Below are 144,179 nucleotides of genomic sequence, written 5' to 3'. Positions count from 1 at the left end.
TAAAACCCAAGATTCAGAGAAATGTGATGAAATTTAAAATACCAACATATTAATACGATAATGTAAAACAAATGAAAACAATTACTGAAAATGTGTTACATTTGTTCATCTGTTAATTCTACTTCTTCTCTTGGGCCTTTTATTGCTTGATGACCTCAGTCTGACAGTTGCTCTGAAAGTCTCTCCAGCTGTTCGATCTCTCTTGAGACATCTAAAGACAGATGTTACATATTAGGGAGTGATTGAGATTAATTAGTCAACACTTCACATTGCAAAAGTTTATTTGTCTCTGAGGTAAAATAGGATGGCGTTCTCTCTTACCCATCAATTTGATTTTGCTGGTTTGTGACAGTGAGAGTTTCATTGATCTCTTTAGTTCTGATTCAAGAGCATCTTTTATGTCCAGCTTTACAAAGAAACAAGAGAAGATTCTGCTTGACTTTATGTATTTAGTACAACTAAATACATGATTGTCTCAATAAATATGATATCAGTACCCTTTAAATCATTGAACTTTTCAAGCACTTCAGTTTTTGCCTTGTTGAACATGTCATGTTTTATCTCATCACTTGTGGTTATTAGTAGTTCTTGCCTTTTCTTCATGGATCCAGTTCCAGTCACTGCTGCAGCTTCTAAAACAAGAAACACTCGGTTTTCTTTCTTATGAAGACACAGAAAAAGAAAATGTGTTTACAATAAAACTGCTAACACTGCTAATTTATAGTTTGCAGCATTTTGCATCGGTGGCTTGTGAATAAGTGATGATCAAATGACTTAGTAAATCAGAGCCACAACAATGAGGATGGCCGGCCAGCCATGGGTCAGTGCTGGATTGTCTCCATTCTTGAATTTATTGATCAAGTATTCATTTTTATTCCTTGCAAACTTACATGTTTGGTTCATCATTGTGTTGACACTATGGGAACTCTCCTGCATGAGCCTGTGTCTAAACATGGCAATCTGATTGGGGCGAACATATGAACATGGCGACACTGAGACTATTAGACATCAGAAATGTGCGTCGTCAGCTTCTTTTGTCTTCAGAAGCCACATGTTCATTCAGCGCGTATCTGTTCCTGTGTGTGTTTAAGTCTTTAGTCAGGATTTAGAAAAAAACATGTCAGGACTAAAGTGCAGGAGATGTGACACCACTTTATTATAGCAGCTGTCTCACACAACATGTACGTGATGTGAACGGGTGAGGAGCACGCAAGGTCAGTCCTCGTAGGGGCTGAATGTGTTTATTGTGGCACGTTCATCTAGCTTAAGCTCCAATCCTGCTTGGCACTCTTCAGAGAGGGATGAGAGTAAAGACAGCCATCAGGAGGCAAATGTAAGTCTCTGCAAGTCAGCTGTTTAAGAGCCCTGAGCAGACAGATTCTATCGAAAAAATGATTCCTCTGTCAGACTTTCTGGCAGCGTGGCAACTACTGCAGAGTGTCTCTCAGTGGGGTCTGAATACCGTAAAGAAAAGTTACAGTATTCATTTGTTTCACATTTCATTTTGTATCACTCTACTTGTCTGTATTTGCATGTTCCAAACAGACTGTCAGATTTTTCAGTGACAAACTAGTCACGTAGCTTGTTTCTGTTTCTCTTTTTCATCACGCTTTGTATTTGATTGTTTCAAATTGCTCCCTTTTACTTTATTTACAGTGAGCTAGTGATTAGAATAATTGTTTTGCGAGCCCATATTGGCGACAATTAATATAAACAGGTAGTTATTTATTTGTAACTTTTAATGCTAGCTTACCTTCATAGCAAGAAGACATTTCATTCTAAATAGTTGTTTGGATTGATGAGTAGATGTGCTTCTTTGTACCAACAACGTCTCTTTTGAGCGATGCCTTCAGGTTAGTAGAGGAAGTGAAGACAGAGACACTCAGGGTCGCATTAGGACCCCTGAGTGCCCACAAGAGGACAAATGAACCAAACTTACCTCTGTTTTGATGAAGTTCTGAATGTGATGTAATATGGGAGATCCAGGGTAAGCAGAGTCACTCTGGATGATACTGAACTTGTCAATCTGTTCTTGCACTGACTTCCCTGTTGTTCCAGTCACACTGAAGCCAAGAGAAAACAAAATACAGTTTAATTTCACAAGTTCATACTTACAGTCAGACAGAATGAATGGTATGCGTATTTGGCGTGCTGTCCGAGGAGACAAGCTCGGTATTTGGCCCAAACCCAGAGTACGCCCCCTGTATTTCAGGTTAGGAAAGTAACCAGGTGAGAGTGAGGGAACAGTGTGGTGGAGGGATGCTGAAAAACTGTCGAGGTATGGGAGAGTCGACTGTGTTTATATATAGGCTTCCACTCATGCTGATTGGGTAGGTATGTTGATTACTGATTGTTGATTAGATCATAGATTATTTGAATGTGCTCCTCCTGAACTTTGTTAACAAAACGTAATTTAAAAACAGTTTACAATATATTGTTGTAATGATATAATTTAATATAAAAATCACCAGATAACCAGTATAAAAACATTCATTCAAATTGTGGATTCATTCACTAAAGAAACAGTGCTGTGTTGCTCTAAAAAGAACAATATTCACAATGTTGTGTTTAAAACTCACTCAATATTAACTTCATGTTTATTTAACTGTTGTATAAATCAATATCACATTTGCAATTGTGATGATATTCAGGAAAAAAAATACTCTTCACTTCTCCAATAATCTATTGAGAAAGCAACCTTAGATATTCCAAAGTATTCATGACTAACAAACTGTTATAGGCGTATGCTGAAAGATGAGGCGAGCACGGAGATCCACAATAACAAGGGGGTTTATTCACAATAACAGGAACACAGGAACAACATACACCTCTAAGTAAAGAGAACAGACAAGGAGTGCAGGGAAAGTGTCCAACATAAGGGAGTGCTGACGAGGTACAACATGATGGCGGGAAGACTGATGAGGGAAGTGAAGACAGGTGTGCAGAACAGGAGGATTCTGGGAAATGGAGTTCGGGACAGGCGTGGATGTAACATTACCTCCCAACGGGGAGGGGGGGTGGGCGCCCTGGAGACCTACAGGCAGGTGCGGGGGGTGCAGGCGAGTATGGAGGTTTCCAGGGCGGTACTAGGTCCTCGGCCGTCATGGTGGGTCTGGAGCCGTGGGTGGCCGTGGTGGGTCAGGGGCTGTGGGCGGCCGTGGCGGGTCTGGATGCGAGGATGGCCATGGCTGGTCAGGGGATGTGGGCGGCAATGGCGGGTCAGAGGCCTTGGGCGGCCATGGTGGGTCTCTGAGCCCATCCCCATCTTTCCCACCCACTGGTACCCTTCCCCCCCAAAAAAAATTCTTTGGGAGACTCAGGGATTCGAAGGGCTCGTTGTCTACTGGAGTGTGTTCAGCAGCGGTTGGAGCGGGCTCGGCCGTGGCGGTAGGAGCTGGTTCGGTGGCGGCGGCTGGTCGAAGGGACTGGGAGCTGGTTCAACCCAAAAGTCTATTAACCCGTCCTTTTCTTCTAAAACTGGAGTTTTGGGCTGATTTGCGGCAGAAAACTCAGGAAACTGGGGCTGTATGGCCTTCTTTTTCCTCTTTGGTCGTTTGGGCCCAGAGGAGGATCTTTCTCTGGCCATGCAGGGTTTTGGGTCCGGCAGGACACCGGGGAAAAGCTCACTGGAGGGGCATGCGGAGGAAAATGGAGATTGACGAACCAGCCAGGCCGCCCATGTTTCTGGGGGAACTGGACGAGGATCGCACAATTTATCAAGAACCTCTGCGATAACAAACTTAGAACAATTTAAAGACAAAATCAGATTAATTGTATCGCCTAAAGAAAAATAACCGGCAGGTTCTTTAAAACGGATCGTGCTCTCGTCCAGCCCCTCCAGAAAAAGGGCGTTTAAACAGGCATCTGGCCAATTTGTCAGATAAGCCAAATCGACAAACTCCTCCACATACTCTCCAGCGAACGACCGTCCTGCAGGAGCCCAACTAGGCGATCCGAGACCGAAGCTGGCATGGGAGGCATGGGAGAAGCAGGAACTTCAGAAATGTAAAATAGTCCCATCTAGCGATGTTACGGTCTGTGCCGAGGCTTCGGAGCATGTGTCGAGAAATCCCGGAAGCTTTCAGTGAAGCGCGTATCGAGGCTTGTATCGCTTTAGATCAGTGACGTCATTGATGACGTTCGAAGCCTCGCTTCTGCCTGACTGGTTCAAATGGTTCGACTGGATGCAGTTCGAATCTTGGCGCGACATTTTGACAGATATATAAACCATGGGATCCCCTCAGAATGTGTGGTTTTAGAATAATGATATCGCCCCTCCTGCCTATTATGACCAAAGAATTTATTACACAAATTTAATAGCTCCATTCATTTGAAGCCAATACGTTTATTACACAGTTTTGTTATACAATCATTATATAGCCTACAACTAGTAAATACACATTACATTCATAAAAATATATTAGTCTTTGTGGAAATTGATTTTTCCTTCACCGTTATTTCTATGCCTTAACTGCCGCAAAATAAAGTGTATCACAGATCACATCAGGTCATCTGTAATGTATCTCCTTGTTTTACACTCTTTGACCACCAAGTGGTATTGTGAGCAAATGAAGCCTCGAGAAATGAACCCTGTTGTGAACCACTTGGCTGAAAAGCTTCAATGCTTCATGAGGCTTCATCTCGCCATCACTAGTGGCCGGAAGCAGGAAGCGGGCGGCTCGAGATGGTGCTCGAGGCGGCAGTCGACGAGGGTGCCGGCGCTTCTTCGTCGGCGAGCTCAGCAGTCCGCCTCTTCGACAGCAGCGAAAGCGTCTTTCCAGGCGAGCTTCTTCCAGGCGGCGAAGGCTTTAGTGATGTCCAGTTCGCGAACGAATCATTCTTTTTAACCGGTTCTTTTCAGTGAACCGGTTGAACCAGTTCACCAAATCGGTCTGAATCGTTCCAAACAGTTCGCATCTCCAGTTCAAGAAGTTAGCAAACACGTATCCACAAATTACTAAAGTTACTCACTTTTTGACGTGCCTGACACTACCTCTCGAAATAAATCAACATCCCGGAGTTATTCAGTTACTCCAACAGTACACTGACTTAATCTGCTGTGAGAGAACTGATGATGATGAGCACGAGCAGCAGAGCAGCTGATATGAGTGCGCATGCGCGGCGCACTTGAACGAACATACACGGTCTGCACCGCTCTCGTTCTCGAGTAAAGAATCGGTTGCAATGGTTTTCGGATCATCAGTACACAACCGAGAACCGCTTCTTTCTGACATGTCCGATTTGAGAACCGGTGAGCTGATGATACTGCATATGCGTATCATTTTTCAAGAGAACAAAAAGCACATTAGTCAAGTTTAGTCATCGGACAGTGTGATATAATACATGCTGAAAATAATACATGCTTTTCCAAATACACCATAGCAGATTAATAGCATAAAATACTGTAAATAATACTGTACATAATACATGCCAACATGAACATAATATTTTGTACACAGATCCAAACTAATGTTCAGAAATAGTTCTACAATTTATTTTTCTATATTAATGTTATTTAAAAAGCAATATAGTAAAAGTTGTGCAGTTGTGCTTTCAAGTTATTTTTTTTTAAAGATTGGAAACAATTAGATTTATCAAACTAAACATTTATTTGTTTCATAAATAATCCATGGACAGCTTATTTAATTTCTAAACAAGGTGATATAAAGATAAAAAATTACGTAATCAAACTACAGCGAGAGCAAACAAGCGACTCCTTGAATCGCTCTCGCGGTTCTCGAATCTCAATCTCGTTCTCGAGTAGAATCGGTTGCAACGGTTTTCGGATCATCAGTACACAACCGCCCAGGTAGCAAAGACTTTTGGCCCTAATTTGGCATTAGGCCGGCACATCTGGTATTCAGTCGGCACTGGCATAAGGCATGTGAACCGAACATGGCCCGGTTATGGTGGAGATGGAACCGTCTTTAAGACGGCAAACAAGATATGGGCCAACTGTTAAGTGTATTATTTGGCCCACATGTAAAATATAGAACTGTGGACCACATATGTGTGGCCAGTCTTTTCCCACAGATATTTTTATAATTGATAATATTTTTTATACACAAAGCTGTTTCCCCTATTCCTGTTTGCAATGTGGGTTTATTGCTCTCTATCAACAAGGTTTCATCAATAATTAAGAAACACCATAAACTTTAAATTCATTAAAACTTTAAATACATTAGCCTACATTATTCAGGAAAAAATTTTATCCAAAGAGATTTATAATAGAGGACAACAGAAGTAAGCAAACCAACAAAAGCACAATACTAAGACAGTCTAACACAGTACACAAAGCAAATTATATATATATATATATATATATATATATATATATATATATATATATATATATATATATATATAAAATGTCTTCTCTCTGAAAATGTTTAATGAAAATTTTTAATGGGGAAAAAAAAATCTACCAATCAGGTCGCATCTAGAAAAGCGCAATGCTTCATGGGTTTGCAGTTTTAACCTCATTGTAGTCATTAAACACTCAATCTTGTACCTTGTCCACGTTCGATTTTGGAATTTTTTTTTTTTTTTCTTCAGTTGAAAGTGTGTAATCTTGCGATTTAGCTGGTTTGGTAACGGTTTAGAACGCTTTAACCAAGATTTAAAAAAAAAAAAAAAAAAAAAAAAAAAAAAAAAAAAAAATCTCCCGGAATCGGCGATATTGAAGAATTGGGCGGGCACGCACTGAATGCACTTGAGGCACTTCTCTAACGGTCGTGGACTTCTCAACTCGAGCAAAGCGAGCGAAGTTTGGTAAGTGAATATTGGAAAATATTATATATATTTGGTTTGACGTTGCTTTTTTATTGTAGAGTTAGTATGAGTTAACACTGTTGGAAAGTTAAAGATGTGGCTAACAATTCATAATCGTAGGCTATATTAAAATGTAATCATGTTAGTTCACTAATGTTCAATGTTCGTTGATTACATTCAGATGACATTAGACATTTTTATATTATTTCACAGCCGTTTATTTATTTAAAGTTAAGTGACATACGTTGATGGATTTAAAAAAAACTGTATTGCGACTGTATTTTTAGCGAGTAAATGCTGCCATGTTGTAATATTCAAGTTGTATAGATTTAATAATACAATGGTGTTGTTTGACAAATTAACGAGAGCAAATGGGTTTGTGTTTTGATAGTTTTTCTTTCAATTTGAAATGAAATCAGCAGAAATGAAAAAACAACAACACCTTTATTCATTTTTCCGTTTGTTAAAAAAAAAAAAAAGATTTCTGCTAGATTTTTTTGGTTTATGTCAATTTTTTTTATTTTATTTTTTTTTTTATTTAATTTTTTTTATTAAAGGCACCATTTTCTTGTTTCTGCTTATTTCTCTTTTCTGCTTATTTATTTATTTATTGTTTGTTTCTGGTTATTTTCTCATGCTCTCCTGACCTCTACCTAAAAGGCCACAGCACTCCTGACCTCTACCCAAGGCGCCATAGCAGTCCTGAGCTCAACCCAAGAGACAATAGCAGGCACATTATTACTGAGGCACATCAGCTCTGAGATTCATCCATTAAGGCATGCCAGCAGTGAGATCCACACATCAAGCAACACCAGCACTGAGATGAAGTCATGCCAGCTCTGAGATCCATAGACCAAGCCATGCTGCACCTTCTCTAGTCCCATCAAAGCATACTGAGCCACACCAGGGAGCAGACATCTAGTTTGCAAACATGTGAGTATATTAATGTTTATTATAGTTATGTTTGTTTTTAGTAATTTTTTTTTCTCTGGCAACCTACTATTTGGACTTCATATTGTTTTTTTTGCACTCTTTCTTATACAAAAAATGACTAAAAGTTAAAACTTACACTACCGTTCAAAAGTTTGTGGTCAGTAAGATTTTAATGTTTTAAAAGAAGTATCTTATGCTCAACAAACCTGCATTTATTTGATTAAAAATATAAACAAAAACAGTAATATTGTGAAATATTATTCCAATGTAAATCAGCTGTTTTCTATGTCAATATACAGTAAAGTGTAATTTATTCCTGTGATCAAAGCTGAATTTTCAGCATCATTACTTCAGTCTTCAGTGTCACATGATCCTTCAGAAATCAATCTAATATGATGAATTGATGCTCAAGAATATTATCAATGTTGAAAACAGTTATTTACATTTTTATTTCATGATGCTATGATGAATAGAAAGTTCAAAAGAACAGCATTTGTCTGAAATCTAAATCTTTTGTAACAATAAACACTACCGTTCAAAAGTTTGGGGTCAGTAAGAATTTTAATTTTATTGTTGGGGGATAGAAATAAAATTTATCAATACTTTTATTCATCAAGGATGAGTTAAACTGATCAAAAGTTACAGTAAAGACAATTATAATGTTAGAAAATATTCTATTTTAAATAAATGCTGTTCTTTTGAACTTTCTATTCATCAAAGAATTTTGAAAAAAAAAAATTGTACACAACTGTTTTCAACATTGATATAATAATGAATGTTTCTTGAGCATCAAATCATCATATTAGAATGATTTCTGAAGGATCATGTGACACTGAAGACTGGAGTAATGATGCTGAAAATTCAGCTTTGATCACAGGAATAAATATTTCACAATATTACTGTTTTTGTTTGTATTTTTAATCAAATAAATGCAGGCTTGGTGAGCAGAAGAGACTTCTTTTAAAACATTAAAAAATCTTACTGACCCCAAACTTTTGAACGGTAGTGTATATGTACGTATGTTCGTGCCAACAACTTCCAAAAATTCATATCTCAAGAATGGTTTGTTAAGATGTAATTTGTGATGAATAGTCTTGATGGTGATTGTTCAATTCAATAACCACATTAACTTTTGATACAGAAGCTAATTTCAAACCATGTTTACATGTATGTTTCAGCGGCTGTGAGGCGTAACCGTCTGATGTCTGCGGCCACAGAAAAGGACATTGATTCCAAAAGATTGCTATATCTGGCCCCAGATAGTGATGGTGGCAGGAGAGAGAGGATGAAGAGAAAAGAGCGTCAGGAGAGTACAACAGGTTAACGGACTTGCGACTTGTTTTAATGTTCAAGAGTTGTGTGCACAGTGCCACTTTTTCATGAACTGAAACATAGATGTTCAAGAGCTGTGTGAAACATGGCACTGACATTCAAGCATTGTTTTTTGTTGTTTTGTTTAAATGTGAAACAATAAATATTTTTTCAGAATACTATTGTTGTTCAGGCATTTTTCATTTGGGCCAAGGGTGTGTATAAAGTGGCTAGATCAAATGTTTGGTCCTGAATAGTACCAGAATAGGGCCAGCTATAGTCACACATTAGGCTGAAATATGGCTATGCCATGGGCCATATGTGGCCCGAGTTCTGGCAACCAGACCTGGTCCAGTCATGTACCGTAATTCACTGCTGTATTTGGGCCAAGAGAAAGTGGGTTGTGTGGCCCATCACTGGGCCAAACCAGTTTTGCTATGTGGGCGAGAACGTGTCCGTTTTGAGAACCGATAAGCTGATGATACTGCACATGCGTGATTCAGCTTGTGATCTGAAGCTACCGAACAGTAACATCACAGCACCGGTTAACTAGGACAACTGATGCTCTGAGAGGACTCGAATGAGGGGCCAATCTGGCGAAACATAAGTTTATTTAATTACAAATAAATCATAATGTAAGAGGATCATGGTTTCTGCGCTGATGAAGACTAATTTATTCACTTAACTGTAAAAAACGTTGTTTGCACATCACTGCCTGTGTTTGGATGCTTTAGATGCAAAACTAAACTGTAAGAAACGCTTCAGATTATAATGTTTTAGTTGACTAATTATGTTATGATTACTAACTTTATATATTTGAATCACTTGTTTTTCATCCCGGCCCGCAATAGACGACGTCATCGCGGATGACGTCATTACGTCGGAGCGTAAAAGAACCGGTGAACCGGTTTTTTCAACCGGTTTATTGAATCGAACTGTCCGAAAGAACCGGTTCGCGGAAAAGAACTAAACTTCCCATCACTAGAAGGCTTCAGCCGGAGATCAGCGAGGAGTGATGTGAAGTCTTCGCTTAAGGAGAGACACTCACTCAGCAGCGGCAGGCCTCGAGACTCTCGTTCGGTCCGGTTGAAGGGTTTTTGTTATGATAAAACAGCTGATATGACAACTTTAGCACATTTGTCAGCTAAACATTCATTCATTGTTTCCCATTAACGACCCTATGCCGCCATTGTTTCATAATGAACCGAAAATATAAAACATACTAAAAGTATAGCCTAAATGGTCTCAACGTTGTATTTTGCCAACGAACTAAAATCGAAACCGTGATATGGCTTTGTGCCTTTATAAAACAACAAAAGACAGCCTGTTTGTGCTGCGCGTTTTAAAGAGAAGTGCGCACATTTGCTCACGCGATCAGATGATCAAAAAAAAAAAAAAACGGTTTATCTCTTGCAAGTGAAGAAATAGAGTGCCCCAGGGATGACGCGTTTTTGTAGGCAAAACCCGGAAGCGAGTTAGCATTTTAGGACTTCCGGTTCCAACGCCGTAAGTCTATGGGTTTTTTGAATGGGTTTTTGCTAAATCGCCTGAAATAAGGTCTGTGGTTAACATATCCTTTCACGTTTTGATCTATGACATAAAACACACCAGTTATAACCCACTTGTGATGTTTTAAACTTTTACTGTGTCTTAAAATCGGCGGTTGCTAACAAATTGCTAAAAGGGACTACTTCCTTTGGCGGGGACTTTAGACGTCATCATGACAAACAGGACATTTGGACAGCATTTCTCATGAAAATGTGGATAAGTATTCATACACAGCGCAGATCATAATCAGCGAGCATGTTTTTAAATAGAGTTGTTTTCTAAATAAAGTTTGAGGACGCTTGGTGGTGACGACGTTGATCCGCGACCATGGTGTGCTGTAGTCCGTTTATAGCCTACTGTTAGCCTTTTATATCTGACCACTTTATTTAGGCTTCAAAATCTATAAATGTTGTGTTAACTTGTAAAGATTATCTTGATAGACAAAACGTGTAAGTGTCATAACCCTTTGTTAAACACAGAGCTTGTTTTCTGCGATTTTCTAAAAGCCTATGGGAAAAATGAATAGGCTTTCAGTCGAGGGAACCCATGTGCCGCTAACTTCCGGGTTGGCCTACAAAAACGCGTCATCCCTGGGGCACTCTATTAGTAGGCCTACAAAAGTATTGTAATTTCCCTATACTGTATTGTAAAGTAACTACTTTAAAATGTTAATTTATTTTACAGTGCATTTGTTGCAATACATGGATATTACTGTCATATGAATAATTAAGGCCTAAATCATATTGTAATATTATTGTTGTAGGCCTAATAATTGTTTGGCATCCTAAAACACCAGTGTCAGTGTAATGTTGACTGAGACTCTATCACAACTAAAAAGATGTCTGAGCCCTCTTTAATGTCCGTACAAGTCAATGCTGTTTCTTTGTTCAATTTGCACACTGTACATGGGCTTAAGCTCCCCCCCCCCCCCCCCCAGAGAAGGTACACACAAACAAAATTTTGCAAATTCCTGTGGGAAACAATGTACATTTTATGAACTTTACTCCAGCATACTACTATAAAGTTCCTTTCATAACAGTAAAGCTATTAACGGAAAGTTAAATTGTGATTGGACAAATATAGATTTGGGCTAAGCCCCAAATGTTTACAATGTCTGGCTCCACCCCTGATTTACACTATGTGAATTTTCTCTTCTGTCTACAAACTGGACAGATAGAATATCTGATAGTTCATGTATGAAGTGTTAGTTTAGTTGGTTTATGATCTCGTGTTACTGTACCAGTGTAGCTATATTTCTTTTAGTATTCAGATATCCTTACTGTTAGGAAAAGTGTTAAACATCTTTTGGTCATTTAAACGACATATTTTAACTAAATGCCAAAATTTGCCCTAGTGAAACGACGAGTGATTGACATTTCAGCACTCCTTGAACAGACAGCGACTTCAGCGTGTACATGTTGATGTTTATTCACTCTAGAAAATGCTGGGTTAAAAACAAATATGACAGTAAAGACAATAAATAATGTTACAAAAGATTTTTACTTTGCTTTTGAAATCTCTAACTTTCTATTATAATAATGTACATCAGGTTTGGGTGTAAAATCTTAGTGTAAAGCAAATAAAGTGAATAAAGCAATTATTCTAACATTGTTTCCCTTTTTTCCCCTCAACAGGCTATTTTTTTACATTGAGGTAAGCATACATTTTTTTGTATAATTGTACTACACTCAGCACTCTCTGTTCCCCGATGGTCAACTACACTCAGCACTCTCTGTTCCCTGATGGTCAACTACACTCAGCACTCTCTGTTCCCTGATGGTCAACTACACTCCCGTCTGCCATGTACAGAACCTATTTTTGTTCATTAAACGTTTTGATCATTTTGATTAAATGTTTTTTTATTTTATATTATTTTATATTATTTATTTATTATTTAAAATGTACACAAATATATTGGGGGGGAGGGTGGGAAGTATGAAATATATATAAAATATATTTTCTTTGGATATTTACTCGTTATCTTCCATGTTTTTTTAATAAAAGTATGTTGAATAAATATATACAAGCATATACAATTACTTTTTAGTATTATTTTTATTTATATATTATATTATTAATGTATGCAAAACAAATGTATGCCTTTTGGAATTAACATGTGATTAACTGATTATATGCTGTGTTTTAATAAAGTTAAATTATATTGCTGGCCTTGTATGTCATTTTTACTCTTCAAAGTTTACACTTGCATGTGTTGATTGTACTTAATTTACTGTTTGCCTATAAATAATGATATACGATATTTTAAAAGTGATATACGATATTTTAAAAGCATTTAAATACCTAACGTATGACCATTTAAAAATGAACCCCAAAATATAACACGCAGAATGGGGAAATATTTATAATCTATCATTAAAAAACAAGTTGTCCGAACGTCAACAACGTTGCTACAACTCTTACAATTCTACGTTGTCACAATGTTGAGCGCAACGCTGCACCACGCCACAGACGTTGCCACAACGTAAATGTGTTTGCTGGGAAAACTACGTAAGTGATGAAGTACCTCCGATTGGTATTTGTCGTAGTACTGAAAGAACCAATCAGCGATTGATAGAGTTTCATGACTGAACTTTATATATACTGTGCACTTTCAGATTTTAAACTTTGCTGGATGTTTTTATTCACTTAGAGCTATGTTACTGATAGATTTTATGTTGGTCTCAGCATTGAAAGTATGTGGACTGAGGCTCCTTTTTTTTTCCTCTGTCAAAGTTGTATACTATGTTTTAAACATATGGTTTTCTATGTACCAGAACCATTTCCATATAAGGCTCTACTAGGAGTGAATGTGAAACAGGGAATGGTCCCTGCTTAGGAGAAGGTCCTTGGGATGCTAAGGGACCTCATGGGTACCTGACCAATAGATGACCATATTTAGACTTGTTTTTCTATATGTATCACATTCCTATAACATGATCTATATGATGTATTCTCTTTCTCATTGGCTGAAACTATACTACACCCCTTGTACTCTTTCTATATATTCTCTCTTTTCTTATCAATAAAATGAGACTATATTCTCCCTCAGCGCTGAGTGATTGCTCATTCAATTGCCAAATAAGAGGTCTGGGATGAGGCACGAATTAGGAGCAAAAACCTAACAATTTGGGGGCTCGTCCGGGATTTCTCCAGACAGGTAAGAAATAAAATGCTTAAGTGCATCTTACTGTCTGTTGAGAAATTGATCCTTGTATTTTTGTGCCGCACTATTTTCATATTTGTTAAAAGTGGATATCCTCGTATTTTGATAAATGCGGGAAGAGTGAAAGAGGATTGATCACCCTTTCATTTTTTGGTGTTATCCTCACGGATTATATACGTGGGAAGGGAATAGATGAGTTTGAGTTGAAAATTTTTCTCTCTCTCTTAGTCCATTTCATGGTGATATCCTCAGGTCCTTGTTGGCGGTTGAATGAATAATACTGAATTTAAAAAAAATTTCTTTTTGCCAAAAATACTAAAAGGTTAATATAAAGCTGCAGACTTTAATTTGTATTTTGTTTGGCCATTTTCTGAAATTGTAAGGCTTTTTTTTAAGCAAAGGAGAGATCTTTGTTGGCTGTTTTAAATGGGTGAAACGATTAGTCGACCGTTGATGGGGGAAACCCCGAGGGATTTCATGAATCGCAATAATAAAGCGTTTTTTACAGAACCCTATCTCTCTAATCTCGCGGGATGGTCAGAAGGGAAAATACAATTAGATCTGTTTCCCCGCGATGGTTCTTTTAAAGATGAAGATATGCGTGCTGCAAAAGATATGATCTTTGGTTCTTGGGGTGACCCAGGATGGCCAATTGATTATATGAAAGATGCGTATAAAGTTTGGATGAAGATGAAAACTTATTGGGATAAGGGTCCAGAGTTGAAAAAACAAGACAGCTCTCTCTCTCAGTCTCAGCTGAAACCTGATGCGTCTCTTCCCCCATATGAATGCGTTGTTTCTGCTGAAATTCCAAAGCCCTTGACCAATCGATTGTATCCGCAGTTGCCGTCCACAACTGAAGTTTTTCCGTTTGTACAGCTTCCAGATGGTTACAAAATTACTCCTCTGAGTGTTACGGAGGCAGTGGCTATTTGCAAAGATCTGCCTGATCCGGCTAAGTCACAACATCAATTTGTGGCAGTGCTGCAACGGTTAACTGCCTACAGTCAATTGACGGGACGAGATTATCGTTTTATTTTGACTAAAACACTGCCTGCGGAAATCACAGAGGAGGAAATGATTGAAGAAGTTTATTATTTAAACCCCATCTACGATACACCGCCTGTTCGTCGTGTTGTATCTCAGAAAGCTGGAGATTCGAAGCCCCTTGATTTGTCTAAACCTTCACGAGTGCTTCTAATTACTGATTCGGAGGAAGATGAGGACGAAGCAGGTGATTGGATTTGGGCCAGCTCAGGTAAACTTAAAGATTTTTTCAAGCAATTGACTGCCTTTTTGTTAAAAGTGTCTTCTGCTAAACAAGACATCTCGCATGCAGCCAATACCAAACAGAGAACTGGTGAAAGCCCTGTTGCATTCTTTAATAGATTTAAACATGCATGGGTTGAGGAATCTGCGATTCCTATTGAACAAAATTGTCCATTGTTCTTAAATATGTTCCTAAATAATATGAACAAAGACACTGCGCAGTTAATTCGTATAACAACTCCGAATATTACTACCATTTCTGTTGATGAATTGGGACGACGCTTGCGTGAGCTTTCCTCTGCTGGAGCTTTTGATGTCTCCAGGGGCAAAACTCCTGCAATGCTTCAAGTGAATGCTGTTGTGAATCCTCGTCCACAACAATTTGGAAATGTGAGACGCTGTTTTTATTGTGGCAAGCCAGGACATCTGGAACGTGACTGTAGGAAAAAGGCTTGGGATTTGAGGCAGAGGTCAGAAAAGCAGAAGAAGAAGGGCTCTGGTGGTGGCTTGAAGCAAAAGCCCCCACTTGCGCTCCCTTCTGCAAAGACTGACAGACAAAATCCAGTGTATCCCATTTCCTGGCAACAATGACTGAGTTCGACTGAGCCCTCTTCTGATAATTTTTCATTGATTTCTTTGAGTTATCCGAATGTGTCAACTGTTTTGCCATTTATTGAATTAAATGTTGACCATAAACCCTATGTTTTTCTCATAGATACGGGGGCGTCGATGTCATCGTTATCCTCTCTTGTCTATGAGGGCTCGATTACAGGAAAACATGTAAACTCTGTGGGAATCAATGGTGTACCTGTGAGATGTGAAATGACACCAACATTTCCAGTTACTTCTAATGATATCCCATCATTGTTTAAAATGCATGCTTTTGCGATAATACCGAGTTCACCATTTTCTCTTCTGGGACGCGATCTCTTACATAAATTAGGTATTCAACTTAATTTTAATGCTGACTCTCTACAACTTATTTTTCCTGCAGCCTTTTCTCTCACTGTTGATACAGGAAATGCTCTCCTTGAAGATGATTCTGCAACTGAGCTCAAACAGGAAATTGAGGGCGTCAACCCCAAGTTGTGGGCGGCCCATAAGGATGACGCAGGATTCATTGATGTCCAGCCCTATGTTGCTAAGCTAATCACAGACAAGCCTGTGTATCAGAAACAGTACCCCCTCTCAAAAGAAAAGGTGGAGGGTATTCTTCCTGTTATTGATAAATTACTGGCTCAAGGCATCCTGGTGCACACTCATTCACCTTATAATACACCAATTAATCCAATTAAGAAAGCAAATGGTTCTTGGCGTTTAACTCAAGATTTGAGAAAAGTTAATGAGTTAGTAACACCATTGTCTCCTATTGTACCTGATGTGCAAACTATAATTAATTCTATTCCTTCTGAACATTCATTTTTTACAGTTCTGGATATTTCCAGTGCCTTCTTCAGCATTCCTGTTGATCGCCAAACACAGCCATTGTTTGCTTTTACCTTGGAAAATTCACAATTAACATGGACAAGACTCCCACAAGGGTTCAGGGATTCTCCGGCTGTTTTCTCTGCTGTAGTGCACGCTACGCTGAAAAATGCCAAACTTCCTCCAAACACCTGTCTGCTTCAATATGCAGATGACATCCTCATCACTGGTGCAACTGAGGACATGTGTGCTGCTGCCTCTAAAATTGTCTGCAATATTTTGGCAGAGGCTGGTTTCAAGGCATCAAGAGAGAAACTACAGTGGGTACAGAGGAGGGTCGAGTACCTTGGACATGAACTGTCACAGGGCAAAATGCAATTGTCTGCTGACAGAGTGAAAGCTATTGCTACTTTCAAGCACCCATCGACACGGAAGCAGATGCAAAGCTTCCTGGGACTGGTTAATTATTGCCGAATATGGGTGCCCAACTGTTCCATGTATGATAAAATCCTACGAACTGCTACTCTGGGAGTAGGATCAGATGGATCAAGCATTCAGACATTTGAAATCCTCCCTCATGAAACCTCCTGCACTCGGCCTCCCAAATTACTCTCAAGACTTTCACTTATACGTGCATGAAAGTGGGGGTACAGCCGCCGCAATCCTGGCCCAGGAACATGGGGGTACTTTTCGTCCCATAGCTTATTTGTCTAAAACTCTTGATTCAGTAGCCAGGGGACTTCCTGCTTGTTTGCGTGCAGTGGCTGCCACGGCGATCATGGTTCAAGATGCTGAAAAAATTGTGTTATCACATAAATTGATAGTGCATACCTCTCATCAGGTAGGAGTCATTATGAGTAATATTTCTACTCAACATATGACTGCTCAACGCCGCTCTGGCTATGAGGCTATATTATTAGCTACTGCTAATTTGATTTTGAAGCCAACTTCTGTTATTCATGGCCCTACTGTACATTTGCACAGGTTGCTGACACAAGGTGAATTTGAGAGTGATGAGCACGAGTGCCTGGACAGAATCCAGATTTCGACTGCCTGCAGGCCAGATGTTTCTGCATCTGTCCTGGAGGAGGGGAAGAATTGGTATATTGATGGATCCTGTTTCAAGCCAAATGATAATGTATACTTGTGTGGGTATGCTATTGTTGAATTACCTGATCGTGTAATTGAGGCATACTCTTTGCCATATAAGTCAGCGCAAGTTGCAGAATTAATTGCTTTAACGAGAGCTTGTCAATTGGCAAAAGATCAGTGTGTTAATATATACACTGACTCTAAATATGCGTATAGCATAGTACATGATTTTGCTAAACTGTGGGAAGAAAGAAATTTTAAAACCTCAGATGGAAAGCCAATTGCTCACCATAGTATTGTAGCGGAGCTCATTAATGCAGCACAACAACCATCAAAACTCGCTGTTATTAAAGTAGCAGGACATACGTCAGGAGAAACAGATGAAGCCAAAGGAAATAGATTTGTAGATGAAGTAGCGAAATGGGCTGCTAAAGAAGTAATATTAAGTCCACATGTAAGTGAAAGGGGCACAGATGTGCCTATGATGAATTCATTATTGACTAATGATTTGGACATTAAAATATTACAAGCTAACCCTACGCAAGCTGATTTGACTTACTGGTCAGACAATGAAGTAAAACCAGATCAAGTTGGAATCTTGAGAGACAAACAGGGTAGACTTGCATTACCTGCATCTGCGATTGTTATGCTATGTAGACATTATCATGGTGTATCACATGTGTCAAAAAAGAAAGTGATACAAATGTTGAATCGATCTTATTGCATAGCAAATATTCAAAGAAATACTCTGTTGATATTGGATGCTTGTCTGGTGTGTGCTCAAACTAACAAGCACAAGGCAACTAAACATGACGCTTTACCACATCCTGAGCTACCATTCCAACACTTGCAAATTGATTTTACGCATATGCCTCCTTGCGGAAATAATAAATATTTGCTTGTGATTGTTGACAGATTTTCTAAATGGCCTGAAGCTTTTCCGTGTGGAAAAGAAAATGCACAGACGGTAGTTAAAGTTCTGGCTAAGGACATTATACCGCATTTTGGTATACCAATGGTTATCGATAGTGATAATGGAACACCGTTCACTTCCAAAGTCACGCAGTTGTTAGCCAAGGAGCTTAATATTACCTGGAGATTACATATCCCATTTCATGCTCCATCTAGTGGACAAGTTGAGAACATGAATAGGGTTATCAAAGATCGTCTTAATAAAGCGTGTCTTGATACAGGCAGAAATTGGGTTGATCTGCTGCCTGCCGTATTGACAGAAATTAGAATGTCACCATCAGCAACAACAAAGATGTCTCCGTTTGAAATCCTTATGGGTAGATCTTTCCCGACCCCATGGGTCAGAGGTCGCGCTGGCAATTTTTCCACAGGTGACACGGAGGTGATCATCACGGATTATGTGGATTCCCTAATTAAAACTTTGAATAGCATCAATGGTGATGTGTCTCTCTCTCTCCCTCTTCCTGCAGAAAAACCCACTCATCCTTTCGTTCCAGGACAACAGGTGCTGATAAAGTGTCTGAAGCCCACAAAACTGGGTGAGCCGAAATATCTGGGGCCCGCCACAGTGATTGCTGTGACGAGAACAGGAGTGCTGACTGACTTCCAGCCGCAGTGGATCCATGCCAGTCGACTGAAAGCAGCTCCATCCCAGGGGAACGTTCTGGTCAATGAGGAGAAGGAAGCCAGTGAGCCAAGGAAAGATCCGAAGGAAGGTGAACCAAGACGTTCAACGAGGAGAAGAAGAAAGAGATTGCTAGAGATCTAAAACCAGCAATAATTATCATTGAAGCTCTCTAGCCATGATTGCTAAATTGACATTTTACCTGGTTGTGCTGACAAATGTGTTTATTCACATACAAGCTGCTGTTAGCACTGGTAATGAAACTTGGGTACATTATGAAGAAGAACCACATGCCTTCGCAGCTAATATGTGGTGGAGATTAGCCAACTACACTGCCAAATCTGAAGGAAAAACAGGTGACTGTTATGTTTGCACCAAAATGCCACATAGTGCTTCTGGACCACATGTAGAGGTTAAATCACCAAGGACAGAAGAAGAATTAGAATGCCCTATTTTTGTTAGCATTACTGGAATGATGGCTCCAAATAGAAGTGCAATATGGAGTTGTGGAAAAAGTAGAATAATGATGCTTGCAACGCAAGTACATGCTAAAGTGACAACCATTGGCTCTATTCCAGACTCACTGTTATGTATGGAAAGAGAAACTGGAACAGTGAGACTGGGGGTAATTCCTAAAAGTAAATGTAATCGAACATACCATCATTGTGAGATAGAAAATATGTCTTGTTGTATGAGGTGTATTTTGCGTTATCCAAAAGCTAATATGACTGAGTGTTCTAAAGGAACACCACATCCTATATCTACTATGATTGCTTATGGATGGGCTAATCCTTTTATTCAAGATGTGTGTTCTAAATATTGTGCACTTGTGCCAGGTCAAAATTGCTACAGATATGCTCCTGCTTCACGGGGAACTAGAGCTGTAAAAGATTGGTTTTGGCTGTGTGGACATAGAGTCTACACTACTCTTCCAGAAGATTGGAGTGGAAGATGTGCTCTAGTAACTTTGGAAGAATATTCCATGGTTATTAGACCACACAAACCTCACGTTATGACAAAACAAAAACAGAAAAAGAAACGCTCCCTCTCTGGTCGCAGTTCAACTAGTAGTTTGAGTAGAGATAATCCAGTACCAATGCAACATCGACTCTGGACTGGTACTGAAAGATTCTTTGAAGCAGTGTTTCCAGGAATAGGTGTCTCTAGTCTTCAAATTGAAGTTGAGGTTACAAGATATGAGCTAATTTCATTTATCAATACTACAAGAGACACATTGGCTGGTGTTCAACAGGAACTCCGAGGGCTCCGTTTAACTGCCCTGCAAAACAGGCTAGTTTTAGATCAATTAACCGCGGCAGGAGGAGGAGTTTGTGTTATTGTTGGTACCTCTTGTTGTACTTAAATCCCTGAGAATGATGCAGATGGTCATTTAATTTCAGAGGGTTTAAAAAATATGACTAGAATTGCTCAAGAATTACAAGAACGAGAAGTTACTGATAATCAAAGTGGGTTCTTAGCATGGCTCACAGGATGGCAACAAATGCTTGTATCTGCTTTGATTCCTATAGGTGTGATCCTATTAATTATGGCATTTATTATCTGTTGTATTATTCCATTTATTAGAGCTTTGATTAATCGTGCCATGAACAACTTTGTATCCTCTCAATATGCTTTGATGAATAGACCTGTTAAATGTTAATAATTTTGAAGGAAAATGAAGGAAATGTTTGCTGAAGAATGTTATGATTTTGAAAGTAATGCTGAGACTTGGGTGTGGCAATTTTATTGCCAAAAGGGGCAATTGATAGATTTTATGTTGGTCTCAGCATTGAAAGTATGTGGACTGAGGCTCCTTTTTTTTTCCTCTGTCAAAGTTGTATACTATGTTTTAAACATATGGTTTTCTATGTACCAGAACCATTTCCATATAAGGCTCTACTAGGAGTGAATGTGAAACAGGGAATGGTCCCTGCTTAGGAGAAGGTCCTTGGGATGCTAAGGGACCTCATGGGTACCTGACCAATAGATGACCATATTTAGACTTGTTTTTCTATATGTATCACATTCCTATAACATGATCTATATGATGTATTCTCTTTCTCATTGGCTGAAACTATACTACACCCCTTGTACTCTTTCTATATATTCTCTCTTTTCTTATCAATAAAATGAGACTATATTCTCCCTCAGCGCTGAGTGATTGCTCATTCAATTGCCAAATAAGAGGTCTGGGATGAGGCACGAATTAGGAGCAAAAACCTAACAGTTACGCACTACATGAAATGTACTTTTCAAAAATCCATAATAAGGGCTCTTTAACACATTTGTATGCCATGTGAGTCAACAAAATGACTCCTGTTAATGATGTTCATAATGTTTGTCAAACAGAGATCCTCCAAAATCTGAACATGTTTAACAAGCAATCAAGTTTTATTTAAACATTTATAGGCACACCAACATAAAATGAAAAACGAAAGGGTGCACATATACACAACAAAATGTAGGCCTATACAACTTTGTTATTTTGGCCTTGGCCCAACCCTGAAGCCAATTTGCAGTTTCTTTGTTTTATGGTGAAGGTGGTGTTGAACATAAAAATAAAGAGGAGAGAATTCGAGCAGCTTTGAGTGTAAATAATACTTTGTTATTTTCCCTGACCCTAAACTGGGTATGTAACACTTTATAATAATAATTTGTTACATTTATATAGCGCTTTTCTGGGTACTCAAAGTGCTTTACATATAGAAGGGGGAATCTCCTCAACCACCACCAATGTAGTGTGTATCTTTACAATAATGAAGATCCAATGAAGACATGCTGTACAGACATCCAACTCTGTGTGGAAAATTTTCAGTTTGCCTCCAGGAGACAGTTGATGTTATACAAATATATTTAGAATAAAATATATTAAATATATTAAAATATAATATACAAATATATTAAGAATGTTGGTAAACAATGACAGATACTATCCCTTTTAAACACAGAATGTTCAATTGACACTGTCCACGCCCAAGTCCACTCCCAGGAGTGAAAAGCATCTAACATCAGAAGACTTATTCTTTGTTCAACCTGACAGCTGAACTGACAGCAGAGCTTTATCCTGAGAGATACAAGGTAACTCGTTCCTCCGATTATTCTGGTGCTAAAAGTTAGCTAAATCCTACAACTTAACTAAACCTTAAGAGTTAATTAAGTTGTGTAAACCATGTTCTGTCTGTAGTAAAAAAGTCTTGATTTTCTTTCTCTCTTTCTTTCTTACAAAATTCAAGCACTCAATTGGGGTATGATATAAAAGAACTTTTATTTTTTGCTATAATGTGTTACTTTTTGTTATATAAGCACATTTTTATGTTTGGTGTAAAAACTGGTCATGATCTAGAATCTAGATAGAACAGCATTTCTCAATAGAGACATAGAGAGAACACTGGGTGGTGCTGGAAACAATATTTTTGGCATTAAGGCAAGTTTATACCAAAGATGTTTGATGAAGCGAGCTGAAACTTGAAACTACTTGCAAAAGAATATGGCCTGCAACATCTACACTGGGTGCATCCGAGGACATTTCAAAGGGAATATTTCAAATCCATTTGTCCTTTTGTCAGAGGTGGCACAAGCGCATGGAGTAGAAAATGAACAGGGCATCTGCATCAAGGGCAGACAGTATCACTGATTATAATGGACTGCTTTGCCTTTTTAATAAGGATTATAATATTAATAATAATAATTATATTTATTAATAATAGAGGCCCATTTTTTGGTGGGGGGCGCTGGCCCTAAAAAGATTGAGAACCACTGATCTAGAGGAATGCAACACATGGTTTAGAAGCACACAGCAGTTGTGGGAGAAACAGCTATAACCTGTTGAAAAAGTGTCAGACAACATTAGTGTCATTAGGCATTAGGCCTTGAAATTTACACTCAAATTTGTATTCTTGGGTGTGTCATAAAACAAAGTTCCTATACCTTCAATCACTCTTTGTTTTGACAGGGAACTAAGTGGAAGATTTCTCACTGGACTGTGAGAGCAGATCTGTCAATGGATACTCAGTCCATAAATTTCATTACATGGAATGTTAATGGACTTAAAGAAAAAAAAGATCACAAATTTCAAGAACTACAAAATGCTGATGTTGTTTTTTTACAAGAGACTCATATTGGAGAAGGAGACGGACATATTATAGAAGACCTAAAAAAGGAGTGGGATGTTTTCTACACAAAGTATACCTCCTCTAGCAAGGGAACAGCCATACTAGTGAAGAAAAGACTAGATTTTGAATGCATAAGTGATGAAAAAGATAACAGTGGAGCTTATGTTGTGTTGAAATGTAAACTTGATGGTCAGCTGTACACACTGGTTAGTGTTTATAACCATCATACTGATGTAAAAACCCTTGAACAACTTTCAAGGTACCTTCAGTCCATGACCACAGGGCTGCTGGTGATTGGTGGAGATTTCAACACAGTTTTCAATCCATTTATCGACAAAGACAATTCAAAAAAGGTGACAGACAGGCCAATCCACAGAAAGCTGCGCTGTTGTCTGAAGAAGTTCATAAAATCTCTTCAGTTAGTTGATGTCTGGAGAAGAAAGAACCCGGTAAATCAGGATTATACATTCCACAGTCAAGTTGCGTCCAGGCTGGATTACTTTTTTATTCCAGAAGAATGTATGTGGCGTGTCAGAAGTTGTGAAATCAAAGACTCAAAGATGCGCGACCATCGGCCTGTGTACTTGGAGATCAACAATGTTTCCACAACACTTTTTCAGAAAGTTCCCCAGATACATGAATGGCTGAATCAAAAAAAGGATCTTTTGACAGATGAGACAGGTAAAAAAAGCTCACATGAGGTCAGTGAGGTTGACATTGTGTCAGCTGTACATTCTCTTCAAGTGTCAGACACACCGAGACCAGATGGCATCCCAGTTTCCTTCTATAAAGACAACATCCAGGATCTAATTCCATACATAAAGACACTCTATGACAGAATCCACAGCAGTGCATTTAACTGCTCTGAGACACACTTTAATGAAACTGTGAAAAGTCCACATGACGAAAATCAACACTTTTTTAATGTTGACTACCTTATTATTGCAACTATTCTGGCAAGACGTCTAGATGATTTCTTGGAGTCTCGGTCAAAGCAGAAAATACCAAAAGTTTCAGCTTCTGTCATGATCACTTCTAAAACACTCTGCACTCAGATACATTTGTCTTGTATTAAGAAAGAGATAGAAGAGCAAAAACGCACAAACCCAAATCTGTATCAGGATTTCCTCATTGTGAAAAACCTTCTCAGGGATGCAGCAGATGTAGATAATGAATCTGTAGATGTTTCAGATGAGAGAGACAAACTGCTGGATCAGGGCTGCCCTTTGACCTCAGTTCTCATAACCCTGGCTCTCAAATGTTTTGCCTCTGCACTAGCTGGACATTTAAAAATAAAAAATTATATTCAGGTTTTCAGAGAAAGCGTTATAGTTTGCATCCAACCTGAGGATGTTGAGGATGTAATGACAGCTGTGAAGAGCAGAGATGATGTATATGACACTGTGGTATTATTCAGAGGAAATTTTAATGATGAACAATTAAAGTGCTTGGAAAATGAGTCTGAGGCAGAAACAGAAACAAATGTGAATAACACAGAGGAAGAAGCAGAAGACAAATGCTTAAAAATGGGTAGAGGCAATAGGGAGTGTGAAGAGCGTGATTTATTGTCTATAATGAATGAGGAAGAAGATATTTCAATGGAGAGTAATGGAAGGTGAGGCTCATGAAGATGACCAAGATCTCATTTGCTGATTTGTTATACTGCATTCAATACAGAAATTTTGCTTGTGCCAAAATGTGTGCCAATGAGGGAATTAACCTAGACATCTACTGATTAAACAACAAAATAATACCTGTGAATTTTTTTTTAGGGGAAAAAAAATCCTTTTAAGATGATTTGATCGGTGAACTTTTTTTTTTTTTTACTAGGCAGATCATGTATGCAGTCGTTACCTTGCAAGACTCAGATGAGGTGATGGTGGCACCATCTAGTTGGGTGAGCGCTGACAAGAAACAATGTTTCTGGCCCCCATTCAAATCAACAGAGAAGTTCATGGAAGCGGTTCAGAAAAAATATAAACCTGAAACAGGAGGGAAACCATGGGAGAAATTAAATATTAGCTTTCACAGAGAACATGGTAACACTAACAATTTTCAAAATAACTTTAAATTGAGGTACCTTTACAATTATTTTGTACCATTAGGTTTTTAAATAATAAAATAAAATATGTATCTTATTGCAGGCACTTTCGAAAAGGCAATAGAAGGGCAAAAAGAAATTAAAGAACAGAAAGAAAGGTAGCAAAAACATAAACATTTTGTTTCCAATAAAAGATTTGATCCATGAAAATGTGAAATAAAAATGCATTGTTTACTTTCAAATAAAGGTCATTTCTATTATCCACTGGAACACTAAAAAGGCAAAAACTTGAAAATTCACAACCACTTCCTCCTGTACCACCCGCATCTATGTCAGCTGATGGTGAGTCAACTTCTTTTGTCAAAATCAGTTGGAAAAGTGTGTGTTTTTTCTCTTCTGTACTTACAGAAAAAAAAAAAAAAACATTTTATACAACAGACAAGGAGGAGCTCCTCTGTATGCTAAGAGACATCAAGAGTACGGTTCAGGAAAACTCTTCTATGTTAAAGAAACTACTGAATGACAATACAGTTTCTGAAGTCCCCAGCAGTACCAGCGTGCTTACTAAAAAATTCAAACCAAACCTCAATCTGCCTCTTAGAACCTTTGATGATGTGGACAGGACTGAAAGAGAGCTCAAAAATGCAACAACACGCAAAAAATATGTGAGTCAACACAGTGTTTATAACAATTTAAATAATTTAAAGGGATACTGTACACTCATCTGGACAATATCACAGAATAAACATTACTGGAAATGTTCCAAAGATGTTTATTTTGCAATAATGACAGACTGACTGAACAATGTCCTACTTGTTCCATGACTATTTATCAAATAAAGAGAAAGAAAATATTGACTGTAGTCAAAATGTTTATTATCTTACTTTCTTAAATCTTTTAAGAGCAATAGACCGGGCAGACAGTGGTCAGTATACAAAATATTTGACAATTCAATGCCATGACTGACCAATTAGAATCAATTTTTCTTCACAGGTAAATCGTCTGTCAAAGACTGAAGGTGATGGGCCCAAGGAAGTGATTAAGAATATTATGCAGCATGTCCTAACAGACGATCTGGCTAAGGAGTTCAATTGGCAGGGGAGAGGAGAGAAAAGACCCTTCTCTCAGCTTACTTTAACAGATGTAATACGAGGTAAACTCACTACTGCTTGAACACCCTACATTCTTAAAATGTTTGTTTTCATTTATATTATGTCTGCATTTGTCTTCACTTTCAAATTAAAATTTCAATAGACTTAAAACACATTTAAAGACCTCCAGACTGTTTGTCCCTAACAGGCCTGTTCAATACAAAATAATTGCATTACGTTTTTTTAATGGAGATTGTGATTGCATTATTAGCAATTTTGGCAATTGTTTTTCCTTACATGCTGTTCATAAGTGTATTTTAGTGTACACATTTTATAATAAAAAAATAATAGTATTAACAGCTTGATAATAAACTGCATCTAAAATAGGCTACTAGATAAAATCAAGATTACCAAAATAAATGCTTGTGTAATGCTGAGTCAACTGAGTTAGGATCCATGTGCAGCATTATTAACAGAGATACTCGTAGAACAAACAGGCAAGGGTCAATAACCGACGACAGGTATAAACAGGGCAAAGCAGAGATGTAATCGAAAACCAGGCAGTAGATCAGTGTAGGCAGCAAACAGTATAAATGTAATCCAGGCAGACAGGTCACAGTAATAAAGGGAAACAGGGATAAAAGCTCAGAGTTGTTTGCCACGGCAAGACAAAACTTCGCAATGAGTGAGAGCGAGGCTGCGTTTACACTTGGCATTAATATGCAACAATCGTGATCCAATCAAGCAGATCAGATCATTAGCTAATCAGGGGCCTGTACCATGATGGTAGATGAACAAACTCAGGGTTATAGGATTAATTTCGAGTTAACAAAACCAAACCACTCCAATCCGGCTTTGTTGGTACCATGATGCTGATCATCAACTTTCTCTGTCAACTCAGGCTTTGATCCTGAGTTTGTGGAGCACGTGCAAATGAATCCGTGACATCAGTGGCAAACAGCCAATCACATGCCTTGCAACAGAGAGAAACTATGATTCACTTCTTGCGAGAGAGCAGCGTGATTCAAAAGTCTTTCGCTGAAAATGAAGAATTTAAATGCATTTACACTAATGGAAAATACTTGTCTGTGAAAGAGGACAAATAAAAGAAATGATCTTTCTCTATCAGTGCAAGTGAAAGTTGTGAAGTTAGTAATATAGTTGATAATATACAGCGATAGAGACTTAAACATACAAGGTCACATGTAGTAATTTTTAAAGAGTATATTTTCTCCATATTTAGGCCTATATTACATATGATCTATATATATTAACTTTCATTGAAACAAAGTGCTTAATAACTACTGTTACACTAAACTTACGTGTGTGTAATGGATTAATAAAAATACAGATCATATAATTATACAAATCATAATTTATATTATCATTAAAACCAGACAATTTCATCGTTAAATATTTGTTTTTACTATATAATGACCTTTAATTTAGAGGAAGAGAAACTGATTGATGGACTTTATTGTGTTGAGTGTGTCAGTGTCACTTAGCTTACATCTGATTGGTCCAATTTCAGTTTGAGATCTCTAACCCAGAACATAACCTGCCCCGGAGCAGGTTAGCCGTGGAGCGTAAGTTACCATGCCGATGAACACCGCTAAAAGTCAAGTTACTTTCATGGTACCTAAAACCCAGGATTGGCGCAAACTAATCTGAAACTTACCTGGCTAGCCAGCTAATCCAGCTTCATGGTACAGGCCCCAGGACACAGCGCGTTTATATTTGATCACATAAAGTGGCCTCTGTATCTGGATAACTGATCGGATTTCTGTTTCTTGCACAATATTTAAATTAGGCGTGTTTGAAAGGCAGACGCTTCAAATGGCTTCATAGTGTAAAACAACTTTCACTTTAGGCTCTATCAGTGTAGTGCACACAGCACGGATTTTTGTGATTTATTCCACAAAAGTACAATCGATCACAAATAAAGAACTTAAAGCTGCAGTAGGTAACTTTTGTAAAAATGTACATATTTGTTAAACCTGTCATTATGTCCTGACAGTAGAATATGAGACAGATAATCTGTGAAAAAAATCAAGCTCCTCTGGCTCCTCCCAGTGGTCCTATTGCCATTTGCAGAAATACACCACTCCCGGTAAGAAACAACCATTCAGAGCCAGGAGGAGTGTCTTAGCAGTGTCAATCAAACTTGTGTGCGCGCTGATCACACTCCTCTCATGCACAGCGCGTACAGGCATTCAAAATCAAGATTACCGGTGTGCCGCAGCTTTGCTTATGGTGAAATAAAACGATGTTATATGCAAAGGACCACCCTGAAATCTACAAGAAACCATGCCATACATAATTTGTCAGGCCTGTTTTCAAATTATCTTAGTTGTGTAGTTCTTAAAAAAATGAAACAAATCAAGCAGGGATACTTACTTGTCAAACAGAAATGTGGCTAACTCTGCATCGGTTTTTAATCCTTTCAGGACACGTAGCTCCCTCCACCTCGGAAAAGCCGCTCCGATATTTATTTATTTTGTTTTATTTCGGGCTCTATCTAATTCTTTCTTTTTGGCTTTTTTATCATCGTCATCTGTCTTTTTCCGTTTACCCGTCTTTATTTTATGAGCAGGTGCCACTCGAGGAATTGGCAATTTGGATTGTTTGTTCGCCATAAGCAAAGCTGCGGCACACCGGTAATCTTGAATTTGAACGCCTGTACGCGCTCTGCATGAGAGGGGTGTGATCAGTGCGCACAGGAGCTTGATTGACACTGCTAAGACACTCCTCCTGGCTCTGATTGGTTGTTTCTTACAGGGAGCGATGTATTTCTGCAAATGGCAATAGGACCACTGGGAGGAGCCAGAGGAGCTTGATTTTTTCACAGATTATCTGTCTCATATTCTACTGTCAGGACATAATGACAGGTTTAACAAATATGTAAAAAATAAATTTTTACAAAAGTTACCTACTGCAGCTTTAAGTTCTCTATTTGTGATCGATTGTACTTATGTGGAATAAATCACAAAAATCCGTGCTGTGTGCACTACGATCGGCTCGTTTAGATAATGTTGCACAATTAAAAGGAAAAATGACACAAGGTATCATTTTAGTCTAAATAAACTGTTTTAAAGATAGACATTTATTGTAAAGTTCAAAGAAGTTTAAATTCGTGTCAAAACTGGGTCTGTCCATTATTTTCTGACAGCCACGCGGAGAGACTGGGCGGGGATTTAAATGATGTCGCCCTCTGAATGTAGATAGGATGGCTGGATCGCGTTTACATTACACTGAGATCCGATCACAATGCGTCCACGACTACCTCCAAACCAGGACACGTTGATCGGATAACATTCCGATCACAAATGCGTTTACACTTGTCTTTTCAATGCGTATGTGGACAACATCCAGATACAGGTCGCATGTTAATGCTAAGTGTAAACGCAGCCTGAAAGTGCTGGCTAAATAGTTCACGGAATTGGATCCAGGTGTGATTGTAAGTGGCAGGTACGGGATGATGGGAAATGAAGTCCGTGTGAGGAATCAGTACTCCGGTAGGGTGATGGCGCCATCTGGTGGTAATCGGAGGGAGCCACAGATGTTTGATTTGTGACAGGTTGATAATTTCCAATTCATTTATAAAGTTTCCTTTTTCAGAGGCTGCAGAGAAAAAACCAGGTGTAACCAGGGTCGACTGTGAAACAGAAATTAAAAAATATCTGAGTTACCTAGCTGATCGACTCGCTCGGAAAAGACAAAGAGAACAAGCAGGTGGGTGAAGAAGATAGTAGTATGTCAATGCACTCATGAGACTATTTTTTTAAATACAGATAGACTCCTGACATATGTCCAGGAATTTCCTTTGATATTTGATTTTAAGTTAACTTTCATTTAAAAATAAATCATTCAATATCGGAAGCTTATATGAAATACAATCTGCTCAGTGTTTAGCCGTATCAGTGTTTTAACCATATCTAATGCAGATAACACTTTTTTTTCCCCAAAAGAAGTTTTAGAACACCAATCAAATGGCTGGGAAAATGTAATGTATTTACTTGAGAAATGCATGCTATAGTGTGATCTTCTTATCATCTTCTTTGCCTAACTTTATAGAAACCACCTGTTTAATTATCATTTGTATATCTTATAAATACTTCTCACTGCAGGTATTGGGTCTGAGAACATTAATGTGGCTTTCTCCCGCACTGATGGACAACCAGCCAAAGTAGGGAGTACATTGGAACCTTTTGGATGATTTTTATTTTTTTATCATGATTCCTCAACATTCATCTAACTGGGGAAATATATTGAAAATGTGTAAGACTGCCATATTACTGCAAAAACTTCACTTCCTCAATACTAAAACATTACTAATACTAAAAATACTAAAAACCTAAATGCATATATCATTTGTCTATTTTTTTATCTTACAATGTTTGTTAAATTGCATGTGATGATTCCATTTAAAATAAACCTATACTACAGATTATTTCTCCTCTGCCCATGCTTTTGACTACTTCTTCTTCTCTCTCTCTCTCTCTCTCTCTCTCTCTCCTTTTTTTTTTTTTTTTTTGCTGGCAAACTCACTGTGATTTCAGACAATTTAGACATTACACAAAATTACACATTAATTAGCTCAAAATTCGGTCCCATTTTATATTAGGTGGCCTTAAAGGATTAGTTCACTTTCAAAATAAAATTTCCTGATAATTTACTCACCCCCATGTCATCCAAGATGTTCATGTCTTTCTTTCTTCAGTCAAAAAGAAATTAAGGTTTTTGATGAAAACATTCCAGGATTTTTCTCCATAAAGTGGACTTCAATGGACTCCAAACAGTTGAAGATCAAAATTACAGATTCAGTGCAGCTTCAAAGGGCTTTAAACGATACCAGTCGAGGAATAAGGGTCTTATCTAGCGAAATGATTGTTCATTTTCTAAATAATAATAATAATAATAATATACTTTTAACCATACACATTTTTCTTGAACTAGCTTCTTCTTCTCTATTAGAATTCTGGCAGTGTAGATGCTGCTAAATGTATTACCGCCCTCCACAGGCCAAAGTTTGGAATAAATTGTCATATATAATATGCTAGCACAGGTATATAACAAACAGTTCAAACAATGTTTTCCTGGTAGTCATGCTCATGGAGAGCACACAAATGTTTGGAGCAGACACAGCTGCAGCCAGATTGTTCCACACATCTTCTCCCACTCTTGCTTAAAGGTTGTGGGGTTCAGGGGTTCATCATCATGGTCTTCCTCAACCTCTGGATCAACAATGTCCCCATTAAGAAGAGCAGCAATAAGAGACATGATGGATGGCAAAGACAGGTGAAGGTGTTTATGGTGGTCAGCACAGCACAGCTGTGTTGAGATGGCAGTGGGGATCACTGCCTGTAAATACATGATTTTTAGAACAATAAGTTTAAATAACGCTTTTTTTCATGTGTTATTGACTTGTATATGTATTTACTTATTGTCATTGTTACTTTTATTGTCTTTTACTTTTTTATTAATTATGCTATTATTATCAGTAAATATATATATTTTATTAATTCATGCATTAATTCATTGCTTGACTGTAAATTGAGATGTATTCACATCAGCTGCATTTGTCTAGTGTGTATTCATGCATAGCTATGTCATATGATAAAACATTACATTTTGCTTGTTTTACTGAAGAAGTAAAACGAAAAGTAATATAATTAAATTCTGGTCAGCATTTATCATTATTATTGTGTGTAAGTGTTGGGGTGTGCTAGCGATGCAATTCATTCTGGGGTAATCTTAATTTTTTAAGTAGTTATACTTACATTTTTTGAGTATAAAATCAGTCTTCTCCAAAGGCGAGATCTTCGAGTAGCTGTCCGGCGTCTTTGTACAGACATTGCTAACACTGAGGAAAACCGTACTAGGTAAGGTTGTCGAGTTACTAGTGCTATGAGGTGTTAGTGCACCTGTTGCTCATATCTTCATTTTTTATTGCAGGACCTATAATTACATACAATCTCAGGGAAACTACCATGGTTGTATCTTTAACAATGAACAATAATAATGGCAAAAAACAAACAAACAAACAAAAACAAATATGGGATTGTATACACATCATAGTTTGAGAATATATACACAGAAAAAAGCATGATGACTAGATTAAATATCTTTGAATACATCATCATAATGCATAACAAAGTATTTATTTTATTTTATTTATTTATTTATTATTATTATTATTTTGTTATTTATAAGCCTGAGGGATGAAACGAGAGTTGAATTCAACAAGAAAAAGAGGAAAACAAAGGAGATTTTATGCCACTTTTGCTTGTGGATGAACATCTTTTGCATATAAAATAAAAAAAAATTAACAACACATTCATGAGATCACATTTTGGGTTTTCTTAACAAAAAATAAACTGTGGGTCACATTACTAGGGTTAAAAATATAAAAACTTAAATTAACCCTAAATATATTGGTTGTACTACAATCACAAAATTAATGGGCAGCTGTTACTTCAACAAGACCACAAAATAAGCAAGTTTAATCAATATTTTTTACACATAGATGAATTAAACCTGTCACTCATATATTGTAAGTTGTTCCACGTCATAGGTCACATGATAACGTCAACATGATGTCCGGTGTTACAATAGGCTTGTTCGAGATGCATCAGCGCTGCACAGACCGATCGGTGTATGACGGTGTATGTGTATCGGTGACATTCTGAGTGAATTACTGAGACTTTCAAGGTAGACATTTTATCCTAATTGATTTCAATGCTTTGCATTCAAGGTTTACATTTCATTAGCATTCCCTTGGGCCTCATGACCTTGGCTACAAGTATTACGCACAGCTTTTTCTTTGTCTCTCTTTACAGTTCTACCAGAAAGACTCAGAAAGCAAAGAAACACCAGTCCTATGGCCAAACCAGCGCCCTTCTCTGGCTTGGCGGAGGACTGCAATGGATTCCTTCTGCAGTGTTCGCTGGCCCTGGAGATGCAGCCGTATCTATACCCTGACGATCGCTCCAAGGTAGCGTGTATCATCTCTCAGTTAAACGGACGAGCGCTCCAATGGACAGAAACCATCTGGTCACAAGCTGGAATCGTTAATCAGTCTCTGGATAACTTCACCCATTTCAAGGAGGTTTTCGGCAGACCAGCATGTGATTCATCTGCAGGTGAGCAACTCTATCACCTACGACAAAGTTCAATGTCAGTTAATGATTATGCCCTCAAATTTAGAACTCTCACTGCTGCTAGCGGATGGAATGAGCGTTCACTTTTCACCACCTATCGTCAGGGTTTGGATCCCAGGCTGTGGCTACATCTCGCTGCATACGAGGATACCATCTGGCTTGAACGATTCATCCAGCTATCCATCAGATTCGCCACACTTATGCAGTCATGCAACACCAGGGTCATGAACACCAGGGTCAGTCACTATTCACACCATCTTTCCGCCAGCCAGAGCCCATCAGCCCTCCAGAACCAGGCCCCGAATCCATGCAATTGGAGAACAATCAGCTGACGTTTGCTGAGCGACAGAGGCGGCTGACCCGGAGCTTATGTTTGTACTGTGGTGCAGCAGGGCATGTCATTACCACATGCCCTATTCGTCCTCCTCATCCCATGGTGAGTGCTATCCTGCCCTCCATTAAAAATATGAAACCACTCACTACAATTTTAATGCTTACTGCTGTTGATGTCTCTATTCTAGTCAATGCCCTCCTCGACTCCGGGTCAGCCGGCAACTTCATCTCTGGTGCCCTCTGCCGCCAGCTCAAGCTCAAGACCACAGCCACGCCATTCATCTACCAGATCCATTCAGTGACTGGGAAACCACTCAGCCATAAACAAGTTCACTTTTGTGCCGTTCCATTAAAGCTCCAAGTTGGTTTACTACATGTGGAACATTTACATCTCCTGGTTCTGGAGGATTCCACCTCTGATGTGATCCTAGGGCGCCCCTGGTTGGAGCAGCACAATCCCATCATCTCCTGGTCAACCGGCGAAATCCTGAAGTGGGGCGATACCTGTTTCCCAGACTGTTTACCTCTCACTCTTCAACCTTCTGCTCTTCGCTCTAAGACGCTTCCTGTTTGCTCCACCTCCATCGAAAGTCCCGTGGAGAAACTCTCTGTGGATATTCCCCCTTGTTAAGCCTACTTCAGCGATGTTTTCTGCCCGAAGAAAGCCTCTAAGCTGCCTCCACACCAGCCATGGGACTGTGCCATTGATCTGCTTCTGGGTGAATCAGTGCCCCATTATTGTGGGGCCTCCTTGTAGTGCCTCCACTATTGATCCTTGAGCAGAAGGCCATGGAGGAGTACATCGAGGAAGCATTAAAACAAGGCTACAGCCGTCCTTCCACTTCCCCTGCTGCTTTGAGCTTCTTCTTTGTGGCCAAAAAGGACGGAGGCTTGCAGCCTTGTATTGATTATCAGGCTCTCAACAGGATTACAGTTAAGTTCCGCTATCCTCTTCCCCTCATCCCAGCGGCATTAGAACATCTACGCGGTGCCACTGTCGTCACCAAGTTGGACCTCCGCAGCACTTACAACCTCATTCGGATACGTGAGGGAGAAGAGTGGAAGAAAGCTTTGTGACCCCTACTGGACACTATGAATATTGTGTTAATGCGTATGGCCTTGCTCCGCAAGTTCGTCTTGGTCTACATCAATGACATGCTCATCTACTCCCGGAGCATGGCCGAACATCGCCACCACGTTGCAGAGGTCCTGAAACGCCTGAGAGAGTTCATCTGTTCCTCAAAGCTGAAAAGTGCTCCTTTCATCAACCCTCAGTACAGTTTTTTAGATACAACATCAGCAGCAGTGGCATCCAAATGGACGAGGGGAAGGTAGGAGCCATAAAGAAATGGCCCATTCCTTCCATCATCAAAGAACTACAGAGTTCTGTAGTTTTCACCATCTGCCACTGAAGCCTTCAACACCTTAAAAGAAGCATTCACCAGCGCACCGCTCCTTGTTCACCCTGACCCAGACAAACCCTTAATCGTTGAGGTCGATGCCTCCACCACTGGAGTAGGAATGGTGAACTCGCAGCAGCAGGGGAACCCAGCCAGACTCCATGTGCCTTCTTTTCTCACAAACTCAGCCCGGCGGAGAGGAACTACGGCAACAGGGAACTTCTAGCCATCAAGCTAGCCCTTGAAGAGTGGAGGCATTGGCTGGAGGGTGCCAAACATCCGTTTGCGGTACTTACCGACCACAAGAACCTGGAGTACTTAAGGCATGCCCTTAAGTGGAGAACAAGGCAGAGACCAGTGTTAGCTTATAGGTACACGTTAGCTAACGATATGTAACACTGTGCTCAGATCACAATATTATTATCATGTATCAGGCAATAGCAAAGGTAGTATTGGCCATCTAGGAGTATTGATTACTAATAACAGAAACTTAAACTTTGATCAGGCATAGCCTATGTCTCACTCGTTAATATCCGTCCACACTATAACGTTATGTGATATAGCGGTTTCTCATCACGACTGATTTGGTAGTTAGCAAATATTATATATTTATATATGTATATATATAAAGACTTACAGTGCACAGTTCGTTTTCGTCGAGCTGCATCTCTGATTGATCCGTGACAATCAGCCTCCCACCAGCGACCGAACCACAGATAGTAGGCTATAGTGTTATTGAATGTGTTTCATGTTATCCTTTATTCATTAATTCTTATGTTTATTCCGTGCTCATTCACTGATAGTGTGAAGATGCATATGATGTTGTGAGTATGTAGTTGAGTGAACTTGAATGTACATACATGGCATGAATGAAATTGGCTGGAAATTATTTACATTACCAGTACATAATTCAAAACTGTTTTTTGAAAAGTGTAAGACTGTAGGCATTTGTGTTGATGTACATAACTTGTATTCATCAATGTTGGAATTGGTTTACATAAATACAACAGTGAAGAAGCTTCACGTGTAAGTTTATTCATTTAATATCATTATTTACAGTAGTATTACAATGTTGAAGTTCATCATATCGCCGGGATGATAATCCTCCAGTCTACAATGAACGCGGTTTTCAAAGCAGATGCAGAAGTGAAGTCCCGTCTCTTCACCTGCACAAAACACACATGGAAGATAGCAGCGTCCTTTTTCTTGTTAGTAAACCTCTGGACTCGATGTCCTGACAGGCTGGAGTTTGTGCAACCTCCACAAACACAATAATTTGCCACGACGATGATAAATTAAAATACAAAAACTACCAAAAACACACGCTGATTCATGACCACTGTTACTGAATACCAACCTACTCTGCACTCAGTCAACACAGAGCTCAGCGTCGGCGAACAACTCCCTCTCGTAACGTAGAATGACGCGACATTGGGAAAAAATGCGGTTTTTACAGAGACCGTCACTTTATCTACTAAATGTGTGCCCTTATGTCCTGCAAAACATTTTAAAATCCTGCAGTACCTTTTTATATGGTATTTTCATACAAGTTATATATTCATCTCTAAAAAAAAAAAAGAATTTACCTGCATTAAATTAATAACAAAAAATATATTTTCTTTTGTAGGGTCTGAGTCAAAATACCCAATATAAAGTTTTTCTTATGTATTGAGAAGCCTGGCAAAATCTTACACTTTAAAAAACAATTATTCCAAAGCTTCTGAGTGTAATGACATGACCAAAATAAGTATATCACTGTTTCATTAGAATTCAGACAAAAAAAAAAAGCAATTTAAATCAATATCAGGGTAAAACCTGTATATGAGTTTAAAGGAAACATTTTTGTGTTTGTGAGAAATAATGTTTGCTGTAAAACCATACATAAACCAGAGGGAATAGCTCCCAGCAATTAACTGTAGCAAATTCTTTTGGGGTTATTGGTATTTGGAGAGAAACTCTGAGTACCTGAACAAGGTACATATTGTTCCCAGTAAAACATCTCTGTGGTTAAAAGTTGTTTATTAACTAAAGCACCATGCTCAGAGAACATGTCGAAGCAAGTTGGAAAGTAGAGAGTTTGCATATATCATAAGTATGCATTAAGAGAAAATGAATGCCAACAAGTCATGAAAAAACAAGTTGAGGAAAGACTTACAAATAGAAGCAGGTTTGGCTACGTGATTCAGCCAATATTGTATTTTACCAGCTAGAACAAAGCAGATAACTGAACAACAGAATGTCTCAACTATCTCAATAAATATTTTGTCAATGATGGAGTTCAAAATATGTTTTAATCTTTTATGCTAGGATTGAAGCTATTATTTTATAATCATTATTTAACACTGTGGTTCTACACCAATTGTCTATCAAAAGGGAACTTTCTTTAATTTTGGGATACGAGTTTTTAATCTTTGGCATTATGTGGCTGAAAGTAATGTTTTCTCCATACTTTCCTTGTAAACCTTTAACAAGAATGGTGCTAAATTATGACTAGTCTATTCCAGGAGATTTGTTGGCTTTTAATGAGTTAATCCCCTGGTTTCACAGACAAATCGTCTCAGGTTACTCATGTAACCATGGTTCCCTGAGAACAGGGAACGAGACTCTGCATTGCCACGCTTTGGGGAACGTCACACGTGACTCGGTGTCTGAAAAACCAACTATCCAACAACGCCAATGCTCATTGGCCGGCGACAGCCTATGACGTCATAGGGGCGCGACCCGGATGTATAAAAGCGCGCCCGCGGGAGCAGTCATTATCCATCGTCTTGAAGGGACTGCCCAGCAGGCCGCCTGAAGCATGGCAAAGGAACGCAGAGTCTCGTTCCCTGTTCTCAGGGAACCATGGTTACACGAGTAACCTGAGACGTTCCCTTTCGAAGGGAACTCAACTCTGCGTTGCCACGCTTTGGGGAACGATATACCAACGCCGCCATGATTAAGGAGAGTGCCTGCCAAAAAAATATGGCTGAGGCAAAGACCTCAAGGCAGTTCTCAAACTGCCCAGCAACTCCCCCTCGGGTCACACCAGGCTGTCAGTGACAGCATTCCCTTTGGCCAACAGCCCAAGCTGAACTTCCAAAAGGCTACTACCTTTCTCTCTCAACAAATAGAGCCTAAAGAAATCGCTAAGGCGTCCAGGACCCACTTTCCCGAAGGAAAAAGTGGTCCCTTTAAGGGAATGTGGCCAAGGAACCAAAGGGAACCTCGGCCAGCCACTCTTGAGGGGAACGGGGTCACCCTCATTGCCACCAGGGAGGCCGACCTGGTCTTCTATGGGAACAGACTTAGTCCAGGCCAACCCTGTCTGAATACAGAGCCTCTAGAATGCATTCTTGAAGAAGAAAATAGGTAAGAGTGACTGCAGAAAGGCAGAAACCAGCTCAGACCCACGCGTAGAGACGGGCATCCTGGAGAGCAGAACTCAGCTGAATGCTATGAACCCTCATATCGAGGGGAGATAATCCGCTCACCTAGGATCTACCCAGTGCTTAATTAACGCACTGAGGAGGCTGTGCGCTGAAAACCCTGAAAAGGGGAGCACAAACCAGCCTAGGGCTGATTCTTAAGATGGGGCCTGATGAAGGCCTAACCATCATAACCAGCTTAGGGAGCTAAGCACTATTACCAAACCCAACCCCAAGGGGGAAGCGCAGAGCTCACCTAACAGGTAGACTATGCCAAGAGCACATAATCATGGAGGCCCGGGAGGGACTTACAACATGACAACAGAAGTACACTCCAGAAACGACCCGTTTTAGTAAAACGCCTTTCTGAACACCTGTCTAACGTACAGAGACAGATAACTTCCATGGCAGCCGTGGGAAAGCTGCACAGTGCTCCTTAATAATCCACCCAACACAATCCGACAAGCAGTGTACTCAGTAAAAAACACTTTTTACTCTTTAAACAAGAGGAGTACAGCGTACGCCAACACGTATTAAGGAAGGCCTGGAAGGCCTATAACCTCAACAAACACGTGGCATCAGCTCGTGGTAGTGTTTACACCCAAAACAAACACCAGGTCCAATAAAGGCGGCCCGCCCAAGCCAGGTCCAGGAGCACAAAGAAACAACCCGCAAAAGAGGGGGTAAACCGGAGGTGAATCTACCACTTGGGCCCCTGGCCAGCGAAAGTGTATAATAAATATTAAATTTATATGACTAGTTCTCAGGGAGAAATACACCCAAAACAAACACCAGTATGTCCAATAAAGGCGGCCCGCAGGCTTAGCATCCTTCAGGACACACGGCGTAAGTCTCGTGGCCAGAATATAAGATGGAAAATATTTAATAGATGATTTGTTTCCAGGATTTTACCTCAAAATCCAACAAGCACAAAGATCCAACCTAAGCGCTAGGTGGCTCTTAGCTCAACTAGAATCATCGACTCAGAGGCAACAATAGGTTAAACCAAACCTCAGTAAGGTTTCACTACTGACATCTCATTGAGAGCCGCACAGAAAAACACAATCTGTGCCAACATGTAACTAAAAAGGAAGCCTGAAGGGGCCTGCCGATTCAATGACATGTGGCTTCAGTTCGTGAATTTCCAGGGAACCAAGCTACAGGGAACCAGCTCTAACCCAATAAACTATGGGAAGCTAACTGCTACCTGTGCTAGGCTACACTTTCCAAACAGGCAAAGTACCCTAAGTTTGTGGCTAAAGGGAACCATACAAAACCAACATGGCTTAAGGGAGGCTAGTTGAGCCTGCTACCTCAAACAACATGCTGCAGGGCCTGAAGCAGTGTAAAAACCAAAAAACAGTATGTGAGCAGACTGAAATCTATTACACAGCAGTATAAAACTATTGCTAACTAGAAGGAGGCTGAACAGTCTAGCCTACAATCACCGTTATATGCAATATAGCTGATAAACAGATAACTGAAAGGGAGCTGACAGATACCAACTTTTCTCAAAAAGTGATCTAGCTACCCTGAGTATGCAATCCAACAGGTGATGCACTCAGTAACACTGGGGAAAGGATTCACCAAACACTTACATAGAGGCTGCTTCTAAGAAGGCCTACTATCATAAGCGGGTGCCAACCTGTGGCAGCATATCAAGCTCACATACCAAATGTAGGGCAAACGTCTAGAACTCAAAGGAAACTTTGAAATACATGCCATTTGACAGAGAGAAAAAATAAAATCATTGCTATAGATTCTCAAATCTGTTCCAAGCCTTAGAGGACAGAGCTAAAATGCTGGCATAGTCAACTCAAACTTGAAAATATCAAGTGGCTCGGAAGAAAATATTTTTTCCTCTCAGCATGAATGTTCTAGAGAGTGGGGCCTAGCAACATTAATAGCATAAACTTATCTACGCAAAGATAAGGGCCTACCACCTGAGAAACAGCATCAGGTCTCTAACAAAGCAGTCTAAAAACCTAGCTGTTACACTCATCGTTGCACCTACATAAGCAATGGGATAATCTGGGCAAAAAATTCAGCCACTCCCTCAGGAGAAGGCCAAAACTAAAATACATATGGGAATTATTTATACATACACCATACATACACTTAGTTCTAGCCTGGCCAAAAACATACAGGCCTATTCAAAATAACAGGCGTTATAATAAGCCTGATCTCTACCTCGAAATTTCAGATAAGAAATACAGCAAAGATCACAGCCATCGCGCTGGGCGGCCAGTTAGGATCGCCACAAACGCATAAACTGAAGTGATGAGCGCCAGCTCAAACTATACTGACAACAGTCGAACGGCAGAACATACAGAGAGAAAACTGAACAGCAGCCATTCTGTGGCTCGCTCAGTCAGTCTCAACACTCCAGTTTTTGCCCAAAAAACCTCTATTACATGTTTACTGTTACACATTCAGGAAACAATACAGGAATAAAAACAAGGTCGAACATTTAAACGCTTAAATCAGACCTTGTCTTACCTTCCCGCGGCTCGAAGACCAGAGATTCCTTCCACGTTCTTTCATAGTAGAAGAATGATATCCCCGGTTCCATAAGCCTACAAACCTTTTCACTATCAAGCCAGAAGGCGGGCCTTCAGAAAAAGTTTCATCATGGGCCGGCCACCGGCCTGACTGTTCAAAGGTGTTATCCTGAACATGCACAGATTAGAATTAAAAACATATCCCGGGAGGACGAAGAAAAGGGGCGAAGGAAAGTACCAAACCCTCCCTCGCCCAGAGAGGAGAGCAATCAGCGGCGTTGATCACGCCGCCGATCGATCACCTCCCTCAGATCACCTCTCCTTTTCTTCGCATCCCGCCGCTTCTGAGACTTACTCCGAGGTGGAGGAGGTGCTCGAGCGGCGACGCTGGATCTCTGACCCTGCCTCTGAGCCTCGGCTCGAGGCGGACCAGAGCCTCCCGGTTGTCTGGGCCCAGAATCGGACCTGAGTGGTATGAAACTCTTAAACGCTGCTGAGCGCGCCCTCGCCTCCCTAAACCTTCCAACGACCGTTTCAACAGAACCGCCGAAAAGTTCAGATGGCGAGACCGGGGCATCGAGGAGAGAGCCCTTCTCTTTCTCCTCGATGTCCGCCATGGTCAACCAAAGGTGCCTCTCCGTAGCCACCATAGCTGCCATCGATCTTCCAATCGAGGCGGCCGTTTGCTTAGTGGCACGGAGAGCCAAATCCGTGGTTTGGCGCAGCTCAGCCACCGCATCAGGGGACAAACCCTGCCCCTGATCCAGGTCCTTCAGCAGGTCAGCCTGGTACGCTTGCAACACCGCCATTGTGTGCAAAGCAGCACCAGCCTGGCCCGCAGCAGCATATGCTCTGCCGTTCAAACGAGATGTCATCTTAAGGGGTTTAGACGGCAGAACCGGAGCCTTCAGTGTCGGCGCGCTACCCGTGACGAGATAGTTAGCAAACGTCTCGTCAATGGGGGGCATCGACACATACCCATGCTGGCCCAATTCCTCCACATCAGCGAAATTCCCCCGCTGATGCAAATGAATCCTGGCCGAGTATGGGTTCTTCCATGCCTTCCCCACCTCAACATGTAGGTCGGGAAGGAATGGAAGGCTCGCAGGAATTATAGGGTTGTGGTCGGATAGAAACCGTTCGTCCAATCTGCCACGAACGGGCTCTTTCCTGACGCGCTGCCACGGCAGCTGCAGCCTGCCTGCAGCGCGTTCCACAACCTCCAATAATTCCACATATGCTGGACAGGGAGGCTTGGAAGGGAAAGAAGCAACCTCAGTCACTTCTCCCTCTTCCAACGCCATCTCCTGCTCTCGGGGGCTCTCAGCCAGAAGAGCACTCGCTCCTGGATCCGATGATGTCAAGGAGATGGCATCATCGTCATCCAGAAGCTCATCCCCGCCAGCCGTCGCTTGAGGTTGAGAGACTGTGACACCTCTCTCAAACTTAGCGGCGAGCTCCACCTGTGACCCCCATGAATGCAGCCGCCGCTCGGCCTCAGCACGAGCAGGACCAGATCCACCGGGCACAGGTGTAGACGTCTCTCCCTCGAGAAGAGCGTCAGGCGGGAACGGAGCGTTCTCATGGGAAAACGCTCACACAGCTCACAGCCAGTGTTCTCAAACGCCGACCGTGCGTGCTCTTCTCCCAGACATAACACACATAGGGTGTGAGGATCCTCCGGGGTCAGAAACCTCGGACAAGGATCCGCACACTTCCTAAAACCTTTGCCCTCAGACATAGTTCTAGATACTCACAGTTTCGAATTAGAGAAATCGGACAGTGGCAAGACACAGGCAGTCCCTGAAAGACGAAAAGATAATGACTGCTCCCGCGGGCGCGCTTTTATACATCCGGGTCGCGCCCCTATGACGTCATAGGCTGTCGCCGGCCAATGAGCATTGGCGTTGTTGGATAGTTGGTTTTTCAGACACCGAGTCACGTGTGACGTTCCCCAAAGCGTGGCAACGCAGAGTTGAGTTCCCTTCGAAAGGGAACTTAAGCTAATCCCAGACTAAAATGCATGTTTGAGTTGTTTTAACTGAAATCAACTTGTACTGATATATCTTCAAATATGTCAAGTGCCAATGTTTTGTCTAAAGATGTACACCAATAATGTTTTTTTCTAGTGAACGTTCATAAGAGCTACTTAAAGGTGCCCTAGATTATGTTTTTAAAAGATGTAATATAAGTCTAAGGTGTCCCCTGAATGTGTCTGTGAAGTTTCAGCTCAAAATACCCCATAGATTTTTTTTTATTAATTTTTTTAACTGCCTATTTTGGGGCATCATTATAAACGCGCCGATTTTATGCTGCGGCCCCTTTAAATCCTATGCTCTCCACCCACAGAGCTCACGCTTGCCTTAAACAGTGCCTTAACAAAGTTTACACAGCTAATATAACCCTCAAAATGGATCTTTACAAAGTGTTCGGCATGCATGCGGCATGCATGCGTCGGATTATGTGAGTATTGTATACTGTTATATTGTTTACTTCTGATTTTGAATGAGTTTGATAGTGCTCCGTGGCTAACGCTAATGCTACACTGTTGGAGAGATTTATAAAGAATGGAGTTGTGTTTATGCATTATACAGACTGCAAGTGTTTAAAAATGAAAATAGCGACGGCTCTCTTGTCTCCGTGAATACAGTAATAACCGATGGTAACTTTAACCACATTTAACAGTACATTAGCAACATGCTAACGAAACATTTAGAAAGACAGTTTACAAATATCACTAAAAATATCATGTTATCATGGATCATGTCAGTTATTATTGCTCCATCTGCCATTTTTCGCTCCTGTTCTTGCTTGCTTACCTAGTCTGATGATTTGGTTGTGCACATCCAGACGTTAATACTGGCTGCCCTTGTCTAATGCCTTTTATAATGTTGGAAACGTGGGCTGGCATATGCAGATATTGGGGGCGTACACCCCGACTGTTACGTAACAGTTGGTGTTATGTTGAGATTCGCCTGTTCTTCGGAGGTCTTTTAAACAAATGAGATTTATATAAGAAGGAGGAAACAATGGAGTTTGAGACTCACTGTATGTCATTTCCATGTACTGAACTCTTGTTATTTAACTATGCCAAGATAAATTCAATTTTTCATTCAAGGGCACCTTTAAATACTATAATTGATCTAAGACCTAATCCTGGTTTAGACTAAGCCCTGTCTGTGAATCAAAGCCAATAGTTAAGTCTAGTCCTGTTGCCGCCTTTTGTTCCTGAGTATCCTTGATATTGTTTATTATTTTCCCTTAGTTTTCTTATCTACACTGAACAAAATTATAAATGCAACACTTTTGTTTTTACCCCCATTTTTCTTGACCTGAACTCAAAGATCTAAGACTTTTTCTATGTACGCAAAAGGCCTATTTCTCTCAAATGTTGTTCACAAATCTGTCTAAATCTGTGTTAATGAGCACTTCTCCTTTGCAGAGATAATCCATCCACCTCACAGGTGTGGCATATCAAGATGCTGATTAGACAGCATGATTATTGCACAGGTGCCTTAGGCTGGCCACAATAAAAGGTCACTCTAAAACGCAGTGCAACACATCTCCTTCGCATAGAGTTGATCAGGTTGTTGATTGTGGCCTGTGGAATGTTGGTCCACTCCTCTTCAATGGCTGTCCGAAGTTGCTGGATATTGGCAGGAACTGGAACACGCTGTTGTATGCGCCGATCCGTAGCATCCCAAACATGCTCAATGGGTGACATGTCCGGTGAGTATGCTGGCCATGCAAGAACTGGGATGTTTTCAGCTTCCAAGAATTGTGTACAGATTAGTGGTGAGCATAGATTCATTTTTTTAATCTAGATTAATCTCACTGTAATCTTGTAATTAATCTAGATTAATCTATATTAAAATGGCTCATTTGAATTCTGCCGAAAACATTCAGAATATGTGTGCTACCCAAATAATGACTAAAAGTAATCCGCCATTTTGTCCGACAAAGCAGTCAGGAGTTAGAAGATTAACCTTGGTGGAGTTAAACTTGAAAAATTGTGTATATTGACATCTTTCCGCGTTTGAAACAACATTGATTCTCATGTTCATTCATGTTTATTTGATGCTATACATGAACTAGTAGGAAGAGATGATTGGTTTACGAGCCTCTTGAGATGAGGCGCTACAGCAATCTGTCACGACCATGGTCACGACACATTAAAGAGCAACAAAACGGTTTTTATTGTTTGAATTTCTTTAAAAAAACTACACAGTTTTAAAGCTGGGACTTTGTTTAATATCATAAGTAACCTGCTCTGTCTTGTCTGTCGATGTGTTGTCAGTATCCTCTTTGCTCCGCAATGTATTTTTCACTCTGTGTGGTGTGTCAGCGCCATGGCTTGTCGGACAAAGCAACAGTAACTAAGGGGGGCGGGTCTTTGCAAAGGGTCAATTCAGCTAGGTATACATCCGCGCTAAAATATCAAGGTGAAAGTCATCATAGCTTGCGTAGTATAGACCCAGCTCCCAACCCAACTTTGAGAATAGATTAACGGCGATATTTTTTTTATCACCCGATAACGGCCCACCACTAGTACAGATCCTTGCAACATAGTGCCGTGCATGAATGTGTGAATGTCATTGTGGATGAATGGCACAACAATGGGCCTCAGGATCTCAACACGGTATCTCTGTGCATGCAAAATGCCATCAATAAAATGCACTTGTGTTCGTTGTCCATTACATACACCTGCTCATACCATAACCCCACCGCCATCATGGGCCACTTGATCCACAACATTGACATCAGCAAACCACTCACCCACACGACGCCATACTTGCAGTCTGCCATCTGCCCTGTACAGTGAAAACTGGGATTCATCCGTGAAGAGAACACCTCTCTAAGTGCCAGACGCCATTGAATCTGAGCATTTGCCCATTCAAGTCAGTTACGACGATGAACTGCAGTCAAGTCGAGACCCCGATGTGGATGATGAACATGCAGATGAGCTTCCCTGAGATGGTTTCTGACAGTTTGTGCAGAAATTCTTTGGTTATGCAAACTGATTGTTGCAGCAGCTGTCCGGGTGGCTGGTCTCAGATGATCTTGGAGGTGAAGATGCTGGATGTGGAGGTCCTGGGCTGGTGTGGTTACATGCCAATTGCACGCTTCCTCAAAACTTGCGACATCTGTGGCATTGTGCTGTGTGATAAAACGGCACATTTTACAGGCCGTCCACACAGAGATGCATTTTTGTGAATACGCACAAATTTTGTATTAGATAAGCGTTTCGTCCACACGGATCCGGCGTTTTCGGAAGGTGAAACCACTATTTTTGAAACCGGGTCCCAGAGTCGATAAATCTGAAAATGCCATCTTTGCGTTTTTGTGTGGACAGCCTATCCATATATTTTGTGAAACGATGATGTCAGCACCCCACGTGTCGACCCTAGTCAGACGACGCTAACAGCACAAAACAGCAACAACAACAATAATAGCAGACTCTAGATGCTTGTGTTCGTGCTGCAGAAGCTACTGAGCCAAAATAAAAGTTATTTCTAAGTTTTACTATAGTTTGTATACAGCGCACAAGGTTTATCCGCATGCTCCAAGACAAGTCTTAAGCCGGGTGCACACTGTGCGATTTATAATAGTCTTTTACGATGGTTGCTTGTCAGACTGTACGAACATGATCCTCATGTCACACTGTGGGATCTCAGCTGTCATTAATGTCAGACTGTACGACAGTCAAGACGCATTAAAAACGGACGCGCGCATGAAACACTTCGATGACAGTGAGCTGCGTTACACACGGGACTGAAATGGTGGCTAACAAAGACATCTCTATCATTAATTTTGATCACGGCTTTTCTTGAAAAAACAAAGACAATTTGACGTTCGTCGTAGGAGAAGTCACACTGGAGGATTGTGTGGCAAATCTTCTGACACTGCCAGAATTTCGTCAGAGGTAAAATTTGATCGCGACGGTCATTAACCGGCTGTCTGTGAACATGTCAAACTAGCGATCAAAGACTACAGATTTTAGGCTAGGATTATAGAAATCTTTTAGGATTTGCAAAATTTGTCTCAGAAGACCAAATCGTGGCCAAAATCGCACAGTGTGAACCAGCCTTTATTCGCTGCTTTAAGTGTATCTCTGTGGCAGAATTACAGCACCACATACTGGTCTGGCATGTATTCTACATCGTTTTGAGTCGTTTCAGTGGTTTCGTGTGGACGCAGATATTTCTTGCGATGAGGAGAAAAAGAAGATAGGGTAAGCTCCGGCTTCATGTGAATGTAGCCTTAGAGTGGCCTTTTATTGTGGCCAGCCTAAGGCACACTGTGCAATAATCATGCTGTCTAATCAGCATCTTGTTATGCCACACCTGTGAGGTGGATGGATTATCTTGGCAAAGGAGAAATGCTCACTAACACAGATTTAGGGCCTGTTTACATCTGGTCTTTTCATTCGAATCAGATATAAATCTGATCGCTCAAACCACTTCAGGGGCCTGTACCATGATGGTAGTTGAACAAATTCAGGGTTATAGGATTAGTTTCGAGTTGACAAAACCAAACCACTCCAATCCGGCTTTGTTGGTACCATGATGCTGATCATCAACTTTCTCTATCAACTCAGGCTTTGATCCTGAGTTTGTGGAGTGCGTGCACATGAATGTGTGACATCAGTGGTGAACAGCCAATCACATGCCTTGCAACAGAGAGAAACTCAGTTTCACTTCTCACTTCTCTTCTCAAAACTCTTTTGCTGAAGATTAGGAGATTGAAGAAAATGAAGAATTTAAACTCATTTACATTGACAAAAATATTTGTCAATGAAAGAGGACAAATAAAAGAAATGATCTTTCTCTATCAGTGCAAGTGAAACTTGTGAATTTAGTTTATTTAGTTGATAATATATAGCGATAGAGACTCAAACATGTAAGGTCACATGTAGTCATATTAAAGTTTATTTACATCTTATATATATTACATATGATCTGTATATATTAATACTCATTGAAACTAAATAATAACTGTTAAACTAAAATCGCTTGTGTAATGGATTAATAATAATATATATCATTGAATTATTTTATAAATCATATATAAATCATAAAATAAAATATTAAGTAATTATCATTAAAGCCAGACAATTTCATTGTTATTATTATTATTATTATTATTATTTTATTTTTTTTATTTTTTTTACTTTATAGTAATCTTTAATTGGGAGGAAGAGAAACTGGGGGAGTGATTTATTCTCATCAGCCTATTTGGTGCCGTTTTCCCAGTATTGTCTTGTCCCAGGCACAGTAAAGTAACCCCGAGTGACCATCCACCTGATCTCTGAGTGAATTTATTACATCCAACACACACACAGTCACATTATTTATATTATATATTTTATTAAATTAACGTGGAAAAAATATAATAATATATAAATAAGGAAATTAAAGTATAAACACTTATTTTATTTTTGTTTAGAGTAAAATTTATAAGGAATACATAATGTTAACACATTTTTTCACTTTAGATCTCTTGAAGAAAACACCTGAAAGTTTCTTTTTTTTTTTTAAATATTTTATTTTCAAAATCAAATATGCACAAAATTTAGCTAAAGACACTACTGAAAGACAAAAGGCATATATATTTAACTAATTCAGCATTTAAAGTTGATTAGGCATTTGTCAGCATTGTGTTTGGCCAGCTATTTAACTTCTGTTGCATGCTAAAAAAATGTACTAGTCGTTTTTTTTTTTTTGTTGTTGTTGTTGTTGTTGTTGTTTGTTTTTTTTAGGATTCACCAGCCACCATGCCTGTTTCCTCCACACACTAAATTTCCTATGATCCTCCCTGGTCATCACCTTCACACCCTTTTTTTATTTTATTTCTTTAGTTAACAGGGACATTGCACATTAATAAAACATTTCTATTCCAGAATTAGCCGAAGGCTATTTTTCATCTGTAGTCCCAGGACAGAATATTACAAGTCACCCTAGAAAGAAATATGTGGTTAAAATACATACTAGTATAACACACTACATAAAACCCATCTATCAATATAAAAAAACTCAATAAAATAAAAACAAAACAAAATAGCAGGACAGCCAGCAGGTGTAAATTCTAATGTTGACAGAGCTGATTATTAATAAACAATTTCTTTACCTAAACTCTAAATAATTTATATGCATCTAGTTCTCTTATGGTTGCTTGAAATTTATTCCATTGTCATGCAGAGAAAGCAGACTTACTAAGATTACTCCGCCTGAGTGGTATAATATAATCTCCTTATTAACACCTCTAGTGGAGCGATAAGAAGTTGTTCTGATAGTAACTAACTGACTAAGAGGGGGAGAAGTTAAACCAATTTTTTAAATATTTAACGATGAAAATGTACTGATTTCTTATCAAGAACTTTAAGTGTACGTTTATATAAAGATTTTAGAGTCACTGAACTCAACTGAGACCAAGTTGTTAAACAATAAATAATGGGAGAAATAACCATAGAGTGCATAAACATCTTAGCTGCCTCTAGTGACATATAATCTCTAGTAAGCCTGAAATTATAAAGATTAAACTTAACCTGCTTACAGATCTTTTTTACCTGTGCTTTGAATGTAATTTTAGACTTAATCAGTACTCCAAGGTATTTATATTGAGAAACTACCTGCAGCCTCACCCCAGACACATAAACATCTGGATCATTACTGATACTGTTTGACTTAGAAAAAAACATACACACTGTTTTATACAATTTTAGTTTGTTAATTGTTTTAAACAATTTTCCTTTAACCATGCTGATACATTAACCATAGAATTTGTAAGTTCATTAAAAACTTGTCAAACTACCATGTAAATAAATGACATTATCATCTTCATACATTTGTATATTTATGCCAGGACATACAGAGTGAAGATCATTTATATATAAAGCAAAAATCAGAGGACCCAGAATATATCCATGAGGAACACCAGTAGATGTACCTAGATCAGTTGATTGATGATTTTGTATTTGAACACACTGAGACTGATCTAACAGGTATAATTCTATCCAATTGAGTGTATGCAAGGAAAAATTTAAACTAGATAACTTTGATATGAGAACTGTATCAAGGCTTTTTTCAGATCAAGAAACACGGCTCCTACTATGCTACCTTTATCTAAAAGAGTTTTAATATTATCTATAAAATAACAATTTGCTGTCTCTGTTGAGTACTTTTTTCTAAAGCCATACTGCATTGGATGCAAAAAATCAAAATACTGCCTTAATGTCACTAGCAGAAAGGCAGCGCAATATAAACACCCACATGGAAAGAACCTATATGTGGATATATGCGCATATATGAAACCTATATGCAGTGTATATGTACATATATGCTGCATATATGCACATATATGATAATATATATGCTGCATATATGCGCATATATACTGCATATATGCTATATATATGCTGCATATATGCGCATATATACTGCATATATGCGTATATATACTGCATATATGTGTATATATGCCTAAGAATTAACGAAAAAAATTATGTAAGAATATAGGCGAATGTAGCAGTTATGTATTGACAATTATTTTGGATTCCACTTGCATGACCATATGGGGTTTCCTGCATGCTACTTGGGGTGTTGACGCACTTTGCTGCTTCCCAGTCTGCATGAAATCACATAGGTCGCACAAAGTTTTTCGGTGATTCGACCCCTGAAAAAACCTATATAAACATATTGTTTCAATATAGGTTTGATATAGGTTTTCATATATTCATATATATTGGCCGTTTTCTATATTATATGTACATATATAGCTAATGTACATATATGCACACATATATATACACATATATGTACATATATGTACACATAATATAGGAAAACGGCCAATTTTATATATGTCACATATATTAAAAACCTATATCAAACCTATATTGAAACATATATGTTTATATAGGTTTTTTCCATGTGGGACCAATTTCACGTGTTCGTGTAGCGGTGTGTTTTCTGCGTTGTGTCGTAATCAAAGACAGACTGCGAAAAATCTTGCCATCAGGTCCTCCCTTTATTCTGTATAACACAAATGGCAATATATGAGGACTTGTGCAGCATACAAACAGCATGCGGCAGCAACGCACAACGCTGAGAAAGAGAGATATTAAAAGTAACTTAAGTAAAGAAAAATAATCAACGAAACATCTGAATGTACATCACAGAGGGGTTTTGGATTACAATCATACAAATATATCATGTGAATTCAGCTGTTACATGAAACATGGCCTTAATTGAATCACCGCAAAAACTTTGTGCGACCTACCGCTGTGATGTCTCATGCAGACTGGGAAGCAGCAAAGTGCGTCAACACCCCAAGTCAGCATGGCGGCAGGAAACCCCAAATATGGTCATGGCAAGTGGAATCACAAAATAATTGTCTAAATACATAACTGCTACATTCGCACATACATAAGTTCTTGCATAATTTTTTTCGTTAATTCTTAGTTTTTGCCTTGATAATAGAAAATATGAGCTAGGCATCATGTATGACAGTCAAAAATGAGATATGAGCTACAAAATGACCAGATCCTGCCATTAGCTATATAGAAGACATATCTTGTATGTATAGGGCTTATATGTGGATATGAAGAAGCAATACAGGAGACCTATATTTCCTGTATATGCACATATATGCACCTCAATTTTGCCTATATGTGGCATATATACGCATATATGCAGTATATATACGCATATATGCAGCATATATGCGCATATATGCATATATATTATCATACATGTGCATATATGCAGCATATACACTGCATATAGGTTTCATATATGCGCATATATCCACATATAGGTTCTTTCCATGTGGGAGTACGGACTTTTCTCCATTTCTTCCATTCTAATTTTCACTGCTTGCCCTCCACTGGAAGTCCGCATGTCACCACAACCACGTGATTGCAAACAACCTATTAGAGTCCAGTGGCCGTAGTCTTTACCGAGAAGCGGTGTGGTGCTGGCTTTTACTCTCCAATAATAGCCAGCACCACACCGCTTCTCGGTAAAGACTAGAAGGGATACAGCTACAGCCACTGGACATGCGCACATCAATATTGCGTAATTTAATATTCATTTATTTATTTATTCATTCAACCAAACTCAGTCATCTTACAGGCCATCTCAATTCTCTAATACAGGGGTGTCCAAACTCTGTCCTGCAGAGTTTAGCTCCATCCCCAATTAAACACACCTGAACCAGCTAATCAAGGTCTAACAAAGCATACTAGAAACTTTCTACAGGTGTTTTAGATTTGGTTGGAGCTAAACTCTGCAGGACAGCAACCCTCCAGGACTGAGTTTGGACACCCCTGCTCTAATAGGTTGTTTGCAATCACTTGGTTCTGGTGACATTTTGATTTTTTGTCGTGATTGTGAAAAATGATATAAGTTACATAAATGATAAAGGCTCCTTGTGGTTTCTCTGTTTGATAGATTTGAGCAACCATAAACAACGCAAAGCATACAAATTGAGTTTTTGATAGGATTCCTATATAGAAAAAATCACTCCCTGCCCTCCAGACGCATTTACGCTGCAGTAATGACGTCATGTGCAAACAACCTATTGCACCACGAGTAACAGGGAAGCTTCCTGAGGAGTCATGAATGCGTATACACAGGTTTATCCTTTGCAGAAGTCTTTCTCATTGAGAAACCTGACGCACATACATTCTCCTCCTTCATATCTGTCACAATAATTTAAATGTATGCTTACTTTTGCAGTTTAAATAAACTTTACATCTCACATTTCAACTGGGCATCTTGCATTATTAAAGTGCCCCTAATATGGATTTTTGAAAATTACCTTTCATGTAGTGTGTAACATAGCTCTAAGTAAATAAAAACATCCTTTTAAATCTGAAAGAGCACCGTTTATAAAGTTACTTAAAGTCTTTGAATCATTAAGCCTTAAAAGTTACTGCAGTTGTTCTCCCTCCACCATGTTTAAAGTTTATGGCCCGCCAATCTCGGGAATTTGGGTGTCAATTATTCCCAAACTTTCAATGGTAAAAACGACATCAGAGCGTATTCATGTGCCGTTTTTACTGTATAAGAAACTTTTACGATGATTCAGATTGCACGTGTCGTGAATGCAGCATTAATATGTTCTAACCTGCTGATTCTAAGGAAAGTTAAAGGGTTAGTTTTCCCAAAAAGGAACATTCTGTCATCATTTACTCAACCCCAGGTTGTTCCAAAGCTGTATAAATTTATTTTGTTTTCTGTTGAAAACAAAGGAAGATCTTTTGAAAAAAAGTTTGTAACCCGGTTGCTTTGGGCCACCATTGACTTCCATAGTATTTTTTTATTTACTATGGAAGTCAATGGTGGCCCAAAGCAACCTGGTTACAAACTTTCTTCAAAATATCTTCCTTTGCATTCAGCAGGACAAAGAAATTTATGTAGGTTTGGAACAACCTGGGGTGAGTAAATAATTACAGAATTTTCATTTTTGGGTGAACTATCCCATTAATTCTCTGTCTGTTTGTACATCATCAATTGAAGATTCCCCCAAGGACTGTAATGTCACCCAATAGTCATATGTTAGACTTCATCTGTCTTTTTTCAAAAAAAAAAAAAAAAAGGCAAAACCTATTGACGGGACAATGAAAAAGAATTAAATAATGTGGATTAAAATCTACTTACAACAAATTGCATACATTTGAGTTATTTGTAATTGATGAACAATCATGCTAAAACCACACCAGAAAACCTGTCCGTGCATGCAGTGATACCACAGTCATACATGTTCTCCAGTATTTCATTATTTCCACCAGCTAAAGGGAAATAGGATTAGGATTTAGGATTAAAAAAAAAAAAAAAAAAAAATAGAAACATTGTAAGCATTTTTACAAGAACCAATATTTACATAATGTCATGCTAGTTTAGTACATAGCATATAGTCCTATACAAAATGAATGTTTAATCTTAGCAGTTAAGCTTACAGGACCTATGAATAAATAGGTCCCTGCAGTGGCACCGTCCAGCAGTGTGGGAGAAATCACTTCTGAAGTCACACCTGTAGGGAAAGTATACGAAGTATACAATAATCTTTAAACTAAAGGTGTGTTTCTTCATGGAGAAGATCAACCTATAGAACTTATGACAACATTAAATAATGTCACTTGCTCATAATATCATCACTCACCTCCACAAACTCATGGTCTCTTCCGACCAATTCGATCAACTGTGTACCACAAATAATTTTTTATTTCAGCTTCACAGGCTACCCTCAACACACTGTGTTTTGATGCAGCATCTGAAAGAGGAAACTCGAAGAATGAATTGGAAATAAGTTGCATGGTAGTCCTTCATACTCACAACTGCTCTTGTACACTTTTAAGATCAAATTGGCAGACATCACAGAGTTCACCAACTGATTTAATTTACAAATACAGACAAAACATAAGTAAATACAAACTTTCTTAGTATGTGGAAAGTGATCATGCAGCAGTGAGTTTACCTCGGATTACATCTGTTAAAATAAGCTTAGAGAAGGCCTTTTTCTCTCCTCTCCCCTGCCAGTTGAACTCCATAGCCAGATCATCTGATATGACGCGCTGCATAATATTTTTAATCACATCCTTGGCCCCAAAACCTCCAAGCCTTGACAGATATTTTACCTGTAAAGAAAATGCTTTTAAATATTTTATTGAGTGTTGTTTATTAATATCACATGTCTTGAAATATTTGATATTATTAGTCAAACAAGGCAATGAGTGGTCAAATATTTTGTGTAATGACGTCTCGGTTACAAAGGGGACAGGGCTTACACAAAAAGTGACCTCCACTGCCGTTCCACGATAACCCGTACAGTGAGAATATTGGATAACACTGGGAAAGCTTGTCCACTGCCTGGGAAGGGAAGGCTGTGGTAGCCACATTCTTCCCCAAAGGAGTTATGTGGAGAAGTACACATGGACTAACCCCATAGGGCCGTACTACATGTGAAAGTACTTTGGTGACTCCAACTTGGTACAAGGTGGGTTCTCCCAAAGGGAAAGACACAGGCTTTGTTTAAGAGCACCAGTGGAATTTACACAAATGGGATCTCCGCAGGGTCACACATATTGTCTTCAGCCTAAATCCGTGTCTTAAGGATGCTGTAAGGCCCGCCTAATGGGTCCAATGACGGTTTCCCACAGGACGGGGAAGGTTAACGCGTGTATGCCTTTTCAGCGCCTCTATTAAGTTCACTTAATTTCACTCGCTTAATCTGACTCCAATTTCAAATGATTCTTATTCTAAGGGTTGTGTCTCCAATTAGAAATTAATCATTTGTTATGTATTAATTTAGATATTCGATTATTCTGATTACCTTATATCTTCAATTATTTCGTTCACTGCAGTCCCGGTATCGCTTTAGAAGAGTCACTTTGGCCAACTTGCTCTTCCCGGACACAAACTCGTCAGTCTGACCTTAAACATTGGATGCAGGGTAAATATCTACCTTTAAGTCGGTCGCGCTCTGCTTACTCGTAACAAAAAGCATAGTTTTGATATATTTACGAAAACTGCAACTTATTTAAGGCAGTGATTGTCAGAAATCGAAATGGACTTAATTGACGTGCCCCATGCTCCATCTATTAAACCTTTCGTATGAACAATCCTGAACACAGATTTGAGGTAATACCTTCGCTTTGATCTACTAGAAATAATGGATTAAGAATAATACAGAATCAACCAAATATAACCTTTTATTTGTCAAGTAAAAATATATCATGCCAATTACATTACAATTAGACAATTAGAAGCCAATTCAGAAATGATAAATGCATAATATCGATTACTCAAAGAAATGCATATATACACAGGGATGGGTGAATGTCTGAAGACATTCACCCATCTCTGGGGGGCCTCTTCTACAGATGATCCCCCCTGACTGCTTTGCTTTTTACCTTATATACAGACCAGAACAAAGAGTTGTAAATGTTTATTACACCAACACCTGTTTTGGGGGAGAGGAGAAGAGAGACACCACCCAAAAAGGGGACAGAATTTTCCTTAGTTTTCAATCTTCTTCATAACACCAGTGACTGCTGTGAAATTGAGACCATTTACCAATTCGCACTGAGACCTTTAAAATGGTACCAAACATGAAAAGGGAAAAACAATAAATACACAAGTTACATTATATGTTTTGAATAACTTTCAGTCAGGGGGAAGGGAAGGTGTGTTTGTTTGTGTGTGTGTGGTGGGGGAGGTATTGTCCTTTTGGGGCAAGGCGTTGCCAGTGCCTTTGCCTTTGATATCTTCTTCCCTAGGCAAGTTTTATTGCTTTATTGCAGGAAGCATGATCTCAGTTTCCGTTTAGCAGGAAAATCACGCCTTACAGATGGCCCCTGGTCCCTTGGGGCAAATTCAATGAGTCCCTGAGGGGCCAATTTTGAACACTTTTGAACATTTCCTGCTTCCAGAGTGTCCATAGGCTGTCACCTGAAATAACAACATTAAGGCAGGTTGAACATTAAGATGAAAGTACTGCAGGATGCATCTCTGTGACACACAGTCCCTTTAGTTGTGTACTGTGTTGATTGGATGCTGTAGCAGCTGTCTGTGATCCTCTTGGTCAGGTTTGCTTCCACCTGCACTTGGCTGTGGTGGTATTCTGACTGTAGAATGACTGGTTGTACCAAGTCTGTTGTGCTGGTCAGCACGAGCAGAACGTGTCAGGAAAGTCTCATTGCACTTTTCGGAAACACCTGTATCCGCCCCAGGTTTAATTGATCCTGTGAGAAATCCTCGGTTACCTTTAAGTAGAAGGTTTGGTTTGCCGGGCAGGTCAAATCTCCATGGGTGAAGGATTAATTCCACTGATGATGCTCCATTGCGTGCAGGACACCTGAACAACTTCTGAGTGACCATTCAATACTTGAACACTGATGAATTTGGTGTTATTGTAAGATGAGGAAAAGGGTTGTTGGAGAAACAGAATAACACAAAATAACACATGATGAACATATCAAAAGTGCGAATGGTAAACAAGGTCTCTCTTTCGTCCTATCTTTAGTGAGCAGGTCTCATTTAATCACCAGATTCTTCACTATCATATATGATAGTGGAATTTAGACTTGGTCTGGATGAGTTAAAGGTAAGTAGCAAAGAGTCTAAATAACAGGTATATTTACCAGTGGTATGCATAATTAAATATATCACATACTTAAACATGGAAATACACAATTTCATAATTACAATTATAAAACTGTCTATAATAGTTGTTTTAACTGTGCATCCTTAATGCAAAACTAAGGTTTCATTCAAGTCAATTAGAGAATGGAATTTACAGAAACAGAGATTTAAAATCTTTTGTTTAGTTTTTTCAACCATCATCTGTGCATTTGATGTACAGGCTAAGTCACACTCAAGAATAGAGGTCTAGGAATTGAGTAACTGATTTGCAGAAATGTCTGCATTTCATTTCTAGCTGTTTAGTTCAATTTGTCATTAGTCATATGTTGGAAACTAGGGGGCCCTCCTAGTTTGCAACAATGCCAAGGACTGAGAAAGACCAGTTACATTACTGAATAGGTCTCATTTAGATTTGTAATTTGTAATTGGAATGATCAGAAATTCTATTAATTGATGTGTGACTAAAGCCATGCACATGTCCTGCATATTACAGTGCTTCCATTATACCTCAAATTTGACACAGTTAAAAAAGAAAAGAAATTATGACAATAATTTCCCTTGTCCTATATGTATGAAGGTGAATGATATGTTAGGTTTGCCTTATGTGAATAATTTTAGCCTAGATAGTCTTATATGATCTATTCCAGGTAGAGATGTTGTGAGTTTGTAGTGTGTGTTCTGTATGTTTGTGTAGAAGATGGGTGGTGTCTATCTACCATAATTGTGTTGCATAATTTAGTTCCAGTTCTACACTGGGAGGCCATGTCTCTATTAGTGTCATGAGATGTGGATGGCCCCATGAAGTTTCTACACCCCCATCTCCTGCGTGTAAAGTTGTGTATTATGGCCCTTAAAATGGCAGCTGTCAATCCTGAAAAGGAAACAAACACACAGGGAAAACAGTTTATCTTGAACCTTCAAACAAATTATGTTAAGGTAGATGGTGCCATCTTAATTTTTCTTGAATGGTTTTATCCAGACACTTGTTGCAAATGGCTTTAATCTGTTAAGATTGTATGCCATTAGAAGAAAATTTGTTTTAGATTACAGAGACATAGATCATTATTATGATTTTGCTTCTGCAAAGAAAAGGCCAGATAAAACTGAATGTTATTGGTCAGATCTGACTGCTGGTGTTAAGCATTGTCAGAGAATCTTACACCTTGAGTTGCTATCACAGCTGTGCTTACACAGTCTGTTGTGTTGTGAGTTTTGTCACACCCGGCTCTCCTGGGGGAATCTCACACTTATCAGATCTGTGATTAGGACACCAGATCACCTTTTGTGGTGTTGTGCTGTTTGTTTAGCAATCGGTATTTATGGGGTCATTCAAATACTTGACCATTTGGACCTCTGTGGTCTGTAAAGACAGAAGAGTTTCTGCTAGATATTAACATTTCACACAACTTTAATTACATTTCCAGTAAAATAACTTCCCTGATCAGATCCCATACATGATCTAGCGCTCCAAGAGAGGAGTTTGCTAACACTTGTCCACTTTGTTTGTGGTTTTGTTGCAAAAGAAAATCAAAACTTATACTTCCTCTTGTCACTGGGTTACAGATCAATAGAATTGAATTTTTTGATTCATGTTTTGATCTTGAATGGATTTAGCCTATTCAAGATATGACAATCGGGTTGATTGTTTTAGTTAATAAATACTGGTCATTGTAATTTTTCTCATTAAAGATTCTTGCACAGATAGAAGATAAAGAAGTTCTTTCCCATTAATTTTATTTATTCCTTCCATTTTTCTTAATTTATTTAATGCAATTGTGAAGCACATTGTAGCCTTTTGGCGATTCTATGCTCCTGTGCATGGTTTAACTGCAGCTATATGGAAGATAGCTGAGTGTTCCATTTAGGAGACAAACAAATTTAACACAGACACACATGTTGTACTATTTCAGTACTAGTTATTCCAACTTACACAAGACACATGGTCTAAAATGCATAGCATCTAACCTCAAACCTAAGTGTGTCAACGCATCACTTACAGTAAGGCAGTCATGTGTTTTAAAGAATAAATTCAACTAGTCTAGGTGCACATGTAGCACAAACAACTAGAATGTGTGTTCTGTGAGAACAATGTGTCTAACACAATTACAAATTTGAATCCTTCCATTGATTCCTCATAATTCTCTCAGCACTAATAGTGCTCCCAACTTCTGTCTCCATTCTGGTTCCATCTTACTACATTCTAATTCCTTCTGCTCCTCTCCAAAATTCTTTCTTCTTCCACAGCCATTGCTTGAATCATCATGAGATTAAAGGCCATCCCTTGGCCATCATAATATATAATATATCATGATGTGATCATAATATAAATTATATTATATTAAAATAAGTATAAATTAAAAATAATTGTATTTGCTGGTATCAAGAGGGTCTTGGCTGAGTAATTTGTCCCAGAGAGCGACTTGTTATCACCTCACTGATCTTTTAAAAGGCATTTGGCCCTGCAGCTACAATTGTGATGGCATTGCATTGTGTTCACAGCAACAGGCTAAACTGGAAACAGTTATAGACTTTCATGCTGTGAATGTTGGGTCAAATCATCTGCTCAACTTTAAGATTTTTGTGACTACAATATAGAATTGGACACAATTTTCTTATTTTTTGGGTCTAAGATGTTATCAATTACTTTCTCCTGAGAATCTATTTGGATATGAAAAGAAAGGTTGGACAAACACAGGTCTGATTGAGAGCACAAAGATTAATTTTTGGTCGGTTTGTTTTTTCAGTCTCTTTTGGAGATACTGAACAACATACAAGAGTGCAGTAATTATTAAGGTCTGATAAGACCAAGGTAAAAGATATGTTTTATAAGACTGAGCCTTAACCAGTGCTGTTTACACTATTTATGGTATCAGTCGTAAACCTTCTTAGCACCTCTTGAACAATTTCAAAGTGATGTAATTAATCTTATTCTTTGGCTAAATTTCTTTTATGAAACAAAGACAAGCTGAGCATGTCCTCTGAATAGGTGAAATCCTCAGGCTTGGTTAAAGGTCTCTCATCATTTTATCATTATATACATTCAGTTTTAACATTTAGTATATTTTCCCAATTGCAGTCTCTCCAGGACTTCTGCATGGCAGCAGTTCTCTAGGACTGAGACAGAAATATACCCAAATCTTTTCTTTTGAAAACTTTTTAGTTTTACAACATTGTTTTGTCCAGCTTTACATTCCACACACAAAGGATTTCAGTGAGATTTTTCTCCCTTGTTATCTTTTGGCTTATCCAATCACAAGATTTTTTCACAACGTGACCATTTGCTTATTTTCAGTATTGCAACGTTCGTTGCAGCAAGGACAAATAAAATGTAGCTCTTTACCTCAGAATTTAGGTTTCAATTTACAGCCCTCTGTTGAATACCAGAATAAAATTTGGATGATGTTATTCCAATTTAAGGATTAATCTCCTTGTTGCTTAGGCAAACGAGGAGATCTTTAAAGTTTAAAGCAAGGGATATCATTTCTCATCTACGCTGCTGCTATCATGTCCCTGATAACATGTAGTTGTCTAATTCTCCAGCCCCACCGGATTTCGGTCTCCGGTCTTAAATCTATGGGTATGCCGACCCATTCTACGAATGTGTAGGATGCAATTATCTTTCCCTTCAATACTTCTAAAAGGCAAATAAGAATGGACTTACCACAGCTGAAGAAAGAGAAGATGATCAAGCCTCTTACTTGTTGCAAATCCCAATTTTCCACTGAAAAGACACTCGCCAACAGGATATGGGAGATCACGGAGGGAACGTCACCACTTTGTAAGGCCCGCCTAATGGGTCCAATGACGGTTTCCCACAGGACGGGGAAGGTTAACGCGTGTATGCCTTTTCAGCGCCTCTATTAAGTTCACTTAATTTCACTCGCTTAATCTGACTCCAATTTCAAATGATTCTTATTCTAAGGGTTGTGTCTCCAATTAGAAATTAATCATTTGTTATGTATTAATTTAGATATTCGATTATTCTGATTACCTTATATCTTCAATTATTTCGTTCACTGCAGTCCCGGTATCGCTTTAGAAGAGTCACTTTGGCCAACTTGCTCTTCCCGGACACAAACTCGTCAGTCTGACCTTAAACATTGGATGCAGGGTAAATATCTACCTTTAAGTCGGTCGCGCTCTGCTTACTCGTAACAAAAAGCATAGTTTTGATATATTTACGAAAACTGCAACTTATTTAAGGCAGTGATTGTCAGAAATCGAAATGGACTTAATTGACGTGCCCCATGCTCCATCTATTAAACCTTTCGTATGAACAATCCTGAACACAGATTTGAGGTAATACCTTCGCTTTGATCTACTAGAAATAATGGATTAAGAATAATACAGAATCAACCAAATATAACCTTTTATTTGTCAAGTAAAAATATATCATGCCAATTACATTACAATTAGACAATTAGAAGCCAATTCAGAAATGATAAATGCATAATATCGATTACTCAAAGAAATGCATATATACACAGGGATGGGTGAATGTCTGAAGACATTCACCCATCTCTGGGGGGCCTCTTCTACAGATGATCCCCCCTGACTGCTTTGCTTTTTACCTTATATACAGACCAGAACAAAGAGTTGTAAATGTTTATTACACCAACACCTGTTTTGGGGGAGAGGAGAAGAGAGACACCACCCAAAAAGGGGACAGAATTTTCCTTAGTTTTCAATCTTCTTCATAACACCAGTGACTGCTGTGAAATTGAGACCATTTACCAATTCGCACTGAGACCTTTAAAATGGTACCAAACATGAAAAGGGAAAAACAATAAATACACAAGTTACATTATATGTTTTGAATAACTTTCAGTCAGGGGGAAGGGAAGGTGTGTTTGTTTGTGTGTGTGTGGTGGGGGAGGTATTGTCCTTTTGGGGCAAGGCGTTGCCAGTGCCTTTGCCTTTGATATCTTCTTCCCTAGGCAAGTTTTATTGCTTTATTGCAGGAAGCATGATCTCAGTTTCCGTTTAGCAGGAAAATCACGCCTTACAATGCAACGGAGTATAGGCCTAGTGAAACGCGCGTCTGGCTGCCGAGGGTGGTAGAAAACTCAACAGGGTCTGCCTTGTAGGGACTCTCTGGAGCAATAAGCGCATATAGTGCAGCAAGCCGACACTAGGCTGGGCCTCTCCATGTCTCTGACCGGTTGAGGTGATAACACAGGAATAGACCAGCTCAACATGAAGGCTATAGAATGTAGTGGACGTGTTAGGTGTCACCCAGCCCGCAGCTCTACAAATATCTGTTAGCAAGGCGCCACAAGCCAGTGCCCAGGAGAATGCAACACCTCTCGTAGAGTGAGCATGCAACCTGAGCGGGCAGGGTACGCCTTGTGCTTGATAAGCCAAGGCGATGGCGTCCACTATCCAGTGGGCCATCCTCTGCTTGGAGACAGCCTTTCCTTTCTGCTGGCCTCCGTAACCCCGTTGGTCTGAGGTCCTGAGGCTTTGAGTTCTGTCTATGTACAGTTGCAGAGCACGGACTGGACAAAGCAAAGCCAGGGCTGGGTCTACCTCCTCTGGGGGCATTGCTTGCAGTTTCACTACCTGGTCCCTGAAGGGAGTGGTAGGAACCTTGGGCACATGGCCAGGCCAGGGTTTCAGCACTATGTGGCCATCAACCAGCCCAAAATCTAGGCATGATCTAGGCACGAAAATGCCTGCAGGTCCCTTACCCTCTTGATAGAGGCCAAAGCAACCAGCAGCAAAGTCTTCATGGACAGAATCTTTAAGTCTGTTCACTGCTTGGGCTCAAAGGGATCATTCTGAAGTGCTCGAAGCACCAGAGCAAGGTCTCAAGAGGGTATGCAGGGAGGTTGAGGAGGATTTAACCTTCTCTCCCTCTTACGACCAGATCGTGCTTCCCAACAGACTTGCCATCTATGTGGTCGTACTATACAGATATTGCTGCAGCATGAACTTTGAGGGAGGAGGGAGACAGCCTTCACTCCAACCCTTGCTGCAAGAAGGAAAGCATGGCTCTAATCGAACATCTAAGGGGGTCTTCTCTGTGAGAACTCCACTCGACGATCAGGTTCCACTTCAAGGTGTAAGCACGTCTCAAAGTCTCTTGTCGAAGTGATGGTGTTAACACTCTGGAGTCTGAGGTATCGCCGGCGATACCACCTCGGTTTTTTTCTTACCAGTGTGAAAGAGACTCAAAATACTCTGTCAATGTTGCACATACAATTAAGAGTTATACACCATTTTAATCTGTTGAATATCTTCTTTTATTTGTGTACACTCAGAGTAAAAACAAAATGTTGTGCTTTTTGCAAAATAAAGAAAACTAACATGATGCGTGATCTCTCGTCTCCCTCTGAACGAAGTCCAATCAGATAGTTCTCAGAAAATGAACTGTAACTTAGTGAATACTAATGACACAAAAATTAGACTTATGTCTAAAAAAAACATTGAAATGTCAGGTTTTAAATCATGTAAGTCAAATCGAAAACAAATTTTCTCTGTTTATGTAATCTGTATGAAAAAAGAGCTATGTCAGAAGTCCGTGATTCAGCTCATTATCCACTAATGCAGCCACGCCCATGGAGCCAGCGCTATTCAGACGCAAATTCTGAGGCAATACATGTATACATCGTCTCAATCGTGTATTTATTGTCTTCAAAATTGTTTACATAGCCATAGTTAGCGATCTCTGGAAGCCTCTGTTAGTTCAGTTTGTTCCTGGATTGTCACATGGCCTATTCTTCTTTAGGAGGCATTTGTGGACTAAAGGTGTACAGAGCGCCCTCCGGCTGCAAGTATGAATTGAAAACACAGTATCCAGTGCTCATAGTAATGACAATAAATATTAAATAAATATTACTCCTCAGAAAATTGACATAAACATATGAGAATCCATCAATATTTCTCCAAATGTGCATGCTTTTAAGCTAAAAGCCTATATGAAATGCCATAGAGGTAACATAATTGTACAGACACTTTGCATCACAGAAATACATTATATTTTAAAGTATATAATAGAATACCATTATTTTAAATTGTAATAGTATTTCACAGAATTGCTGTTTTTTCTGTATGTTTGATATACACCATGATGAGCTTGAGACATGATCACAGAGGGTTTTTTCACAGCCTACCTGTCTGAAAGGCCTCATTATTATGCAAGTCATTACAACTCATTATGCGATTCTTTTGTCTTCTCAGGAGTGAATTACAGGATTATTCATGATGATTCACACCTCCATGCATACTGTGTTTCTTGACAAAAAGTGTCTTACAAAATGTAAATCTCTCTATTGTTTTATATGAACGAGTAGGCAGGATAATTTTTACATAATTTTGAAGCAAAAACTGTAGTCTACAATCTCCAATACCCAGAAGTCTTGTGAACACATATATAATATTATTTTTTTTTGGTCTTATTTCAGTGACTTAAGTTTTTTGTTTTTTCAATAACCACGCATAAACGTTATTCCTTCAAAAATACAAACATGTACATACATGTTTCTCACAAATTATGGTAGCCTAGTTTGTGCTGAATATAGTGTAATGACACTTTTGTCATTAATATGTTTATGAGCAACTGAAAAAAGCACAAATGTCAGGGCATGTCAAAACTTCTCCAGGGCCCCAAATCAGCCTCAGACTCCAGAGGGTTAAGTACCTCAGGGGGTAAGTCACCTAGAACCTCCGCGTCCTGTCCAGTAGAGACCAGACATGAAGTTTCCAGAGGTCTGGACGTGAGTACCAAAGAGTGCCCCGTCTCGGAGAAAGAAGGTCTTTTCTCAGAGAAATGCACCAGGGAGGGGCTTGAGGGTCGCAAGGAGCATGAGTTCCGGGAACCAGGTCCTGTTGGGCCAATAGGGTGCAACTAACAAGACCTGCTCCTCTTCCTCCCTGACTTTGCACAAGGTCTGTGCAAGTAGGCTCACTGGGGGGAACATACTATTGCGTAAGCCCAGGGGCCAGCTGTGTGCCAGTGTATCTGTGCCATGTGTTCCTTCGGACAGGGAGTAAGGTCTACATGAAGCCTCTCCGAACTCTCTTCAAATCAGCTGGACCACCTGGGAGTGGAGTCTCCACTCTCCCACGAGCGCAGCTCAACACAGTTGAGCACAGCCGAAGTGACCTCAGATGCTTCTGACTCCAAAAGAGGGGATGATGGGTGAGTCATGACATGCGATGGGAGTGTAGACCACCTTGATGATTGATTTACACAAAAGTCGCAGTGTTGTCCACACAGTGTTGTACGTGGCACCCCAGCTGGTGGCAGAGGCATCTGTGAACACCACAGCATGTCAGGGCACCTGCTCTAGGGACACTCCTGCCCAAAGAAACAAGGGGTCCGACCATGGGCTGAAGGCAACACGGCTCACCCTCCGATGCAGCAATCAACATCCGGTCAACGGGGGGAGCTCCGAAGGATACGGCTGGTGCACACCTTTGAGATAGCATGCTTCATCAGCCGCTTTACTGGCTGCGGAGTGCTGGAGGAGTGAGGGTTCCTAGGGGGTTGGTCTCGACCGCAACTCTGAGATGGTCATCTCTCCACAATGGGAGCATGACTCATCCACGAACGCTGCCTCAGTGTGCTTGACGCCCAGACATGTGAGACAGCGATGGTGACCATCCCTCATTGCCAGGTAACTACTGTATCCAGAAACACAGAAGTAGAATGTCATCCTTAAAAAGACGCAAGCTCTAATTGTGTAAGCTCTTACAGGGACTTGATCTTTTTAAGTGCTGAAGCATGCATGGGTACGGTCGCAGCAACACAGACAGGGAATCAGACAGGCTATTTTTTGTAACTGGGTCCCAGAGTGGATAAATCTGAAAACGATGCCCTTGCGTTTTCATGTGTATCGCCAATCCATATATTTTGCAAAACGCTTTATTTCTAAGCTTTACTAAGGTTTGAATACAGCACTGAAGGGTAATACCCATGCTCCAAGTCTTAATCTCGATTTCTGTAATCAGAATTACAGTGCCACATACTGATCTGGCATGTATACTACATGGTTTTGTGTCTGTTTCAGTGGTTTTGTGTTAAGGCGGATATTTCTTGAGACAAGGAAAAAAAAAGCCTGGATAGGGAAATCTCTGGCTTTGTGTGGATGTTGCCTTAGTTACACTTGAAGTGGATTGGCCTCTCTAGCGAGATTCCTATTCGTCGGTCTGTCCGACATATGTCGAACGTGACTGACTGAATGGGAATGTAACTGTATATGTAGAATATTGCTCATTTGCACCATTTTGCACCAACTAGTTGAACAAGGAACCTGAGCTGGGTGATTGAGAACTTGAAATAGTTATCTGTGTTATGCTAATCCATAGAAAGTTATTAATAATAATGCAGATTCATAATAATTATGCATTAAAATTATAACACTGTATTTAATGTCCATTTTATTTATTTATTTATTTATTTAATAAGTACCCATGGAATAAGCAGGATAATGTGCGTTATTATTGCAAAATAAACCATTTACAGGCATTTCATGAGTTTGCCTGCCCATTCAGTCATGACAGTTAATAGTAAAACGAACTTGGCTTGCTGTCTGCGGAGGAGGCTCGAGCCCGAAGTTTGGCTCGAGCTCTGAGTTTACCCCCCCCCCCCCCCCACCCCACCAAACCCCCCCAGAAAAGAAAGAATTAGAGGAGGAGATTGGGAGGAGGAGGGTTGCCGGAACATTTGTCAATGGAATGACGCTGTGTTTGCGGCTTATATAGTATGCACGTAATGATGATTGATAGGACTGAATGTTTAGGCTCCTCCCGAACCTACGTTTGGAACTTCATTACAGGTCAAAGTGTATATTACATTAAGTGTACATGATCCCTTTCTTGAAATGCTGTGTTGACTCACATATTTTTGGCGTGTCGTTGCATTACTGAGCTCCATTTCAGTCTTGACCACATCTTCAAAGGTTGCAAGAGGCAGATTTAGGCTTGTTTTAATATCTTTAGTGGGCAAGCTGGTACTGCTGGGGGCTTCAGAAGCCGTATTGTCTTTCAGTAGTTTCTTTAGCATGGCAGAGTTTTCCTGAACTGTGCTCTTGATGTCTCTCAACATTTGGAGGAGATCATCATTGTCTGTTGTGTAAGAAGAGTTGTGTTGTAATTACAAAAAGAGAGAGAGAGAGAGAGAGAGAGAGAGAGAGAGAGAGAGAGAGAGAAAAAAAAAATTAATTCTCAAACTGATTACGACAAAAGAAGCAAACTCACCATCAGCTGACTTTCTGGATGTAGATGGTGTAGTAAGAAGTGGATTTTTTGACATTTCTTGAGTGCTTTCAAATCTTTGTCTTTTTAGCATTCCAGGGAATCCAGTGGCTAATTGAAAAGATCTTTATTTAAAAATAAACAATATTTTAACAAAACGGTACAAATAAATTCTTTGACCTTTTAAAAATCCTTTAACCAAATTTTATTTTTGGAAACAAAGTGCAAGTATCTGATACTTTACCGTTCTTTCTGTTCTGTAATTTCTTTTTGCCCCTCTTTTGCCTTATCAAAAGAAACTGCATTAAGATAAATATTTTTATTAAATTATTTGAAAACTTAATAAAAAAATGTAAACAATTATTTTAAAATAGTGAGCATTACCATATTCTTTGTGAAAGCTAATATTCAATTTCTCCCATGTTTTCCCTCCTGTTTCTGGTTTAACTCTGTTCTGGACAGCTTCTATGCACTTCTCTGGTGATCTAAATGGGGGCCAGTAACTTTGTTTCTTGTCTGTGCTCAACCAGTTTGATGCTACCACCATCACCTCATCTGAGTCTTGCAAGGTAACAACTGCATACATGATCAGCGTCTAGTAAAGGGGGAAAGAATTATGTTTAGCTCTGATTGAAAAAAAAATGCTTGATTTTATAGTATTTTTTACTTAATACAAGACAGCCTCATCTCAGTGCAGAAGGTTTTGGGAGTGATCATGACAGTAGCTAATTTTTTGGGTACTCAACCCTTTTTGCCAGAATAATTGCGATGATGAGATTGTCAATGTTATAAAAAGTGTTGACTATCATCATGTGGACTTATCACAGTTTCATTAAAATGTTTGTCAGAGCAGTTAAATACACCATTGTGGATTCTGTCATAGAGTTTCTTTATATATGGAATTAGATACTCAATGTAGTCTTTATGGAAGGAAACTGGGATGCTGTCTGGTCTCTGTGTGTCTGACACTTGAAGAGAATGCACAGCTGACACAATGTCAACCTCACTGATGCATGTGAGCTTTTTTCACCCAGTCATGAATCCATTTCATCTATCAAAAGGTCCATTTTTAGATTCAACAATTGGAAAACTGATTGTATCTGGGGATTTTTCTGAAAAAGTTGTGGAAACATTGTTGATCATCAATGAGCATCTGTCATTAGCATTACGCGATGACGAGGAGTTCCCAACACGGGTCCTTGGGACAGGAACCAAGGCTTTTTCCACATGACCAGAGCACGAATGTTAGGTAAGAATGATGGAAGACCAGGGCTGGATGCAGTTAACAGTCTTTAATGATTAAAGTAAATAGTCCTCACAGAGTAACAAGAACACAAATCACTGGCATTAAACGGAGCCAGAACAGAAATAGCCAGACGACTGGATCAAAGGAAATCTGCAAACTTCCACGAGGACAGAGGCAGGGACCCCGAGATGCATTCAGCCAGTCAGAAATAGTGAAGACAGCAGTCAGGGTGAACAGCCAAGGGCGAGTGCAGAACAGGTACTCTGCAAACAGGCACAGCTGGATAATACACAGTCCAATGGCAGTATAACTCACAGCAAAATAATGACTTCACTCTTCTCGGATAAGACAGGACAGGACAGGACAGGTGAACAAACGTATCTTCACGAGAGGTCATTGAATAATCCGACAACAAGACAGAGCAAGGAAGAGGGAATAAGAAGCAGAGACAATCAAGAGGAAAAAAGGGACAGGTGAGGAGAAGGGAATAAAAGGGGAACCAGCTGAAAGAGATAATGAGCGGAGAAGTGGAAGTGTGTGCGTGAGAGTGTGTGACCACAAGAGGGAGACAGAGAAAGAGGAGAAAAGGCCAGGATCATGACAACGAAGGCATCGCCGCGTGACTTTGATCATGCGAAAAGGATTTCCCCTCGGAGAAAACCCCTTGGTCTTGAGCCACCACTGTAAGAGTCTCATGTGCAGGAGGCCAAAAGTAATAACGTTGGACGCGACTGCCATCAGACCCAACAGTCTCTGAAACTGTTTTACAGTGAGTGACTGGCCTAACTTCACCCCATTCACGGCCCCGAGAATGGAACTCACACGAGCAGGGGACAACTGCGCCTGCATCGTGGTGGAATCCCAGATTACTCCTAGATAGTTTGCAACCTGACTCGGGACCAGCACACTCTTTTTGGCATTGAGCCTCAACCCAAGCCTTTTCATGTGCAACAGAACAACATCTCGATGTTGAACTGCCAATTGTTCTGTTTGAGCTAGTATCAACCAATCATCGATATAGTTCAGCACGCGGATGCCCTGGAGTCTCAGCGGAGCCAGCACTGCATCCACACAATTCGTGAACGTGCGGGGTGAGAGAGATAGGCCGAAAGGAAGAACCCTGTATTGGTAAGCTTCGCCCCCGAAAGCAAACCTGAGGAACTTCCTGTGAGAAGGATGGATGGATACATGAAAGTATGCGTCTTTCAGATCTATCGCTACAAACCAGTCCTCGGACCTGATCTGAGGGATGATCTGTCTGAGTGTAAGCATTTTGAACTTCAACTTCCTTACAGATCAATTTAGTACACGTAAATCTATGATCGGACGCAACCCTCCATCCTTCTTTGGAACAATGAAGTAGCGGCTGTAAAAGCCCAACATTTTGCTGGGAGGGGGAACCCTTTCTATAGCCCCTTTTTGCAAAAGCGTCGTAACCTCCTGTTCCATCACCAGAGACTGCTCTGGGGGTACCACTGTGGGAAGCACCCCATTGAACTTGGGCGGTGGAGAACCGAACTGAATTCTGTAACCCTGTTCTATCATGAGCAGCACCCACTTCGAAATGTTCGGGAGACTTTTCCATTCTTCCAAATATTCTACTAAGGGAACCAGTCTCTCGAGACTGGTCTCTGGTGTTTTTTGAGCACTTGGCTCGTCTATCTGACGCGGCGCACCGGCAGACAAACGAATCACGTGCTGACCGACCCTCCTCGGAGAATCGGTGGAGACCGCTGTGTCCTGACGCACACTGGGTGGCAGGGTTGACAGGACGGTCCCCTGAATGCTGAGGTAGTGACTGTGCGGGAAGAAACCTCTCATCAAGCTTGCTTTTAGGTTTGTTTTCAGCTTTCTCCGCGGGCCAGTCAATATTTAACTTTTCTACTGCCCTGGTCACTACCTCTAACAGCTCCTCATATGCAGGGGATGAGGATGCGGTTCCTCATCGACGCTCTCCACATCAACCTCCTCGGAGGAAGATATGTTGAGCATCGGTGCCTCCCTTCGGGGGGAAGAAACCGCTACGCGTGCTTCCGCCACCAAAGGAGAGACACTGGGTCTAGCAGGTAAGGGAAGCGATAGGGCAGCGCCTGTCTCTTCCCCCTCTGCTAGATCCATCTGTGAACCCCACGAGTGCAGCCTTCGCTGTGCCTCAGCAACAGCGGGACCAGACCTGCGGGGAACACTCGCCCCGGCGCCCTCCTCAAAGAGCGCCCGGCGCGATCGCAGCACTCTGAGGGTGAGCCGCTCGCAGTGTACACAGACAGCTCCCTTGAGAGCCGCCTGTGCATGCTCAACCCCCAGGCATTTCACGCACATCTCATGTGTATCTCCCGTCACAATGAAACGCGGGCAGGGAGGAGTACACTTCTTGAATTGATGCTTTTCCACCATTTTATATATATATATATGTGTGTCTTATTGTATGTGTAGACAATACAACAGTAAATAAGACAGACAAGATACAGATAGCACTTGCTGAAGACAACAGAATCTAGCGTGCTTTGTTCTGGGTATGCTTTATAGCTTCCTGATCCGGGACGTCACCCGCCTCTGACGTCACGTCTCTCTCATTGGTTGGATACAGAGGTGCTTCACGAACACAAAATACAGAGGGTTCCCATCACGTCATTCGACGTAGCGTCGATAGTTCCCACGAAAGGGAACTACTTAATGAAGAGTCAATAAAAGTACAGTCAACAGACTGATTCAATCCAAAGCACTCCAGCAAAGACAAGAAGTCCTTTGTTAAAGCAGAATCTTTTTTGTCCATCTGGATGTTAAAATCCCCCCAAAAAAGAGTTCTCTCAAATTTGAGGCAAATATACGACAGCAGATCCGCAAACTCTGATAAAAAGTCTTTGTTTGCTTTAGGAGGCCGGTAGACTGTAGCTATGGCAGTTGAGTGACACTCAGAAACAGTTAAAACGAGACATTCGAACGAAGAAAACAGAGGAACAGTTACAGGTCTTAGATTGTATTGCTGATTGTACAATACAATAATGCCACCACTTCTACCAGTGGATCGCGGGAGATAGAATAACCCGTAGCCAGCCGGAGTAAGTTCATTAAAAAGAAGACCGTACGACTGTTTGTGCAATGTTTCGACTAGACTTAAAAGGTCGAGTTTTTCTTCCAAAATGATGTCAGATAAAGTCACAGCTTTGTTGTTGACTGAGCGAGCTTTAAAAAACACCGATTTCAACAGGCGTGGAGACTCAGAAAACACCCGTGAATGCTCTTTTTATGTGAGCGCGGACAAGTTGTTATAGTTAATCCCAGCAAGGTTATACCCCAGCTTTTGGGGTTTGCGAATAAATGTAGGATAGGAAACAGCATCAGATGATGAACATATAAAACTGCGCCTTGAGGAGTGATGTAAGTTGCGCTTACGCCGGAGTATACCAACATCACCACAGTTAGCATAGGTATCATGTGCCAAATAGTAGTTCCGTTTCAATTTCAACAGTTGGCAAGCAGTGTACCTCAATGCCATGCAGGAGGAATCCACACCAACAGCAGCCCCACAGAAGTGTAAGTCCTGAGCAGGGCAACAGGAGAGTTGGTTCCAGCAGCAGACGTTCAGAATTAGGAACAATAAACCGAAGGGTAAAACGTAATCCCACATCGCAGTACAATAAAACGAAATATTATTCAATCTTCAAATGCTCCAAAACTGTTGTCATAACATAAATATATCAGTATCGTTTTTAAATCATTTTATTGATTTATTTTAGACCCTTAACCCTACCCCATGCCTCGATTTTATTGAGTATAAAATGAATAAATAAAATGTAACAGGTACAGTTAAATGAACATGATACAGTATTGTTGCAGTAGTCTATAGCATTAAAAAGATATTTTTGAGAAGCTAATCTCACTCCTAAACCTAGCATTAAACAATTTCTAAATGTAATATAAAGAAATGGATTGCATTCACAGTGCTCTCTGGCAGTATACAATAGTATTGAATGAGGTACATTGCTAGATTTTCATTTGTTAGTCACTGACAATCTTATTCCAATCTAACTGTCCAAATATAAATGGTAGATCCACACTTTACATAAAATACTTTTTGTAAAATAATTACAATTTGAAGGAAAAGTTACCTTTTATCTCAGGATAATGTGTGGGTAGACTGCTGTTGATTCAGCTGTCAAGTCAAGCAGAGTAAGATTTCAGAATAAGGTTACCTGATTCACCTTAGGGTGTTGTCCAGATTAGGTTTTGTTCATAATGTTTTCTCCACCATGGCTCCTCCCTCCCTCCACTCCCCCATGGACTGTTTTGCTCCTGACTGTTCCTTCCCCGTCTCCGTTGTCATGTTCTCTGTATGCAACAGTCACATGTTACAGGTGTGGACTTGGTACGTTAAGTAAATGGAAAGAGAAATTTTCAAATTTTTACATTTTATTTGAAATTATATTGCTCAGAATAATTGTAAAATCAGGTGTATGTATTTATTATGTATTTAATATGTATGTATGTATGTATGTATGTATATTATTGCTTGTTTCATTTTATTCCTTTATTTCTTTTATTTTTATTCCTTTCATTTTAATTTTTTTAAATCCTGAAGTTTAGTTTTCTGAAAAGAATGGGAACAGGTTTAGGGGGAAATTAAAGCAAAAAATACATTAAAGGATTAGTCCACTTTCTAAAATTTCCTGATAATTTACTCACCCCCATGTCATCCAAGATGTCCATGTCCTTCTTTCTTCAGTCGAAAAGAAATTAAGATTTTTGATGAAAACATTCCAGGATTATTCTCCTTATAGTGGACTTCAATTGGCCCCAAACGGTTGAAGGTAAAAAATTACAGTTTCAATGCAGCTTCAAAGGGCTTTAAACGATACCAGATGAGGAATAAGGGTTTTATAAAACAAAAATTAAAATGTATATGCTTTATAAACACAAATGATCGCAAGTGCTTCCCCCAGATTCTACTTACGGAACGAACACGGCGCAAGTTTGTTGACCTTCAACCGTTTAGGGGCCAATTGAAGTCCACTATAAGGAGAATAATCCTGGAATGTTTTCATCAAAAACCTTAATTTCTTTTCGACTGAAGAAAAAAGGACATGGACATCTTGGATGACATGGGGATGAGTAAATTATCAGGAAATTTTATTTGAAAGTGCACTAATCCATTAAGTGAAAGCAAATTTTGCTCTTTTTGGGTCTGTTTGCCCTGTAGGCAAAATGGAGATGCTCAAACTTGTTTAACGTTTGCATGCATATTAAACAATCAAAACATCTTCATTATTGCATGTAAAGGCCTGTCTGTTTTCATTCAATGAACCGTTGTTATATTTCTGAGGTAACTGAGAATGTTATGAGAAAGAAAAGATATTCTGAAACAATATCTTCAGGACAGATTAAGAGTTTTTATCATTAGGTCAATAGGCTAGTGAATTGATTTACATTTATAGAAGCCTTAAAGTGCCCCTTTCATGCAGTTTATAATGTAGCTGTATGTGAATGTAAACAGACCACAAAGTTGTAAAGCTGAAAGTGCATCATAAAGTTATTGTCTCTCAAAAGAAAGAGTTGACTCTGAAACGCTTAAACAAGTTGTTTTTAGTTCACATGTCACAAGTTAACACATTATGCATAATGCCCTCCTACGTTCTGTGTGGAGATCCTGTGAAAACTTGAACCCCCAAACGTTGTAGCTCGTTCCTGTGGATAACATGTCGACAAGATGCTGTGGTCTTCACTGTGAAAGGATATTCGATTTATTTTCACTTCCAAAGTGTGAGGCTGTGAAAATCAGTGGTTAAAGATGGGACAGTGCCTTCTTTATTTGGACCACATTGCTCCTCAGAATCAAAAGCTGTAAGTGTGCCACTAAGCAGACCGCTGCCGCGATCGGTAGATCAATGGCGGCAATGGTGGTGACGGACAGACACCTGTGGGTGAATTTGAGGGATATTGGGGAGAAAGAGAAGGGTTTTCTCCTTGATGCCCTAGTCTCGTCCTCTGAACTTTTTTGTACCTCTGTCGAGGCAGTGGTGGTGAAGTTTCAAGAGGCGAAGGTGCGCTCAGCAGCTTTTAAACCATGCATACCTCACTGGTCTGGTAAACCCAGACAGCTAGAGGGACATGGCCCATCCTGGTCAGAGGATCATAGACAGGGCCAGAAATCTAGCATTGCAGCTGAGGAGCAGGTTGCAGAGAAGGCAAGAAGCTAGAAAGATGAAGCAGGATCTAAGGAAAGTTATTCTCCATGTTTTTGAAGGTTGCCTCTCCTCCTGTGAGAGCCGTTGCATTTTGCATTGACCTCAAACTCCTTGCTTAAGGCCGTCCTTACATCACACTTTTATGCGTGTTAACTTTCTATCTTAGCCTCCGCTCTATCGAGCCTTGGTCTACTGTTTGCCTTTCTTTAGGCCATCTCGATACTTTATGGCAGTGTGCTGGCTTCATTTTTCTCAGTAATTTTATATTTGAGGCTTTAGCTATGAGCTTCTGGTTGTGATGTTTTTCTAGTGTTGGCCTGTGTTTATGCCACCTTGAATTTCTTCCTGTGGGAATGTGCAGGTGTCGTTAGTGATTTATTTGTAACTTTTAATGCTAGCTTACGTTCATAGCAAGAAGACATTTCATTCTCAATAGTTCTTTGGATTGATGAGTAGATGTGCTTCTTTGTACCAACAATGTATCTTTTGAGTGATGCCTTCAGCTTAGTTTCCTTTCAAAACAGGGGAAACACAAAGTCAAAAAAGTGTCAAAACACAGAGTGGCTAAAGTTTTTTTTTTTTTTTCTATTAACATCTCTGCTTACTTCAGTAATGGGGATTGAGGGCATTGACTTCAGAGGAAGTGAAGACAGAGAGACCCAGGGTCGCAGTAAGACCCCTGAGTGCCCACAAGAGGACAACTGAACCAAACTTACCTCTGTTTTGATGAAGTTCTGAATGTGATGTAAAATGGGAGATCCAGGGTAAGCAGAGTCACTCTGGATGATACTGAACTTGTCAGTCTGTTCTTGCACTGACTTCCCTGTTGTTCCAGTCACACTGAAGCCAAGAGAAAACAAAATACAGTTTAATTTCACAAGTTCATACAGTCAGGCAGAATGAATGGTATGCGTATTTGGCGTGCTGTCCGAGGAGACAAGCTCGGTATTTGGCCCAAACCCAGAGTACTCCCCCTGTATTTCAGGTTAGGAAAGTAACCAGGTGAGAGTGAGGGGACAGTGTGGTGGAGGGATGCTGAAAAACTGTCGAGGTATGGGAGAGTCGACTGTGTTTATATATAGGCCTCCACTCATGCTGATTGGGTAGGTATGTTGATTACTGATTGCTGGTTACTGGTTCTTTCCCAATAGGTTAATATACAGCCTATTATGTTAATACCATAAATAAAAATGTGAAAAGAAAGAAGCTTTTAATAAATATTTTTAATGTGCGTGAATAAATCCAACCACCCCTGTGACTGATTTAAGTTTCACTTCCATGATCCGTGACCGGCAGAGGAGCATCTTTGTGGCAGGGATTAAATCTTCAACAATGTCTGGGATAAAGTGTACAATTGAATGCACTTTGAAATGGTAAAAGATGATCCAAAAAACGTATGATGCAAGTTGTGCCAACAGCTCATGTCCTAAAACTCAACAACGACAAACAACGACAACGAGCTGACTAAAGCGCGCTATTTGAAAAGACTCAAACGGACACAGGCAGATCGTGTGAAAGACTGGATTTTTCTCTCTCAGTCAGGTAGGGTAGCTACAAGTGATTTCAAACTATTTCAGCCAGATGTAATTTGATTTTTGGATGCTGTTAATGTTTAGCTAAAAAGACTGCCAATCCAGTTCAGCGTTTATTGTCTCTGCAGTTAAAAAGACAAAGTTGACAATTCTGGTTATACTTTCGTTATTTTAATAATTTCTTTAATTTTAATTTATTTATTGATCACTCTGGGTTATCTAATTTAATTATTTGTGGCTTGTGTTTTGCTTATTTTTCATTGCTTATAAATATATTGCATTGAATATATGTTCCCCTGCACTTCAGGCATTTTGCAGTTTGACTCGATCATATTTCTGTTCTAATTCAATTCTGTAAATTAATGTTTGATAAAAAAAAAATTAAATTTTTTTTATTAAATGAATTTAATTTTTTGGTGCATCAATGTTGCGCTGTCGAGTTAAAGCTTGCTTGCAGAGACAGTTTAGCCGATGTAATTTGATTTGCCGACATATGAAAAGTATATCTGCAGAGTGGCTTTTCTACAGTTATTTATATTTTTTTATTGATCCAAAATGTTTTTATTCGTTTTCTTCTATATCTTTGTGTGGTGTTCTGTACATCGTGGCTGTGAATGTTTATCCACATTGCCTTTCATTTGTTTAAAAAAGATAAAAGTGCACTGAAATTGTCAGTTTCGTCTATCACTTGACAGGCAGTTTGGTCGGTTTATTAGAAAGACGTTTCTCTGTGCTGTGTGTGAAAGAAAATAAAAGTTGTCTTAAGCCGCGCCCGCGGGTAGGCTGTAGGCCTTAGGCCTACTTCATTTTCCGTGTCCCGCTCCATCTCGTGCACAGTTCAGCGCGCGGCCCTTTCAAAGTCCGTGCGCACTCTCTAGTGGACTGCTGTTTTTCAAGCTCAAATAATCTGTTGAGAAAGCAACCTTAGATATTCCAAAGTATTCATGACTAACAAACATTCAGAATTTTCACATCTTAGCTCAAAATGGGGGGTGACAGTTAACAGGTTAAATAGAATAATAAAACAGAACTTACGGGAGATTGAAATATTCGTTAATATATTCATGCATGTGTTTGGCCAGTTGCTTGTTCAGATCTAGGATTACATCCCAATTTTTCGACCAGTAGCATCCGCCGTTCTTGCACAAAGCTTGAAGGATTTTATGGAATCCTCTTTTATCTATATTCTGACCAAAACATAAATACCAATGCCATTAAAAGGGCAAGACAATGGTGATTCATTTTGCACAACATTAAAATCACTTACAGGGGATATCATTGCTTTTGTGGAAGCAACACACAGTTGCACTGATTCCTCCACTCCCTTTGAGAGACACTGCTCCAGATCACTATAAATGGTGTCAAAACGACTGTCCAATTCCTTCAGTGCCTTCATTAGGTTCTTCTCTAATTCCCTGTAGGCTTTGACTTTTGTCTCAACCTGAAACATCCACACAACAGCAGTGAATTAGAGGATAATGTATATTGGCAGCATTCTGAAGACATGTATATGAAATATCAGCAATTCAGACTCATACCGTTTTCTTGTCTCTATCCAGCTGGACACTTTGGATCAAGGATTAAACTCCCTTTGCTTCATTGACATAATCTCTGGTCAGTTCTCTGTTAATGTTCTTGTTAAGAGTCCTCAGATCATCCTGCAGCTTTGGGATTTCTAGAAGAGTGTAATTTTGGTCAGTCCTTTGACTGAATTGCTTATAAAATAATTTTAGATGTTGTGAGTACACAACAACTTGGCATTTAGTTCATGTATGAATTTTATTTTTATTTATTTTTTTGAATAATAAATAATGTGGTAGTTTGGTCAACAGTATAGTTTACCTGTTTCACTAGGTTCCAGATTTAAAATGTGGTCGAAGAAGGCATTGGAACTTACAGTGAAGACATTAAGAAAATTACCATCAGTGCTGAATCTTTTCTAAAAATAAAAATAAATAATTATAATAATAAAAATATTGCATGTATATTTGTATTATTATTACCAGAAATTATTAAAAATAGTAAGATTGAAGAAAATACCTTGATTTCAGAATTTTCAAACTTTTCTTTGACTTTTGTCTTGGCATGTTCATTTCTATGAAGTATGCACACTTTTTTCTGATCCTTATAAGAATGATAAAAACATCAATATATTAATGTAATGTATAATAATATAATACCGCTGTGAAGTTTAATTCAATTGTTGATTATACATTCAGTACTCAATGTACTCAAACTAGCTGTATGTAAAAGCAGCTTGAAACTTTTTACATCAAGTCAGCTCAGAGCTGGAACACTTATTACACTCAAGGATATTTTAAGTTATTTTGTGGGCTATGAAATAGCAGTTTTCTAAAGGTACTTATTTTACCTAATCTAAAAATGAACAGTTCTTTCAGTACAAACATCCAAGGAAGACTTACATAAAGGAGAAACATATGATATACTACAGTTCAAGATTTTCCAAACCTTGTCTCCTGAGAATTAGTCTCTAGTAAGCCGAGTAGATCTAAAAAGAAAAATTTAAAAGACACAAAGTGTTGTTGTTTTGAAATTCTGATCTTTGTTTTGTCCCCTTATGTAAAGGGGTACTGTTTGTGAGATTTTAGCAAATTCCTATCAGAGACCCAGAGACAAGTTGATTTAACTTTCATACCTACTTCAGTGATATCTGCCAATATTAATAACGGCACCTTTAATGGCAGAGAGAATCTAATTCTAACCTTATATCCACCTGTTTCCGCGGGGCGCTACTGTAAAAGAGAACGTGGGTACAACTTCCGGTGAGGTGGCGGAAGTAGCATACCAATGGTATTTTGTGTGCTAATTAGCGAAGAGGCTAAGTGTTTTTTGGATCATTGTTTACTTTGTAAAGTTACAAATCTTTATGAGAGATGTCGTTACGGCGCTCAGGGACAACATCTCAGTTTAGTACATTAGTTAATAATATCACAATGCAATAAACAGTTTTTGTGCCCTTAATTGCCCTTTACTTTACTGACCTTACACAAAAGTGCTGCTGCATGACTAGAGCATCCTGACCCTGCAATACTTGAACAACCCGCTGTCTGTTCTTCACCTGTCACTGATGCTACCACCAAAGCCATATGATGTTATTGATTCCTAACGTGTCGTGCGTGCCAGAGCCAGTCGCGTTTCCACTGTATGCGATGCTAAAGTCTACTTATGTTAACCATTGTGATAAATACACACGTTTATGGAAAATATCAGAGACTGCTTGAAGACAATTCTTATCTGATTATAATCGTGTATTTATTTAGTTTAATGTTTTATCTGTCTTTTCCCTGTGCCTGTTGATTCCTGACAAATGCATATCTTTCACAGATTCACACACTCCGGTTAACTCGTATAACTCATAACTCCTGTTGTCTTCTCATGAGCTCCCTCTATTGCTCTGGCTGAAAGGATCAGGATAGGCGGAGAGATCGCGCAAACGTCCTCGGATTGCAATCATCGCATAATTTAGAGGAAAATCAATAGAAATGCTCAGAAAAGTGATGTAAACATAGGGTATGTTATCAATATATTTCTAAATGTGTAAGCCTTTGGATTTAAGCCTTAGTGGAGTTGTTTTGTGCATTCTTGTGATCGTAAATAAATGAAGCAGGCACAACTGAATAGGTATGTGTTTTCTTTTTATGTCAATATAAATATCAGTTAGATTTAGCATGATTGATGTGCACTCCTGACATAAATTAATACATTACTATTACTGTAACATTTTATTGTAAAACATTGTTCAAATATTGATGCTGCAATCTTAAATCTTTAAGTAAAAAACAAACGTTCGCAAGTTTGGATCGTTAAATCTTGAATAACTGTCAACTGTTGAATGAATGAGTGTCATGTCCAGACTCCAGCTTGTTTACTTAGAACCGGAAGACACTCCCACGTTTGACGCAAGGCCTCATGGGGCGTAGGAAACTTGTGGATAGGCTGTTGGATTGATATCATCAGTCTTTGTACAGATGAAGTTGATGCTTTTGCATTCTCCTCCTGGTCCCAGTTCTTCAATGCAGTGCTTTAAAATCCCCCAGGGGTCTTTGTCAGTGCTTGCTCGATTAATAGCACTTACAATCCACACAAAAGAGCACTCTCTCAGTTTCTACAAGATTGGAAATAGTGAGTTGGATGACATGCTATTAGTAGCGTAACAGATTGTGTTTATGTATATACAGTGTTAGGGGTAATGCATTACATAATCAGAATACTTTTTTGATGCAACAACTAAAGGAATACATTACTTTATAAATGTACAGATTAATATGAAAAGTTACATTGAATGTTCAGTGTAACTACAATAATGAAATAAAACAAAAAACGGAAGTAAAGCACAGCAGCCCCTCATGAATGACTGTAGCATAAAAAATAATAAAACAACACAAATAGCCCAGGTCCCTATCTCGTCCTTAACTGTCATCACTCATCCATTGCTTCTTTTATCCACTCCGTGAGACTTGCTCCAAGGTCTCGGTCCCGCCCTGCTTGCCACAGCTCATTACTTTTCAGTTTACTTAATTTGCTTAAATATTTTGTAAACTACGGAATTAAAATTTTCTCTCTTTTCCATAACAGTCACTTAGACCTGCACACTCATGTGTGCACAGGGACAAAAAAAAAAAATAAATCAAAAAATACTGAAAACACATTCCTTTCTACTTTGAGTAAAAAGTTGTACAGTAGGTAATATGACTCGTAATGTTTTTTTTTTTTTTTTTTCATTTATTTATTTATTTATTTATTTATTGGCATACATAGCTCTAGGGGTCAGGAAATATTCTAAGTGGTCAAAATATAATAATATTCTAAATGTGTTTTTAAAATAATTGTATGTAAAGCAAGCAATTTTGCATTTAAAAGATGTCTAATAGTCATCCAAACACAGCCTTGACATCTAGGCTAAAGCAATGCAAAATCAGTGAAAATTTAATGGACATCTAGACACCTATGCATAAAACGTCAAAGAAATGAAACCAAACACCTTGTAATCACTGTTGTGTGTAACAAAATAGAAGGCTATACGCACAAAACATCAGATTTGGATCGGGTCTCGTCTGGCTGACCTGATCCAGCAAATAATTGCAGCGATACTGATATTGAATACCGTATCAGCGCACCCCTAATACAACGACAAAAAGTCAAGGCAAATTTGATTTCTCATGTCATGACCCGTTTAAAAGTAACTTTCCCCAACGCTGTATGTATAGTTAACAAAACGTTCATTGGAAAAGAGTACAGTAATATACATACAGATTTCCTCTTGTCATCTCTTAACTTGTTGCAGTCTCCAGTTCCAGGAATATCAACAAGCACGATGTGTTCCAGGAATTCACGACTATCTGGAACCCTAAATGTCACACTCTTCACAAGCGGCCAGTACCAGCCACCAGGACTGGACTCACTGTGTAGAATGTAACATGCAACATCATTGGCAAATTCTGAGACCTATTTAGAAAAAAATTAATGTTAAGGATATTCATATACAAATTAATTTAATGTTATGAACCATCAGGGTTTAAATATTAAAACATATTTAGGCTACTTACATCATTGTTTGAGATCGTTTTCTTACTGACAGACAAAAAGGTTTTCCCTTTCAGCAAATTTCTCATCTTTCTTGAACTCGTCTAATGTCTTCTTATCTGCATCATCTCCATACAGTGCAGTGATCTTTTCTACAGCGATGTCGAACACGTCCTGATTCCTGTCCTCACTTTCATCTGATAAAACTCTGAAAATATCTTCAAGCTCTTTCTCCCACTCCTGCAGAGGTACAATAAGGCTTTATTTCCATCCAGTCTGATTTATTTATATATTTATGAAGGACAAAAGCATAGTTATTTACATATTTATAAAGAACTATTTGCTTTAAAGCATAGTAAAATGAATACAAATGAGGAAACCTCTTTAGAGAAGAGTTCAATCTCTGCTATGTAGTTGGAGTCAGTCAAATTGGCTGCCACCTGAGTAACAACAGCTGTACAGGCAAGTTTTATTTGACTTCATATTGCACTAAATTTAATATTTATTAGATCTTTATTTATACTGAGCTTTAGTCCACCAATATAATTTATACAATACAGATCTCAGGAATAATGAAATTAAAAAGCACATGAAGTGAAAGCAAAAGGGCACAATGTTCTCTTTGCCCTGCAGGCCAGATGAAAATCTAAATCTAAAGACTAGGCTTTAGAATATGAACTTTTGTTTTGTCTAACTAGATCACTCAACTTCTTGTAGGTAGAGACAAATAGATATATAATATCCCCTCTCTAGGTTATATTATCTCATGACAAGATCTCATTACACCCCTAATCAAAAGTATTTTTTTTTATGTTAACGCATTTTTTAAAATTATTGTTGTATGTAATACTACAATACTTTATGCCTATCTGGAATAAAGAGCTTTTAAATGTTACAAAACTTATAGGGGTGTAACATATAGCCTGTTCGTACCAAATCATTTCAGTAAGGTCTCCTGTTTGGGAACACTTCGGTTTTCAGTGAATTACGACAATGGACAAAAACAGTTGGATAGGACCAAAGCAGTAAACGACAAATACAGTGTTGTAGCCTAACCACCATTAAAGGGTTAGTTCACCCAAAAATGAAAATTCTGTCATTAATTACTCACCCTTATGTAGTTCCTCACCTGTAAGACCTTCGTTACTCTTCAGAATACAAATTAAGATATTTTTGATGAAATCCGAGAGGTATATTTTCGTTCATAGACAGCAATTTAACCAACACTTTCAGTAGACTAGGGGTGTGTATTGCCAAGAATCTGGCGATACGATACGTACCACAATACAGGGGTTATGGTACGATATATTGCAATACTGGAAGAAAGGATATATAATGCGGCTTATTTTTAAAGAGGATCTAATGTTAGAAAAAAAAGTCATTAAGAACACACCACCATATGCATAAAACCTGACATATATTTTATATGTCAGGTTTTATGCAGATTAAATATTTTATTTAATCAAGACAGTGTCATTTGCATTTATATCACTAATCACTATTTTGTGCAATCTAAGTAAAGGGAAAATAGTAAAGTCACTTTTCAAACTTTTCAAATAGTAAAGGGCTTTTCAAACTGGGGTCCAGGGACCCCCAGGGTGTCCATCCTGTGTAGACAATAGAGTACCTCAGGGATGACGCATTTTTGTAAAACCCGGATCACTAAAAACCCGGAAGCAAGTTAGCATTTTAGGACTTCCGGTTTCAACGCCGTAAAGTCTATGGGTTTTTTGAATGGGTTTTTGCTAAATCGCCTGAAATAAGGTCTGTGGTTAACAAAGCCTCTAAATACTTTCACGTTTTGATCTATGACATAAAACACACCAGTTATAACCCACTTGTGATTTTTTTAAACTTTTACTGTGTCTTAAAATCGGCAGTTGCTAACAAATTACTAAAAGGGACTACTTCTTTTGGCGGGGACTTTAGACGTCATCATTAAAAACGGGACATTTGGACAGCATTTCTCATGAAAAAGTGGATAAGTATTCATAACAGCACAGATCATAATCAGCGAGCATGTTTATAAATAAAGTTGTTTTCTAAATAAAGTTTGAGGAAGCTTGGTGGTGACGACGTTGATCCACGAACATGGTGTGCTGTAGTCCGTTTATAGCCTACTGTTAGCCTTTTATATCTGACGACTTTATTTAGGCTTCAAAATCTATAAATGTTGTGTTAACTTGTAAAGATTATCTTGATAGACAAAACGTGTAAGTGTCATAACCCTTTGTCAAACACAGCTTATTTTCTGCGATTTTCCAAAAGTCTATGGGAAAAATGCATAGGCTTTCAACCGAGGGAACCCGTGCGCCGCTAACTTCCGGGTTGGCCTACAAAAACACGTCATTCCTGGGGTACTCTATATCACTGTGATTATAATGGGATTAAAATCGCAGGGGCCCATGCAATTAAACACGCTACTGACTATAATTTCAATATTTTAATGTGCTAGGTATTGGATTTTGAACCATGGTAAAGATATTTGTAGCCAGATTTCACGATTCCTCAAATCATTTTAAATGTTCAGTTTCGCCAAAATATTAAATAAAAAGTAAGATCATAATTAGACCGTTTTCTAAGACTTCACAATATATTAAACAATTTAAAAGATGATAATATAGCATAACATAGTGCTATCATATATAAACCTACGCTAACATAGGAGAACGCTTATTTCTAAATGTTCAACACGGTTTCAAAATAAAAGTTTATTGCATGTTTTGATAACATGTTCTTGTTAGAGAAATTATAGAGACTGCAGCATTTATATCATAAAGATGTGGCCAAATATTAAAGATTAAGTGAACATTAAGTTAATTATTGAATTAAATGTTGCTTGGCCAATATTAATGTACACATTTTGTGTGCTTTTAAGCACAAAATTGGTGATTAAAACATTTCACATGTATATTTGTAAGCAATCATTATAAATAAATAAACTGGAAAGTAGATATTTGTTTTTATCATTTATTGGCAATTAAATCAAAATCTAAATTTCAATAAAAAAAAAATAATAATGATTTAATACAAGAAGAGTAGTCTAAAGCACTTAAAGATTAAACTGAACATTCCTTACCTATAAAAGCACCAGTATGTTTAACTTTATACCCAAGTAGCACTCTTTGCATACCTTTTTAACAACATATTTGCAATTACTTAAAGCCAAATACAAAAAATGCCACATTTGTGCGATAAGAGAACGATAAGAGAGAGACTTGCTCTTCATCTCACCACTTGTGAACTCCAGATGATGTTGCTTTGTCTGCTGTTACCTGGTCACCATAGCTCTTTCTGTTTGAATTGAGAGCTGTAAGTGTCTGTGACTGCAGTGTTTCAGCATTTCTGCTCATGATCAGGTGAGTGGAAGGCAAAATGGCTTACAGTTGTTCCAAGCCATCACAAATATTTGCTGACAGATATTATGAAATGCATTTACTTTAATGCTAAAAAAAATCAAGAAATTTCAAAGATTAAAGATGTACACGAGATGTGAATAAAACTGCATTCGTTACACTAACAATGTAAAAAAGCAACAGATCTGTTTTGTACTGTTGCATAAAAAGACTCTTGCTTTATTCCCATCTAAATGAATCACCTACTCCACTCAAGTTCTTGTAAATGGGACAGCTGCACTAAGCTTAAATGGCATTTCCATTTCTTGCTGTAAACTGTCACAATAAAAAAGATTGAACTATATTAAAAAAAAATCTTGGTTGTAAAAAAAAGGGCAATAAATCAATGCACAGTTTGTGTATCATGCAGCTTTCACTAAAAACTAAAATAAAACCCAATGTTCAAAGAAATTTGATGAAAGTGAACCATTTAAGAAACCAACACATTAATGTGAGTAAAGCAATAAAATCTATAATGTAAAACTAATGAAAACATTTACTGAAAATGTGTTACATATGTTCATGTTAATTCTACTTCTTCTCTTGGGCCTTTTATTGCTTGATGACCTCAGTCTGACAGTTGCTCTGAAAGTCTCTCCAGCAGTTCAGTCTCTTTTGAGACATCTAAAGACAGATGTTACATATTAGGGAGTGATTGAGATTACTTACACATTTCACATACCAAAAGATCATTTGTTTAAACTGGTAAAATAGGATGACATTCTCTCTTACCCATCAATTTGATTTTGCTGGTTTGTGACAGTGAGAGTTTCATTGATCTCTTTAGTTCTGATTCAAGAGCATCCTTTATGTACAGCTTTACAAAGAAACAAGAGAAGATTCTGCTTGACTTTTATCATTGTATAACTAGCTAAATACATGATTGTCTTAATAAATATGATATCAGTACCTTTAATTTTTGTAACTTTTTAAGCACTTCAGTTTTTGCCTTCTTGAACATGTTATGTTTCATCTTATCGACTGTGGTTATTAGCAGTTCTTGCCTTTTCTTCATGGATCCGATTCCAGTCACTGCTGCAGCTTCTAAAACAAGAAACACTCGGTTTTCTTTTTTATGAAGACACAGAACAAGAAAATGTGTTTACAATAAAACTGCTAACACTGCTAATCTATATTTAGTACCATCTTGCATCGGTGGCTTGTGAATAAGTGATGATCAAATGATTTAGTAAATCAGGACTCAACAATGAGGATGGCCTGCTAGCTCTGGGTCAGTGCTGGATTGTCTCCATTCTTGAATTTATTGATCAAGTATTCATTTTTATGCATTGAATACTTAAATATTTGGTTCATTATGGCGTTGACACTATGGGAGACAGAGACATCAGAAATGTGTGCCATCAGCATCTTTTTCTTCAGAAGCCGCATGTTTATTCTGTGTGTATCTGTTCCTGTGTAAGTCTTTAGTCAGGATTTAGAAAAAACATGTCAGGACTGAAGTGCAGGAGATGTGTAACACCGCTTTACTAGAGAATCCGACTCAAACAACATCTGCATGTGTGAATGAGTGAGGAGCACGCTAGGTCCGTCCTCGTGGGGGCTGAATGTGTTCATTGTGATAAGTTCAGCTAGCTTAAGCGCCGATCCCGTTTTGGTCCTCTTCAGAGAGGGATGAGAGTAAAGACAAAATGTCAGTCGGTGGCATTCAAGGAGCTGATCCCTCACAATGTCCAGGAGCCCACGGCATCAACTAGCTGGACTTGACCAGGGCGGGCATTATGAAAGAGGAACAAAAAGTAAGTGTGGCCAGTCAAGCCCCCCTTGTAAAGAAAGGGGGCCAGGGGTTTGAACTGCCTAGGGGGAGATCGGATTTGAGAGAGGTGATCTCCTTGAGGGCAGGCAAGAAAAAATAAACAGATGTCACTCTGCCCTGGTCCTGTGAGTGACCCCTCCCGAGGGAGGACTGTGCACATCATGCCACTGTATGCCCAACTTCCTTCGGGGCTCTCAGGGGGCATCTCTTCTAATCCTGGCACCGCAGGTGATTTGCGAGTTAGAGGCGTCCCATGTACTTCTGTCAGACTTTGTGGCAGTGTGGCAACTTCTCTCTCAGTGGGATTTGAATACCAAATATATATATATATATATATATATATATATATATATATATATATATATATATATATATAATTTTTTATTATTATTATTATTTATTTATTTATTTATTTTGTGGTGGGGACAATGAAAATGTTGATGTGCTCACAGCTTGTTTCTGTTTCTCTTTTTTTTTTTTATCATGGCTTTGTGTTTTTAGTAGTGATTGTTTCCAAATGCTCCCTTTTGCTGTACATACAATGAGCTAGTGATTAGAATAATTGTTTTGCAAGCCATATAGGCAACTGTTGATATAAATAGTTAGCAATTTAATTGTAACATTTGATGCTAGCTTACCTTCATAGCAAGAAGACATTTCCTTCTTAATGGTTATTTGGATTGATGAGTAGATCTGCTTCTTTGCATCAACAACGTCTCTTTTGAGTGATGCCTTCAGCTTTGTTTCCTTTCAAAATAGTGGAAAAACACAAAGTAGAAAAGTGTCAAAACACAGAGTTGATGAAGTTTTTTTTTTTTTAAATCAATGTTCCTGCTTACTTCAGTAATTACGATTGGCATTGACTTCAAAGGAAGTAAAGACAGAGAGACTCAGGGTCGCATTAGGACCCCCGAGTGAACTGAACTCACCTCTGTTTTGATGAAGTTCTGAATGTGATGTAATATGGGAGATCCAGGGGAAGCAGAGTCATTCTGGATGATACTGAATTTGTCAATCTGCTCTTGCACTGACTTTCCTGTTGTTCCAGTCACACTGAAGCCAAGAGAAAACATAGTGGTCTCATATTAATCTGGAATTGACAGCATGTTAGCAGTGATTCATTCACTCAACAGATTCATTTAAATCGTGGATTCGTTCAGTAAAAAAACACCCCACTCTTTTGCTCCGAGATACAATGTTCTGCTGTGGCCAGTGTTGGGCATGTTACTTAAAAAATGTAATTAGTTATAGTTACTAGTTACTTCTCACAAAGAGTAACTGAGTTACATCATTATAAAAGTAATTAATTACCAGGGAAAGTAACTATTGCGCTACTTTAAAGTTTAAGTAGGCCTATGTTATGTTTTAAATTCATCTATTTGATTATGAAAAGTGAACAGCATGAGTAAGATAAGAGGATACCTCATAAGATGCGCAATATATTGGGAGACATGGAGTGGGTCGGACATAATTTTGACCACTTAATTTTGTTTTATTTTGTAGAAAGCCTTTCTTTAAAGTGAATTTCGTTTTGTAAAAATGTTATCTTAATTATAATCAACGTTTCATCAACCAATTGGATTTAATAAATAAGAAGCAAATATAGTAGACAATATAATAATGACATGGAGGCGCCGGCGCGATCATTTCCACATCAACTGACACACACACCAGAGAAAAAACTTTGAAGGTCCTATGGCTGAGAGAGACCCTACTCAGATGAAAACCGCTTCATGAGCTTAATTATAGTAACGCGGCATTTTTGTCAGTAACGTTAATGGCATTGTAACAGGGAAAAAGTAATTTGTTTGATTACTCGTTACTGAAAAATGTAACACTGTCAGTAACGCCGTTTATTTATAACGCCATTATTCCCATCACTGGCTGTGGCTTATTAGCCAAATAGAACAAAAAGAACAATATTCACAATTTTGTGTTTAAAACACTCAATATTAACTTCTTATTTATTGAACTTGTGTATAAATCAATATCACATTTGCAATTATGATGACATTCAGGAAAAACAATGCTCTTCACTTCTCCAATAATCTGTTGTTCTTAAAAGAAAGCAACCTTAGGTTTGTGTTCCAAAGTATTCATGACTTAAGTTCAAAATTTTCACATCTAAGCTCAAAAACAGTTAACCGGTTAAATGGAATAATAAAACAGAACTTACGGGAAAATCAGATTGAAATATTCGTTAATATATTCATGCATGTGTCTGGTCAGTTGCTTGTTCAGATCTAGGATTACATCCCAATTTTTCGACCAGTAGCATCCGCCATTCTTGCACAAAGCTTGAAGGATTTTATGGAATCCTCTTTTATCTATATTCTGACCAAAACATAAATACCAATGCCATAAAAATGGCAAGACAATGGTGATTCATTTTGCACAACATTAAAATCACTTACAGGGGATATCATTGCTTTTGTGGAAGCAACACACAATTGCACTGATTCCTTCACTCCGTTTGAGAGACGCTGCTCCAGATCATTATAAATGGTGTCAAAACAACTGTCCAATTCCTTCAGTGCCTTCTTTAGGTTCTTCTCTAATTCCGTGTAGATTTTGTCTTTTGTCTCAGCCTGAAACATCCACACAACAGCAGTGAATTACAGGATAATGTATGTTGGCAGCATTCTGAAGACATGCATATGAAATATCAGCAATTCAGACTCATACCGTTTTCTTGTCTGTATCCAGTTGGACACTTTGGATCAAGGATAAAACTCCTTTTGCTTCATTGACATAATCTCTGGTCAGTTCTCTGTTAATGTTCTTGTTAAGAATCCTCAGATCATCCTGCAGCTTTGGGATTTCTACAGAAGGGTTTGATATTGACTAATTTGTTCAGTGGTCTTGCTTGTAAAATAATTAAATATAAAATATTTACATTTTTAATTTAAATTAATTACAAAACAGGCTTTTACATCATTTATGGATTTTTTATTATTTTTTTTGCCCTAATAACATAGTTTAGTAAAAAGGAGTGTTTACCTGTTTCGATACTTTCCAAATTTAAATTGGTGTCGAAGAATGCATTGGAGCTTACAGTAAATACTTGAAGAAAAACATTGCTGAATCTTTTCTAAAAAAAAAAAAAAAAATAGAGACAAGTAATTAAATAAGAAGAAAATTAGGCATAATCATAATTTATTACAAATTTTAACAATATAGAAAATACCTTGATTTCAGAAATTTCAAACTTTTCTTTCATCCTTGTCTTGGCATGATCATTTCTATGAAGTATGCACACTTTTTTCTGATCCTGAAAAATTATTTTAAAAAACAACCCATGAACATAACATGTCTAATAATATAGGTCAAATGTGAAATCATTTTCAATGGCTGAATTTTAAAGCTGTATAAAATACTGAATATTATTAGCTGGAGAAGTAAAAACGGCATTATCAACGAAGTAAGTTCAGGTAATATTTTTAGTTTTTTTACAGAATAATAAATGAACATTTAAAAAAATTATAAAATATTTCAAAATATATTTTTTATATACTTTTAATTTTTCATAATACACTTTAATATATATCAATAGTATATGTGGAATTTCAATGCCCCTTACATTTAACTTCAAAAGTTTCTATTAAAATATACCAATATTTATGTAAAACTTCTGCACTTTATAACAGATTCTCCTTTTCTCTTAATAAATTATTACATTAATTAAATTGAATTTATAATTCTATGAAAGTTCTCAAGTATACAACCATATTTACTGAGGAATAGCAGTACTTTAGAAACTTTAGAAAGTTCTACATTAAAGAGTTAGTTCACCCAGAAATGAAAATTATGTCATTTATTACTCACCCTCATGTCGTTCCAAACACGCAAGTTCTTTGTTCATCTTTGGAACACAAATTAAGATATTTTTGATAAATCAGTGATTTGGAGCGTGTATCAAACTGCCAAAGTTACATGAATTATTGAAGTTAACTTATGACGTAACGAAGCCTCGTTTACTGAAATCATGTGATTTTGGCGCTCTGAACTACTGATTCGAAACAAATGATTTGTAAAGCTTCGAAGCTTCATGAAACAGTATTTTGAAAACGGCCATCACTAGATATTACGAAATAAAGTCGCTATTTTGTTATTTTTGGTGCACAAAAAGTATTCTCATCGCTTTATAATATTAAGGTTGAACCACTGTAGTCACATGAATGTTTTAAATATGTTTTTAGTACCTTTATGGGCATTGAAAGAGGGAGTGTTATTGCTGCCGATGCAGGCCTCACTGACAGGCCCATCGGATTTTATCAAAAATGTCTTAATTTGTGTTCCGAAGATGAACAAAGGTCTTACGGGTGTAGAACGACATGAGGGTGAGTAATAAATGACATCATTTTCATTTTTGGGTGAACTAACCCTTCAAAGCAGTTCTTATCAATGGGAACAGAATATCATATCAATGGGAACAAAAGGGGAAAATATATGCTACTACAATTAAATATTCCAAACCTTGTCTTCTAAATTGTGGTCTATAGTAAGCCGTTCAGCCCTAAAAAAGACAGATTAAAAGTCACAAAGTGTTGTTTTGAAATTCTACAAGATGTACAAGATTACTATGAAAGAGAAAGCCATTGTCAGTTATTTGGTTTTGTTCACTCTTAGTTCCCATTCAGTCGGTCACGTTCGACGTACGTCGGACAGACCGACGAATAGGAATCTCGCTAGAGAGGCCAATCTACTTCGAGTGTAACTAAACGAGCCAATGCACATTGGCATGCAATCATATGCATCAGCTGCTTGCCTCGCAGCGCGGGTATATAATGAGCAGCAGGTGCGTTGCATCTTCATCTTTTTGCTTCGGAGCCGAACGGTGTTTGTTCCTGTTCTCTGCAAGCAAGTGTCTGCTAGAAGACGAGTCAAGCTTTTTGGTTGAACTTCTCTTTTTTTCCGAAGTGCGGGCGAACAGCACAGCAGCGGGGTTGAAGTCCTCTCTTTTTCTGTTTTTGTTTCGTTTCGTTTTTGAGCAAATAGCTGTTTTGACAGCGTCAGAAGGCTGTTCTCACGGCCGGTACGGTGCGCTTTTGAGCGCTGAAAAGCCGTTTTTACGGCTGGTAAGAGTGAGCGCCTTCAAAGAGAGAGAGAGAGCACACGACAGGCTACACACAATCCCTGTCTGTGTTGCGGCGGCCGTTCCCCTGCGTGCTTCAGCACTTTTAAAAGAGTAAAGTCCCTGAAAGAGCTTACACAAGTAGATTCGCGTCTTTTTAAAGATGACATCCTACTTGTGTTTCTGGATGCGGTCGTTCCTGTCCTCACTGACGGCCACGATCACTGTTTCGCATGTCTGGGCGCGTGTTGAAACGATGTTCGTGGGTGTTTCATGTTTTCATATGAGAACATGATCACGTCGACACGCCGGTCGTGACTCTTCTTTCTCCGGGAAGCTTGAGTCCCCTCTGTTGAGGTCAGCGAGAGCAAACCTCTCGCTCCTCTGCGTGTCGTGTGCCGTCGAGCTGCCGGGCTGCAGCGCGGGTTGTCACGGCAACCCAGCGCTCGCTCGGCGCTCTAGATGCGCGGTTCCCTTGCATAATCTCCATTGTAGCGCCCTCTCTGGTGCACCAGAAGAGGTCTACTTTGCTGATATGGCTTGGGTGACATGAGGTTGAGGGGTTCCTTCGGGGAACCAACCCCCTAGGGCCCCTCCCTCTCTAGCGCATTGCAAGCTGTGCAGTTTCTGGATTGGATTGCTGGTCCTTCTCATAAGGGAACCTAGCATTTCATTCAGAGCTCCAGCTGAGGGACAGACGTCGATTGCAGCATCGGAGAGAGTGCGGTTATGCTCTGGAAATGAGGGTGACGCTGCCCACTGTAATGGTGTGTGCTTATGCTGACTCAGATTCGGAGTTTACAGCCATGCTTTCCTGGGTCTTCCAGATGTGCATGGAAAACTTGGCAGTATGGGGGTATGTTGGTGCCATAAATATGGAATGCCAAAATCTGCATAAGTTTTTCCTCTCTCGCTACCCTCTGGGATGGGGTGGCTGTACACAGACCACACCCACCCTGCATGTGAGGCCAAGGCACTCTTTTTGCATGAGGGTAGTTCTGTGCTGGGGTTGAGCTGCGCTTGTTGACTAACCGTGATCAAAGTCACGGCGCAGGCCCTCAGCCAGACGATGTCCACCTCAGTGGTCCAGAAGTACCCCTGGCTTACCTTGTGAGGTGCAAGAGGTTGTCAAGCTAAATGCTTTCTCAATGCTCCCATCTTACGAGGTGGCCTTTTCGGTGACACTGTCGAGGACTGAGCCCAGCGGTTCTCCTCAGTTAGTAGCGGATCGGGGAGCTTCCCATGACAAACCATTGAGTTCCTCTTGGGCCGCCCCTCGGTCTGCTCGTCGCCAAGGGTGTCGTCCCCTGCAAAAAAAAAAAAAAAAGTCCGGCCCAGCAGGCTCTGCTGTGTCCATTGCGGGGAGATGACGCCTCCCGTCTCGCTGTTAAGTGGTTGGTGAGAATCACCCCTGAGACGGGCGACCCAGAGATGGGTGGGGCTGCTCTTCCACCCCTGGAGGAGGGCCGGGTGGTAAATCCTTTTATCGGGTTTGTTTCTGTTCCGCCACTGACCCAAGAGGCAGCGGTACCCAAAATTAAAAGAGCAGTTCCTCCATTTCCAGGTCTGAAGAGGGTTTGGAGAGCAGTGGGAGGAGAAAAACCTCACCACTCTCATCCCCCTCTTCTGTCGCCAGCGGACAGCAGCGAGCAGCGGGCAGCCAAAGCCTCGACTGCTCCCTCTGTCCATCCGTGGAACCAGGTAAGTGTTGCCTAGCACACTGTGACGCCGCTTCGGTCCGCCTCACAAAGAGAGCCCCCCGAGCCGCGTCCCTGTGTTCCACCTCGCTGCCCCGCTGCGGGTACGCCGGTGGTCCCTTTGGTCCCGCTTGTACGGTCTCTGCGAGCCTGGTTAGCGCTCCCCAGTCCGTCTCGCTGGCTCATTCGGACCTTCAGGCTCGGCTATGCGATTCAGTTCGCCCGGCATCCCCGAAGTTCAGGGACGTCCTCTTCACTACAGTGAAAGTTGTCGTTGCCCCTGTCTTGCGTGCGGAGATCGCTGTCCTACTGGCGGAGGACGCGATAGAGCCGGTCCCTCCAGCCGATTTGAGGTCGGGGTTCTACAGCCCCTACTTCATTGTACCCAAGAAAAGCGGAGGGTTACGACCGATCTTGGACCTGCGAGTTTTGAATCGGAGCCTCCACAAGCTACCGTTCAAAATGCTCACGCAGAAACGCATTTTTGAGTGCATCCGTCCCCGAGATTGGTTTGCAGCGATCGACCTGAAGGACGCGTACTTCCATGTTTCGATTCTTCCGCGACACAGGCCATTCCTGAGATTCGCGTTCGAAGGTCGAGCATATCAGTACAGAGTCCTACCCTTCGGGCTGGCCCTGTCTCCCCGCGTCTTCACGAAAGTCGTGGAGGGAGCCCTTGTTCCCATGAGAGAACAGGGTGTTCGCATTCTCAACTATCTAGACGACTGGCTCATTCTAACACAGTCTCGGAATCAGTTGTGCGAACACAGGGACTTGGTGCTCAGTCACCTCAGCCAGTTGGGGCTTCGGGTCAACTGGGAAAAGAGCAAACTCGCCCCAGTGCAGAGGATCTCTTTTCTCGGTATGGAGTTGGATTCGGTCGAACAGATAGCACGCCTCACAGAGGAACGTGCTGGTCGGTGTTGAACTGCCTGAATACGTTCAACGGCAGGACAGCGGTTCCACTGAAGTTTTTTCAGAGGCTCCTGGGGCATATGGCGGCTGCAGCGGCTGTAACACCGCTCGGCCTGCTTCATATGAGACCGCTTCAGCACTGGCTTCACGGCCGAGTCCCGAGATGGGCGTGGCAACGCGGCACGTTCCGGGTGCCAATCACTCAGGAGTGCCGCCGAACCTTCAGTCCGTGGTCGGACCCTTTGTTTCTCCGGGCAGGAGTGCCCCTAGAACAAGTGTCCCGGCATGCTGTGGTTTTCACAGATGCTTCTGCCACCGGCTGGGGTGCCACGTACAACGGGCATGCAGTCTCAGGGGTTTGGACGGGACCCCATCTGCATTGGCACATCAATTGCCTCGAGTTGCTGGCAGTACGCCTTGCTCTGAGCCGGGTGGTGAGCCTGCAAGCGCTGCCCTCGGAGGAGGCAGACCCAGCCCTGGCTTTGCTCTGTCCAGTTCGCGCCTTAGCGACTGTACATAGACAGAACTCGAAGCTTCAGGACCTCAGACCAGCTCTTGTCTGTTACGGAGGCCAGCTGAAGGGAAAGGCTGTCTCCAAGCAAGAGGATGGCCCACTGGATAGTGGATGCCATCGCCCTGGCTTATCAAGCTCAGGGCGTGCCCTGCCCGCTCAGGTTGCATGCTCACTCCACGAGAGGTGTAGCATCCTCCTGGGCGCTGGCTCGTGGCGCCTCGCTAACAGACATTTGTAGAGCTGCGGGCTGGGCGACACCTAACACGTTCGCTAGATACTATAGCCTTCGTGTCGAGCCGGTCTCCTCCCGTGTTCTCGCCTCAGGTCAGAGGCACGGAGAGGCCCCGGCTTAGTGTCGGCTTGCTGCGCTACATGCGCGTTCTATTCTCCAGAGAGTCCCTTCGGGCAGACCCTGTTGAGTCCTCCGGTTACCCCTCGGCAGCCGACGTGGCGGAGCGTCTGGCGCCAGGCCTATACTCCGTTGTATCCTTGAGAACCGGATTTAGGCTGGGTTCCATATGTGTGACCCTACGGGGATCCCATATGGGTTTTTCCACGGTTGCTCCTAAACGAAGCCCGTGTCTTTCCCTCTGGGAGAACCCATCTCTCACCGAGTGGAGTCACCCCAGTTCTTCCATATGTTGTACAACCTACAAGGTTAGTCCATATGTACTTATCCATATAACTCCTTCGGGGAAGGATATGGCTTCCGCAGCGTTCCTTATCTGATGTAAGGCTACGCTTCCCAGTGTTATCCAATTGTCTCACTGAATGGGTTTTGGGAACAACAGTGATCGACCCTCTCTGTGTGAGCTCGGTCCCACCGTCCTTAGGCAAGGGGGTTCAGGTGGCTCACAACAGAGCGCTGGAAGAGGGCAGCTCCTGTGGCGCTTTGGTAGGGATTCCTATTCGTCGGTCTGTCCGACGTACGTCGAACGTGACCGACTGAATGGGAACGTCTCGGTTACAAAGGTAACCCTCGTTCCCTGAAGGAGGGAACGGAGACGTACGTCCCGTCGCCACAGGCGTTGTCCTGCTGATGCTGCCGCCTGCTGGGTTCGGCTCCTCAGCGAAAACCTGAAGATGCAACGCACCTGCTGCTCATTATATACCCGCGCTGCGAGGCAAGCAGCTGATGCATATGATTGCATGCCAATGTGCATTGGCTCGTTTAGTTACACTCGAAGTAGATTGGCCTCTCTAGCGAGATTCCTATTCGTCGGTCTGTCCGACGTACGTCTCCGTTCCCTCCTTCAGGGAACGAGGGTTACCTTTGTAACCGAGACGTTTTCACCATATGGATATTTTCACCTTAGTCATCATGGTTGTTAATTTGATTCATCACTCAGTTCAGGTGTGTGTCTTTGTGTTCAGGTGTTTATATCTCATCATCCTCACACTATTTAAGTTCAGTTCTATTTGTGTTCATGGTCGGGTCTCATTTATGTTGGCATCAGGTGTACATCTACATGTGAGTTGTGTTTCTACCGCTGTTGGATTACTCTGAATTATTAAAGACTTACTCTTCATCTTCTTCTTCATCATCATTCATCTGTTATCTCCACACAACCGTGTTACAGCTGTATGTAACGTAGATCATTTTGCAAATGCACATCAACAACTTAAACTGAATTAGTCCAATCTAAAGGCATGTCAGCAATTCTGATGCCAAAAAAAAAAAACTGAATGACCAAACTGGTTGGCAAAAAAAGTGTGACTCACTCTTAGATTCTTTTTTTGCCGTTTACATAAGGTATCTGTCACAGAGACTATTTCAGTTATATCTGGACATATCGTGCGAACATTTTATGCATAATATTAAAAAAAATAATACTGTTATTACTCACAGCACCTTTAATGACAAAGAGATTCTAATTCTAACCTTATATAGGCTGCTGGATTGATATCATCAGTCTTTGTGCAGATGAAGTTGATGCTTTTGCACTCTCCTCCTGGTCCCAGTTCTTCAACGCAGTGCTTTAAAATCCCCCAGGGGTCTTTGTCAGTGACTGCTCGCTTGACATCACTTACAATCCACACAGAAGAGCAATCTCTCAGTTTCTACAGGAGTTGAAATAGTGAGTTAGATTACATGTCATTAGTAGCATAATGTATAAATATGTGTTTCTATAATGTATACTTATTTTTTATTTGTTTTAAAGTGTAGTAATATATTTACAGATTTCCACATATCATCTCTAATCTTATTGCAGTCTCCAGTCCCAGGAAGATCAACAAGCACAATGTGTTCCAGAAGTTCACGACAATCTGGAATCTTGATCGTCACACTCTTCACAAGCGGCCAGTACCAGCCACCAGGACTCGACTGACTTCTCAGTATGTAACATGAAATGTCATTGGCAAATTTAGAGACCTGTTGAGAAAATAAATAAAGGTGAGAAACACATTCAAAATGCATTATTATTTTTATTATTTGTTACTACAGTTGTTGTTTTATGAAACATTAAAGGGTTAGTTTACCCAAAAATGAAAATAATGTAATTTTTTACTCACCCTCATGTCGTTCTACACCCGTAAGACCTTCGTTCATCTTCAGAACACAAAGTAAGATATTTTTGATGGAATCCGATGGCTTAGTGAGGTCAATGTCACTGAACCTCTCAAGATCCAGAAATGTACTCAAAACATATTTAAAACAGTTCATGTGACTACAGTGGTTCGACCTTAATATTATAAAGTGACGAGATACTTTTTGTGTGCCAAAAAAAACCAAAATAACAACTTTTCAACAATATCTAGCAACGGCCGATTTCAAAACACTTCTTCGAAGCTTTACGAATCTTTTGTTTCAAATCAGTGATTCGGATTGCGTATCAACTGCCAAACTGCTGTAATCACTTGACTTTGGCGCTCTGAATAACTGATTCGAAACAAAAGATTCGTAAAGCTTCAAAGCAGAGTTTTGAAATCGACCATCACTAGGTATTGTTGAAAAAAGTCGTTATTTAGTTTTTTTGGCACACAAAAAATATTCTTGTCGCTTTATAATATTAAGGTAGAGCCTCTGAACTCACATGAACTGTTTCAAATATGTTTTGAGTACATTTCTGGATCTTGAGAAGTTCTGTGACATTGCTGGCAATAGAGCTCGGCCTCACTGAGTCATCGGATTTCATCAAAAATATCTTAATTTGTGTTCCGAAGATGAACGGATGTCTTACGGGTGTGAAATGACATGAGGATATGACATGTAAATAATGACATAATTTCACTTTTGGGTGAACTAACCCTTAAAAAATTTTATATATAGTGTCCTAAAAACGTACATCACTTTTTGAGATTGTTTTCATATTGTCCTCACAAGTGGACAAAAAGGTTTTAATCTCAGCATATTTTTCAACATTCTTGAGCTCTTCTAATGTTTTTTTATCTGCATCAGCTCCATACAGCGCAGTGATCTTTTCTTCAGCAACTTCAACCAAGTTGTCATTCATGTCCTCCTCACTGTCACTTGTCCTCGCCTCTGATAAAACTGTGAAAAGATCTTTGAGCTCTTTCTCCCAATCCTGCAGAGGTACATGAAATAAGACTTTATGTCCCTCCCTCCAGTCTGATTTATTTGCATTTTTATTAAGAAATCATATTAAAGCCATAGTAAGATAAATGAGGAAACCTCTTCAGAGACGAGATGAATCTCTGCTATGTAGTTGGAGTCAGTCAGATTGGCTTCCACCTGAATAACAACAGGTGTACAGGCACCAAAACAACCAGATGGCAGAAGATTCCTTTTACCCAAGACTGCACTTAATAGAGAGCTCTTCCCTTCACCTGATTTTCCAAAACTCCCAATGGTTGCCTTCTTCCTGCTGACATTATTCATTTTATTTATCTTTGAAATGATGTCTCCTTGCATAATGATTGTGTGTACTAAGTTGTCAGTGACTCTTTTCATGATTTGCTTTGCCTTCAACATGATCTCCATATCTGCACAATGAAGAAGAGAATCACAATGGGGATTATTTAAAGCACAGATTAAATAAAGAAATGTGTGCAGACCTTCTAGGCAACCAAGTGATTAGTTACTAGTTCCAGATTAAGGATAGACAGATTTTACTTGCCTGTTGTCAGCGGTGACTCTACACTCGAGTCAGATGATTCGTGATCACGCTTTCTTTTAGTACCTATGAGATAATTCATTCCACTCATTATATTTCCTCAATCACTGATTGTACAGCAAACACAGAATCTCTCTTTTTTTTTTTTTTTTAAGAAACTTTTATAATTGTCTTGCCATTGTGAGATCAACAGAAAATCCTGGAGGGGGAAAAAAGGATAACACTTTACAATAACAGTACATGAATAATCATGAACTAATACCTGAATTAATAGTTACTTCAACATGAACTCATGATTAGTTAAGATATGAACTAATCATGAACTAATGAAGAGTGATCCTTAACTACGACAGGAGTCATAAGGATTCATGCATGAAAACAGCAGCCTTAACTACGCGTTAATACCAGTTTGATAATTAATGCATTAATTAACATTTAGGGGTAAACTAAATAAATCAGGCTCCATAAGAGTAAACAAGAAGTACTCTGAATTTGAATTAAACATGATTTAATACTGTTATAATTTACACTGTAATATCATAATCTGCCATCTGCAGCTTTGGGAAAAATAATAGGAATGGCACATGATTATTTAGCTATTAATTACATAGATCCGTCTAATCCAATGTGGAAAATAGACTAACTACCACTAAAAAATTTAATTTGATCTAAACTGTTTTCTGATTTTTATAGTTCATTCATATTTAGTCATAGCTAAATAGTCATAGTTTATTCCCGGAACTAAAGTATGTAGGGTTTGTTTCTGGTGGGGCACTCATTAGTGGCGCACACTAGGTGTTCTCTTGGCGCATTTGTTGTGTTGCTGGCATTTTAAACTAATAAATATTGACTGCTTTGGTAAGCCGAATTAATAATTAAAGAAATATTTACATGTATGTTTTATTGGGATTTTCAGGAGGTTATGGGCAGTTATTAACTGTATTTGTATTTTTGTAGTTTAAAGTAGCCTACACATGAAATCAAAATTGACCTAGTTATTTTGTTAGCTCAAATTGCTAGTTTTGTGGTGAACAATTCATCCGTGCAAGTCAATCCACACAAAAAAAAAATTGTTTGGCTTTGTAATATTTAAAGGGGCTCTATGTAAGATTTTTACTTTAATAAAGCATAAAAATATCCCGATATGTTTTCAGATATTTAGGAAACATGCTAAGTTCACCTACTTGTTTCTCAGAAAAACAATGCTACAGCCAGATATTCTACTTTGAAAATATGCGTTCCGTGTCGGAATGTCTGTTTTTGTTTTGGTCTGTGTGAAACATGTGCTGCCAGTTTATCCAATAGTATTTCGACATCACAGGTTGCCAGTTGGCGGAAAACACAGCGTATTGTAGCCATGGAAACCAGCAAACAAACTGGTCAGAGAATCGCAGATTCTACCTGACCTAAAAGCCTCTGCATTCATCTAAATATCTCTATGAACAACAGCATATTAAAACAGATAAAACAACTCATCAGCTTACAGTGTTTAAGCCTCCTCAGCTTTCATTGTCAATTGTGCTCCCTATTGTTGCTGGCAACCGCGTCTTTGAACGAGGGGGCGGGCCAAACAATATTTTGAATTTGGACTGCAGTACCTAATTTGAACACTGGGTGTCATTATTACATAGAGGCCCTTTAATCAAAATCTGAAAATGCTCCTCCCCTCTGCAACGGTGCCCCTTCTCTAATGACATCAGTTTGAAGGCTTGGGTTGAAAACGCTTAAACCACTCCCCTCCGACCGTTAGTCTGCTATGAGCGAGAGATGGAGAGGAGGAGCGCTAAAGTAAAACACTTGGCGTTTCTCAATATCAAGGATACTTCCTTGGCAGGACTGGTCCTTCCAAGTCACTTCCTTCAGAGGCTAGACGAGGCTCCTCTTTAGCATTCAGAGAACACGTAAATGGAACAGACTAGACTTTGTACCAGGGTGTAAATGAATAAGGATGGCACTCTTAGTGTTTATTATTAGTTAATGATTTGTAAGTGCATCTTGTCATGACTTTACTTGAGGGGGCACAATCATAATTAATTCACTGTTAACTACTTACCAAATTCAGCTCATGATTTATCATTAACTTACTATCAAATACACATGTACTAACACAACTATATAAGTATTCAGCCCAGTTAAGTGATGTTGTGTAACTTTTCAAAAAGTCAGAGAATGGAGGTACAGTATGATCACGGCCTGCGTCTGGATGGAGAGTGAACTTCTGAATCTGATCCCAACAAACGTTCCCTGACCTTAGCTCATGTTTCCTGTTTGGTTATTTTTTTGGGGGGGAACCGATTTCTCAGGAACTGTTGTAAGTCACAGTAGTTTAGTTTGATAGGAAAGAATGTCACAACATATTAAGACCTTTTAAGATAAATTATTAGAGTATTTAGTATTTTATATGTTTGATAAGGAGGATCAGTGAAAATAATAAACTAATCCTGTGCCTTTCAGTAATGTTTATAATGAAGTTGCTGATGTCAGTAGTTTAAATTCTGACAATAATAAATTGTTTAAATTTATTTCAATGTCCAAATGTTTATTATTCCTTCTTATAGAGACTGTTTGAATTAGTTTAACCCTAAATGTTAATTAATGCATTAATTATCAAACATATATTAACGCGTAGTTAAGGCTTCTGTTTTCATGCATGAATCCTTATGACTCCTGTCGTAGTTAAGGATCACTCTTCATTAGTTCATGATTAGTTCATATCTTAACTAATCTTGAGTTCATGTTGAAGTAACTATTAATTCAGATATTAGTTCATGGTTATTCATGTACTGTTATTGTAAAGTGTTACATACACTGGGATCAAACACATGGTCTAGATTTGTTTTTGACCAACTTTATGTACCCCATTGTTAACATGCTGCTTTTTATATCAGAAATAGAACATTATTTAGCCTTAATTTATTATACATAGATTTTATCCAGTTATACTGCAGGGATTCTTTATTCAATTTACAGCTACAACTTACAAGGAAGTTCTACCAGAAAGACTCGGGAAGCAAAGAAACGTTTGAATACGATTTATTCAACAGCTTGGATGTAAATATCAATGATAAATGATGAAGTTCTTTGGCATAGGCCCCGTCCATAGCATAATCCGGAGGGTAGCAGACGTTTGCAGGTCCTGCCTTAAGATGAAGGCAGGGGCGGAGCCTACCCCCATTGTATGGACAGGGACCGACCTGGTGGTGGTGGGGAGGATGGGGGTGAACGCTGGCGATCACTTTCTTTTCAGAAAGCGGTCCCACCCCCTGCACCCTCCTGTTCTCTTCCTCCCAGGAGCCTGCAAGGAAGAAACAGCGGGGCAAAGGGACTCAGCGCATGGACACGAATGAGCTCACGCCAGCTTAGCCCCCACGTGCCTCACTCTCTCCACAGAGAGAGTCGTCCCCCATCCTGTTCTTCCGCCCAGACCTGCGCCCCTCGGCTGATGCGAGTGATATGGTCTCCTTCGGTGGTTCAGAGGATGAGCCGCTTGACGACAGCATGTCATTGTCACTGAAACAGAAGAGTGGGGCGGCGACTCTGAAGACCCTGCCCCCTTGCCGTCTTTGGAGCCCATCGACGCCAGATCAGGGATGGACACCGATCTTTTCTGTGACCTCTTCAAGGCTGTCGAGGAGCTCAGCCTCCAGTGGCCGCCCCCCCGAGGAGCCCTCACGCAGCCGCTTGGACGAGTGGTTCCTGCCCAGTCATTGCCAGCACCCTCGTCAGCATGCTGTACCGTTTTTTTCCCGAGGTCCACAACAAGCTGACCAAAGTCGTGGCATGCCCCCAATTCAGCTCGCCTACGTACTACCACCTCTGCAGCTCTCACCTCTGTGGACGGCTCTTCTAGGTGTAACGCCTGTACAATATCCATCTTAGTCAATGCTTTTAGCCTCCTGAACGGTGTATGTAAATCACGAATCGGCTCCGGCCGGTCTAGTAAAAGACTGGGATTTGGCATTTTTGTGGCCCTGTCAGAAACTAACCAGAGAGCCCCAGTCCCCAGCTCTGGGGACTTCAAAAGAGTCCCTCATGTGGCTACATTCCAGAACAGCCAAATCCCAATACACACACCACACACACACACACAGACAAACACAAACATGCTTAGAGATTGTATGTACAGTTATTCTCAAAATATGACTGTGCCAAAGTGTACCCGCCATTGTATTTCAAATTGCATATAGGTATCCCTACTGTATAAGTTTAGCTAGGACTGTAGTTGTGCTAGTGTCATTTCTAACGATAAAATTTGACTGTAAACTATAACTTCTCTTGTATGCCTTTCCCACCTGACAAGTTTGGTTTCTTTGTAAAGATCTCTTTATGCCTCATTCAAAAAGGTATGTCACATTGCTGTAAAACGTATTGTTCTATTTTTAATGGTACTTTGGAGAAAATACACTCCGATCTGAGGCTTCAAAAATTATGCAAATCGAGCCACAAGACAAGACAAAGAAAAGTTTTGCCCGCCAGGATTGCCCACGCATCTATTGGCTGTCTTACCCAAGTAAGCGTGTTGGCTTGGTTTTCCATAAAAGACAACAAAATGCAATTTTTCCTTTGTCTCTTGATTGTCTCTGAATTGTCCATCGCCCTCTCGTGCACGTCTCTCCCGGACATCTCAGGCGACCGCGTTTCCATCATGCGCTATTCTTCCCCGGGACGACCATCTTCTTGGCACAAGCTTTGATTTTGGTCAAGCCTTCGTCATCCACCATCAGCTAGGAGATGGACTCTCTCTCTTCTTTCTTTTCCGGTTATTTTACTCTTCAGTTTAAACCTCGTTTGAAAAACCCGCCAGAGGACACCCTCCTGAAGAAGGACCAATTACCAAATCGAGCGCTCTGAAACTCTAAAACTACAGAACTCGAACCTATATGCAAGCATTAACTTCTTTAAGATTTGTGTACTGAGTTTCCTTGCTGGCTCTCAAAGGTTAACTGTTTGTAATTTGCCAATCTTTGATCACCTCTCTTTTCCTGCCTTTACTTTCGCTTTTGTATATATGTATATCCTCTGTGTATATTTAGCCGTATAACCTTTGTATTATCAATTTCATATATTAAATACATTATATTCATGCTCGATTGTTCTGCTGCTCATTCAGAAAAACCAGGTCACTTCTACGTTTTCGATCCGGCAACACTGCTTTACACTTTGAAGCTGTAATAGAAAGTTATTCTCGTGGCCAGAGAATAACATTCTTTTTATAATAATCTGTGAGGAAACTAACGGTTTGCTGAACAAACTAGAATAGTTTCCCTATACAACTATTAAGCTAGAACTAATCATAAATGTAATTGATTAAAATTTGTTGTAATTAATTCACAATATATGTGCATAATTCCCTCTTGGGTCGATATATGTATCATAATTAATCATAAGGCTTTATGATTTATTATATTCATATATTTCACCCATGAAAAATAAATACTTGTAATATTGCTAAAGATTTGTTACATAGGCAACCAAGTGATTAGTTCCATAGGCAACCAAGTGACTATTTCCAGATTAAGGATAGACAGATTTTACTTGCCTGTTGTCAGCGGTGATTCTACACTCGAGTCAGATGATTTGTTATCATGCTTTCTTTTAGTACCTATGAGAGAATTCATTCCACTCATTACATTTTCCTCAATCACTGATTGTAGAGCAAACACAGAATCTTTTTTTTTTTTTTTAGAAACTTTTATACCTCGTCTTGCCATTGTGAGATCAACAGAAAGTCCTGGAGGGGAAAAAACACTGGGATCAAACACATGGTCTAGATTTGTTTTTAACCAACTTTATGTACCCAACTGTTAACATGCTGCTTTTTCTATCAGAAACATAACATTATTTAGCCTAAATTTATTATTCATATATATTTATCCAGTTATACTGCAAGAATTCTTTATTCAATTTACAGCTACAAGGGAGACCTGCGATGACTCATAAAACATTTTACTTCAACATTGTTTCATTATCAAACATTTTTTTGTTTACATTTATTTATATATTTCATTACAGATGCAGCATCATTAGCACAACTTAACCCTAAATTAGTTAATAAATTAGACATTAACTAACAGTTACGTTTTAAAATTTTGGCCAAATTAATAAGAACTATTACAATTTGAGAGAACTGTTACCTTGTATTTCTCAGGATAATGCCTGTGGAACAATACACTGCCGTCGATTCAGCGATCAAGTTGAGCTCTGAACTCTGACTCGAAGAGTTCTGATGTTAGATCTGCCTGTACAGACTCAGCTTTTGGGTATGGACTTCTTCTGATATGAAATGAAACACATTGTGTGCTGAGCAAGGAAAAGATTTTAAAAATTAATGATTCTGAAGTTTTATATGACTTCATATTGAACTAAATTTATTAGGGCCCGAGCACCGATGGTGTGAAGACCCTATTGTAATTGCTCTGTCAATTAGGGTTGCCACCCGTCCCGTGAAATACGGAATCGTCCCGTATTTACAGGCAAAATGACGAGCCCCGTATCAAGTCAATACGGGACGCGATTTGTCCCGTATTTTACATAGGTCCACATTATGCAGCATCCCATGCAAATCATTGTGTGAAGACGTGTCCTATTCTGCCCCTGATTGGGTAATACTCGCTGCCATCGTTGGTTTGATTGGTTTGTTTCAGGTTCACGGGCCGTGAATCACGGGCAATCAGAGTCAGAGGAGGGCGGGACACTGCCTATTAATAAATAATGTTAATAATGTACATTAATCATGTTATGGTATGATTTGTTTATTAAGGTTAAGTTGTACAGTCAGACACATAAGCATTACTTTAATAAGAGTTAAGAGAGATATATTTAATACATATTTAATATAAAATTACTCGAGTTAATTAGCAATTTCTTATACTCCCCTCTGGGTTACAGCAGCTGAGTTAACGCAGGTGTTGGCCTATGTTTATTATTGTCATAGCTGTGTATTCAATATGACCACTTAAGTTGTGATAGTGAGAGACTGATTGCATCTGTTCACACTGATTTCAATAGCAGATATCTTATTATAATGTCCATTGGTATCAATCTTAATATTTTAATGAAAACATGTTTTAAGTTATGATATACCACCACTGGCACGCCATCAGGACTGTGGTCATCGTGGCCCCGAGGGGTGTGGCAGGCGCTGCGGCAGGCGTCCCTTATTTTTCTGTATTGAAGGTGGCAACCCTACTGTCAATTATTCTTCTCTGAAAGGAATCGCATTTTTGAGGGCCTAAACATGCTCGAAAACTCATGAAACTTTGCACACGCATCAGAATTGGTGAAAATTTATGTCTGATAAGGGTCTCAGTATTAGGTGTGGCAAAATGGCTTGATAGCACTACCTACAATATTTCAATTAAGCGCCCTTCATGCGACAAAATTTAGTATAGACATGTAACAGCCCAATCCCTACAAAAAAAGTCCCTGGGTGCAAAAACTGAAAACCCAACAGGAAGTGAGAAATTTTTAATTTTCTCTGCAAAATTTTAGCTGTTTTTGCCATTTCCAGACATTGTACTTTAATGAACTGCTCCTAGAGCTTTAATCAGATCAATATCATATTTGGTCAGTGTAATCTAAAGGCGTTTGTGACATTAAATTGCGAAGATCTAGAGTTTTTGCTAAAGGGCGTGTCTGTGGCGGCCTGACAAAGTTCGATGTTTTGCCATGAAACAGGAAGTTGTTGTAACTTGGGTATACAATGTCCGATCTGCCCCAGACTTCACGTTTTATTAGAGTCCTGGCCTGAAGACATCTACATGTCAATATTCAGTTGCAGTTATAGCGCCACCTGCAGGCAACAGGATTAACTCCTCATAGAAACCAGATCAACATCATATTTGGTCAGTCTAATCTTAACCCTCAGGGGTCCGAGGATTTTTGGGGCCCTGGAGAAGTTTTGACATGCCCTGACATTTGTGCTTTTTTCAGTTGTTCATAAACATATTAATGACAAAAGTGTCATTACACTGTATTCAGCACAAACTAGGCTACAATAATATGTGAGGAACATGTATGTACATGTTTGTGTTTTTGAAGGAATAATGTTTATGCGTGGTTATTGAAAAAACAAAAAACTTAAGTCACTGAAATAAGGCCAAAAAAAGTATATTAAATCTGTGTTCATAAGACTTCTAGGTATTGGAGGTTGTAGACTAGAGTTTTTGCTTCAGAATGAAGTAAAAATTATCCTTCCTACTCCTTCATATAAAACAATAGAGAGATTTAAATTTTCTAAGACACTTTTGGTCAAGAAACACAGTATGCGTGGAGGAGGGAATCCTCACGTATAATGGGTGATTCTCACCTGAGAAGACAAAAGAATTGAATAATAATGACCTGAAATGACTTGCATATTAATGAGGCCTTTCAGTCAGGTAGGCTGTGAAAAAACCCTCTGTGATCATGCTGATAACAGGATTAAAGTCCACTCAGGACAAAAAAAACATGATTTTTGTGATCTCATGCATGCACGTATTATTGCACATGATATGAAGAAAATTTTGTATAGGCCTATGTTAAATTACACTACCAGTCAAAAGATTGAACACATTATAATGCCATTATAATGTTTTTAAAAGAAGTCTCAAGTCTCTAACCAAATAATGGTTTTCTATTTTAATATACTTTAAAATATAATATATTTCTGTGATGCAAAGCGTCTGAACATTCCTACCTCTAGGGCATTTCATATAGGCTACTATATTTGTTATATTATAGAGCCTAAATGTTGATGTGCAGTTGACAAACTATACATCATTAAAAAGATCTAAGACTCAAGCTTCACATTTTGACTCTTAAAATCTTATATTGACCATAATTTCTTAATATGCTTAAAAACATACACATTTGGAGAAATATTGATGGATTCTCATATGTTTATATAATTTTCTATACAGAGGAGTAATATTTATTATTCTATATTTATTGTCATTACTATGAGTGCTGGATACTGTGTTTTCATCATACATACTTGCAGCCGGAGGGCGCTCTGCCCCTTTTGTCCACAAATGCCTCAGTAAAAGAAGAGGCATATCATGTGACAATCAAGGAACTAACAGAGGAAAGAGATCGCTAAATATGGCTATTCAAAACACTTTTGAAGACAATAAATACACGATTGAGATGATGTATGCATGTATTGACTGAATTTGCGTCTGAATAGCGCTAGCTCCGTGGGCGTGGCCGCATTAGCGGATAATGAGCTGAATCACAGACTTCTGACATGGCTCTCTTTTCATACAGATTACATAAACACAGAAGTTTTGTTTTCGATTTGACTAACATGTTTTAAAACCTGACATCTTAACGTTTTTTTAGACATAAGTGTAATTTTTTTGTCATTAGTATTCATTAAGTTACAGTTCATTTTCTAAGAACTATCAGATTGGACTTCGTTCAGATGGGAGACGAGAGATCATGCATCATGTTAGTTTTCTTTATTTTACAAAGAGCACAACATTTTGTTTTTACTCTGAGTGTACACAAATGAAAGAAGATATTCCACAGATTAAAATGGTGTATAACTCTTAATTGTATGTGCAAAATTGACAGAGTATTTTGAGTCTCTTTCACACTGATAAGAAAAAACCACGGTGGTATCGCCGGCGATACCCTCAGACCTCAGAGTGTTAAGGCCTTAGTGATGATAAATATCATATCAAAGATCTTGAGTTCCTTTTCGATTCTTCACTCATACTGTGGATGGGGAAAAACTCCTTTTTATCCGATTCACTTAAGTCTTTTTCAGTAACACAGTGTAACTGCACATCCATTGGTTCGAGTAGTCTAACTTTTTGAACCAATGATGGTACAGCAGAGCCTCGTGAGCCTATGGTGATGCAGCGCACCAAAGCCCGCCAAAATGGCAAGAAGGTCTGGCTATATAAGTGAGCATCTCGCCATAGGAAATCAGATCTATCTCCTTCAGCGACGACAACGCTTCTCTTCACTGAACACCGAGACTGAATGCCTTCGCCTTCTCTCGCCTGCTTCCAACAGATCAAGCTCGCTTCTCTGCGTTAACGGGGCTTCGCAGCAGACCAGCTGAGACTCGCTGACCGTCTGCAGGGCCGGCGCCCTCGCAGACTACCTTCTCTTGAGCTGCCTGCATTGCCACCTAGCGGTTTCTCAGTGCTTCCCCTACCGCCATCCGGCGGCCCTAAAAGAGCTGGTTTTACTGTGATCGCGGCATTGTTCGCTCCCCTGCAACCTGATGACGGGCACGGTGAGTATGTTTTCTGCCTGGGCAAGCCCCACGCAGAAGCTGTGCTCTCCAGGACTTCGTGTTCTTGCGTGACATGCGGATCACTTTCTTTTCAGAAAGCGGTCCCGCCCCCCGCGCCCTCCCGTTCTCTTCCTCCCAGGAGCCTGCAAGGAAGAAACAGCGGGGCAAAGGGTCTCAGCGCATGGACATGAGTGATCTAACTCTGACTCAGCCCCCACGTACCTCACTCTCTCCACAGAGAGAACCGTCCCCCACTGGACCCGATGCCTCCGAAATCCTCCTGATCAGTCAGGAAGTAAGAGGATGGGGCAATGTCCCGCTGGGACCACCCCCAAAGATGCCTTGTTTAAGTCTCCTGCCATCCCGTTCACTTCCAGGTGTCAGAGAAAAGATGTTTGTTGTGCGCGCTGGGCCCACAAATGTTGCGTCCATGGCAACCGCCGTTCTCATGGTGCGAAAAATAAACATACTTTTTCAAAAAGAGCAAAGTTTCTCTTCCACCCATCACAGTTCACAGGCCCCAATTCAGCGGTCTGTCACCCACCTTAGGCCATCCGCGGAGTGTCAAGCTGGGTTCTGGGGATAATACATCAAGGTAGAGGTCTGCGTGGGACTGCTTTTTTCGTCCCGCTCCCGCAAGGTTCTATTCCGCACGAACCTGCTCCCACCTAAAATTCACTCTGTGTTCACCCGCTACCCGCATATAGTGATTTTCTTACCGACCCGACGGGTCCCGCTAAAGATTGTTTCCAGAATCTCGCATTTAAACTTCCCCTAAAGAAAGAGATTGACTGGGGATAACAAATATAAAATGTTGCATATCAAGATTTGTTATTTGTCTATGATGCTGTCAACACCCTAAAAAATGTCAGAGAAAAAATGTTGGCTTACTAGCTATACTGCAAAATGAAATAACATCCACGCAAGAACAGAATGACGCTGACTGACGACCGTCTCAGAACATCTCTCCTCCAAAATCCGATCACAAAGGTTGAATGTTCTCTGAAGGTGCACTCGCACAGACCACTAATGCAAATAAAATATCTTGCCAGGTTTCTCAGGACAGAGAACTGGGGACTGTGAACACTGCAGAAAGTTTTGTTCACTTCAAGTTCAAGCACAGATGCGCGTATGTCAAATCATCTCGGGAGAGACCGGGATATTGTCAGACCGCCCGCTCCCGCCTAATGCACACTATAGTTACCGACCGCAATCCGCCTTTCATTCAAAAATTAATCCCGCGCAGCAAGAAATCTTATCGGGTCCCGCGGGAATGCAGACCTCTACATCAAGGTCACTCCCTGCAGTTCACCTGGAGACCCCCGCGTTTCAGCGGGGTGGTCCCCACTTTGGTAAAAACGGATGACGAGCATGTCCTCCGTGCCAAAGTGATGGCTCTGATAGAAAAGGGAGCCGTAGAAATGGTCCCTCCGTCCGAGAGAGAGTCAGGTTTTTACAGCCAGTATTTCCTCATTCCCAAGAGAGGTGGTGGCCTCAGACCCATCCTCGACCTCAGACTTCTGAACCGCTCTCTCATTAGACGGAAGTTCAGGATGTTAACACTGAAGCAGATCCTTGCACAAGTTTTCCCCAAGGACGACCCTCAATGGGAGCCTGTCAACTGAACACCATTTCTCAGGCTAGAGCTCTGTCTACTAAACGCCTCTATGCCCAAAAGTGGTCGGTCTTTGTCGCCTGGTGCGAAACCCGGAATGAAGATCCGGTTGAGTGTGACATATCTTCGATATTGTCATTTCTCCAAGAGCGTCTGGACAAGGGCCTCACACCATCCTCGCTCAAGGTCTATATAGAAGCCATTGCAGCGGTTCATGCTCCCATCGCTGACCAGTCAGTGGGGAAAAACGGCTAAGTCATACGTTTCTTGAGAGGCTCTAGGTGGTTGAATCCCCCTTGCCCTCATACGTCCCTGCATAGGACCTCTCCACTGTCCTCCGAGTTGAGCCCTGCATGCCTCGAATTTGGGTTTAATGACTCGAAGGTCGTCCTGAAACCCAGGCATGGCTATGTACCTAAAGTGCTCTCGACTCCGTTCAGTGCACAGGTTATCACTCTCACTGCGCTACCTCCCTCTGAGGACGAGCGTGAGTTGAGTTTACTCTGTCCTGTGAGGGCATTGAGGACGTACATAGAGCGTTCCTCACCCTTCTGGCAGTCGGACCAGCTCTTTGCATGCTTTGGTGGCTGCACCAAGGGGCTTCCGGTCACGAAGCAGAGACTCTCGAGTTGGCCTAAATTGCCCCATAGGAATACGAGCCCACTCCACTAGAGGAATGGCCTCTTCGTGGGCATGGTCTAGTGGTGTCTCCATTAAAGACATCTGAGAGGTGGCCGTCTGGTCCTTGCCGTCCACATTTGTCAGGTTTTATAACTTGGACATTCTAGCTTTACACGCCCGGGTCCCCTCGGCATGACTGGACAGCCACCTCAGTGCTGTAGTTATGTGTAACTGTGGGGGTTCGACAGCTTTGCTTCCCTACTTATCCTCCAGGCCCCCTTGGCACCAGAGATAGGTTCAGTCATTCCCTCCCATGGCACGGCGTAATTGTATTCATTCCCCATCCGCAGTATGAGTGAAGTATCGAAAGAGAACGTACTTGGGTTACGAACGTGTCCATGGCGACCTGACAAAGTTTGCTCTTTTGCTATGAATCAGGAAGCTGTTGTAAGTCAGGTGTGACGAGCAGGGCAGGCGAGAGCCGTGAGAAAACGGCGCGAGGCCGGTGACGCGAGTGTTAACGATCTCAAGTCTCTCACGGAGGAGCTCCGGAAGCATAAATGGAGGAGCGACAACAGTGAAGGATGAGAGAGGACCAGGCCTGGACTTTATTTTATGTTTTATTATTGTGACGAGCAGGGTGGGCGAGAGCCATGAGAGACTCGAGGCTGGTGCAACTCGCAGGTGAAGATCGTTAACACTCGCGTCACCGGCCTCGCTCCGTTCCCTCACGGCTCTCGCCTGCCCTGCTTGTCACACCTGACACGCTCATCACATCAGGCATACAATGTCCGATCTGTCCGAAACTTCACATGTCCTGGTCTGGAGACATCTACATGCTAATATTCAATTACTCATAACACCACCTGTTGGCAACAGGAAATGGCATGCTTTATGCTATAATTTACTCCTTGGAACACCTTTAAATATGCCATGAAGCTAAGTGCTAATGTATGCAATTAACACCACAAAACAGGAAGTTGTTGTAAATCATGCATGCAATGTCCAGTCTGCTCCAAAATTCACATGTTTAATAATAGTCCTGACCTGAAGACATCTACATGGCAGTCTTCAGTCACAGTCAAAGCACCACCTGCTGGCAACAGGAAGTGTGGCACATCAAAATTATATATTTTTCCAATATTTATCGCCCACTGTTCACGTTTTCCTAAGGCCACTGGGTGGCGGTGGCTCCGGGTGTGAGGGCAAAATCATGGGCGTAGAATACGCGGGGGATGGGGGGACGTGTCCCCCACATTTTTAATAAAACGTAAATTTGTCCCCCACACATTTCTACGCGTGACTTATGAGAGTTATTCTTAACTAAAATGAGGCGATCTAAACATATATGGAGCGCTCACTCTCATGTTTCATTCATACTGGAAGCCGGAGGGCGCTCTCTCTCAGAATGTCCAAAACGGTTTTGTAGAAGTAATTCAGCTATTCCAAGCGGGAAGGAAGTCGACCAGAAGTTGAAGTCGGCCGCGTGCCGCCATCTTGTAGCAGAACTTCACTTGCATTAGCGTCCCATTGACTCCCATTCATTTTGGCGTCACTTTGACAGCGAATAACTTTACATCTGAGGCGTTTAAAGACTCCATTTGTCCATTATTTATTTCTAAAGATACACAACAATGTATAAAGGGCTCCATTACCTTCTATGTTACATTATGGCCCCGTAGAAACAGTTTTTGTAAAAATAGGCTAACGATTGCGTCATAACCACTCGACTCTCGCACAGTAGAGAAATTACCGTACAGACAGGAGGAGAAGCTCGCAGGCAATCGGGGAGACGTCAAGAGAGAAGCCCAATAAAAAATTCTAATTCAAAACTTTAAAATACTATACAAAATAATTAATCAGAATACTTACTCCTGCTCACTCTCGCCAAAGAACTCCCCGCTCAATCTCGCCGTCTCTGCAAGATTAACGATGGCAGTTTGCATGCACAGCTACTAGAAGATTTACATCTGTCAGACAGGTTGCTGACGTCACAAGCTTAGTTTGAGTCTGCGCGTCAGAAACGGAAGTGCTAAAAATCACTAAAAATGGGCTTCACTTGTCTCAATTGAGTTCCAATGGGGTCGCTGTGTCCATTTCTTTTACTGTCTATGAGCTATTCACTGTAGCAGCAGCTGGATAAAATGCAGAAACATACTGACTAATGAAACATGAAGACAATGAACACACCATTGTGACAAGATATGGTTTGTGTGTTTTTCAAGCCATCTCAAAGTATTTATTGATAGTAAAGTATATGAATAATGCAGTGCTAATTAACAACCTTTTTAATGTCTCAGCATAAGTCACACATCTCTTATGCTTGTCAATGATGCATTTAATAATAATAAAAAATACATTAAAAGCAGTAATATTGCGGAATATTATTACAAATTAAACAGCTGTTTTCTATGTGAATATATAGAAAAGTGTAATTTATTCCTGTGATCAAAGCTGAATTTTCAGCATCATTACTCCAGTCTTCAGTGTCACATGATCCTTCAGAAATCATTCTAATACTGATTTGATGATCAAGAAACATTTCTGATTATTATCTGTGTTGAAAACATTTGCTTAAAATTGTTGTGGAAACCATGAACCATTAATTTTTCTGGATTCTTTGATGAATAGAAATTTCAATGAGCAGAATTTATTTGCATTAATACTTTTAAAGCTTGTTATTGATTGCATGTTATCTGTACATGTTCACATTTTTTTTGAGTTACTTCATCAAACTCTAGACTATATTATCTCAGGGTTAACTTATTTTGGTCACTATCCTACCTCCCTATCTTTCAGTTCAAACAATGACCATGCCTACCTGGGTGGGGTGAGTTATTCTCACATTCAGTTCACACATCTGTGCTTGTTATGCGCCCTCACGGCCAATTATATGGTGACTGGATGGCATACCCTGGTTCCCCTTAATGGATTCTTACTCAACAGCAATGAACATACCTGGACTATATAATGCGTGTCTTTTAATTTATTATTTCTTGCAGAGGAAAAAGCTAAATACACTATGTCAGAATGTAATCTGGGAAATCTGTGAATCAGAATGTACGATCACAGATAAAGCTTACCCTATCCTTTGTCTGTGTATACGTGTCTCTAGGAAACGTCAGGTGTATCTTAAGGCTTGAATCTGAAGTGCTGCTTTCCTCTTCCTACTGCTCGTTGAGATGTTTGTGTGCTCTTCTCTCAAGATTAAAGGAAGTGGGAGCTACAAAACACTTCCTCTTATGCCGTCAGTGTAAGTGAGGTGCTGACACACATACCTGCCCTAATCGTGCACACATATCTGCATTTACAAAGTGTTATACTAGCTGTGTCAATGCATTTCCTGTTTCCTGTATCAGTGCACTTGCTGTTTGCGAAGGTAATGTAATGGTAATACACATTTTTTCCCCCTTTTTTATTGTACATTTTATCAGATTTCTAACTATCTTTCTAAGCATCTCACTCCTAACTCTCTACATAATTTCATTTGACAGTGTCTCACACACACACACACACACACACACACACACACACACACACACAATGATGTCTTTTGCACCCTGAGCCTAAAGTTATATGTTCTCAGGATGTGGTACATGTGTCAGCTTACAGGATGTGTGTATGTGCTATAAAATCCGTGATTGTGGCCACCAGTTTCTCCTAATTCATTTATTCTTTTCTTCCTGTTTTTATGATTTAGACCTTTATTCAGTTGTTCAGAAGAAAACACTTAATTTCTCTTGTTATAGACATAAATGCAAGTGTGCTAATCAGTAAACATAGGTGTTTGTAAATATTGTTTGTCTTCCCTTTTAAAGCTATGTTTGCCCTTATAGATACATTTATATAGGCCTAAGCATTACTTCTATACTAAAAAACTGTAGCACAAAAAACTTTAACATATAGGCCCGGTTTCACAGACAGGACTTAGCCTAAACCAGGATTAGGCCTTAGTTTAATTAGGGCATTTAAGTAGCTTTTATAAATGTTCACTAGAAAAAAAACATTACTGGTGTGCATCTTAAGACAAAATACTGGCACTGACATTTTAAAGGTGCCCTAGAAAGCTTTTTCACAAGATGTAATATAAGTCTAAGGTGACTTCTGGGTATTGGAGGTTGTAGACTAGAGTTTTTGCTTCAGAATCATGTAAAAATTATCCTTCCTACTCCTTCATATAAAACAATAGAGATTTAAATTTTCTAAGACACTTTTTGTCAAGAAACACAGTATGCGTGGAGGCATGAATCATCATGAATAATGGGTGATTCTCACCTGAGAATACAAAAGAATTGCATAACAATGACCTGAAATGACTTGCATATTAATGAGGCCTTTCAGTCAGGTAGGCTGTGAAAAAACCCTGTGATCATGCTGATAACAGGATTAAAATCCACTCAGGACAAAAAAAAAAAAACATTATTTTTGTGATCTCATGCATGCACGTATATTGCACATGATATGAAGAAAATTTTGTATAGGCCTATGTCAAATTACAGTACCAGTCAAAAGATTGAACACATTGCCATTATAATGTTTTTAAAAGAAGTCTCAAGTCCCTAACCAAATAATTTAATGTACTTTAAAATATAATGTATTTCTGTGATGCAAAGCGTCTGAACATTCCTACCTCTATGGCATTTCATATAGGCTACTATATTTGTTATATTATAGAGCCTAAATGTTAAAGTGCAGTTGACAAACTACACATCATTAAAAAGATCTAAGACTCAAGCTTCACATTTTGACTCTTGGAATCTTATATTGACCATAATTTCTTAATATGCTTAAAAGCATGCACATTTGGAGAGATATTGATGGATTCTCATATGTTTATATCAATTTTCTACACAGAGTAGTAATATTTATTCTATATTTATTGTCATCATTATGAGCGCTGGATACTGTATTTTTAATTCATACTTGCAGCCGGAGGGCGCTCTGCCCCTTTAGTCCACAAATGCCTCAGTAAAAGAAGAGGCATATCATGTGACAATCAAGGAACTAACAGAGGCAAGAGATCGCTAACTATGGCTATTCAAAACACTTTTGAAGACAATAAATACACGATTGAGACGATGTATACATGTATTGCCTCAGAATTTGCCTCTGAATAGCGCTGGCTCCGTGGGCGTGGCCGCATTAGCAGATAATGAGCTGAATCACGGACTTCTGACATGGCTCTCTTTTCATACAGATTACATAAACACAGAAGGTTTGTTTTCGATTTGACTTGCATGATTTAAAACCTGACATCTTAACGTTTTTTTAGACATAAGTGTATTTTTTTTGTGGTTAGTATTCACTAAGTTACAGTTCATTTTCTGAAAACTATCAGATTGGACTTCGTTCAGAGGGAGACGAGAGATCACGCATCATGTTACGTTTTCTTTATTTTACAAAAAGCACAACATTTTCTTTTTGCTCTGAGTGTACACAAATAAAAGAAGATATTCCACAGATTAAAATGGTGTATAACTCTTAATTGTATGTGCAACATTGACGGAGTATTTTGAGTCTCTTTCACACTGATAAGAAAAAAAAAAAACGGTGATCACGCTGGCGTGACCGCTGACCCCAGAGTGTTAAACAAATGAGATTTACATAAGGAGGAAACAATGGAGTTTGAAACTTGCTGTATGTCATTTCCATGCACTGAACTCTAATTATTTAACTATGCTGAGGTAAATTCAATTTTCAATTCTATGGCACCTTTAAGATCTGTCAGTAAGTTACTTTCAGTTAAAACAACTCAAACATGCATTTTAGTCTGGGACTAGCTTAAGCCTTGTCTGTGAAACCGGGGGATAGTCAAGTTGAATGATACAGTATCCTTCTTTACTTGCTAGAGATTCTGGTAAGACCATGCTTATAATTAATTATAGCTCCCTTTATACTTATACGTAAGTATTACTATTTTATAAACATGTTTATAAGTTCCTAAATGTAATTTAGTAATCTTCCAATCAACAGCCAGAGTAAGCAGCTGCTTACCTCTCTTCAGTCTCAGCTGTTCCAGCATCCCTCCACCTCCCCAAACTCCACCTTCAACTCAGGTACCTTGCCCTATGTAATCATATCCTATATTTATTCACTGTCTGGGGGGTATATCAGAGCTGGAGTTGAAGCTGCTTCATCGAGCCCCTCGTCAGTGGACAGCAAGCCAAATTAGCTAACCTAATACCCTAAACATTATATGGGCAAACAAACTCGTTAAAGACTCATTAAGACCTATAGTGCTTTATAAGAACAGTTATAGTTACATTTATATTATTTTGATAATTACTTATAAGTCATGCATTTTCTTTTTCAATGTGCATGTTCAAGTCCATACACTGATTTATAAGTAGCATAATCAGTCATATGGTTCCATGAATGCATTTATAAAAATGCAATCTGCAACTATAATGATATTATATTATAGTTAAAAGAACTTTTTAGTCATTCAGATTTATTTCTGTCAAATAAGTATATTGTTTTTAATAGCAATGTTGTATTCTTATAAATATGTATTGTGAGTAATAATACAGTTACTAACCTCTATAAATGCATCATTGATGGCTTTAAGTAAAGTGAAAACATAGGATGCAATTTTCCTGAAGCATAAGCACATGAATATTGTACATTTTATATTGTTTACTTATAAATGTAACTAATGAGGAGATATAGATTTTAACAAATCAAAATTACCATTCATGAACTCTAATGCAAACATTGGCCATTAAACACATAATTAATAACTATTTTATACTTGATTATTTATAAATCATTATAATGGATTATGAGCATGCACATTGAAAAAGCAAATGCATGGCTTATAATTATAAAAATAATAAATGTAATTATATCTGTTACTATAATGCAGTATGTGTCTTAATGAGTCTTATAAATGTTTATAAAATAATACTTGCTTATAAATAAATATAAATGGAGTTATAATTCATTATAAGCATGGTGTTTCACATAATTAATGGAAAAGCTGGTGCACTTGTGCTTGAATGCTTAAATGTTATTGGTGGATGATATTACTTATTTTCTTTTCATCCAGTTTTAAGGCCAATATCACCCATAAAGATTTATCAGTATTGTGCTTTCTGAGCACAAAATTGGTGAAAAAACATTTCACATTTATATTTGTAATACACATTTTAAACAGCAAAGTATTATAATTTTTAGCAGTTTATTTTTTTATTTCAATTAAATCATTTTTTCAGCAATTTAGTACAACAGTAGTCCGAAGCAATTAACAGTTAAATTAAACATTCCTTACCTAAAAAGCACAGTAGGTTTCGCTTTATACCCAAGTATCTCTCTTTGCCTACATTGATTATATATTTAATGACATATTTGCAATTATTTAAAGTGAAATATAAAAAAAAAAATGCCACTTCTATTTATTCACATTTACATTTACATTTATTCATTTGGCAGACGCTTTTGTCCAAAGCGACTTTCAAGTGAAGAATACAAAAGCGAGTCATCATGACGAGGCAAATAGACACAAGAAATGCTCGCAATATAAGTCTTAGGCAATGCTCAGAGTATCATAAGCTACAATAGAGAGGGATTAGAGGAAGTGAAAGGATAGGGATAAGAAGGTTTTTTTTTTTTTTTTTTTTTGTTTTTTTTTAAGATGAGGTTAAGTGCTTACGAAAGAGATGAGCAAGGAACAGTGAACGAGAATGTCCTGGAGAGTGATTTCGTGCCTCTCTGTGACGGTACCACAATCCTTCACTCTTTTAATGAGCGCAGGCTTCTGGTAGGAGTGTAGGCTCATAAGAGTGAGTGGAAGTAGGAGGGTGCTGAGCCTGTGGTAGATCTGTAAGTAAGCATCAACGCCTTGAATTTGATGCGAGCAGCGAGTGGTAGCTAGTGCAGAGAGATGAAGAGAGGTGTGACATGGGCTCTTTTGGGCTTGTTAAAGACGAGACGTGCTGCAGCGTTCTGAATCATTTGTAAAGGCTTGATTGTGCATGATGGCAGTCCAGCCAGAAGAGCATTGCAGTAATCAATCCTAGAAATGACCAGGGCCTGGACCAGAAGTTGTGTTGCATGTTCTGTTAGAAAGGGCCCGATTTTCCTGATGTTGTATAGTGCAAATCTGCATGACTGAGCTGTCAAGTACAATAACTCCACTGTTTCTTTTTTTTGTTGTTTCCTCTCTGTTTTTCTGTTGATTTCTGTGTATGACTCCTGTGTTTCAGCATTTATGCTAAAATGGCTTACAGTTGCTCCAATCCATCACAACTGTTTGCTAACACAGTTTCAGGACTTCAAGACTTATGAAATGCATTTACTTTCATGCAAAAAAAACAAAAAAAAACAAAGAACTTTCAAAAATTACAGATGTAAATGAGATTCTTCGTAAATGAGAAACTAGATTCTTTAAATTAACAGTGAAAAGAAAGAACAGATCTGTTGCTTTTGCATATAGTTTCATAAATTGAGAGAAAAAAAGGTTTGAAAAAAGACCTTTGTTAAATTCATCAACAATGGTTCTTAAAAATTGGACAGCTACACCAAGCTTTTAAATGTCATTTCCAATTCTAGCTGTAAATTCACATGATTAAAAAAATTAAATTGGCAATACATCAATACACAGTCTATGTATCATGCAATTTTCACCCTAAAATAAAACCCAGAGTTCAAAAAAATGTGATCAAAGCATTAAAAAAAAAATTACCAACACAGTGGGTAAAGCAATACGTTTGATATAATGTAAAACTAATGAAAACGTCTCAGGTTACGTGTGTAACCATAGTTCCACGAGAACCAGGGAACGAGACTCATTGCATTCAATCACGCTTTGGGGAACATCACGTGACCCAGGTGTCTGAAAGCAACTATCCAATAACTCCAATCCCTATTGGCCGGCGACAGCCTATGACGTCATATGGCATGACCCGGAAGTATAAAAGGAGTGCCTGGAGAAACAGAAGACATACATCTTCTTGAGGGACTGTTCTGCAGGCAGGCAGCCCAAAGAATGGCAAGGAAACGCAGAGTCTCGTTCCCTGGTTCTCAGGGAACTATGGTTACATACGTAACCTGAGACGTTCCCTTTCGAAAGGGAACTTCAACTCTGCGTTCAATCACGCTTTGGGGAACGATGTACCCACACCGCCATGCTTGAGGAGAGTGCATGCCAAATAATATGGCTGACAAACGTCAAGCAGTTTCGAAGGAAACGCTTAGCAACTCACCCTCGGGTCACACCAGGCTGTCAGTGACAGCATTCCCTATGGCCAACAGCCCAAGCTGAGCCTACAGAAGGCCTTCCAGAGAGAGAAGGCCTACTAAGGCCGTTAGAGGCATCTGAGACCAACTTTTCCGCAGACAAAGTGGTTTCTTTAAGGGAATGAGGCCAGGGAACTGAAGGGAACCCCGTCCATTCACTAGAGGGGAACGAAGTCACCCCCAATGCCACCAGGGAGGCCGACCTGGTCTGTCATAGGACAAACTTAGTCTTGGCTAACCCTGTCTGAGTACAGAATCTCCATAATGCATTCTTCATAGAAGAGAGCAGGTAAGAGTGACTGCAGAAACGCAGGAGCAACTCAGACCCACGCGTAGAGACAGGCATCCTGGAGAGCAGAACTCAGCTGAGTGCTATGAACCCTCCTATTGAGGGGAGATAATCCACTCATCCTAGGATCTACTCAGTGCTTAATTAACGCACTGAGGAGGCTGTGTGCTAGAGAACCCTGATTCAGGGGAGCACAAACCAGCCTGGGGCTGAATCTTAGGAGGAGGCCTGATTAAGGCCTACCACCATGATCAGCTTAGGGGGCTAAGCACTATTACAACATAACCCCAGAATGGAAGTACAAAGCTCACCTAACAGGTAGACCATGCAATGGGCACATACTCATGGAGGCCAAAGAGGGGCCTACAGCATGATAGTAGCTATAAGTGAAACAGAAGTATATTCAGAAAGTGGCCTGAAGGGGCCACCCTGAACAACTGTCTTGCTGCAGCAGACAGGCAACTTCAACGGCAGCATAGGAGACTGCAAAGCGCCCGCATGATAATCTACCCAACACAAACCAACGAGCAGTGCACTCAGTAAAAGCACCTTTTTACTCTTTCAAGCAAGAAGAGTACAACATACGCCAACACATAGTCGAGGAAGGCCCGTGCGGGCCTATCACCTCAAGAGACACGTGGGCATCAGCTACCGTCACCAAGGAGGTTAAATATCATCTGGGCACCTGGCCAACCGGAAGTGTATATAAAGGTTCTCAGAGAGAAATACACGTCAACATATACCACTATGTTGAAAAAGGCGGCCCATAGGGCCTAGCAACCTTTAGACATATGGCATAAGTCCAGTGGCCATCTCTAGGAGCTTTGAATAGATCCACCTTAGACATCTAGGTGGCTATTAGCTCAACTAGCGTAAGATCAGGCTCAGGGAGACGGATGCAGTTCAAACCAAACCTCAGTAAGGTTTAACCACAGCATACACCCTGAGGGGCTAGCCACTCAAAGTACTCAGAAAAGCACCATAAATTCTCACAGCGAGAAGAGTACGTAGCTGAACTCCAAATGCTACACTGGAGGCCGAGAAGAGGCCTACCTTAGTAAACATATGGCATCAGCAAGCGGCTGCCATAACCAGTCCACCCAAAAGCCATGTATTTAGTATTGAAACTTCCTCAGAAGAAATACATAGAACGCTGCCACCCAACTTGAACAGGCCTGATTAGGGCCTATCCGTCGAGGTGGGGCGTGGCCTTTTTAAGGTGGTCAGGTTTTTCCAAAGCATCCTGCCAACAAATCAACTAAAAAGGAGGCCTAGTGGAGCCTACAATCTCAGCGACAAGTGGCGTTCAGCAACTGTAGAGTAAAAACACAGACTGTGACAGACTCAAGGAGGCTTATGTAGTTATAACCAAACCTCAGTAAGGTTTACCACCAGAACTCACCCTGAGAGGTCAGCCACTCAGAACAGTACTCGGAAAAAGCACCTTTTTACTCTCAAAGCGAGAGGAGTACATAACTGAACTCCAACATGCTACGCAGGACATGCTACTCCAACATGCTACCTTAGTAAACACGTGGCATCAGCAGGTGGCGACCATAACAATACCAAACATTAGGCCATGCATTCAAAGATTAGTTTCTAAAGGAGTGCATATTACGCCACATACTCCAAGAGAGGCCCGCTTAAGGCCTACTCAACAGAGGTGGGGCATGGCCAACGGTGGTATTGGATTCACAAGCATCCTGCCAGTATGTCAGCTAAAAAGGAGGCCTATAGGGCCTACAATCTCAGCAACAAGTGGCATTCAGCCTGTTTGTCCATATAACACACACTGAGCCAACATGTAAACTAAAAGGAGGCCTTATTAGGGCCTACCGTAGTAAACACGTGGCATCAGCCAGTCCCACACCATATCAACCATCAGGCCATGCATTCAGTGGAAAACCTTCACGCACTACTTAGAGATGCACATTACGCCACCGTACTCCACGAGAGGCCTGCTTAAGGCCTACTCAACAGAGGTGGGGCGTGGCCAATGGTGGTATGGGTTCTCGGATTCCCAGGCATCCTGCCAACAAGTCAGCTAAAAAAGGAGGCCCCGCGGGGCCTGCAATCTCAGCAACAAGTGGCGTTCAGCCCGTTTGCAGAATAAAACACAAACTGTGCCAGCATGTGAACTAGAAAGGAGGCCTGTTGGGGCCTACCATTCTAATGACACGTGGCTTCAGCTTGTGAAATGTTGTAAACTATGTGCAAACTATGATCAGCTAACAGCACTTGTTAGAAAAACAATTGCTAACTAGAAGGAGGCTAATTAACCATAAGAGCCTACAATCAAAGATATATGCAATATAGCTGTTAACAAGATCACCAAAAAAGGGAGTTAATAGAAACCAGCTTTTCTCAATAAGTGGTTCTATACTACCCTGAGTATGCAATCCAACAGGTGATGCACTCAGTAACACCAATAAACCTACTAATGGGGAATATAGGTCACCAGTGTCTCCAATAGCGGCTACATGAAAAAGCCTGCTATTACAGGAACAGGTGCTAACCTGTGGCAGCATAAGTAAGCTCACATACAATGTAGGGCAAAAGTCTAGAACTTCAAAGCAAATGGAGCGCTTTGATGTATATGCTGTTTTCAAAGACGAAAAAAATTCTCTCCATACAAATTCTCAAATCTGTACTGAGCCATAGAGGACGAATGCTAAACCCTAGCAACGTCAACTCAAACTTGATTAAAGAAACAAGTGGCTCAGAGGAAAAAGCACATTTTCCCTAGAATAAAAGTTCTGGAAAGTGGGGCCTTGCACACACAGCATGACTTATCTACGCAAAGATAAGGGCCTACCACCTGAGATAACAGCATCAGGGAGTCTAAAAACAGTCTACAACCTAGCTGTTAAACTCAACAATTGCACCTACAAAACAAGGGGATAATGGGCATACGGCCTAACAACTCCCTCGGGAGGAGGCCAGAACTAAGAACTAACAACCTGACAAGGGATAGTATACATAGGGTTATATAAATAACACCCCTAACCTAGCTCTAGCCTGGCCGCTAAGCTACGGGCCTTCTTACAGGGCCACAAGCCTAGTGAAGCCTGGGCTTCACCTCCAAATCTCATGAAAAAGAGAAAGAAAGTGAAGCTCACAAGCAAACAATGTCAAATGCCAATGTAAACATGCATAATAACTGAAGTGACGAGTGCTAACTCAAACTACCCTAGAACACAGCAGATGAGAAGCTACTCTAAACAACAGGTGGCTAAGAGGCGGCCATTTTGTGGCCTGCACACTAGCCAGCCTATCAACTTCAGTTTGCCCAAAAACCCCTCACTTCTTCTGACTGCATGCCCAGAAAACTATACAGGAAAATAAGGTCTTATTTTTTAAACACATAAAATATAGACCCCCTGCGGCTCAAAGACCGAAGACTCCTAATGGTTTTTTTTTTTTTTTTTTTTTTTTTTTACATAAAAAGGGTGGAATCTAAGGATCTTTTAAGCCTAAAAGATCCTCTTACTATCAAACAGAAACAGCGGGCTGACATAAATAATCACTATGGGCCCAGCCATCAGTCTGACCATAAGAAGCATCTGGGCATGAATTATGTTTATATACACATGCATATATATTATATATATTATATTATATACACACACACATATATATACACAGGAGGTGGAAGAAGAAGAGGAGAGGGTAGATATAAATCGCCCTATGTAGCTGGGGAATCGATTACAAACGCAACGGTGTTTACAATCAATTGTTCACCTCACTCTCGCTTCTTCCTCCTCCCGTCTGTCTGGGTTCAGATACAAATCTGGGGTGCGTTTCCCGAAAGCATCGTTAGTCAACTATGGTCGTAAGTCCCATTGAACTCTATTGGTAACGATGGAACTTGCGACCATAGTTCGCTTTGGGAAACGCACCCCTGGACGGCTAGGTGTTTTTCCGTGCCCTCCCGATCTCAAACGCGAAGATCAGAATGGAATGGAAAGTCATGGAAGCCGCTGCATTAATGGACAGAAAGGAACCGCTCGCGGCCCCTTACTTAACGCACTCTCACGGCAGCTTCAGCCCGCCAAGAAGCACGTCCCAAACACACAGCAGCTCCGCACACACACAACAGCCAGAGGAGCGCACACGCCGGACGTGATGACGTTAAACAGAAACGTCAACGTCATCCCCGTCAGCCGCAGGGAAGCAGAGAGAGAGACAACTTTCTCAAACTTCCAAACGAGCTCATCTGCGATCCCTATGATCACAGCCACCGTATTGCCTCAGCACAAACGGGGCCAGAATCATCAGGCACAGATACAGACACCTCTTCCCTCGGGAAGAGTGTCAAACGAGAACGGAGCATCCCGGAAAGGAAGACGCTCACAGTAAACAACAGACAAACACAGACAGCGCCCTCAAGCTCTGTGTATGCACGCTCCTCTACAGACAGAAAAACGCCCAGAAAATGTGAATATAAGTGTCAAACCTGGGGACACGGATAAACACACTCTCTTGAACGTTTGTAAGGCATATAAAAAACCCTACCGGAGTTGGTATAGTCGTAATCAAACAGAACAGGACCGAAAGATGACGAGATGTCTTCTGTTTCTCCAGGCGCTCCTTTTATACTTCCAGGTCACGCCATATGACGTCATAGGCTGTCGCCGGCCAATAGGGATTGGAGTTATTGGATAGTTGCTTTCAGACACCTGGGTCACGTAACGTTCCCCAAAGCGTGATTGAACGCAGAGTTGAAGTTCCCTTTCGAAAGGGAACATTTACTGAAAAGGTGTTACGTGTTCATCTGTTAATTCTCTTGGGCCTTTTATTGCTTGATGACCTCAGTCTGACAGTTGATCTGCAAGTCTCTCCAGCAGTTCGATCTCTCTTGAGGCATCTAAAGATATTACACATATATAGGCAGTGATTTGGATTAATTAGTCAACACTTCACATCACAAAAGTTTTCATTTCAACTCTCGTATCTTTGGTGTAATAGGATGACATTCTCTCTTACCCATCAATGTGATATTGCTGGTTTTTGACAGCGAGAGCTCCATTGATCGCTTTAGTCCTGATTCAAAAGCCTCCTTTATGTACAGTACAGCTTTACAAAGAAACAAGAAAAGTTTCAGTCTGACTTTGGCCATTGTATGGTTGTGGTGAGAATTATTGGAACCTTTGGTAAATATGATCAAAGATGGCTGTAAAAATAAATCTGCATCGTTTATCCTTTTGATCTTTCATTATTATTATTATTTATTTATTTATTTTTTTTGCAAAATTCTAACCTTTCACCATAGTAAAATAATTGATAGTGGAGGGAAATATCACAAATAAATGTTTTTCTCCAAAACATTCTCCCTAGAATTTATTTTAATAAAATATCTAGTATATTCCAATTTTTATTTTTATTTTTTTAAATTAGCATACCACAGTGACTAGAAACATGAAAATAATCATTCATCACAAGGAGTAAAACCAAAGAAAACAGTTCTGATATGCAGCAAAAGATTGTTGAGCTACACAAAATAGAAAGAGGCCGTATCACAGCTGGAGAACCTCAGAAATTAGTTGAGTCTTGGGGTCAGAAAGCCTAAAAAATAAAAAATACAAAATACAAAAAAATTATCAAACATCACCTACATTTTAAGAAAAATCTCCCGCATATTCCAACTTAAAATGGGGCCGGCTTCTATGTTCAGATGAAACTAAAAAGATTTTTGGAAGCAAATCCACCAGATGGGTTTGGTGCACACATGGATAAAAAGTACCCCATACTTTTACTTAAAAAAATACTCAAACTTAAAAATACTGCTGGATCTTTAATGTTGTTGTTATGATATAGACACGGAGGCAGAGGTAAAAGCAATCCAGGTGAGTTTTATTGAACAATACGTAGAGCACAGAGTGAAAATGGTTGATATCAGGTTCTTGAGAGATGAATAGAAAGTAATACTGTCCTTGTTTGACTTGTAGATCCGGGAGCTGAGATGAGATGGAGGGAGACGTTGGAGACACTCACACACACAGGTAGGTAAGCACACGAAGGGACCAGGAGACGAAGGAGATGAAGGAGATCGCTGGAGCAGGTAGGTATGTCGATTGGGAGTCCTTGAGGTAAGCATACAAGTGTTGTAGTGCAAACGAGACCGGACAGTGAGTGTGTGTGAGTGTGGTGGCCTTGTAGTGCTGGTGATTGCAGAGTGAATGAGATGCAGGTGGCGGTGATTAGTATGCTGGTGATTGAGTGCGTGGGTACTGCGGTGAGGTGGAGCCTGGCGTGTCTGTGACAGTACCCCCCCTCCCACGGCCCGCTCCTGAGGGCCGCGGACCCCAACGTTGTGGTGGTCTTCCCCTGGGTCGCGGGGCAGGTCTGTCTGGATGGTTGGTATGGAAGTTCTGTAACAGAAGAGGATCAAGGATATCATTCCTGGGAACCCATGAGCGTTCTTCGGGACCATAGTCCTCCCAGTCCACGAGGTACTCGAGTTTACCACCACGGCGCCGGGAATCCAGGATCTCGTGGACCACGTAGGCTGTGCCGTCCTCTAGGAGAAGTGGAAGGGGGGGCTCGGCGGCTGCCACGTCAGGCTCTGTGGAGGGAACAACAGAAGGGTGGTGAGGTTTGAGTAGAGACACGTGAAATGTAGGATGGATTCTACTATACTGTGCCGGGAGTTGGAGACGATAGGTGACGGGGTTGATCTGCCGAAGGATGGTGAACGGGCCAATGAAGCGGGGACTCAGCTTCTTGCAGGGCAGACGCATCCTGATGTCCCGTGTAGACAGCCAGACCTTCTGCCCCGGCTGGTAGACAGGAGCCTCGGAGCGTCGAAGGTCGGCTGCCATCTTGCGTCTGCGTAGGGCCCTCTGCAGCTGGTGGTGAGCTGAGTCCCACACCCTCTCGCTCTCCCGGAACCAGTAGTCGACTGCCGGAACGTTGGAGGGTTCCCCGTCCCAGGGGAACATCGGGGGTTGGTAGCCGAGTACGCACTGGAAGGGTGTTAGTCCAGTTGAGGCTTGGCGGAGGGAGTTCTGTGCGTACTCTGCCCAACCCAGGTACTGGTTCCAGGAGTTCTGGTGGCCGTGACAGAAGGTACGCAGGAAGCGGCCGATCTCCTGGATCTTCCGTTCCGTCTGCCCGTTCGACTGAGGATGGTATCCAGACGATAGGCTGACGGTCACACCCAGGAGGGAGAAGAAGGCTTTCCAGACGTGGGAGACAAATTGGGGTCCTCTGTCGGAGACGATGTCTTCAGGTAATCCATAATAGCGAAAAACATGATTAAACATTAGTTCTGCAGTGGCCATGGCGGTAGGTAGACCCTCCAGGGGTATCAAACGGCAGGACTTTGAGAAGCGGTCCACCACCACCAGGATGCATGTGTGACCGTCAGACTCGGGGAGATCGGTGACGAAGTCCACTCCCAGGTGTGACCAGGGTCTCTCAGGAACGGGCAGAGGAAAGAGCTTGCCGGTGGGAAGATGGCGTGGGCTCTTGGAGATGGCGCACTCCCTGCAGCCCTGCACGTACCTCCTGACGTCGTTGGCCATGTTGGGCCACCAGAAGCGTTGTTTGAGCAACGAGAGGGTCTCCTTGACCCCCGGGTGACCAGTGCCAAGTGAAGAGTGGATGCTGTGCAGGAGTGGAGTGCGACGTGCCCGTGTGACGTATTGCAAGCCTTGGGGGCAACCCGGCGGAGTGCGTGTGGAGGCATTGGAGGAGGGAATGGTTTCTTCGGACCACTGGATGGGGCTCACGAAGATGGACTCCGGCAGAATTGTATCAGGCTCTTCGGGCTTCTCCTCAGGAGCATAGAGGCGAGACAGAGCGTCAGCTTTAGTATTCTTAGAACCAGGTCGGTAGGAGATGGAGAAGTTGAATCTAGAGAAGAACATAGCCCAGCGAGCTTGGCGAGGGTTGAGTCTCTTAGCGGCCTTCAGATATTCAAGGTTTTTGTGATCAGTGAGAACTTGAAAAGGGTGAGTAGCTCCCTCCAACCAATGCCTCCACTCCTCGAGGGCAAGCTTGACGGCCAGGAGTTCGCGGTCACCGATGTCGTAGTTGACCTCCGCCGGGTTGAGCTTGCGGGAGAAGAAGGCGCATGGATGGAGTCTACTTGGTGTCCCCTGCTGCTGTGATAGGACCGCTCCCACTCCGGTGGTAGATGCGTCCACTTCCACGATGAACGGGAGGTCCGGGTTAGGGTGGACGAGGAGGGGAGCGGTGGTGAAGGCTCTTTTCAGGGTTTCAAAGGCATTGGTGGCTAGTGGGGACCAGGACAGAGACTTGGGCTGGTGACGGAGTAGGTTGGTAAGTGGACAGACGATAGTACTGTAATTCTTGATAAACCGGCGGTAGAAGTTGGAGAAACCTAGGAATCGTTGGAGTTCTTTGATAGTAGTAGGAGTGGGCCAGGACTGTATAGCGGAGACCTTCCCCTCGTCCATCCGGATGCCACTGTGATCTATTACGTACCCCAGGAACTGGACGGAGGGTTGATGAAAAGAGCATTTTTCAGCCTTGAGGAAGAGATGGAACTGTCGTAAGCGCTGGAGGACCTCCGCAACGTGGTGGCGATGTTCGGCCAAGCTCCGGGAGTAGATGAGGATGTCATCAATATATACCAGAACGAACTTATGGAGAAACTCCCGGAGCACCTCGTGGATGAAATCCTGGAATACGGAGGGGGCGTTGACCAGGCCATACGGCATGACGAGATACTCGTAGTGTCCTGTGGGCGTGACAAAGGCGGTCTTCCACTCGTCCCCCTCACGTATCCGGATGAGGTTGTACGCGCTGCGGAGGTCCAACTTGGTGAACACAGTGGCACCGCGGAGATGTTCCAGGGCCGCTGGGACGAGGGGAAGTGGGTAGCGGAATTTCACGGTGATCTTGTTGAGGGCACGGTAGTCGATGCAGGGCCTCAAGCCTCCGTCCTTCTTAGCCACAAAAAAGAAGCTTGAAGCAGCAGGGGAAGTAGACGGGCGGATGTAACCCTGTTCGAGTGCCTCCTTGATGTATTCCTCCATGGCCTTCTCCTCCGGTATTGACAGGGGGTATATGCGTCCCCTGGGCACTGGTTCACCCGGTAGCAGATCGATGGCGCAGTCCCATGGCCGGTGTGGAGGAAGCTTGGAGGCGCGTTGCGGGCAGAACACGTCACTGAAGGGGGCGTAGTCCGGGGGAACATCCACGGAGCGCTTCTCAACAGGGCTCTCGATGGACGTGGCGTTGACGAGAAGAGACTTGGGGAGTGGAGATTTCGGAACAGGAAGCGCTGGGAAGCAGTCTGGGAAGCAGTGATCGCCCCACTTCAGGACTTCGCCCGTGCGCCAGGAGATGTTGGGGTTATGTTGTTCCAGCCACGGGCGCCCTAGAACCACATCAGCGGTGGATTCCTCCAGAACCAGCAGATGGATGTGTTCAGAGTGTAGGATGCCGACTCCGAGTTGAAGTGGTCCCACGCAATGACGGATGTGTTTACGGCTCAGGGGTTTGCCCGTGATGGAGTGGATTTGATAGCTCGTCGGTGAAGGAGAGATCTTGAGTTTGAGTTGTCTACAGAGGGCGCCTGAGATGAAGTTTCCGGCTGACCCTGAATCAAGGAGCGCCACCACTGGAACAGAGATATTTACAGCAGTAAGGGTTACAATGGTAGTGAGCGGTTTCATTTTCTGAATGGAGGGAAATATTGCACTCACCACGGGTCGAGGAGGACGTGTTGGGCATGTGGAGAGATTATGCCCCATAGATCCGCAATAAAGACAGAGATTCAGGGTCAGCCTTCTCTGTCTTTCGTTAGGGGTGAGACGAGAATGATCAATTTGCATGGGTTCAGTAGCTGGTTCTGGGGAGCTGACGGGTTCGGACCGACGGAGGAGGTTTGTGGTGGATGACTGGCCCTGGTGCTCCTGGATACACGACTGCATACGGGAACCCACGCGGATGTCGAGTTGGATGAAGCGTTCTAATCCCATGGAGTCCTCGTATGCAGCGAGATGCAGCCGCACGGTGGGTTCCAGCCCCTGACGGAAAGTGGTGATGAGGGCTTGCTCGTTCCATCCGCTGGTGGCGGCTAGCGTTCGAAACTGCAAGGCATATTCGTTAACAGAGAGATTCCTTTGTTTTAGATTATAGAGTTTCTCACCAGTCGAGGAATCCGTCAGAGGTTTCCCAAATACTTCCCGGAAGTGGGAGATGAACGCCGAATAGGATTTGACGACTGGGCCTTTTTGGGTCCATAGCGAATCTGCCCATTGCAGAGCCTTCCCTTGCAGTTGTGAAATAATGAACGCTATTTTAGCCGTGTCAGTGGTGTAGAGGTGCGGCTGCATCTCCAGGACCAGTTCACATTGGAGAAGGAATCCGCTGCATTCCTCCGCCGATCCAGAGTAGGGCGCCGGTTTGGCCATGGGACTGGCGGTGAATGCAGGTGAAGGAGCGGTGCTGGTGGGTGCGGAGACAGCCGTGTTGAAGGGTGACGATGTAGAGGGCTGTGGTGTGAGTGCTCGACGCAGCGCGTCCACGAGCTCCTGGAATGGATCGTTGGTGCTCATGCCGTGAAGTTGTTATGGTCCGGTCTTCTGTTATGATATAGACACGGAGGCAGAGGTAAAAGCAATCCAGGTGAGTTTTATTGAACAATACGTAGAGCACAGAGTGAAAATGGTTGATATCAGGTTCTTGAGAGATGAATAGAAAGTAATACTGTCCTTGTTTGACTTGTAGATCCGGGAGCTGAGATGAGATGGAGGGAGACGTTGGAGACACTCACACACACAGGTAGGTAAGCACACGAAGGGACCAGGAGACGAAGGAGATGAAGGAGATCGCTGGAGCAGGTAGGTATGTCGATTGGGAGTCCTTGAGGTAAGCATACAAGTGTTGTAGTGCAAACGAGACCGGACAGTGAGTGTGTGTGAGTGTGGTGGCCTTGTAGTGCTGGTGATTGCAGAGTGAATGAGATGCAGGTGGCGGTGATTAGTATGCTGGTGATTGAGTGCGTGGGTACTGCGGTGAGGTGGAGCCTGGTGTGTCTGTGACAGTTGTGGGCCTATTTTTCTGCTGAAGGTCCTAGATATCTTGTTCAGATACATAGTATCATTTATTCTATTAAATACCAACAGATGAAAAATTAAAACCTGACTGCTTCTGCTAGGAATCTTATACTGGGCTGTGGTTGGATCATCCATCAGGACAATGATCCAAAACAAACATCAAAAATAAACACAAAAATGGGTCACTGAAATGAAGTTTCTGCCATGGCCATCCCTAGGGTTGCCACCTTCAATACAGAAAAATAAGGGACGCCTGCCGCAGCGGTGGCCACACCCCTCGGGGCCACGATGACCACAGTCCTGATGGCGTGCCAGTGGTGGTATATCATAACTTAAAACATGTTTTCATTAAAATATTAAGATTGATACCAATGGACATTATAATAAGATATCTGCTATTGAAATCAGTGTGAACAGATGCAGTCTCTCACTATCACAACTTAAGTGGTCATATTGAATACACAGCTATGACAATAATAAACATAGGCCAACACCTGCGTTAACTCAGCTGCTGTAACCCAGAGGGGAGTAGGATAAGAAATTGCTAATTAACTCGAGTAATTTTATAGAGTGATGTGAACAAAGATTTTGGCTAAAATATTTGGCATTGTTTGCAGTAACACCATCCAAACAGTGAAACCACATCTAAATGACATAATATCTACAAACATTTCTTATTTAAGTAAAACACTTAACAACATTTTTATTATTGGTAAGTAAATATATTTATGTATTTATTTATTCCATTTTTATATAGTCTATTGTTAATTCTATAGTATTGAATGATGCAATTATTTAAATTGGTTAAGCATAACAAATAGGTGTTTATTTATTCACATAGGTACTTCATTTTATTTTGTATTTATTATATTCACATAGGTTTTGATTAAATATGTATTAAATATATCTCTCTTAACTCTTATTAAAGTAATGCTTATGTGTCTGACTGTACAACTTAACCTTAATAAACAAATCATACCATAACATGATTAATGTACATTATTAACATTATTTATTAATAGGCAGCGTCCCGCCCTCCTCTGACTCTGATTGGCCGTGATTCACGGCCCGTGAACCTGAAACAAACCAATCAAACCAACGATGGCAGCGAGTATTACCCAATCAGGGGCAAAATAGGACACGTCTTCACACAATGATTTGCATGGGATGCTGCATAATGTGGACCTATGTAAAATACGGGACAAATCGCGTCCCGTATTGACTTAATACGGGACCATAGACTGTAAAAAAATATGGACATAGCGTCCGTGACGTCACCCATAGATTTCTGAACAGCAGTTTTGACGCGTAAATGAGGCCGCGGCCATCTTAGCTGCGCGTCACCGCACGTCACTCCCGGATAACTGAAAATGGGCAAAGAGGCGGGGAGGTGGTTTGAGCTGATATGACTGGTTGCTGAAACCATGCCCGCCTAGCTCGACGTGACCATGTTAGCAAGCAAAGGAGCTATCTATCTATCTTAGATACGATCTAAAATATTAATGAAGATAAGTTTTATCATCAGAACGTTCTAAAGGTTTACTGTCAATCTACGGTGTTTTTTAAGATATAGATCCTCCAACACCAGTAGTGTTGGGTGTGCAAATAACAACATGGAAAATCAAATGGGACTTCATACCTTTATAATGAAATAGAGATCGCGAGATGAATCCAATCTGTGGCACTTGGGTAAAATACGAGTGTCCATTGCAAAACAAAAAAACATGTCACATTTCTTCTGAATGATCTGCTCTCTGTCATCGTTCTTCAAGAAAGGATCCAATCTGAACAGCCTTTATGTTGTAAAACTGTATACGATCGTATCTAACAAACAAATGAGCCTGTGTCCAAAGTATATATTTTTTCAAAATAGTGCAGCAGTTTTAGTTATAATATCCAAGCAGTGCTGTTGGATTTTGATCCTCCCGCCATTGTCATTGTAGTAAATCTCACAACCAAAACTTTCAGCCAATGCCACGATCCAACAATGTGTGTTCTGTTTCTTCCCCATGCATGCACATCTACACAGACACACATCAGTCTCGAATATTATGCAGCAAACCATATTTTATAATTGTATAAAATAATCGAGAAAAAAAGCACAAAAACGGCTGAGATGCCAAATTCAGCAGCAGCTGAAGTAACATGACGGCTCACAGACAGCAGAGCAATCTACCTGTCACTCAAGTGACCACGCCCTTAATTATGCAGAACTTTAAGGCTTAATATAATTTAAACGGATAAGTTATAAAAAAATTCACCCCCCTCAGAGTTGTCATGAAGGACAAAAATAGCAGTATAGACCAAAACCACAATTTGAACCAACTTGTAAACATGTTTTTTTCTGCTATAAACTTGGCTAATTTAACATGATGGTCAATGAGATTCTGCTCACTTCTGCAGCCTGTCCCTAGCGGCCAGTCGATGAATTGCAGTTTAATTCACTTCCGTATTGGCTTCACGAGAAACAGGGGGAGGTTGCCGCTTGGATGCAGCTTTCAAGTTGAAGGCGATTGATCTGGCTGTTGGAAAAGGAAATAGAGCTGCTGCACGGGAGCTTGGTCTTAATGAGTCGATGATAAGACGTTGGAAACAGCAGCGTGAGGAATTGACTCGGTGCAAAAAGACAACTAAAGCTTTCAGAGGGAAGAAAAGCAGATGATTTTAGAGGTGGACCATCATGGTGTCTCAGATTCATGTGTGCGCTCAGGCTTTGACCTGAGTGTGATGCAGGACGTGCAGCATTGTAGCGCCCACCGACAGAAACGTGCAGTGGCGCAGGTGAACGAATGTTTAGCAATATTTGCAGAGCATATATATATATATATATATATATATATATATATATATATATATATATATATATATATATATATATATATATATGTATATATGTGTCGGTACGGAGGGCATGGATCTGGGTGGGTCAGCTAGCATTGGTGGTGGAGAAGAGGGGGCCATAACCTGATACTGAATTGGTAGTTGCTTGGTCGTGGTTCTTCGGGAGGCATGACTGAATTGATTAGTTACTGATTAACTAATAGTTAGCGCGATTGGGGAATGCTATGACATGCTGATTGGTTGGCAGATGTTCCTTAGTGGTTGATAGTGGTTGCTTGGGTGTTGACGGGGAACTGCCGATTGGTTCTGCAGTGGTTCCTTATTGGTTGTGCAGTGGGTACGATACAGTATTCTAAAGTGTTACCCCTAAAGTATATTATTTGCTAACTACATTCTTTAAATTGTAATGTTGACATCCATTTTCTGTAAAGCTGCTTTGAAATGATATGTATCGTGAAAAGCGCTATACAAATAAATTTGAATTGAATTGAATTGAATTGAATTATGAGACGTAAAGGCCTGTCCATCAGGGTACAGACGAGTCTGTGTCAGCAGCTCCCTCCCGACTACGAGGAAAAAGTTTCAAGCTTCCACAAATTCACTGATGTAAAGATAGTGGAGCATTCCATTGGCCCGCACAACATCATAAACATGGATGAGGTTCCTCTGACATTTGACCTGCCTCTTACTCGGACTGTCAACAGGAAAGGCGAATCATCCGTCACTCTGAAAACAACCGGGCATGAAAAAAAAAAAACCCACTTCACCTGTGTTCTGAGCTGCACGGCATCGGGAGAAAAGCTTCCACCGATGGTGATTTTTAAACGCACGATGATGCCAAAAGAAAAATTGTCAAAAAATCCACTATCATCAACGGGTTTCGAAAGGCTGGACTGCTGCGTGTTGAAGAGGGCTCAGCGGGGGATTTCGCGCTCAACAGTCCAGAAATTACGGTACTATTGTTCAGTATCCTACTGCAACTGCAAAATTGAACATTTGAGAATATCTGCAGTTACCTACACAAAATATTTATATTAATCATGACTAATTATTTTCTATCGACAAACCCTATTCCAAAAAAGTTGGGACACTGTACAAATTGTGAATTTAAAAAGATTTTAATAATTTACAAATCTCATAAACTTATATTTTATTCACAATAGAATATAGATAACATATCAAATGTTGAAAGTTAGACATTTTGAAATGTCATGCCAAATATTGGCTCATTTTGGATTTCATGAAAGCTACACATTCCAAAAAAGTTGGGACAGGTAGCAATAAGAGGCCAGAAAAGTTAAATGTACATATAAGGAACAGCTGGAGGACCAATTTGCAACTTGTTAGGTCAATTGGCAACATGATTGGGTATAAAAAGAGCCTCTCAGAGTGGCAGTGTCTCTCAGAAGTCAAGATGGGCAGAGGATCACCAATTCCCCCAATGCTGCAGCGAAAAATAGTGGAGCAATATCAGAAAGGAGTTTCTCAGAGAAAAATTGCAAAGAGTTTGAGGTTATCATCATCTACAGTGCATAATATCATCCAAAGATTCAGAGAATCTGGAACAATCTCTGTGCGTAAGGGTCAAGGCCAGAAAACCATACTGGATGCCCGTGATCTTCAGGCCCTTAGACGGCACTGCATCATATATAGGAATGCTACTGTAATGGAAATCACAACATGGGCTCAGGAGTACTTCCAGAAAACATTGTCGCACAATCCACCGTGCCATTCGCCGTCGCTGGCTAAAACTCTACGGGCCCTATTTTAACGATCTAAACGCAAAGTGTAAAGCACACGGCGCAGGTGTACTCAGGGCGTGTCCAAATCCACTTTTGCTATTTTAACGACGGAAAAACGGTCCGTGTGCCGGGGCTCATTTATGAAATGGGTTGTTCCTATTCTCTTAATGAGTAATGGGCGTAACATTCAATAAACCAATCAGAGTGTCATCTTCCATTCCCTTTAAGAGCGAGATGCGCTCGCGCCATGGCGGATTGATATTTACATGGCGGAATTTGTTGGCAGAAAAGCTGAAATTACCTGTTAAGTGGCCAGTCAATCTTTCAGTCGTCTGCGTTGGATGCAGGCTTTCAAATAGCTCCGCGCGATGAGTCAGTTAATATATATGTGTGTGTGTTGGCACGATTGTTCAATTAATTAGCCAATTTCGTTCATCATTATAAGTAGTAATAGCCTAATTCTAATACACGCAATGACTATTCATCATTACATTTTTATATTTATGTAGCCTACACAATAATATTCTTTTACACTGTAATCCTTTTGTTTTTAATATTTGGCATGTTTGTGTGATGCGCATCCCTGTGTGTAATAAGCAAAGTCAACGCGCACAGTGGACGCGCCCAGAGGCGCAGTTTCTACCAACGTGCTCTAACCAAAAAATATTGCGCCATTGACTTTAGACTTTAGACCAGGTTTGAGTTGGTCTATGGCACAGTCTATTTTCAGCTCCTTAAAATAGCAATGCACCGGCAATGCACCTGAATACACCTCTTTTTTAGACCAGCACGCCCATGGGCGCACTAACTGTCGCAAATGCATTTACTAATTTAAGGACGTGGCGCTGAACGGGAAAACGCGAACAGCGCCGGACGCAAACTAGCAAACACACTTGCGCTGCGCCTTGCGTCGCATTGTGCCAGGTGTATTATAGGGCCCTATAGGTCAAAAAAGAAGCCATATCTAAACATGATCCAGAAGCGCAGGCATTTTCTCTGGGCCAAGGCTCATTTAAAATGGACTGTGGCAAAGTAGAAAACTGTTCTGTGGTCCGACGAATCAAAATTTGAAGTTCTTTTTGGAAAACCGGGACGCCATGTCATCCAGACTAAAGAGGACAAGGACAACCCAAGTTGTTATCAGCGCTCAGTTCAGAAGCCTGCATCTCTGATGGTATGGGGTTGCATGAGCGCGTGTGGCATGGGCAGCTTACACATCTGGAAAGGCACCATCAATGCTGAAAGGTATATCCAAGTTCTAGAACAACATATGCTCCCATCCAGACGTCTCTTTCAGGGAAGACCTTGCATTTTCCAACATGACAATGCCAGACCACATACTGCATCAATTACAACATCATGACACAGAAGAAGGATCCGGGTACTGAAATGGCCAGCCTGCTGCCCAGATCTTTCACCCATAGAAAACATTTGGTGCATCATAAAGAGGAAGATGCGACAAAGAAGACAGTTGAGCAACTAAAAGCCTGTATTGGACAAGAATGGGACAACATTCCTATTCCTAAACTTGAGCAACTTGTCTCCTCAGTCCCCAGACATTTGCAGACTGTTATAAAAAGAAGAGGGGATGCCACACAGTGGTAAACATGGCCTTGTCCCAACTTTTTTGAGATGTGTTGATGCCATGAAATTTAAAATCAACTTATTTTTCCCTTAAAATGATACATTTTCTCAGTTTAAACATTTGATATATCATCTATGTTGTATTCTGAAAAAAATATTGAAATTTGAAACTTCCACATCATTGCATTCTGTTTTTATTCACAATTTGTACAGTATCCCAACTTTTTTGGAATCGGGTTTGTATTAGCAGACCTAGTTTCAAGATGGTTGGGTTCTTCTGTAGTTGGTAAATCTAGTCAATATTTATTATCTCTGATTTTTGTGACAGGTAAAAATATGAAGATAAAACATTTTTTGCTGAATCCGTCCAAGAAAAACGTTTCACATGTAATTATTAGGGTTGTTTGATGACCAAATTTTCTTGATTCTTATTAAAAAAAAATTAAGTAAAATTGTATTTATTTGATTGATAGAATGAATAAAGTTTTTTTTCTATTTATAATATAGGTCTATTTTTATGCAACTTAAACCCATTTGGCAAATTTTGGGGATGTTTGCTAAGCAGATGCAAACTACTGCAAATAATGTTAAAAGCACCATGTTTTGCCTACACTGAGAAATTAGGCCTTTTACAGGTCATCAGTATTTGTTTTTTTATGAATTTGTCCACTAAGTACTATAGACCATTTCAACTGCTATTCGTCGAAGTAAGGAAGTGATGTCTTTGGTCCTCAGAAGTTTCCGGTTAGTTAGCGCGCACAATCTAAACATTGGCGGGAGGTGCTTCAGTTCGGTGATACTGCGACAATTTGCGTTTAGATTTCCGAAAAACAATATTGAATATTGGGATGCATTATAAATGTTTAAATGGACTATATCACACAGTGAAAGCGTGCACTCTAAAGACAATTTTCAATAAAGATAAATACAACAATATACAATAAAAGCGCACTAGTCTAACCTACTAGACTAACGTTACATCACGTAGTGTGTGTGTGTGTGTGTGTGTGCGTGTTTTTTAAATACTCAATAATTTCAGATCGCATATGATAAACAACAATTAAAGCAGACGGTACTAGTGTCGTGTGTTTTGCACATATTGTAATTTGTCAGGTTTCTGCAAATGTTTCCTTACCTTCAAGGACCTAAAAAGCATGCTTGGTGAGACTGGTGTGACTACGGTAGATGTGACGGGCTCCCTACTCTGAACTGACCTTTGTCTGACAGGCTTGGAAAAGTCAATGTCTGCCACTGGTTTTGGATCAATCTAAAACAAAGTGGGATTATACTTTTTTGCTGTTGTAGTAAAACCATGGTTAATTGGTTAATTTTCGCAAAGGATGTGATGTTAAAATTAAAATAAAAAACACGTTAGCCAGCATTGAATTGCATGCACCTTCTTGTTTATTCGTGACCACATGCAGGGCTCAGATGTCACAGATGGAGCATTAAAACCCTCTCACACACTGTTCCACAGCAACGAGAATCGCAGCAACATGGCTACACACTTCACCTAACCTAACCACAAACATTTCGAAACGTATGAAATAATTACGTATGTAATAGGTAATAATGGAACACAACAATTAGTTTACTACTAGAATTCAGTACGTCTTGTTTGCATAGACGTACAAACTTACCCGGCCATGCAATTGCAATGCCCACTAATAACCTCCCCGGTCACCTTAGCAAAGAACCATGCAGAGTATGTTTTCGACAACGTTTGACTTGCCCTGACTTCACCAAACACAAGACAAAAATCGTCCACATTGTAGGAAATGTTTCCAACTTTTCCGCTAAGGAAGTAATTGTAAGCATCCAGACTACGATATGCCTTTACTGCTTCTTTCGTGTAGACGCACTCTGTCTCAACTATAATGATACACGTCTGGATAAGTTACTTCAGGTAAACGTTTAACGTTATGAGTGAAAAGTTGTCGCCTCAGTGTTTGATTTAAAGGGTCCGGTAATTCCACGTTATCATCTATTTTTAGTTTTTGTAAACATCTTAACTGTTCTGTTTTAGCTAGACTTAAAAAATATGCGCTAGTCATTTTGTTTTGACAGCTTTGTGATTTAAAAATGGCGCCACCGGAAATGCTTAAGGACCAGACATGCGCAGTAGCATTGCAGCGCGTTTGTTTTTGTTTACTTCCTTGAAATGGTCTATATAAGTGCAGACAAGTATGATCAGGAACTCTGTGAATTATGGGCCAATTATCAGTTGTCCTCCAGTGTTAAATGTGTTCTGTTTAAGGATTGATATTAGAAAAAAAAACTGACCTTGTTTTCCTTTAGATATTCCAAGAGATGCCTTAAATCATTAAGAGCCCGAAGAAAGAAATTATCTGTTAAAGGGTAAGAAAAAAAAAAACATTTTCAGTAGTGTAGTTGCACAGTCCTAACTCAGTGGTCTTCTCTCAAGTTGTGTCAGCTGATTAATTTCAGAAATGTAAATCAATCAGTTTTCTGCATGTGGATGAACACGTATGTAAACTAGAAACAGAGCAAGAAACAATATGAAATCACATTACAAAGGCAACCAGCCATGTAGCTTTTTCACCCACACTTTTATATTTTACATGTATTCATTTAGATGTCTATCCAAACTGACTTGCAAAAAAGGAACATTACTAGCAATCACACAATTACTGACCCTTCCATCCATCCACTGATGCATCATAGCCTGTCTTTACATGTCTAATAAAGTGTGTTGATCTTCTATATCTAGTCATTGTGGTTTGAATTAAACAATTAATAAAAAAATAAATAAAATAAAAATAATAATAAAAAAAATAAATAAATAAAAAATCAACAGTTCAACTTTAACTAAATACAAATATATATTTTTTTATTTTTATATTAATTATTTTCCATAATCATTACTGCATAATCTGATGTAGTATATGAATAGTTTTGACAGAATTGTTACATCATACACCTTTAAAATAAATTTGGTCCACAAAGTGGAGCAGGGTTTTGATAAAATGAGATTTCAATAATCAACAAGTTTGGCATAGGCTACATATCAGGATGTCCTTCCCAAACTATACTCGCAGTTTAAGGGGTTGGGTTTGGCGTTGGGTTTAATATCCACTTTATTTTGCAACGCAGTCATATTCTGTGAATGTGCGAGACTTCAGATTCATTAGCCATTTTAGGTAAACAACTATAAGAAAAACAAAGTGCAGTAAACGGTAAAACTATTTGCACTATACAAACCAACTTGTTTACAATTACAATATATTAAAACAATATAAGAAACACCCGTTTGTAATATCATGCAGCAATAATGAGCTGTTTTATACAACTGAAAATAACAAAGCAAATGACATCGGAAGTCTCGCTCATTTAGGTTACAAAGCCGCATCCCCTCCGGAAAAAAGAGATGGAAACTGTAATGTCGTAGCACATTTGACGATGTCTGTAATTGTTGGAACAAACAGATCCTGCCCAAAAGTAAAACTCAGCAGTGATCAAATTATTACAGAACCAAAGTGCTTACCCTACTGCTTTGGGAAAATCAACAAACAGCTGGCTTAATTATATATGTCTAGTAAAAGTTAAAGCACTTCTTTCAGTCTACATAACTTCAGCATTGGGGTAAAGGTGGCGAAGTAACCTTGTTTTCTTTCTGGTCAGGTTGAAGCCAAAGTGCTTAGCTGAAATGGTTTTATTACATATATGTACAGTATTATACATATTAAGTCTTTTTAAAACATTTTTGTGTAAATCAAAAATAGGTTCAGCTGCTTACTAGTAATGTTGTCACAGATATTGGTGCAAACAGCATTATTACTTTAAAGGGGGAAAATGAAGGATTTATTTTTTTAAATAAAGCAGTATGTGTAGTATTTTGTAAAACGATTTCCAATGCTGCCAAGACCTTTCAGAGTCAATTCACCAATACAAAAATTCATCAAATGAAGCTTATACAGAATCGTTACAACATAAGCTTGATAAGGAATAATAATAAATACATGAGCAGTAGAAAATTGTGCAGTTCTATTTCTCAGTTAAGGAAGAGATAAAGCACTGCGGTAGTCCGGCCCAGAGAACAATCTACAATCAATGCAGAAGTCAAAAGCAGCACAAATGATATTGACACCATCTGATCTGGGGTGCAACCAGCATCTCTCAGACATCTCCAGACTGTCTAATTTTCAGAATTAATTTCATTCCTGGTATTCCTGGGGTCACTGGGATTGGACAGTGGGCAGAGGACGTCTGAAGAGCAAGATATGTGGTTCTATAAAGAAAAGAAGTCATGAACATGAACATTCAATGACGACAGGAATATTTGAGCAAGTTCTTGACATCTACTACACACACACATACCGGGCTGATGGATCATGTAATGCACCCATCCTTGACTCTGCTGAACACCCAGGTTCCTCCATTCAGTCTCTGACATGAGATGAGTCTTGGGAACTCTTTTAGCAATATCCTTAGGAAGCATGACATGCTTATTACATATTACACTTTATCCTCATTACAAATCTCTGTAGAGGACATCATTTTAACAGCTCAGAAAATACACTTGGGTTTCATGTTTATACTTTTCTAAACTTATCAAAACTGAATGCAAACTAAATTTAACTTAATTTGATCTAATTTTGTGATACAACAGGTGGTTAGCCCTTCATGCATAGAGGTCACTACAGTGGACAGCTAATTCAAAGCCATTTTTTTGCATATACATGGGTTTTGATGGCATAGTTGCACATCAAACACTATAGTGGACCATAATGCATTATACACTGCCATCAAGTGGCAAGCCTTTGTATGTGGAATTTGTTTTCTCAGGGTTTATGCAGGTTTCAGTAAGTCAAATTTAAGACCTTTTTAAGACATTTTAAGACCATAAAGATTGAAATTTAAGACCTACACGACGCATTACCAAAAATATTAAAATCAAAGAAATTCTGAAAAAATCATTTTATTTCAATGAATTCAGTCATTGAAAAAGCATTAATTTAATTTACAGATAAAGCAGTCACATTAGTAACCTTCAATGTGCCAAATGCCCAAAGCCTTAGGCCCAAAATGAAAATAGGCTAAAACAAACTTGCCCTCAAATAGAATAGATTTCATCTCATATTTATTTACATTACAAAACAGCATATTAATAGCCTAATAAAGATTGAACAGGCTACTCCAACCCATGTAACAACCAATGTAGCGTGCGCACACACACACACTCACACCAGATAATCCATTTTAGATAGATAGATAGTTACCTCGGGATAATTACAGTATCTATCTAACATGGATTATCTGATGTATATGTGTGTGTGTGTGTGTGTGTGTGTGTGTGTGCGCCTGCGTGCGTGCGTGCGTGTGTGTGTGTGATTTTGGCTTTCATTGAACATTACGACATACGGCCCGGTAAGAGTACGAATCAATTCCCTCTTTATAAACTCCCCTAAGCGATCTTGTTGGGCCCGCAAGAGAACGTCTTCGCGATTACTGAATCAGGGAACATCACTTGGAAGAGATCGCTAATCTCACTGTTGCTATTAAATGAGTGGTGTTTAGTCA

General features: G+C 40.2%; 4 protein-coding genes, 1 long non-coding RNA gene and 1 pseudogene across 11 annotated transcripts; 3 read left to right on the top strand and 3 right to left on the bottom strand.

Moving 5' to 3' along the window:
- The first annotated feature begins 6,655 nt into the window (after positions 1–6,655).
- On the top strand, positions 6,656–9,133 carry LOC125275740. The gene is made up of 3 exons (XR_007186496.1): positions 6,656–6,771; positions 7,432–7,704; positions 8,883–9,133. It is a non-coding gene; the product is annotated as an uncharacterized LOC125275740 (long non-coding RNA).
- Positions 9,134–14,323: 5,190 nt separating this feature from the next.
- On the top strand, positions 14,324–21,259 carry LOC125276254. The gene is made up of 2 exons (XM_048203758.1): positions 14,324–14,984; positions 18,955–21,259. Exons 1-2 carry the CDS (start codon positions 14,324–14,326, stop codon positions 19,251–19,253), a joined length of 960 nt encoding a protein of 319 aa, XP_048059715.1. The 3' UTR covers positions 19,254–21,259.
- Positions 21,260–22,152: 893 nt separating this feature from the next.
- LOC125275737 lies at positions 22,153–30,833 on the top strand. The gene is made up of 9 exons (XM_048202964.1): positions 22,153–22,187; positions 23,062–24,836; positions 25,052–25,260; positions 25,366–25,420; positions 25,510–25,604; positions 25,701–25,927; positions 26,256–26,415; positions 29,972–30,085; positions 30,481–30,833. Exons 2-9 carry the CDS (start codon positions 23,110–23,112, stop codon positions 30,567–30,569), a joined length of 2,676 nt encoding a protein of 891 aa, XP_048058921.1. The 5' UTR covers positions 22,153–22,187; positions 23,062–23,109; the 3' UTR covers positions 30,570–30,833.
- Positions 30,834–53,538: 22,705 nt separating this feature from the next.
- LOC125275739 lies at positions 53,539–72,974 on the bottom strand. 2 transcript variants are annotated; one of them, XM_048202971.1, is made up of 9 exons: positions 72,855–72,974; positions 72,231–72,286; positions 67,884–68,094; positions 67,744–67,798; positions 67,503–67,624; positions 67,144–67,370; positions 54,634–54,793; positions 54,319–54,429; positions 53,539–54,189 (listed from the first exon to the last, which is right to left on the bottom strand). In XM_048202971.1, the coding sequence occupies exons 3-8, from the start codon at positions 68,083–68,085 to the stop codon at positions 54,329–54,331; spliced, it is 867 nt and encodes a 288-aa protein (XP_048058928.1). In that variant the 5' UTR covers positions 68,086–68,094; positions 72,231–72,286; positions 72,855–72,974; the 3' UTR covers positions 53,539–54,189; positions 54,319–54,328. The 2 variants fall into 2 exon arrangements, with proteins under 2 accessions (XP_048058928.1, XP_048058930.1); XM_048202973.1 differs by lacking the exon at positions 72,231–72,286 and having other exon boundaries at positions 72,855–72,970.
- Positions 72,975–77,442: 4,468 nt separating this feature from the next.
- LOC125276253 lies at positions 77,443–85,356 on the bottom strand (annotated as a pseudogene).
- On the bottom strand, positions 84,960–115,189 carry LOC125275738 (nuclear GTPase SLIP-GC-like). 6 transcript variants are annotated; one of them, XM_048202969.1, is made up of 21 exons: positions 114,996–115,189; positions 113,785–113,830; positions 105,583–105,721; positions 105,147–105,179; positions 104,988–105,050; positions 99,452–99,514; positions 99,007–99,317; positions 98,660–98,899; positions 97,552–97,746; positions 97,255–97,433; positions 91,649–91,688; positions 90,360–90,443; positions 90,173–90,263; positions 89,858–89,994; positions 89,587–89,760; positions 89,349–89,506; positions 88,102–88,225; positions 87,811–87,919; positions 86,309–86,442; positions 86,131–86,215; positions 84,960–86,022 (listed from the first exon to the last, which is right to left on the bottom strand). In XM_048202969.1, the coding sequence occupies exons 4-21, from the start codon at positions 105,157–105,159 to the stop codon at positions 85,967–85,969; spliced, it is 2,256 nt and encodes a 751-aa protein (XP_048058926.1). In that variant the 5' UTR covers positions 105,160–105,179; positions 105,583–105,721; positions 113,785–113,830; positions 114,996–115,189; the 3' UTR covers positions 84,960–85,966. The 6 variants fall into 6 exon arrangements, with proteins under 6 accessions (XP_048058926.1, XP_048058925.1, XP_048058922.1 ...); XM_048202968.1 differs by lacking the exon at positions 113,785–113,830 and having other exon boundaries at positions 105,583–105,748; XM_048202965.1 differs by lacking the exon at positions 113,785–113,830.
- Positions 115,190–144,179: the final 28,990 nt, after the last annotated feature.

Source organism: Megalobrama amblycephala, linkage group LG9, assembly GCF_018812025.1.
Source record: "Megalobrama amblycephala isolate DHTTF-2021 linkage group LG9, ASM1881202v1, whole genome shotgun sequence".
NCBI classification, from domain to species: domain Eukaryota; kingdom Metazoa; phylum Chordata; class Actinopteri; order Cypriniformes; family Xenocyprididae; genus Megalobrama; species Megalobrama amblycephala.
Note: the sequence above shows the minus strand (reverse complement) of the source record. Positions and strands in the feature narration are given on the sequence as shown.

Coding starts and splice junctions, on each gene's coding strand:
- LOC125276254 (XM_048203758.1), top strand. CDS start 14,324: ATGCGTGCTGCAAAAGATATGATCTTTGGTTCTTGGGGTGACCCAGGA. Junction 14,985..18,954: donor TTGGATTTGGGCCAGCTCAG/GTAAACTTAAAG, acceptor CTCTTCCTGCAG/AAAAACCCACTCATCCTTTC.
- LOC125275737 (XM_048202964.1), top strand. CDS start 23,110: ATGGATACTCAGTCCATAAATTTCATTACATGGAATGTTAATGGACTT. Junction 26,416..29,971: donor TTTAACAGATGTAATACGAG/GTAAACTCACTA, acceptor TTCCTTTTTCAG/AGGCTGCAGAGAAAAAACCA. Junction 30,086..30,480: donor AAGACAAAGAGAACAAGCAG/GTGGGTGAAGAA, acceptor TTCTCACTGCAG/GTATTGGGTCTGAGAACATT.
- LOC125275739 (XM_048202971.1), bottom strand. CDS start 68,085: ATGTATGCAGTTGTTACCTTGCAAGACTCAGATGAGGTGATGGTGGTA. Junction 54,794..67,143: donor CAACGACACGCCAAAAATAT/GTGAGTCAACAC, acceptor TTTTCTTTACAG/GTAAAATATCTGTCAAGGCT. Junction 54,430..54,633: donor TTTAACAGATGTAATCCGAG/GTAAACTCACTG, acceptor TTCCTCTTTCAG/ATGCTGCATCAAAACACAGT.
- LOC125275738 (XM_048202969.1), bottom strand. Junction 99,515..104,987: donor AGAATCACCGCTGACAACAG/GCAAGTAAAATC, acceptor ATTATCTCATAG/GTACTAAAAGAAAGCGTGAT. Junction 97,747..98,659: donor AAACAATCTCAAAAAGTGAT/GTACGTTTTTAG, acceptor TTTTCTCAACAG/GTCTCTAAATTTGCCAATGA.